At 32.8% G+C, this 144,179-nt stretch overlaps 13 protein-coding genes, 1 long non-coding RNA gene and 1 pseudogene across 18 annotated transcripts; 7 read left to right on the top strand and 8 right to left on the bottom strand.

Annotated features, from left to right (window-relative positions):
* Nucleotides 1-277: 277 nt before the first annotated feature.
* Nucleotides 278-3,071, bottom strand: LOC139906367 (uncharacterized). 2 transcript variants are annotated; one of them, XR_011781849.1, is made up of 4 exons: nucleotides 2,574-3,071; nucleotides 1,234-1,914; nucleotides 1,042-1,180; nucleotides 294-979 (listed from the first exon to the last, which is right to left on the bottom strand). It is a non-coding gene; the product is annotated as an uncharacterized lncRNA (long non-coding RNA). The 2 variants fall into 2 exon arrangements; XR_011781848.1 differs by having other exon boundaries at nucleotides 278-979; nucleotides 1,234-3,069.
* Nucleotides 3,072-4,120: 1,049 nt separating this feature from the next.
* On the top strand, nucleotides 4,121-6,902 carry LOC121124809 (heat shock cognate 71 kDa protein). Its single transcript, XM_040720011.2, has one exon. It carries the CDS (start codon nucleotides 4,831-4,833, stop codon nucleotides 6,778-6,780), a length of 1,950 nt encoding a protein of 649 aa, XP_040575945.1. The 5' UTR covers nucleotides 4,121-4,830; the 3' UTR covers nucleotides 6,781-6,902.
* A 344-nt stretch (nucleotides 6,903-7,246) lies between these two features.
* Nucleotides 7,247-11,868, top strand: LOC121124810 (endoplasmic reticulum transmembrane helix translocase). The gene is made up of 10 exons (XM_040720012.2): nucleotides 7,247-7,895; nucleotides 7,955-8,220; nucleotides 8,285-8,513; nucleotides 8,568-9,060; nucleotides 9,115-9,774; nucleotides 9,844-10,910; nucleotides 10,990-11,129; nucleotides 11,198-11,309; nucleotides 11,369-11,512; nucleotides 11,584-11,868. Exons 1-10 carry the CDS (start codon nucleotides 7,638-7,640, stop codon nucleotides 11,692-11,694), a joined length of 3,480 nt encoding a protein of 1,159 aa, XP_040575946.1. The 5' UTR covers nucleotides 7,247-7,637; the 3' UTR covers nucleotides 11,695-11,868.
* Nucleotides 11,869-12,200: 332 nt separating this feature from the next.
* LOC121124811 (beta-galactoside alpha-2,6-sialyltransferase 2-like) lies at nucleotides 12,201-13,624 on the bottom strand. Its single transcript, XM_040720013.1, has one exon. The coding sequence runs from the start codon at nucleotides 13,622-13,624 to the stop codon at nucleotides 12,344-12,346; it is 1,281 nt and encodes a 426-aa protein (XP_040575947.1). The 3' UTR covers nucleotides 12,201-12,343.
* Nucleotides 12,201-14,545, bottom strand: mRpL43 (mitochondrial ribosomal protein L43). Its single transcript, XM_040720016.2, has 3 exons — nucleotides 14,262-14,545; nucleotides 14,052-14,158; nucleotides 12,201-13,989 (listed from the first exon to the last, which is right to left on the bottom strand). The coding sequence occupies exons 1-3, from the start codon at nucleotides 14,402-14,404 to the stop codon at nucleotides 13,691-13,693; spliced, it is 549 nt and encodes a 182-aa protein (XP_040575950.1). The 5' UTR covers nucleotides 14,405-14,545; the 3' UTR covers nucleotides 12,201-13,690.
* Nucleotides 14,546-15,215: 670 nt separating this feature from the next.
* On the top strand, nucleotides 15,216-17,192 carry LOC121124813 (alpha-ketoglutarate-dependent dioxygenase alkB homolog 4). Its single transcript, XM_040720015.2, has 2 exons — nucleotides 15,216-16,825; nucleotides 16,883-17,192. Exon 1 carries the CDS (start codon nucleotides 15,730-15,732, stop codon nucleotides 16,693-16,695), a length of 966 nt encoding a protein of 321 aa, XP_040575949.1. The 5' UTR covers nucleotides 15,216-15,729; the 3' UTR covers nucleotides 16,696-16,825; nucleotides 16,883-17,192.
* On the bottom strand, nucleotides 17,169-19,836 carry Ythdc1 (YTH domain containing 1). Its single transcript, XM_040720014.2, has 2 exons — nucleotides 18,683-19,836; nucleotides 17,169-18,623 (listed from the first exon to the last, which is right to left on the bottom strand). The coding sequence occupies exon 2, from the start codon at nucleotides 18,619-18,621 to the stop codon at nucleotides 17,443-17,445; it is 1,179 nt and encodes a 392-aa protein (XP_040575948.1). The 5' UTR covers nucleotides 18,622-18,623; nucleotides 18,683-19,836; the 3' UTR covers nucleotides 17,169-17,442.
* Nucleotides 19,837-25,232: 5,396 nt separating this feature from the next.
* Nucleotides 25,233-27,809, bottom strand: LOC121124682 (uncharacterized). The gene is made up of 5 exons (XM_040719862.2): nucleotides 27,649-27,809; nucleotides 27,397-27,596; nucleotides 27,163-27,340; nucleotides 26,858-27,093; nucleotides 25,233-25,504 (listed from the first exon to the last, which is right to left on the bottom strand). The coding sequence occupies exons 1-5, from the start codon at nucleotides 27,707-27,709 to the stop codon at nucleotides 25,439-25,441; spliced, it is 741 nt and encodes a 246-aa protein (XP_040575796.1). The 5' UTR covers nucleotides 27,710-27,809; the 3' UTR covers nucleotides 25,233-25,438.
* Nucleotides 27,810-38,418: 10,609 nt separating this feature from the next.
* Nucleotides 38,419-49,957, top strand: LOC121124708 (LIM/homeobox protein Lhx3). 4 transcript variants are annotated; one of them, XM_040719888.2, is made up of 7 exons: nucleotides 38,419-38,981; nucleotides 46,973-47,147; nucleotides 47,221-47,420; nucleotides 47,470-47,638; nucleotides 49,200-49,345; nucleotides 49,527-49,703; nucleotides 49,801-49,921. In XM_040719888.2, the coding sequence occupies exons 1-7, from the start codon at nucleotides 38,903-38,905 to the stop codon at nucleotides 49,914-49,916; spliced, it is 1,062 nt and encodes a 353-aa protein (XP_040575822.1). In that variant the 5' UTR covers nucleotides 38,419-38,902; the 3' UTR covers nucleotides 49,917-49,921. The 4 variants fall into 4 exon arrangements, with proteins under 4 accessions (XP_040575822.1, XP_040575823.1, XP_040575824.1 ...); XM_040719889.2 differs by having other exon boundaries at nucleotides 47,224-47,420; XM_040719890.2 differs by lacking the exon at nucleotides 49,527-49,703 and having other exon boundaries at nucleotides 38,423-38,981; nucleotides 49,801-49,934.
* A 5,848-nt stretch (nucleotides 49,958-55,805) lies between these two features.
* Arp2 (Actin-related protein 2) lies at nucleotides 55,806-57,626 on the top strand. Its single transcript, XM_040720025.2, has 2 exons — nucleotides 55,806-56,214; nucleotides 56,298-57,626. The coding sequence occupies exons 1-2, from the start codon at nucleotides 55,957-55,959 to the stop codon at nucleotides 57,225-57,227; spliced, it is 1,188 nt and encodes a 395-aa protein (XP_040575959.1). The 5' UTR covers nucleotides 55,806-55,956; the 3' UTR covers nucleotides 57,228-57,626.
* A 321-nt stretch (nucleotides 57,627-57,947) lies between these two features.
* Nucleotides 57,948-59,616, top strand: gny (ALG6 alpha-1,3-glucosyltransferase garnysstan). Its single transcript, XM_040720023.2, has 2 exons — nucleotides 57,948-58,304; nucleotides 58,375-59,616. The coding sequence occupies exons 1-2, from the start codon at nucleotides 58,016-58,018 to the stop codon at nucleotides 59,565-59,567; spliced, it is 1,482 nt and encodes a 493-aa protein (XP_040575957.1). The 5' UTR covers nucleotides 57,948-58,015; the 3' UTR covers nucleotides 59,568-59,616.
* A 776-nt stretch (nucleotides 59,617-60,392) lies between these two features.
* On the top strand, nucleotides 60,393-62,613 carry LOC121124824 (uncharacterized). The gene is made up of 6 exons (XM_040720022.2): nucleotides 60,393-60,530; nucleotides 60,583-60,736; nucleotides 60,804-61,210; nucleotides 61,280-61,933; nucleotides 61,992-62,246; nucleotides 62,314-62,613. Exons 2-6 carry the CDS (start codon nucleotides 60,616-60,618, stop codon nucleotides 62,503-62,505), a joined length of 1,629 nt encoding a protein of 542 aa, XP_040575956.1. The 5' UTR covers nucleotides 60,393-60,530; nucleotides 60,583-60,615; the 3' UTR covers nucleotides 62,506-62,613.
* A 20,998-nt stretch (nucleotides 62,614-83,611) lies between these two features.
* Nucleotides 83,612-84,961, bottom strand: LOC121124615 (beta-galactoside alpha-2,6-sialyltransferase 2). The gene has a single exon (XM_040719778.2). The coding sequence runs from the start codon at nucleotides 84,909-84,911 to the stop codon at nucleotides 83,730-83,732; it is 1,182 nt and encodes a 393-aa protein (XP_040575712.1). The 5' UTR covers nucleotides 84,912-84,961; the 3' UTR covers nucleotides 83,612-83,729.
* A 31,582-nt stretch (nucleotides 84,962-116,543) lies between these two features.
* LOC121124600 (beta-galactoside alpha-2,6-sialyltransferase 2-like) lies at nucleotides 116,544-118,194 on the bottom strand. Its single transcript, XM_040719757.2, has one exon. It carries the CDS (start codon nucleotides 118,153-118,155, stop codon nucleotides 116,974-116,976), a length of 1,182 nt encoding a protein of 393 aa, XP_040575691.1. The 5' UTR covers nucleotides 118,156-118,194; the 3' UTR covers nucleotides 116,544-116,973.
* Nucleotides 118,195-136,284: 18,090 nt separating this feature from the next.
* Nucleotides 136,285-137,730, bottom strand: LOC121124774 (transcription elongation factor S-II-like; annotated as a pseudogene).
* Between the last annotated feature and the right edge of the window lie 6,449 nt (nucleotides 137,731-144,179).

The following is a 144,179-nucleotide window of genomic DNA, read 5'->3' on the forward strand; positions in this document are numbered from 1 at the left end:
ATATTGTAGAGAAAAACACGTGCAAGGAGGAGGGGGAAAAAAAACATGGTATCATTGTTTAAAATACTGATGTGATTATCATCTGCCTGCTTTATTATGATTTTTGAGGGTATAACGAATGTATTTATTAGCAAAATGTTTAATGAAGATATACTACGTATAATTGACTTCGACGTTTTTTATCCGTTACAGTAGATTTGAAAACGTCACACTCCATGAAATTGTAATTCATTATTAACCTTATTCTCAGAATAATAGCTAATGAAACGACAAAGTAGAGTATTTGGAATATATTTGAAGCTCAAAGCTTAAAAAGAAGGCTTTAATTAAATATAATCTACATACTAAAAAATAAACCATTAAACATTTAAGTTAAATATACAAAATTAAACAATTAGAATCATATAACTAATAATAACTATAAATACAGAATATTGAAATAATAGATTGATCCAAATAATATTTTCATGTTCTAACATTGGAATTCAGTTAAATATGTCGTAACTTTAGGTTGCAATACACAAGCGAGACGTGGAGTTTAATCAAAAAGATAATCACCCCTCTTCTTCATGTGGAAGTTGCTATATACAATTGTGCACAGGATAGATATATCTCTACCGATGAGATCTAACTAATTATTAATAATAAAGTAAATGTCAAAATCATAAAATTAGACAATAAATATATTAATAAAAAAATGTTAGAAATAAATTAATCGTAAAGATTTAGAGCAAAGCTGATTATGTAGTAATGTCCGGCGATATTACTCTCTATTAAGAGCATCAAAAAAGATTTCCCCCCGTTATTTAGGTATGATTATATAACAACATACTATTATCATGAAGGATATACACAATTGTTAATTATAATGCAACACCCAATGTAACTACCCTCGTTGTTGTGACCATTTAAACAGTTGTTTTTGCCTTTTATGAGTTTTCTGAACACCACTTCTTGAGCCCATCAACCATAGCTAAGCCTTAAGTGATAAAAAAGTAATATTTATTGACTACGTAATATTGGAAAACCTAATTATCATACCCAAGTCTTAAAGCGAAGTAAGTAGTCTCAGACAAACTAGTTGCAAACTATCCAAAGCTACTACCCCGTTGTTGTGACAATTTAAGCAGTTGTTTTTGCCCTTTACTGAGTTGTGTATCATAATTCTTGATATGTTTAGCTAAAATAGAATCATATTTTATGGTTGGATTTTTAAAAAAATTGAATACTTACTGTGAGATAGTTCAAAATTCAGAGTTCCATTTCGATATTCGTAAATACTTTTTACTGATAACTTGATCGTCATTTGGTGTGGATGACTCAAAACATTTTTATATGTATTTCTATAAATGACATCAGTACCAACATCCTCCATTAATTTAATGATGGTTCCTCGGGAAGGGATATGTTTATCCTTGTATTTCTCCATAAATTTTTTGAACGTAGATGATTAGCAATGGATAAGGTTATATTACATGCAATAAGCATCGTTGTGAGATCAGAGTTAAAGTCTGACTTGATGTATTCATCGTTAAATTGATTTTATAGATGAATATCGATACTCTTATTATGAGATGAGGATAATGAGTGGCGTGTAATTCTAGACAGGGGACTAAAGGCACATTTATATCGACAAATCCGACAAACCATCTGTTTCTCATCCGGTAAGTATTTTCCAAATTCCTGGGCCTCCATTTTCAGAAATCCAGACAAGGCGACGTTATTTTTTGCATTTTATTCCGTTCTCTATCGACTATCCCCATCTAATATTATTATATTAATATTGAATAATAAAGGCGGGAATGATAACGTTCATGATTGATAGAAGAAGATGTATATTATTTAATCAATGATGCCATAAGTATTTCTTCTTTTCTCCTCGCACGCTTTTCTATTCTTACCAAAATTATCACCCTTAGGTATAGAATATATATAAAAAAATGCCATATATATTATAAAAAATAAATTAGTTATAAGTCAATTTTCTGAGTTTTTTTTGTTGTTTTTTTTTGTGTGCAATTGCAGCCTTTTCCAATGATTTTTTTTACGCCCCTAGCGTCCCTTTACGTTACTAGGGTGATACAGTTATATCTGAGTTTCAAATAACCAAGGGCTTCTTATGGATTCAGTTAAGAGGTTTTATGTACCAGACGGTGTAAATATAAGAGGAAGGGGTTGGTTAGATTATGGATCCAGGTCCGTTACTAAGCTTGTCGGGTACTTATAATATGATAACTATAATATTTCTTAAGCCAGAGTTTCCCAAACTTTAGCCCCCTACACTTATAAATTTTTAGCTAAGGCCCCCTTTATACGGAACAAGTGTACTATGTATTTGTAAACTGAAAGCAATCCTCAATTATTCATCTTTCTGCGCCCCTCTCCATTGCCTCCCCTCACGGCCCACTTTGAAAACCATTTTCTTAAGCAACTTTAGTTTTTGGGGCCTCTGCTGGAACTTTGGCTCCTACACACTCTGCAAAGAAGGTAGCTGTGGCCCTTTTTATATCTAATATGATTTCCTGGGCCCGAATTTCGTAGCAACGCCCATGTTTTATGTGTCTGTTACCAACCTGAGCCTCTATAACAAATAACCAAGACCGGAACCAAGAACGATAAAGCTGAACCGAGTCCGAAACCGTTAAAATGAAAAAAATTGGACGGATAGAACCGCTGGAACTAAACCGGGCACAATCTTGAAAGGATCTATCCACCATCTGTTGCTATGATTATACTAATGAAAAAAAAAAAAAAACTATTTACAGTCAAATACATACTATGAGCTTAAACCTTGTGATAAAATGCTAATTATAAAATAAAAAATGTGATCCCTTAAGGCTTTTAAACATATGTACAACTTTAAGAGCTTATGAAGGCAAATTCAAACAGGAATTTGTTAACGTGGTTAAAAAAAAATATCGGCCCATCTATTATGAATATCTTGTACTGTCTATAAATATTATTAAAACGCAGTTTTTATATTCATCATTCACAAATTTCGTCGAGGAAAAATTAAATTCTACATACTTCTTTAATACTACAATCGAACAACTACATTAAGGAGAGTAACAACGATTGTAGGCTGATTTGGCAGCTTTCTTTATTTTACTTATAAAAATGGACGTCATATATTTTGTTTAAAAAGTATGCTACGTAGTTATTAGTGATGTGCCGCGAGCTGAATTTTGCTGCTCGAGTATTTTCGAGTTTCTAAAAAATCCCTCGAGGAATTACGAGCTATACCCGTTACTCGCTTGAATACTCGTTTGAATATTTATTACTCTCATGGGTATAAAAATTACCATTTTTACTGTGTATACAATCAATTTTTTTGTCAATAGGTATAGATTTTTGAATCTATTTTTATAAAATTCTAGTAAAAAGCAAAAATCGTTAATGGGAGAGTCCCTACAGCCCTCCATTTGTGGACACTTTAAAATTATTTTGTCAAGAGTGCTTATAATATGTCCTTGCTTTGTTTGCCTTGCAATTTGTAGCCTTAAATTTAAAATAAATGCTACTACAAAACATTTAAATCAAGATTTTTTTTAGTAGTGATTTGTATTATAATAATAAAAAATTACATTAAATAATGTATGGATCATCCAGGGATATAATTATTAAAAATCATATTAATAGAATATCTATATGAAAATTGAAGATTTCAACTACTTTTGGAACCATACAAATATTTCTTATGTAGAGCATATTTTAAAGGCTAGGAACAACAGTTGATAACTAACACATATTCACACACTAAATATATACTAAAATTTTAAACTATTATATTATATGCAGGGACATCCGCAGGGATTGGGTTGGAGTAAAGCTTTAGGCTGGAGGGGCTGTAGCGCCTCCCCAAAATTAAGGAATTTTTGCTTTTTACTAGAAAATGTAATATTTGAAATTTGTTTATGAACTTTGGATTTTTGAACTTTTTTTTTTAAACCAAGACCTCCTCAAAATAGAATCCGGAGGACGGCCCTGATATGTATTCATTATTGCGAGGCCCAACATACAGCGCCATCTCATGGATTATTTTGAATTACGTTGTTTACATTGCATGATCCTTTCCCCCCCCCAAATACTGTGATTCCTTCATTTTAAATTATTCATTTCATTTTTTTAGATTACACCTTGTAGAATTTTCTGATTACAAATAAAGCAGGAGTTCTCAAAGTAATTTTTGTTCGTTTTTTACTGTATCTACGAAGGAATTAATTTGCACAAAAACCCACGTGGAGCGGAATATTCAACGGTTTTTTACCCTCTTTGTTACTCAGCTATGCAGAATATGAGACCCATGCAATGGCCAATTATGAAAGAAATGAAGTTGCCAAGGATTAGGGGATTCCAAATATAGATAATATTATAACATTTATCATAATTTTTCCGCATCTTATTTTATCTTTATTCTGGAAGAGTCTCAATTTTTCTACAACACTCTCGATGCATGAAACTTTTAAAATAAATGTGTTCATAGGAGAAATAATAAAGTCTTTAACTATTCAAATGTGACTCAAGTAGGTTAGGGACTAATAGACAGTATACAATTATCTCCACTCTCCCGCCGTTGGCCTCTATTCCTTCTTTGGCTTCTCTACTAAAGCAAATGTGTTTTACTCCCCAGTGAGTGCGCTCGTTTTTTTTCTTTCTGCTTTAGCTAGCTTTTTCTCTATGCCTCCTCTCCTCTCCTCTCCTCCTGGAGTTTTCTGGATTTTTCTATGGAAACGTGTAGGATATAAATTCTAGGAGCAAATTGTCCGTCCAAGTTTAGTTTGAACACGTTACTCAAGTCGTACACAAAGCGTATCAATCAACAACAATACAATGGGTCCTAAAAAAGCAGTTGGAATCGATCTTGGAACAACTTACTCCTGCGTGGGTGTCTTTCAACACGGAAAGGTGGAAATTATCGCCAATGACCAAGGCAATAGAACAACTCCTTCCTATGTGGCATTTACGGACACGGAGCGTCTGATTGGAGACGCCGCCAAGAATCAGGTGGCCATGAATCCAAGCAACACCATCTTTGACGCCAAGCGACTGATTGGGCGGGACTTTACTGATGACTCAGTTCAAAAGGACAAGAAGCATTGGCCCTTCGAGGTGGATAACGTTGGGGGCAAGCCCCGTATCCGAGTGGAGTACAAATGCGAGAGTAAGGTCTTTACTCCCGAGGAGATCTCTGCCATGGTTCTTACGAAAATGAAGGAAACTGCTGAGGCCTATCTGGGCAACAGCGTGTCTGAGGCTGTCGTGACCGTTCCTGCCTATTTCAATGACTCGCAAAGGCAAGCCACCAAAGATGCGGGCGTGATTTCCGGTCTGAATGTCCTGCGAATCATTAACGAGCCCACTGCTGCCGCCATTGCCTATGGCTTAGACAAAAAGAAAGGAGCTGGAGGAAGGGAATGCAATGTACTCATTTTCGATCTTGGAGGTGGTACTTTTGACGTTTCTATTCTCTCCATCGATGATGGCGTCTTCGAAGTGAAGTCGACTGCTGGGGACACTCACCTTGGGGGTGAGGACTTTGACAATAGAATGGTGGATCACTTTATCATGGAGTTCAAGAGGAAGCACAAGAAGGACATTTCTGCTAACAAGAGGGCTGTGAGACGATTGAGAACCGCCTGTGAAAGAGCAAAGAGAACTCTCTCCGCCTCTGCCCAAGCCAACATTGAGATTGATTCCCTTTTCGAGGGTATTGACTTCTACACGAGCGTCACACGTGCTCGCTTTGAAGAACTTTGCTCGGATCTCTTCAAGGGAACCCTTGACCCAGTCGAAAAGGCTTTGAGAGACGCCAAAATGGACAAGTCCACCATTCAAGACATTGTCCTTGTCGGAGGATCCACTCGAATCCCTAAAATCCAAAAGTTGTTGCAAGATTTTTTTAATGGCAAGGAGCTCAACCGTTCCATCAATCCTGATGAGGCTGTTGCATATGGTGCTGCAGTCCAAGCTGCCATTTTGACTGGTGAACAAGATGAGGCAGTCTCTGATCTCCTTCTCTTGGATGTGGCTCCTCTTTCCATGGGTATTGAGACTGCTGGAGGTGTCATGACTTCTCTTATCAAGCGTAACACGACCATCCCTACAAAACAAACTCAAGTATTCACAACCTACTCTGATAATCAACCTGCTGTTACTATTCAGGTCTATGAAGGAGAAAGGCCAATGACCAAGGATAATCATCTTTTGGGAAAATTCGATCTTACTGGTATCCCACCTGCACCGCGAGGTGTTCCTCAAATTGAAGTCACCTTTGATATTGACGCCAATGGTATTCTGAATGTTGGTGCCATGGATAAGTCCTCAGGAAAACAAGAGAAAATTACCATTACAAATGATAAGGGTCGTCTTTCTAAGGAAGACATTGAGAAAATGGTGTCTGATGCCGAGAAGTTCAAGGCTGATGATGATAAACAAAAGGATAGGATAACCGCTAAGAACGGTCTCGAATCCTATTGCTTCAACATGAAGTCTACTATTGAGGATGACAAGTTCAAGGATAAGATTGGTGCTGATGATTTGAGCACCATCACTACTAAATGTGATGAAACCATCAAATGGTTGGACAGCAATCAAACCGCCGAAAAGGATGAATATGAAGATAAACAAAAAGAAGTAGAGGGTATTTGCAACCCAATTATTACCAAACTGTACCAAGCTGCTGGTGGAGCGCCCGGTGGTATGCCCGGCGGAATGCCTGGTGGAATGCCCGGCGGAATGCCTGGAGGCAGCAGTGGACCCACAGTTGAAGAAGTCGATTAACTACATATATAAATATTAACTAATACCTAAGATTGCTATTTAATTTTCAATTGTTTAAAATATATATTTTTATTTATTGCTTCTGATAACTCCTTATATATGAATATAAAAGTCAGAAATTATTTTTGCGATTATTTTATTGGGAAATATTTGAGAGGGGCTCATATGTAGGTAAATATTCATATTACTAATAATTAATTGATTTGGGTGATGATAACTAAGTATCATCCATGGATAATTAATTTAGTATGAATACGACGGCCCAGGACGATGCATACGATTTTGCTTTCATCTGTATTGCGTTTAAGAGTTGGAAGGGGGAGGGAGCTACGCGTAAGGAATGATTACCGATATATATTTTGTTGTGATCAAGTTGTAATTTCTCTATCCTTAGAATGACTTATTTAATGACAACATAACCATCCTATTAATAACCAACTGTGAATTGATACTGTCTGATCAATTTTGATCGATTAAAATAACACGGTTATTATGTATTTACGAGTAATATAACAGGAGGCATTTGAACTTAATGATCTGCATCAGTATACTTGAATTTTAGTAATTTGTAGTAAAATGACATTCATGGAATATTCAGTTAATTGTATGATCCTCATCCCTGTAAATCTTTCATTTAATATTAGCCATCTCATGTTTTGGCTTCAAACATGTACACGACATACACGAAATGTATCGTCAGCTTTGTGTGGCTCTATTTCTCATAATAAGTGACGTCAGCACTTGTGTTGATGAGTTACCCTAGTAAATAAAGATACAAATTAACTAATAGTCTAATAGAATACGTGTGAGCCGAACCCTTGCTACAGCTCCCCTTGCTTCTCATTATCTATATATTGATGATGATTGACCCATCAGATACTCTAATATCATCCATATCACTCTACAAGGGAGTTCATTGGAGTCTTCATCTCAATGTTTTACCATTTTTATGTATCTACTCCGGGTGGATGTGGGTTTGGGCCTTTTACTTGGGGATACAAGAGAATTTTGAGTTGGGTATGATTGGATTCTCTTGTATAGGTGGGATTCAGCTTCTTCTATGTCTGTTCTGTCAATGGTCTGTCCATGTCATGGCCTTTGTTACCTCAAAAGGAGTGAGTTCTTACTTTGATCCTTCATTATATCCCCTTTTCTACATCCTGATTCCATCCAGGTCAGTTCAACAGAGGAAGCAAGTGTTGCAAAGGTCGTTCCCACTCCAAACAATGGATCCTCAGAATTGGTTAAAGTCTTCAAATCAGGGGATGAAGATGTTTGGATCGTATTTCAAAAAATTAAATACATTTGGGATATGGAGAAAAAGCGATTCAAGCAGGTGGAATTCCCCATTTCCCAAACCCTGCGGCATTACTTTGAGTCCAAGGGATATGAGACTGAAGAGGAGCTATTGAAAGCAAAAAATATTTATAATAATAATACGTAAGAAAACATTTTGTTTGTTGTCAATTGTTTCACATAATCTGGATAATGTATCTCTTATTAGAGTGGATATGTCCATCCCAGATTTTCAAGAACTCTTTAAAGAAAGAGCCACGATGCCGTTCTTTGTGTTCCAAGTTTTTTGTGTGGGTCTCTGGTGTCTTGACAAGTATTGGTATTACTCCATTTTTACCCTAATCATGTTGGTTATGTTTGAATGTACTCTTGTCAAACAACAAATTCGAAACATGTCGGAAATTAGAAAAATGGGCAATCAACCCTCACCAATAATGGTATGATTTTTATTTTAAATCGTTTTTTATTATATTCATTTCCTTTCAATTGAGGTTTGGCGTTATAACCGCTGGCGAACTCTTTCAAGTGAAGAATTAGTTGCTGGAGACATTGTTTCTATTGGAAGATCAGCCAATGAATCTCTCATTCCGTGTGATTTGATTTTAATGCGAGGGAGCTGCATTGTGGATGAAAGCATGCTCACAGGAGAGTCTATTCCTCAGTTAAAAGAACCTTTGGAAAATGTTACGGAAATAGATAGAGAGTTTGAGTTTGAGGCGGATGGGAAATTGCATGTTCTCTTTGGAGGAACTAAAATGATTCAACATACTCCTCCAGTCAAAAATAATTCTGGACTTAGAGCTAATGAAAGTGGAGTTGTTGCATATGTCGCAAGAACAGGATTCAATACATCTCAGGGTCAACTTTTGCGTACTATACTTTTTGGAGTCCGTCGAGTGACAGCGAATAACCTTGAAACATTCATTTTTATTCTTTTCTTACTTTTTTTTGCCATTGCTGCAGCAGCTTATGTCTGGGTCAAAGGTACTATACTTTTTTTCCTATCTTATCAATTACTTTTAATTTACTATTATATAGGAATTGAGGATCCTAATCGAAATCGCTACAGATTATTTTTGGAGTGCACCTTGATTTTGACATCTGTTGTTCCTCCAGAACTCCCCATTGAACTCTCATTGGCAGTCAATACTTCCTTAATATCTCTTGCTCAACTTGGTATATATTGCACTGAGCCTTTTCGTATTCCACACGCCGGAAAAGTCGAAATATGTTGTTTTGACAAAACCGGAACTTTGACATCCGACAATTTGGTCATTGAAGGTGTTGCTGGGGTCAATGAGAGTGATGAAGTGACTCCAATTGACTCCTTGCCTACAAATACTATCCAAGTCCTTGCAACTTGTCATTCACTCGCTCAACTCGAAGACGGTATGGTCGGAGATCCGTTAGAAAGGGCAGTGCTGAATGCTATTAACTGGACACTCACCAAAGGGGACGCTGTTATTCCAAAGAAGGGAAAATTCCCTGGTATTAAAATATTCCAAAGATTCCATTTTTCATCGGCGTTGAAACGAATGGCAGTACTTGCTGGTTACCAAGTACAGGGTAGCTCCGAAAATAGCTACATTGCCTCTATTAAAGGTGCTCCTGAAGTTATTAAAAGTATGTTTTCCAACATTCCAAGTAATTATGACGAAGTGTATTTGAAGCATGCGAGAAGAGGAGCTCGAGTGTTGGGTAAGAAATATTTTGTTCCCTAATAACTTGGTCAAATAAGGTAACAGTTTCTATTTTAACTTGCTGCAGCATTGGGATTTAAGGAAATGGGTAAAATGAACCATCAGGATATAAAAAACACAACTAGAAAGGATATTGAATGTGATTTGACCTTTGCTGGATTTGTCATCCTCACATGTCCTTTAAAACCTGACTCAAAGGCAGTTATAAAAGATGTAATTAATGCATCGCACCGGGTATGCATGATCACCGGTGACTCTGCTTTAACTGCATGCCACGTAGCAAAGGAATTGAAATTTACTCAACACAAAGAGGTTCTCATGCTTTCCAAAGATAAGGAACAGGAATGGAAATGGCTTAATATTCATTCAGATTATGGGATAAAGGTAGACTTCTCACCTTCCTGGAAGGATTGGAAAGAGTTTGTTGATAATCACGACTTTTGCCTCACTGGAGAAGGACTTAGTTATTTACTTTCAAAAAATCCAAAATATCTATTTAGAATAATTCCCCATGTCTGTGTCTTTGCCCGTGTATCGCCATCAGACAAGGAACAAATCATTACTACTTTTAAATCATTGAACTTCACCACTCTTATGTGTGGAGATGGAACGAATGATGTGGGCGCATTAAAACATGCGGAAGTTGGTGTTGCCATTCTATCGTCCCACTCCTCTCAACCAACATCATCCTTTAAACCAAAGAAGGAACAGTCTGAGTCTGAAGATGACATTAAATCAAAATTAGAGAAATTTAAAAGAAATACGACGCCGCGTAAGCGAGGACTTGATTCCCGTCAAGAAAGAAACCATCAAACACAACATCAGATACAAAAACTTCTCAAAGAAATTGAAGAAACGGATCAAATTCAAGTTGTCAAACTAGGAGATGCCTCCATTGCAGCTCCCTTCACTGCAAAACAATCCTCTATCTCATGTATTTATCATATTATCAAGCAAGGGAGATGCACTTTAGTCACCACTCTTCAAATGTTCAAAATACTTGCGTTAAACGCTCTTATTTTGGCGTACTCCCAATCCGTTCTATACTTGGAGGGAGTTAAGTTGTCAGATGGTCAAGCAACACTTCAGGGTCTTCTTCTGGCAGCCTGTTTCTTTTTCATTTCAAGAGCTAAAGTAAGAGATGTCATTTTTTTTAAGTCTTTTTTTTAGCATAAAAATATGCATGATCCTTTATTATTTTCACATTATATAGCCTCCCAAATCCCTTTCCAAACAACGTCCTCTTCCTAATATTTTCAATGCATATACTGTGGTTACCGTGGTTCTACAATTCCTTGTTCATTTCGGATGTCTGATATATTTGGTGCAACAGGCCTATATTCTTGAACCAAGGTATTTGTTTGCTCTATTCCCTTCTTTCAATTCTTATACATTACAATGCTTTATTCCTACACCTAAAGAAAAGATGAGTTCCCCGACTTGGAAGGAGAGTTTGAGCCAAATCTTCTAAATAGCACAGTCTACATGATATCCCTCACTCTACAAGTATCCACGTTTGCAATCAATTATAGGGTATGAGTTTCCCTTATTCGTCTTCAATCATAATGCTAAGTCACTTATTCTTACTTTAGGGTAAACCCTTTATGAAACCAATGAGTAAAAATAAAGATTTGCTCTCCTGTCTCATTGGTACAGCTTCCTTCATTGCAATGCTCTCACTTGGTTGGCTACCTGATCTGAATGAATATTTTGGAATTGTTGCATTCCCTGATAACGTAAGGTTTTTTTTTCTCATTCCCCCTTTCTAAAATCTCCTAAAATATAATGAGTCTCTTCTCCTAAATAGTTTCGCCATATGCTCATCATTGTATTGCTATTGGATTTCCTCCTATCACTTCTATTGGATCGTATTTGTCTCCTCCTGTTTGGCGAAGGAAAACTTCGAAAGCCTACATAATGCATATTTATTTTTATTATAATTACTATTATTAATAATATTCTATTCTCGTTTTGTGAGGAAATCGATTTTTCTATGCTTTTGAATGAATTCCATGTTTTTATTTAAAAAAATAATTAGTTAATTTAGTACATATTCTACTTTGTATGTATATAATACACATATAAAATCTAACCCCTCAAGTATATGTAGCCTTTAGTATCAACAAGTGAGGTCCATTTCTATTTTGCCAACCAGACGTGGGAACTTGAGGGGATTTGTTATTAATTGACATGAGGTAAATCCTTAACATTTTATAAGATTTTGATTAATTGAATTGAATTCTCCAAGGAAATAATACTTGAGACTTGACACAAGAACATCTAAAAGGAGGACAGTGCAGTTCCTAATTTTTGTTTTCATTTCTACGAACTGAGTCCCTAAGTACATTATTGTCCATTCTTGAATTTACGTGAATAGAAAGTCAATTTCTCCCAAAATGAGTTTGCCACTAATTCACCCATGGATTGAGCAATTACTAATTCATTTATTAATTGATACACAACAAATCAACAATGTATTTCATAATAATAATTATTGTTTAGATAGAATGGATTGCATAAGTAGACTAAATCTGAAGGAATAATGATTGTTGTAGAACATGATCTTTTTAACATTTAAGACCCCGAAATCCTGGAATCGTCAAGAAACCATTTGAATACACCTCTTTCTTTTTTCCTATGTTAAGGGCCAATGCCATTAATTTTTCAGCAGACACTGGATGCCACGCTCCGTAGGTACATGGGCCACCAGATCCCACTTCTGACTCCACGTTATTTCCATAGTAATGACATTTATCAGAATAACGGAGGGATGGAATATATTCAAAAATCCTAATTATGCTGCAATGTTGAACTGCAATGGATAATCCTAAAAATCCAGAAGTTGTTGGATTTGGAACCAAAGGCCACTTGGATTGAGACTGTAGCCAGTTCCAAAGGGACCAGAGACTTGAAGGATGTAAAAGATACAAGGGTTCCTCTGGTTTCATGAGTCGCTTTGAAAAAAAAGTCTCAAAAAAAGGCCTATCTGGATTTGAGTACCACTCTGCCACACTAGCATTATAATTAGTTGGGTCCCAAACGAGTACCGGAGAGGATGAATATAGGTTTTTAGGATCCAGAAATCCGAATTCAGGCTCAGATAGAATTTGACTATTTACGACACGAAGAGAAGTTTTTGAGCCTACGTCTTTTTCATGTCCAAAGGTAGGAGCATTATTAAAACGCATGACAAAGTCATGACTATCAATGTATGTTCCAAGTCCAGAGTTAATCAAAGAACCCGCATTTGTCACAATGGCACAGCTATTAAATGTTTTATTACTGAGGAGTGGACTGGACATAAAGTATTGATCTAATTGCTGAGATCTAAAGAAATTATCACCTTTTCTAAAGATATGAATATTCACTTTTTTTTTCATATCACAAAGAAGCTCTGACGAGGATTTACTTATTTCTAGTAGTGGTCCTTTACGACCCATGAACTTGACTTTAAATCTATTCTCAAAGTCTCCAGCAAGTACTTTCTTTCCATAGTCCATAAAGGTTTTACGCAGATTGGAGACGACTTGCTTTTCAAAGGCCTTAATCCGCGTCATTTCCTCAGATTCTCCTTCTTCATAAAAGTAATTTTCCTCTACAAGTTGATATACTTCACTCCCACCTAAGGCTGCTTTCTCACCCAACTCATAACCATCATTAGCTACGAATCTACCTGTTGTGTCATCATACTTTATTCGAACAATGGAGTGTGATATATGAATATCCCTGGAATCCTCTGACTTAGAGACTCTTTCCCAGTAGGTCGTCCAGATTATGTAGAGATAGGTAAACGTACCCGTCGTGAGCAAACAGAGGAAAAGAAACAAAAAAGATCCGAGGAAATTCATTATTCCAAAAATAAATAACTAAATGTATTAAAACTATGTCATGAATAAAAGTCTTTAATTTGAGGCTCAAGAGACGGAGGAAACTCCCTTCTGTTCCTCATACAATTGAATAAGTTTGGAGCTAACAGAGGGCTTTAAATGAGGAGGTTGAGCGGAGTCTTCATTAGGAAATGTTGCAAGGGCAAGAGATGGATCTTTATGAACAAAAGGATGCCAAAGGCCTTGAATAGAAGCGTAATTGGAGTAGGACCATTTCTCTTGATACTGATACTCTTTTCCAGAGTGGGAGTTGTAGATGTCCAACCAGGCAGCGACTTCTTCGGGAGTAAAATAACGAAGATTTTGCCAATGTCTCTCACCATTCACTGATAATAAAGAAGAGCAAGATATACACTTATATTAGAGGAATCAATTCCTTTGTAATTACAATATTCCGCAACGAGAACGGGGGATCGACGTCGACGAGGCTTTAAATACAAGGCCACATGGGGATTCTTCTCTGCGAATCCAACAAAATCCGACTCAATAAAGTTCCTTAAAGAAAAAAATATATATATATATATACATATACATAAAAATAGTATTTGGGGGGGAAAAAAGAGAAAATTTGAAGGCAAGGAAAAGGAAAGTCGCTTACCGAATGCCGAGGCTGGATGGAGATTCCTTACAAAATTTAAGGGTGAGCCTCTGGAGTTGAGGAATATATCGTCCTATTCCATTTTGAGAGGGAGCATTGTTCAAGATGAACCCCTTTTTCTGAATTAAAACCCTTTTCGACATCCCTTTTTAATAATTTTATGGGAATAGACAGTCAATAGTTCTCTAGAGAGAAAGAAAGAGAGAGCTCAAGCAAGAAATAAGAAGAAAGTCAAGTTCTCCGATGAGTGATGACCCCTGGAAAGCAGCTGCCTGCAACAATTTCTTTTTAATTGAACATCAGTAGTAGTGATCACTTCTCACCTGAAAAATGAGGCAATTCCTATTAGCGTCCTTTGATTGAATAAAAATATGTATTTGACTCAATAGAGGGGCTTTCAGCTGTTGTCGCTTGAGTACTGGTGACGTCACAACAATAAATAAAGTCATTAATAATCATAATTGACTGTTGGGCCGGGATATACAATGTATACTAGGGCGTCCTCTATCCAATTAATTTGCAAAAACTCACAGAATCACCTATTGTAAACACAAAGAGTTACATATGACATATAAATGCAATTAACTAGATATCGTAGTTTGTTATCTTTATGAGCATCTACTAAACTATTATTGTTCAATTTGATGTAGCAATTTACTTCCCTTTAATTACAGCACTTCTGTAGCTACGAATCTTTCAATAAAGACCCAAAAAAATTCTGAAAGAATAAATTAAATTTATACAAATATTTTTTCTATATTGAAACATGAATCTTCAGGAAGCTATTTTGTAGCAAGCATCATTTTCTGGTCGTATAAACTTTTCATTATCCTGCATTTTTAATTGCATAATGTTTTCAATCACAATTTTCGTTTTACATTCTGTGAGTTTTTGCTGCAATACTAGCGCCTTGCATTAGCTGACGAGTCGTTAAATTTAACAGCCCATGTTGTTGATGTATGCTAGTATCGTCATAATAAACAGTTCGCTTAAGGTTTATGAAGTTATCTCAATCTTAAATAAAGTCTTCCTGTCGGACTGTATGGGTCATGGCCTTTGAAAATCTTTTAATAGACTCATCTAACTATAAAATACAAGTAAGCTCTGTCCTGAATAGAAGCGTAAAGGAGTACGGGAAGCAATTTCTTTCTGACGGAAAAGAAGACACGTGCTGGAATTCTGAGCAGGGAACGCCCCAATGGATTAAACTCACTTTTAATTCCCCTGTGACGATCAAAGAAATTAAAATTCAATTTCAGGGAGGATTTGCCGGCAAAAATTGCTCTCTTCAATTAAACAAAGAGCCAATCTTTCAATTTTCTCCCCAAGATTCGAATAAACTTCAGTCTTTTCTACTGAGTGAGTCACCTGCCACAGGAACGGATTTTAAAATATTTTTCCCTGAAACAACGGACTTCTTTGGCAGAATTACAGTCTATCAATTGATATTATTGGGAGATTTGTCGCCATGAATACCAATCGTCCCTGTGGATGTAAAAGTTTTAAAACATGTTTTGCGTGTGAAAAAGACATTTCCAACGATACTACTAAAAAATACGAATCCTTGACCCAATCACTTAGATCCTCATCTACTGGGGTATATTGTCCGGATTGTAGGTCTATTTACCCTGGGTGGGAAATATCCCCTTCTTGCCAATTACATCCCTCACCCATAGTAAATTCCTTCTCTGGTATACAAATCATTCCAAATTTCATCAATTCCAAGGAACAACACGATGTACTAAAAGGGTTAGATCAACTACCCTGGGACCCTTCAGTAAGTGGACGTCGAAAACAAAACTTTGGTCCTAGAGCTAATTTTAACAAAAGAAAAGCAAAGAACGGTCCATTTCATGGATTTCCACTATGTACTCAATTCATTCAAAAGCGTTTCAATGAGATTGAAAGCCTTCAAGGCTACCAAGTTGTGGAACAATGCTCAATAGAATATCGCAAAGGAACAGGTGCGTGGATTGAGCCTCATGTTGATGATTGTTGGATTTGGGGAGAAAGAATTGTTCAACTTCACGTCCTCTCCAATTCGGTCCTTACACTCAACAAATGTCAAAAATCGAATAAATATAATTTGAATGATGTTTTTAATTATCCTAGGATTTTATCAAATAATGGAGATTCTGTACTCTACAATCCATTTAGGGATGATATTTCCTCAGCCGAGAATATGCCCTATTCACCTTGCGAATTGATGACAGAATTTGACACTCTAAGGATTCCCTTACCTGAACTTTCTTTACTCATATTTTATGGGGAACCTCGCTATCAATGGGAACATTCAGTCTTAAGGGAGGATGTTCTAGATGAGAGGAGGGTTATCATTGCCTATCGTGAGTTTACTCCTCCCTTTCTGCCTGGGGGTGAATCATATGAAACTGTAGGGAAGAAAGTGATTGAATCCGCAAAAAAGTTCTGGTGATTGAATGTACATGAACATTTGGATATAATAAATGCAATAACATGAAGCGTCTTTGTTGTTCTACCCTGCAGTGACTGAATACATAATATTGCGAGTTTTGATTTTTTTTTTTCTTAAATAGAATTTATCAGTAGAAAAAATAAAAATATATAAAATTTCATATAATACTAATTCTGACACACTTTAGTGATGGCTTCGAGATCAAAACGATGACTATTGAGGTATAATTTCGGGAGGGCCACCCCTATTTTCACTAGAAGGTTCATGATAGAAGTATGATAGTGTGGCCAAGTCCTTAGGTTAAAAAAAACAACAACACTCCGATAATTATTAGTCCTTAGAAAGAGTCCTATGAAGCATGGATCAGCCTTGCTCAACCTCCAAGATAGAAAAAATATGACAATAACGTTAAAGTCCTCACATGAATTAGTTTTTTTTTGTTTTTTTGTGATTTTTTATGAATGTCTATGGGATAACCAATAAAATTATGTATTTGATTTTTTTTTTCGTTCTAAAAACATGATTCATCTTAATATTGGCGTAATATGTCAACTTTGATATCATACTTATTTCGCTCTCAAAGAGCATCTTCAAATACACAAACTCAAAACAAAAAAAAAAAACTTAAAATGGAAATCACAGAGTCCACATTGACTTCTCGGCCTTTTTCTCTAAATAAATACATGATCCAATGAAGGGCGATGAAGGTGGTTCAACAATTATAAGAATAAAAAAAAGCTTAAAAATCTATCGACGATAGTAACGACTATCCTTCGTACGTTTAAGAAAATCATCAACTGATCGATCGTATGTCCTACTACTTCTATGATGATGAGGCCTAGGATGATGATAGCTGTTGTCATGCTGTTGATGATGGTGGCTGCTATTATGATTATGATAAATGCTTCGACTGCTTCTATAATCATAGCGATGACGACTATGATGTGTGTCTTCCACATCTCTTCTACGAGAATATTTCGACCTGGAATAATGCGAATCCTCCTCTTCTTCCTCTTCGTACCGTCTTCGTTTAGACGATGAAATTAGAGGAGCCACAATGCTAGGAGGTCGCTTAGATCGTACACGGTGTTCACGCGCGGCTGCTTTACTCTTGCGAAGAATAGGAGTCATATCCACTGTGTCATCTGGAGAAAAGAGTCTACACAACTCCTCTGCAACACGTGGCTCTATTTCTTGACCATCTCGACCTATTTTAACGGGTTTTCCCTCATTCCAAGGATTAAAGAGATGGGATACTTTCTGAAAGGAGAGGTCCTTTCTGCATATCCAATCTATTCTAAAGACTCCCCCAAGAGCTCTAGCACTGAGCCCAGGAGGAAGAACCCATGGAATGAGTGGTCCGTCTCTACGTGACTTGGCAGATAGACGAGCCAATCCAGTAAACTTTCCGGATTCCTTTACAGAATATATAAGAAGTACATTTCGAGATTCAGCAAAGGCTGTATTGAATCGAGCCTCATTTGCCGGAGGAGTGCTCCAAACGCCTTTGGCTTTGGAAAGAGCAATATTCTCGGCATTGTTGGACTTGACAACAAAGAAACGAGCGTCTCGGAAGAGATAATTGAGTTTTGTGGCGTAGTCATATGATTTCCCTCCAGATTTCTTTTTCTTTTTGGCTTTGTCAAGAGTAGGGGTCGGAGGCGGTGGAGTAGCTTCTCGTACATTTTCTTCTTCAGTATCGCCGGAGGAAGATGAGGAATCCTCTTCATCTTCATCCTCCTCGTCTTCAGATTCAGAAGACTCTGACTCGGAAATATCGCTATGATCTTCGATGTTGATAAAAGGCTTGGGCACTACGACACTAGAAGGCTTCACCTCCTCTTCAAACATATCTCCAGCATTTGGCTTTAAGAGATCCTCCAGAATATTCTCTTCTCCACCTTCAACATGTCCTTCAGACGACATTTCTAGAAAAAAAACCCTTGTAGGGTAAATGTGGAGAAGATGGTCATTTAACTCAAATTACCTTCTACACAAAGACTAAAGTAGTAGAAGATGATGCGATAGAGGGCCACACTTCAGTACAACATCGAAAAGAAAACAATTCGGGTGGAACTACAGCAAAATGGCCGACAGTTTATTAGGTCTCCTTTTTTTTTCACAACTTTTCTTTCTTAAATTTACTATAATTCACTAGCTCTCTCTCTCTCTCTCCCTTTCTTTCCAAATTTACCATCTAGCCTGGCTATAGCTATCAACAAACAAATTAAGCTGCTTTAAAAATAATAACAATAGCCTGTATCCACTAGCTAGATACCTATAGACCCACCAACAAGCTGGAATAAATGTTAAAGGCTCGTATAAAGTCGTTGAATGACTTCAACTGTGGAACACAAGGTTGGAGATGTATTTAAAGGCTACGATGTCGTACAAGTTATAACTTGTATGAACAAATTGTGTAAGTTGTAACTCAAGAATGAAATGAATAATTTTAGATCAGGAGGTAAAAGTACTGGTGATGTGGATAATGTAAGAATTGAATACTCCTTGAATTATCGATATTTTTTAATTTCAAAAATAAATAAATCAAGTAAATAATAAATGGGTAATTTTAATGGATCAAAATTAAATTATATCATCAATGTATAGTTGGCAATAAGATTGACCAATGTTAATATAAATATAAGACATTTAAAGACAGAAGAAATTGCAACATGGACCTATATAAGTTGCAACATATAGATATATATATAATATTAATAGATAGGATAGCTTTGGATTGAAGTAATTTTCTATACTCTTACATGGGATTTGAGTCATGTTTTCTAATGAATATTGAATCAATTGAGTATTTAAACATCACTATTATTGTCAAACATAAATGAAAAAAATACTCAGCTCCAGAGTAAAAATGTTGTAAATTCTAAGCTTTTACTCCCGTGTCAAATTATTTGTTGTTGATAATAGCTAATAAGGACATACTTTTTTATTTTCGAAAGCTACTAATTATTGCGAAGAAGTAATTAGAGGGTATATCCTTAATATAAAACTACGTCTGTATTTTCCGTCGACATGCCTATTTTTTTTTTTAATCTACTCTCAAACTGGACTGTCAAAAGGGAAAGGAAAGATTTAGAAAAAACATATGGTAGCTAGTCTTCTGTATTTTTTTGTTGCCAACTGTTAATTATAATTTAGAATAGAGTTATTAATCATTATATACATTGAATTGATAAATCTTATTAATGACTGAATATGAAATGGCACGAATTCTATAAAAAAGAGTTTGATTGATATAAATTAATATAAAAATCAAAGTCTGATCTAATATTTTTTTAATTTCATAAAGCTGCTATAAAATCATACAAGGAGCAATTTATGAAAATTAATGAAAACAGCTGAAAGAAAAATACCTTTCAAGTAACATCTTTGTTTATTTAAATAAAGTGAGCCGTGTTACAAGCATAGACAATGCCTCCTCATATAAAAATTAGATCCTTGATTGCCAAGAATGGAGGTGAAAGGGTTTGGGATTACGATGAGGAGAACAAGGTTATGATATGTCGTCTTTGTAATTTTAAGTCACAGGACTCGAGAAAGTTCGGTGTTGAGCGACACGTTAAAAGTATTATTCACAAGAAGAAGTTGGAGCTTTTATCAAAGAATGAAATTAAAGATCCTTCTTTTAGGGATGATTATCATTTTGTTACTGATATGACCAAAATGATTGCTACCTGTAACATTCCACTCCATATCGTGAGTCAACCGAGATTTATCGAATTCATGGAGCAGTATACTAACAAAGTATTTCCCTCTCGCTACGCCGTCAATAGATCATTGGAGGCACAGAGTGACGAAGTCTTAACAAAGATCAAAGAAGAAATTGAGGGAAAGGATATTTTCCTCGCCTTGGACGAAACTACTGACTCTCAACACCGATCCATGACTGCAGTCTTAATGGGTTCGCTGGATGATCATTTGATAGGTCACCCCTATCTAATTAATTTGGAGGATGTGTCGAAATCGGACAGCAATACGGCTATGACAAATGTTGCAATCCGAAGCATCAACAACGTTTTTGGCTCTGATTTCGTTAGCCATAGACTGAAGGTTTTCATAACAAATGGAGCAGAATACTATGTTCAAACAGTCGAAGACCTTAGGAAGCATTTTCCGCTTATGGTGCATGTCACTTTTATCTCACAGGGTTTGCATAAGATTGTAGCGCTATGCCCTGATATCTTCTCAAATACCAGCACTCTCATCTCTAAATTGAAGAAAATGTTTGCTGTAATAAGGGACCTAAACGTATCGAAAAGGTCTCTTCTAACGGATGGTTGCATCAGGGATTTGATGATCCTCAGATTGAACTCGGACTTTGTCAAAATTGAAGAATGTTAATGGTGATAGTCAAATGATTCCATGGATTCTAAAATTACTTCACCAATACAATGAGCCCTCGTTATCTGCAGTTGATAAGGACCTGTACCTGAAACTAGCGAAGGATTGAAACCCCCCACTATAAGTAGTAATGAATTTAGCCTTAATGTTGTTTGAACACAGCTGTAGTTGCATTTAAAATATTCAATTAGGATGTTTCCTCGACTCATTATTATTAAAAATATTGTACATGCATTGAACTAAAACGACTCATAAATTATTGATATTTTTTTTACTATAAATCATTTACATTGTATCCCTCCGGGGTGAGCTCTAATTTTAAATTATATTTAAGTAGGCAAAATAATAATGTTACTTTATGAATTAAAAAGTTTATATATCTATTAATTAATTATTCCTTTTTACATGCACCTTATTCTAGGAACATGCATATTGAGAAGCATCTTTGATTACATAAAGTTAGAAAAATTTGTTCCAAGATACATACATATTAGAAGTGCATCATTATCTATGTTAAACCAATCATATTTTAATAACTATATAAGGAAATATTATATTTTTTGTTGGTCATGTAATATTTCATAAGGATAATTTCATATAAGATTTTGCCACCCTGAACACCAAATGTCATAGATTTAGATGAAATTAGAACCAGAGTTAGAAATATATACAGGGACTTGCACTAGAATTGGAAAAAAACTCAGACCTCATAGAGATCCTGAACTAACGCGTTGTGACAAATTTTATTGTTTTATTTAATACCATGTTCATTTTCTATACGACTACCATGGGCGTCGAATACTGCCTCAATTCTTCCATGGAGTAATCATTTTACTTCATACAGAAAAATATTAATCTTACATAAACGGTCCTAGAGTTGGTAATGTTGATTTTATAGTCAAATTATGGTTTTAGCATAAGATGAATGGACACAGTTTTGGATAAAGAAGGTTTGCATTATTTGGCCTAGCTTTCATTTTTTAACTGTGTTGCACTTTTTCGAGGAATAGACAACACAAAACAATAATTTTTTTCAAAAATGTACTTGGCCGTGTGGTACTATTGGAAACCGTTGGTTTTACTGACATTTTATACTATTTGCATTTACATGATTTTTTGATGTAACAATGATCGTAACCATTTTACTTCATAAAGATTATTTTTGATTTAAAAATGATTCTAACCATTTCACTTCATAAAAATAATTTTTGATCTTCCATAAACGCTCCCAGATTTTATTTCAATTAGCCGATCTGAAACAATTTGAAATTCTTAAATGACGGGAAATTAGATAGCAACAATTATAGAACTCTAGCATCATTAATTATTATGGAGTTATTCGCATTTAAGGAATTGTGAAAATTTAAAATTAGCAACTCACTACTTGGTTAATGATCGTAAGTGCTGTGTCGGTACTTATCTATTTAGTATATTCTTAGGAACGGTCCTATTGGAATTTTTCATAAATCTATCAATGGTTTATTAAGCTAAATAAGATATATGAAATATGTATTAAGGTTACTGCTCATATCTTACAAAAAATTATATAACGGAATAATTAAAAAAAGAAAAAAAAGCCCTCATTGGCATCACGAGGGATCGATTTTACCTTCTTAAAGGACCGAAAGTGGAACTGGACTAGATGGCAACGGACTGGACTGTAGTCATCGATCCTAATAAGAACCGACACAACACTGGTCATGGTGTTTCTCCGGCAATCTCGACAACTGACTAATAATAAAACAAACGGAAATTTGTTTATTAGTCACTAAACCTCTTGTAATAGAAGGGGGGGGGCTCTGCCGTGGTGTATTCATACAGATCATACTGTATACGGAATCTGAATGAAGTCAAAGTTTGTTCCAATTGTAGTGTGTATATGTTGTATATATATACTCGAGAGATGGATTTAGAAATACATCAATAATTTTATATTTTCAATAATAGTCAAAAAAATAATGTTAACACAACATATTGACAAGGTTCTGCAAAACTTTTTTCTCTGACTATTTTTCTAAGACGTTAATTTTTTATTTCTTCTCTAACTTCATAAACAGTTTCCCTTATTATACGTTGTCCAACTATGTGTACATTTGTTTTGGCACTCCACAAACAGTAATTTCTATTACTTTAGCCAGTTGTAATAAAATTTAGGTGTGTAATCCGATACTTATTTGGTTCGATTTGGAGGTTAGTACAGTGGTTGAGATCGTTTGAGTATCCAAAGTATTTCGTTGGGCAATAATTTATTTTTCTTCAAAATGAAAAATAATGATTATATTCTTATGTATCACTTGATAAAAGGAACCTTACTGAAAATTTTGAAATTCAACAACGTAACTTTAAAGTTGAAACTTCTGAATGCGAATAAAATTGGCTATTCTTTGCCTTTTCGTCTCCATCTCGACAATGACTGAACCAATTTTAGTCAGTTGTTACTATTTGAACGACAATCTTCCCCGGATTATTGTGTTAAAAATCTTGAAACCTAATTCCCAAAAGAGACCTCCCTGGTACTATCAAAGTGGAAGTCGAGATTTGCTGTGGTATAGTGTATATGGCTCTACCTTATAATTAGAACGCGGAACGTAAAATAAATAATAGGTGAATGCAGAACGAAAAAGCTAAAATTGAAGGGAACGCTGAACATAATGTCAAAATAGTGGAACGCTTAGAAGCCTGCTATTTTATATACAAAATCAACATGGTAACCCTGACAATTTGAAGAATATTTTGAGGAAGAGCAGCTTAGCTGTTATGGGTTTTTATTAAATTAGATGCTAGCAGCTATGAGATGGAGGACATATAACAAACCCCACTTAAAATTATGTAATGATTTAGGTAAAGGTGGCCCATATGTAAAGAAAAAGTTAAGGTTTACTCATTAGAAAAAGGTTGTTGCGTGTGCTCTTTCTTTTTTTTCTTTTCATTATTTAATCATTCGAGTGGGTGTTAATATCTCCCCCTAAAAGAAGAATTCTTGCATATCTTTGCTGTAAATTGATTTAAAAGTGTATAATAAAATAAATATTTATTAAATTTAATTATAATATTTCCCAGCAATAATGTTTTTGTTTTTTTTAAATGTAGAAGCAGTCCTTCAAGCAGTAATTAATTTTCTCCGTCCAAAAATATATTTTATGCAGCTGATATTAACAAAAGTAGGCACGAATTACAGCATTATCGATCCACAATTTTACTCCAATTTCAACAAGGACTTACATTTATAACTATATAACATATCCTCAGAGTTATTTTTCGTCTTTGACGCGCCAATAGTGTTAAAAAAAGACTAAAGTCCTACCTGCAAAAATGATGTAGTTACTAACTACTAAGTCAATCATACCTTTTGGAAAGGGAGCATAAGACGTATAGTTTAATAACTTATTACTTCGTTTATTATTGAAAAATAATAAATTTTAAAATAGCCACCACCTATCAAGTGAGATGAGTGAATTGACAGCTGACAGCAAAATACATCGGATATTTTTGTGTTAGAGAGATATCGCCGTGTTTTATATTCTTTAATCCTAGCTAGGAATAAAGAAAATAACAAAATAGCTAGGACCGTAGGATTAAAGGACAGACAAATAGGTCCTTACGGCCCCTGAGTGCTAAAAAGGGTCGTACCGTTAGAGAAAAGAGTGAAGGGGGAGGGCGGTGATAAAAAAATCAGTCTTGGGATTGGGAAAAAAAATCTTTTGAGCTAGCAATTACAAAAAGTGTGTGATCTTAAAATGTCATATTTTTAACTCCTTCATTTTGTTCGGCAGAAAATCCAGGTTTAATTTCAAATTCTCATTACTCATGCTTTTTGGTAAATTAAGTTCTGACATTTAATGCTTAAGTTTATTGGATATTACTATTTTATATAAATCTATTACCCAGCTAGAAGCAAGGTTAATAAAAATACATGGTAATACCATAATGCATGTACAACTGATGCTTAACTTCCACCATACTTTTAATATTGACGTCATAGTAGATGGGTGGCTACTTGTTTTGTCAAAATCCGTTTTTGTGGGCCAGCAGTCGGTACGATACATTAAATAGAAAATTCTAGCAATAGTGACGTCATTGACTATGAGTGGTTGCGTGTTTTGTCAAAATCTGCCTGTCTTGCCCAGCAGTCGGTACAATACATCAGATTCAAAATTCTAGTAAGTCCAATTACATGATGGTCTAACCTTGTATTTCTATTAACTTTGGCTAGAAGAGCATTTTGATATTTTACATGCCTTGCTAATCGAATAAGATTATTACAACTTTTTGCTTCTACGTTTATTTCATCCATTAAATTCATCCATTTCATTAACACAATGCAATTACTTTCTATACACCTTAAGAAATTAGTTATAACATAATTCATTTGGAGTCCAACTTAATGTCGAGAGGTTATCCTAGATCTTCTTCGTTTTGATTTCTTTTTGGAACATGATCCTTTAATCTGAAAAAAGTATTGTGAATTGCCGTATATAAGCATAATGTTACACGGACACTTTACTGAAAAAATAATAAAGTATACATTTGATGATGATTTGTACTACAATACTATGTAATTAGGATTCTCATTCATGCTACAAACATATTGAAAGATAAAAGTCTAATTATTTTCTATGAATTGCAATCATTCAGCGTTGGTGAATTAATAATTAAATTAAATTATTATGAGGATGCTTCAACAGTTGGCTGGAGCCACTTTAAAACCGTGGTAACAAAATCAGGAAAACTATTAAATATATTAGAACCGGAAAAAATGTTTAAAGAAGGTCTCAATCAATCAATGATTGAGACCCAATGGACAATACGAGTGAATCAATCATTTGGTTTTGAATATGACATAGTTGTTTTGTATGTAGTCAAGTCCTGATCGACCCTCGTCTATCTCAGGGGTATCTGCTGGGTGTGGGCTGAAAGGGCTTTAGACCCTTCCAAATTAAGGAATTTTTGCTCTTTACTATAACTAAATTTGGTGAGGATGAATAAAATTTACTCAAAAATAGGAATAAAAATTATTTTTTATAATATTTATTTTCATATAAAAAGGTCATTCTTGCAAATTATGCAGAAGAGCAAAAAATTTAATATTTGAATGTTTTCTCCAATAAACTTAATTTTTTGAGAATTGTTAATAATTTTTCTAATGGAATTTTTGAAATTTATTCACCATAAAATTAATTGTCTGTGAATAACTGTGAGGTTTTGAATTTGTTTTTCTAAAAAAATATAATATTTTAAGATTTTGTTCCAAAAATTTAATATTTAAAAAAAAAAGTTTCTAAAAATTTAATGTTTGAAATTTTTTTTGTAAATATTTAATATTTGAATTTATTTCCAAAAACTTTTATTTTTCCAATTGTTTTCGAAGAAATTAAATTTTTTGTGATTAACCACGATTTTTGAGGAAAAAAATTTAAATTTTTGAATATTTTCCCAAAAATTTTTATACTTATAGTTTATTTATTTAAATTTTTAGTGAATATCTATAGATTTTAGATTTTTTTTTTCAAAAAATGTCCAAAAACTAAGCCACCAAGCCCAAAAAAAAATATATATACATATATAATCTTGTGGACCTGAGGTCGTTTTTGAGTCTATAATTATCAAGTTGTGTTTGTCATTTTCTAGTATGTAAATATATAGTATTATAGTATGAATCATCACGGTATACGTTTCTTATATTTTTGAGTAAAGTTGTCATTTGGCAAAATGTCCAATCTGCAAAGTGGCTATTCGGCAAATAGGTTTTCGGTTAAGTCCCCTTCAACCGAACATAATATGCCATTCAATATTCATTTACCTGAAGTTCATGGCGTAAGTCATCTGCAATAGTAGGTATATTTCTATAAATATTCTTCCCAAAACCATGCTGCATAAATATCCCAATCAAAGTCCATACCTCATTATAGAATGTCACTAGAGGAGAGCCTGGCCTCTTATATTTATCCTCGTGAGAGAAAGTAATATTTGGAAACATGTGCCACAGAACAGGAACAAAGTCCTTGTACAGTAACTCTTGATTGAATAAGTAAGTAACTATAAGTCATATGGAGCAGAATTTGATGAATTAATAAATGTATGTACATTTACTGAATGAGTGATTACCAATCCCCAACTCTTCATTATAGACATTTGTCGGATCCTCTGGTAGACAAGCTGACATTAAATTCTGATTGAATTTGAACTCTTCCTCCAGTTGAACGATTTGAACCCCTTCCAGATTCTTTGTCACCTTTCCCTTTGTGCTTGCAGAAAAGTCAATTTCTGTATAGTCACCATAGACCTGCATAAAATACTCAATATTAGATAAGAAAATTAAATTAATTAATTCATATATACTTGAACCGTTTCATCGATACTAAAACAAGTTGAATCTGTTAGAACGTATCTCCTACTCACAATCACTCCCGAACATTCAGCATTTGTAGATTCATGTCTAATCAAAACATGCCAAGGAATACTTTCATTACTTAAAACAGGAGAACTGTCTGAGTTAAAGTCTCCGTCCATTGGGATTCTTTGATTTGGATGGCCACATTCTAATAAGTAAGGTTATAATTGTTTATTATAAATACTAAGTATCCGTTATACCACAAGCACCCATGGATTTCCCAAACAGAAATGTCCATAGTAGGGCCAACGCTGCTAACATGATGTTATAAGACTTCAAATCTAGTTATGAATTATATTTATATAAGAATACAATCATGGAAGTTAATAAAAACAAATTAGAGGCTTCGATTGACGGATTAATTGATTTTTTTAATGGACTCTTATATCAATGGTGAAACATTCAGTTTATACGTGCTGACGTTAAATATTAATATATTTATATTTGACATTTTCTAATAGTTAGAGCTCGATTGATATGGATTTTATGAAACCGATACCGATTTTTTCCAAGGTTTATAGTCATTAGTCTAATTTCCTTTATATCGAAATTGTCGAAATAATAACTTTTCTTATGATCTGAAATTTACATTAATCAAAATACAGCTCGTGGAGACCACAAACTTGCAGGTGCATTTAATGACAAATTTTATCCCTTTTCCCTTGCAACCAAACGACAGCTGAAATATCAATAAACAAGCTTCTTAGTGTAAAAAGGTAGGAGCAAAAACAAAAAAGGCAAAGCGGGTGCGATCTCATCCTCACCTGTGTGAGTGGTAAAAAATGTACCAAAATCATTGGGATTTCAAGAGTGGCCGCGGGGGGTGGTCTGGAGGGGCTGTGATTAAGAAATTTTTGCTTTTTACAATACCTTTTTTTCGTCATATGGACAAATTTGAAGTTTTTGTGTGAATAGCTGTGGATTTTTGGAATTTTTTTTTCCAAGAAATTTAATATTTCATTTTTGAAATTTTTTTGTGAATGGCTCTGGATTTTTAATTTTTTTTATACGAAAAATGTACATTTTTCGTATAAAACTGAGGATTTTTGAAGTGTTTTTTTTTCTAATAATTTAATATTTGAATTTTTTTTTTTTTTTTTTTCAAAAAAAAAAAATTTTCTGTGAGTAGCTATAGATTTGTGAATTTGTTTTCCAAAAAATTTAATTTATTGTCAATAGTTTTGGACTTTTTAAATCTTTCTCAAAAAAGTTAGATATTTGGATTTTTTTAAAAACTCCTAAAACCTTGTGAACGCTCCTGCATCTCCATCTGGACTGCCTACAGCCAAGAACAACCAAAATTTTGCAGTAAAAATATGCTTGACTTCTTCCCTACCTCCGTGTAGTCCTCATCCAGCCAAACCTCAACCCTCTGTACTTTGTAGTTTGAAGCATCTTGAATAAGAATGTCTGACACACCTCTAATCCCAATTCAGCTTCAGTGAGAAAGCTGGATCCATGTTCTTGGGCGTTGTGAAGTCTGCCGTCCAATTTTTGTGGAGAGGAAGGAACAGCTCAATGCCGATTCTTCCAACAAACTTCTGGATGAGGAAGTACTGCCTTGGGCCAGAGAAAAGTTGGATGAGAACTTTGTTGTCACTAAAGACGGATTTCTGTGTCATTTCGCTGATAAGACCCAGCCCTTCCTGAGAGACAAATTTCCGGACTTTTGGGACCTCAACATGTGGACGCCCTCATCTCCAGATGTGGACCTCTTGTACTACTTTATGTAGGTGTGTCTGGAGGAGAGGTTGTGAGCTACGCCTCACAGGAGTGTCCAATCTCTAGAGGCTCTCATCTAGAAGGAGTGGACTAAGCTCGAGTCTGACTACATCTGTCAGGGATTTAGACCTCGTATTGAGGCAATTAATAGAGCTGAGGGCTCACATATTGATTAAAAATTGCCCTGAGCAATATTTTCAAATGATTTTGCTAAATAAATGTGATGACAAAACCAGAAATTTTACTCTTGAAAAATTAAAAAAATATATAATGTGTATAATTTTTATATATTATACTGTATATTACTTTCGGACAGAAAATATATTTGGATTTAATAGTTGTTGGGCCAACGCTTTGCTTCTTATAAAAATACATAACTATAAATGTTGAAATGATGTAACTAAAATTTATGTTTCAGTATTTCAATTATTTATAATATCCAATTACGTTTACTTTTATGGCTAACTATTTCATAATTAAATATCTTATTAAAAGAAGTGATTCTAACTTATGTGTAAAAACAATGCGGCGTTATCTCATCAGCATAAAAATTAAACTGTATTTTTTTTATCAGCTGTTGGATTTTCTTCTTCTTTTCTTCATCTTTTTTAGTAAAGATGAATTGCTGTTGTGCCTTATTGTCTTTTTGTAGTTACAATTTGAAAATGTGTTTTTTATTTTCCAATGCTTTCATTTTTGATGAGAAAACATTTCTAAAGAGTGGCCCACGAAACTTCTTCGTTTTGATATCTCTATAAAAAAAAGACGGAAGGATATTTTTCAATAACTTTTTTTTTATTTGAATGCCTCAACATTCCGGTTAATAATAGAACACCACTTTATTCATATGGCCGCCGTCGCTGGCCTTACAGTAGCCCATTCTGTCGACCCAATTTTTCAATACATTTTCGATTATGTGAGCTTCAATAGCTGCAATGGCGACTCCAATTTCGTATTTCAAATCGTCAATCGTCTCTGGATGGTTGGTGTAACATTTATCCTTGACGGTTCCCCACAAAAAATAGTCCAATGGAGTCAAATCGCAGCTACGAGGTGGCCAGTTGACGTTGCAGTTTCGGCTTATGATGCGATTGTCGAAAACAGTGCGCAAAAGATACACTGTAACGTTGGCTGTGTGGCACGTAGCGTCATCCTGTTGGAACCAAATGTTGTCGATGTCTTCCTTTTCCATTTGGAGATACAAAAAATCTTTCAACATGGCTCGATATCACTCACCATTGACCGTAACGGCAGCTCCTGGCTCGTTTTTTCGCTTTTGGCAACAACAGCAATGTTTTCGATTGAGCGCACTGGACGAACACGGGAACGTGTTGTTTTATCCATTAATGAACCAGTTTCGCGCACACACTTCACAAATTTATCCACAAACTGCCTGAAAGGCGCTTTATTTCGACCGACGTAATTTTCTTGCAGTTTCGATTGAAGACTCTCCATTTTGGAAGTAAGTCTTTAGTATTTCCGAATTTTCTTCGAGTGTAAACTTAGTTATTTCGTAAACCAGAGATCTTTTATTAAACACAATGAGAATTTTACTACAGCTGTCAAACGTCAAAAAAGTGGTAGTTCAAAATGCAACCACTAGATGGGCCACCCGTTATATATATAGTAATTACGAGTGTGTGAAAGACGAAAATTAACAATGAGGATTTGTTGCTGAGTTTAAGGTTAAGTAGGAGTGGGACATTGGAGTAATTCTTGCCTCTATCTAAAGTTGATAATATTGTAGAGAAAAACGCGTGCAAGGAGGAGGGGGGAAATACATATGGTATCATTGTTTAAAATTGTGATGTGATTATCATCTGCCTGCTTTATTATGATTTTTGAGGGTATAACGAAAGTATTTATATGTAAAATGTTTAAAGAAAGATATACTACGTATTGACTTAGACGTTTTTTATCCGTTACAGTAGATTTGAAAACGTCACACTCCATGAAATTGTAATTCATTATGAACCTTATTCTCAGAATAATAGCTAATGAAACGACAAAGTAGAGTATTTGAAATATATTTGAAGCTCAAAGTTTAAAAAAGAAGGCTTTAATTAAATATAATCTACATACTAAAAAATAAACCATTACACATTAAAGTTAAATATACAAAATTAAACAATTAAAATCATATAACTATTAATAATAATAAATTATAAATAAAAAATATTGAAATAATAGATTGATCCAGATAATTTTTTCTTGTTCTAACATCGGAATTCAGTTAATTATGTCATAACTTTAGGTTGCAATACACAAGCGAGACGTGGAGTTTAATCAAAAAGATAATCACCCCTCTTCTTCATGTGGAAGTTGCTATATACAATTGTGCACAGGATAGATATATATCTCTACCGATGAGATCTAACTAATTATTAATAATAAAGTAAATGTCAAAATCATAAAATTAGACAATAAATATATTAATAAAAAAATGTTAGAAATAAATTCATCTTAAAGATTTAGAGCAAAAGCTAATTATGTAGTAATGTCCGGCGATATTACTCCTTATTAAGAGCATCAAAAAGATTTTCCCCGTTATTTAGGTATGCTTATATAACAACATACTATTATCATGAAGGATATACACAATTGTTAATTATAATGCAACACCCAATGTAACTACCCTCGTTGTTGTGACCATTTAAACAGTTGTTTTTGCCTTTTATGAGTTTTCTGAACACCATTTCTTGGAGCCCATCAACCATAGCTAAGCCTTAAGTGATAAAAAAGTAATATTTATTGACTATGTAATATTGGAAAACCTAATTATCATACCCAAGTCTTAAAGCGAAGTAAGTAGTCTCAGACAAACTAGTTGCAAACCATCCAAAGCTACTACCCCCGTTGTTGTGACCATTTAAGCAGTTGTGATTTTTGAAAAACAACTTTTGCTTTTTTTTCAAATAAAATTCAAAAACCCAGGCCTCTCCAAAATATAATCCTGCGGACGTCCCTTTATGGTGTGAACAAGTCTCATCAATGATCAAATAACAATTTAAAAGTTGCTACCAACTAAAATTATTAGGGCTTCTTTTAAAGTAATAATTACTACAACTCCCCATAAATAGGATAGATTGTTAGAATTAGTTTTGTTTTGAATCGATTAGGGACTAGAAAAGTAAGATAATTAATTAGAGAAAATTATCTTATTTTTACTGTTTTAACTGTTAATTCATGGTCTACAATATGGAAATAAGATTGTATAACGGTGTAATAACATATTTGCAGCCTTCTGAACAGAACACGAAATTTACCGGCGTTCAGCAGAACGTACGTTCAATAAAGAGAACCCTAACTATGTTTGAACGTTAAAAATGGGATTTTAGTGTTCTGTTCTAGGAATTATCGTGGCATTTACTCTTAAAATTGAAATCAGTTGTACGATTAGTGTTTCCACGCAAGAAATTTTGTTGATTGTCTTTCAAGGATACCTTATAAAGAATCCAATACCTATTTGTATGTTTTGAAATATATGTGCTCAATTAATAATATTTAATTTAAAGTGTTCCCTTCATAACAATTGTATTGAATGACCAATACAGTGTAGTAGCGTGACGTATGACGTTGTTGACGGTTTCAAAAACCAAAACATGAGAGAATATGGGTTTTTAAAAGGCTATTAAAGGGAGCTCTATACATCTGTACACTCGTTATAACATGTTTATTTAAATCGTTGTTAAGTATAATTAGTTAACTTTTAAGAAATTGTAGTAAAATCATACAATTTGTGTCCAAAAAACTGTATATATGTTATTTTGATGCAAAAAGATATTAGGTACTCTAAAAAAAAAGAAGATACTTTTGAAATATTGAACTGGATTTTAAGTGATTTAAATAAAGTTATTAAAATTGATTGTGACCCAATGCGTATTATGTATACAAATCTATAAATTTAATACGAAAATAAATAAGTACAGAATAAACAAACCCCTTGAAAATGCATAATAATATATAAAAAGATCCTAATTCAATTTTATTTTTTTTCCAAAAAAATAACAATAAAATAACCCCTTTAATGAAATTAGAGATCCATGTCGAAAAAAAAAAAAAAAAAAAAAGGAAGGAGAGAGGAAAATTCTCTCCAGAGAGAGAAGAAGAAAAAAATTATCCCATTTATTTTCTTGCTAAATGTCTGTGTAAAGTTAAGTTCTAGCAAGCTTTTTTATTTTTCCCATTCACCATCTGTTGAGAGATAGTTCTTCGACTTTTCCTTCTTCTTTCCTCCTCCCCTTCTTCTTCTTCTTGATCCTCTTTCCTGCCTTTCTATTTTTTTTTTTGTTTATATTCGCCTCACCTAGATCTTACTTATCGAGTGGTCCATTAAAATCTGAACACTTTTAATTTCAAAATCCAACAAACTATTATTTATTAATTAACAATTGAGTTCAAACAAAATTCATACTATAAATAGATGTGTGTCGAAGCTATCTTATTCATTAATGTAGCCGCCCTTAGCGGCAATGATGGCTTCCAGGCAGAAGGTCTGGTACCCGCTGCAGATGTAATCCTCTGTCATGGCGTCCAAGTGCTGACTGACAGTGGTATTGAGGGCCTCAGTATTTGGATAATGGACACAACATGCATTCCCTTTGACATATACCCAAAAGGTGTAGTCCATGGGCTTTGGAATCAAGGCTGTAAGGGGTAAAAAGTTTCAAAAAAGAGTTAATAAGAACTGAACATAATTTTGGTGAAGAAAGAGTTGGGTTTCTTTCACTGCTGGTGTCAAAAGTGGCCTCTCCTCCCACACAAGGCTCTTTCCAGCCACTTCTTTGATAGCTCTCCTCTGAACAGTCAGGTATGAAACCCCTAGATCTTCTGCATAGCCCCTCATGGACTAGAGGAGATTGGCCTGGACTGTTTTCCTTAACTCCTCTGGATCCAATTTGGCCTTTTCCTCTCCAACGTTTCAGAATTGCTCAAGGTGGTCCCAGAGACGCCCAATTTACTTTGAGTGCGCAAGTTAAAATTCGTCGATCACGTTCAAGTGCCATTTTCTCGATTATACTTAAGCTAGAAAGCTCATTTTTGTTTTGTTTTGTAACTAATTATATATGCTGTAATATTTCTAAATGTGAATTCATTTGAATCACTCAAAATAAATTAATTTTGTATAGTAAGTCTTCGGATTTCTAGTGTTGGATCGGTGCTAGAACTGAATTCCTAATCAGTCTTTTTTTCATCCACTTTTTTTTTTTTTTCTAACCGGTTCGGTCTTTTTTACCACTCATAAGTAGTGAAAATCGATTAGTCGGTCCTTTAGTATTACTTATCTTTTAATTTCTTCGCTCCCACAAATAATTTTTTTTTTGAAAATTTTTGCAAAAAAATTTAAAAATCTACAGCTGTTTAAAAAAAGTTGAATATTTTGGACAAAAATTTCAAAAATTATTGGCCATTCACAAAGATGTAAATTTAATGGGAAAAAAAAAAATTATACTAATTTTTTTACTCTGCACCATAATTTGCCCGAATGACGAAAAAACATTCTAGTAAAAAGCAAAAATTCCTACAGCAAAATGAAACACTAAACATCCTAACTTTGTGGGCACGGATGTCCAGTATTTTAAGAACAATGTTGATGTTAAAAATAAAAATAAAAAAGCTTGATTTTCGCTGCAAAATACCAAAAGCAAAATATGGAAGCCAGTGAAACTTCATATTTGGTGGCTCTCAGAATTGCCAAAGCAAAAAAACCTCACAACATTGACGATGAGTTGTGCTGCCACCAATCAAATTCATTGTTTAAACTGTGATTGGAGCTGAATATACTAACAAATTAAATAATTACAACATCTTTGTCTAATGACACCATCACTTGTTAGTTACGGTACCAGAAAGGTTAAGAACTTCTGCAATAGAGGGTCAATGTCATAAATGAATATGTAATAAACCAGGGGAAAAATATGATTTTTGGAATTTTTTTTTTTTCTCGCTTAGCATGAATTAGATTGGAGGCTCTCCCAAGTCGTTACTTTTATTATATCAGTCAACCTTTCAACCAAAAGGAAACAGAAAAGAGGCTTGAAATCATCTGGTAGTTAGCCAAATAAGTCAGTCGTACCAACTGTCATTTATATGCTATGAACTCCCAGACTATCACAATCATAATATCTCTTCACCATTTTTAAAATTAATTACATATTATTAAAATCTACATAGTATTTATTCAATACTGTGCTATAATATTGCATACTACTATTTTATCAAAATAATAGTTATACATTTGTATTTGTGAGAGATAGCCAAAATTTCTTCAAAGAAATAATAAGATCCCAATATTTATATACGAAGAGGGATCAACATGTAATTGTATTGGATGGAATTGCCGTATCCCATGGACAACGTGCTCGAGAGAAGTTATTCCCTTGAATTCAATGTGTCCACGTTTACGCTCAGGTGATCCCTAAAGAAAGAAATATACTTGATGTATATGAATTTCTCCAAAAGATTTCTAGGTTAGATGGAGTAAATTTAATACTACTATGTTTACTTATACTTAATCAATGCAAATCAATCTAACCAATTAAAGGAACATTAAAAAAAAAAAAAATGTACTCTTGTTCTTTTGGAAGCGAAGCATAGGTATAGAATAACTTATTACTTTGTTTATATATCAAAAAGAATAAATTAGGCATGATGTATCAAGTAAGTTGAGTGAATTGAGAGCTGATAAAAATACATTGATTATTTTTGTGTTAGCAAGGTAACGCCGTGCTCAAGAAGGAATTTTCTATTCTACACCTGCTGTCATTATAATTTAATTCCTGCGTAGCGAACTTTTTTTCCTACATAGATTCAATTATATTCGAAACCTGATTGCACAGTACAGATCCCAGATGAAATAATAATACAGCTTAAATAAATTGCAGTCACAAGTGATGACAATATCTAGAGAATTCCTTTGCATCACTAATCCCAATAATATTAATTTAAATTAATAACTACGTTTGTATGGTTGTTAAAAGAATGAATGTTTGGTTATATGGTTGTCATTTATTGTAATAGGGGGTTAGATTGAAAGGACTCGCTCGGGGATAAATGGTTTGAATGGTCTCTATATTAATGACACAATTTCTCACTACTTCATATATAAAAATTCCTAATTGATTAAAACTATTCCTTGACACATGAATAATTACTAATGCTCACAGTTACATTACTTGTAAATATGTAATAAATAATTCATTTTCATAGATCAAAATGGGAGGATAATTAAGAGGACTCTTAATGTTATGATAGCATTAATTAGTGGACATTAGTTAGAATGACGTATGTTGTGGCGTTATGGGAACTACAAATGATAACGTTTTAGCCTTATATTACGCAGCTTCTCCTCCGAAAAGAAATATTAAAAAGGGCTGAAATTAGTTGGTAGCTTAAAATCAAAAAATTAAAGTTTTCTTAAAAAAATTTCAAAAGTCCAAAGCTATTCACAATTACTTTCAAGAATTAAATTTTTTCCTAAACAAAATTTCAATGTTAAATTTCTAATTTAAATTTTTAATCCACAACTTTTCATAAAAAATTACATTTTTTGGAATTTAAAAAAAAAAAAAACCTGTGGACCTCCTGAGTTTGCATATTCTTCCCAACTAAGAAATTATTATTCAATAATTAAGGGTTGGAAATTATTCATAGCTTAAAAAGAGCTAATTAAAACTCATCCATACAGATCAATGATTAAAAGTAAAGAAATAAAAACAGCCACAGCTGGCAACAAAATGCAGACTATATTTTTCTGGGTTCTAGGACAATTGACCAATTTATTTTTTTTGCCGAACGGATATTTTGCCAAATTTTGTTTTACTGGACTGACATTTAACGAAGTACCATTTGGTCGATAAATGATATATACGGTTGTGTGTTTTAATGGTAAATATGTTTCATGACTAGAGAAACAGCTCCCAAAAAATTATTAATCACTTGATGTAATAATTTTATTTGGTTAATTTGGGGATTTTATAGAAATCAATCGAAGACAATAATCGAATTTATCTATGAGCGAAGAATACAAAACTGATACATCTGGGATTAAAGTAATTCATTACTATTATTGTTCAAATTCATTTCTTACCCTCAATATAATCCCCCTATTAAAAGCCCACTATATAATAAACGTATTAATTTCCATTAATATGTCTATTATTCAAAATGTTTTGGTATGAGTTTAAAATACTCAAGTAATTAAGCTGTAGTTTAAAATCTTTATTTGATTAAATAGGTTTATATTGTCTCCGATACGTACCTTATCCAATAAAATCCGTACATTTCTCATCATTTAATTGTGACGGCCAATTTTGGCTACTTTAAGGTTGCAATTTGCGACTCACGTAAATGGATATTTAATAAAAATAATTTGCCGTCATTTTTTGCAACTAAGTTAGTTACGTTCTCACAAACTAGTTCTTAACAAAAAGTTTGAAAAACAATCCTCAGTGTAAACATAAATATGAAGCATGATGTATTAAAAGTTATAATTATAGATTAGATAGTAAATGAAAAATTACGTTTGATAGGATCAGAGATTATTCTCTCATTCTTTTCCTTATTTCGTCCATAATCCATCTGGAGGAAAATAAGATTTTTAATACCTATTAATTTGATTGAATTCAAATATAACTAGTAGTAGGCATTGCATTGATGGTTTTCATCATTTGAGGGGCTTAGTCCCAAAAATTATAAATAAAATGATTTGAGACGGCTTCAGATACTTTTGGGGCTTCAAGCTCAAATAGATGAAGTTTCTTATATAAATAATTTTTTTTTTGTAAAATTTGTCCTTTTCAATTAACAATTATAATTATATAACTTTAAGCCTCCAAAAAGGCATCGCTTTAGTCCAATGATGCAATCTGCATTGTCAATGAAAACATTTCATTAATCCTTAAGCATCAGTCAAATCAGTATTAACAGAATTAATTAATCACTCATGTCTGTATTTTTCAAATTCTTATGTTTTTATCACTTTGCATGAAGTCTATTCAATCGATTTCATACATTTAGATCTTTTTTGATATATCATTCACTTTTACGCACAAAAGAGCAGACATAACTTCCGTAAGGACTAGGTGCTTGAAAACACATGATAAAAAACCTCACTAATGAGTATTAAGAAAGTCTTTTTTGTTCTCTATACGTCATACTAAACCCCGAACAAAAAATATTAGTGATAGTTTTGCCTTTATCAAAGCCTTGGTTCCTTACCCTTATTAAAATGATTGTTTATGAGGACTATAAGTCATGTGAATCCATACTTTATAAAGTTACTCCTTATCAATTCATCTTTGGCCTAGTGAGAGCATCGGAACGGATCCTATTCCACTCGATCCCGCTTCATTTTTATAATTCTCTCCCTCTTCCTTATAGACTTCTACCAACCAACCAACCAATGAACCGTTTGCCACTTGAGGGAGTAGAAAGGACAGAGGGGGAAAGAGGGAACTAACCAATCAGATGAGGAATAAACCATTATATAAAATGGTTCTCTCCTCCCACTAATAATGAGAGAGGAAGAAAGAGAAATATTTCATTAAAACAGTGCTTATGTTCGTATGTAAGGCTCCAACTCCAGGATTAAGTTCTTCTCCGTGAACAGTTCTACTTAAAAATATAATAAAAATCGTCGATTTATCATTGATATAACTAGTTTCCGAATCCCGAGGTGTTCGGTCCTCGGACGTATATAAAAGAGAAAAAGTTCATAAGTAATAAACTCAAATGGACAGCAACGGTTCAAATACGAATGGTTCGACGGAAGTTTTGCTTGCTCTACTTTCACAAAACAAGTCTCTTGGAGGTAAGAATATTTATTTCGAGTTCACTAAGAAATACTTGAAGGCCCTTTAGGAGCTAACTCCCTTAAATATGTGGGTTAATTTGTACCAGAGGTTGGGGGCTTGAGCACATGTTGTGGGGACTTGTGACTCAACTTGATCTCACAATCAAAGACTCGAGACTTGACTCGAACACTATAAATCCTAAATAAATATAAGGATTTCTACTCTTTACTTTCCCAAAAAATTCGATTGGGGAGTGTATGAACTAATTTGTGGGATCACATTCAAACAATATTACGTGTAAATTGGGTAACATTGCCATGAATACGACTTTAGTTCTTTGTGATTTCTTAACCTTCCTCATTTGTTGACTTTTTGGTAACACAAATTACGTTGAGGGTGTTTGATTACCTCAATTTTATTTTTGCTAAGATAGCTGTAAGATTCATTTTGTGTCGCCATTGGCAGATACTTTGTCTTGGAGCGTACGTTTCTTTCAATGAATATGAAAGCTAACAAATTTTTCCCATAATTATTATAACATCAAATGTATAATGATTTTTTTAAAGCATTCAACTGTTTGTTGGTCAGGAACAAAAGAACAAATTCATTGTACAAGACAGATATGTCAAGCTTATAGTGCCATTTTTTCCATCATTTATATGATGGATTTGGGTCACAAATGAGACGTGAGTATTACTTTTTTTGTCAAAGTAATTTTAACTTTGATATGTCATATAGATTTTAGTTCTACATCAAACTAATCAAGATATCAATAAAAGAGAATTAAATATCACTAATGAAGAAGAAACCATTAACATTTGAAATCAAAAATGAGTCACTGCAGAACCTAGGGCCTCAAAGGAAGGTTAAACGTTAATTCAACAGTTAACATATTAATACATTAAACTCCACAAGTTGTAACTTCATAATAAAGCAAATATGAATCATTATCAAATCGTAATTGTGATACTTATCACCAGGGGCGTCTGTAGCTTTCATCATTTGGGGTGCCTAGCCCCAAAACTTATCAACACCGTCATATATTTACTTATAGTAATTGGATTATTATATACTGGTATTTATATGGGAAACATTTTGAGGGACTGGCGGAGAGGGGGGAGGGGCTCAAATCCCCTGTTCATCAATACAAGTCATATGAATCATTGTTATAACATATCTTTATTTTTTCTTGACCAGAACTAAACTCTCCTAAAGTCATGGCAGCATAGGCCGAGACGGCACTCTTCGCCATTTATTATGTTTAGTGAGAAATTAAGTCTTCCGTGTGATAGTGGCAAGAAACTAAGTGATCATCCAACTAATAACCCCCGTTGGGGGGTTTTTCAAAGTTAAATTATATAACTCTTTTGAATTCAACCAATCAAAGTTCAAAATACTGACAAGGTGGAAAAAAGCTGAAAAATCGACAGCTGACAAAAAATTCAATGTGATGTTTTTTTAAATGTGAGGTAATGCCCTGCTCACTGCATCGACCTATATAATAACTGGATACTCAATAGGCCAAGAAAAGGGGAGTCAACCGTCAGCTGACATTTGTAATGTAACATCTTTGTAATAAAAAACCCAAGTAGTAGTAGTATTTATCTAGTAGTCAACAGCTGAAAGACGAGTTGCCCTTTTTTTCCTTTTAATTCAATAGGTTCTACATCCAGTTATGATATAGGTGGGTGGCTCACTAACACAAAAATGCAAACTGGATTTTGTAGTAGGCTGTCAATGTTTCTGTTTATTTTCCTTTTATCCCTATTCTGAACGTCAATTGGTTAAAGTATTTGCTAAGCTGTGAATGATGGCCAAGAATTGTTGAAAATTGATTACATTGTTGAGAAGAATTGGTTAAAGGTTGCAAAATACAAAAAAAGTAACGGCGTTCTGAGTTTTGTCTTCTTAAGTATACTTTTTTGTCTCTGATCCTTCTCAATAGGGACTGTTTGATATACAAGAATAGCTATTAGAGCGCCCTCTATCCAATCAAAACCGGAAAGGATCTCAAATTTTAAACTGTCAAAAAATTCATATTAATCCAAAGGATTATTCTCTTATGCTATAAACTTTCCTTGCAGCTCAGATTTGGCACATTTCAAAATGTTTTGAGTCATAGTACATACTTGTTTAAACCCCCATTGAGTTTTGACACGATGCTGGCGCCGTACATCTGCAGACAAGGCGGGCTGGACTTAAAAAGTCACTATAGATCATTTTCATTGACGGCATAAATTGTATTATAATTGAAGTAGAGGCCATTTTGGGCGTTCAGAGTAGATATTTTTAGTTTATAAAATGTACAAAAATCCCTAAAAATGGCTAGATTTTTACTTTTTTGTTGATCAATTTGGGACGAGAAAAGAGGTATAATTAGAGAAAAATATCTTAGTCATTGTAGTAATTGATTTTAATCTACAATATGGAAATAAGATTGCAAAACGATGTAATAACATATTTGTAACACATTTTAGGCTATGACATGTAATAAAATTAGGCAATAGAGGGATAGATTTTGATGGAGTTTAAGTCCTTAAATTTGTTGGTCCCATTTTGACATCCAATATTTCACTAGTTTCCTTTTTATTAATGAAAACAGAGTTTTCATTGTAGTTAAACTTGTTTTTTTAGTCTCCCAAAATGTCCTACATCAACAATACTGAGTCACGGGAAAATGCCCTATAAACAATTACATTTTAGGCTCTGATTAGTGTTGGATCGATCCTAGGACTCATAACTAGGATTGAATCATACAAAAAAAGATAGCTAGAACGTATAATAAAAAGTTCTAGCCACACAATTAAATTTCAGAGGTAACTTGTCTCTTTGAAAGAGGTTATGTTGAACAGCTGAAAGGACATAGTCAGTAACTACGTCATTTCAGCTACTGCAGTCATCATAAAAAACGACAAGGACCTATCCATTTTAACATCCAATAGTTCACTACTCCCCTTAATATTAATGGAAAAGGGGATTTTATTAATATAAAACTTGATTTTTTGGCTCTAAAAATGGCCAACATCAAGAATCCTGACGTCACATGAAAAGGCTCAATGAATAATGACATATTAGGCTCTGATATATTTATTAAACTAGGCTTAAGGGTAATGATTTTTGATAGATATTACGATTCAAGTCTTTTCAATTGTATGTTTTACTATGACATTCAATAGTTTACTATTTTCCTTAATATTAATAGAAAAAGGGTTTCCATTGTTATTAAACGTGGCTATTTAGTCTCCCAAAATGACAAGATGACTATATATAAGGTGTGTCGATAAGAAACTTGCAACGTTGTCTGGTGGACGTTTGTTGACAACTTTTTTGATGACGACTCAAGGGAGCCAAGTTCAGTGTTACTGACTAGAGTTAACTCATATCATTCCATGAATTATGTCTTGTTCTAGAGATACTATGCGTATTTGTGCCGTGGGAACCTGTACAAATCCATCAAATGTGCACCATTTGTATATTTATGTTCTGAGCTATTTTTCATTAAAAACAACTTTAATTTTATTCTTTTTAAAGTAATTTTAGAACACTAATCGTCGGAGGTTAAAAATTTAAACTATTAGTATTTTCGGATGAGAAAATAAAATATTATAATACTATAAAATACACTTCTATTTTATCGAATTTACTCCTAAATTGGTTCCTTTGTGACGTCATCAAAATACCCAGTCAACAAAAGCAAAGACATCTCTTATCGACACACCTTATAGGTATATAGCTACCTTACATAATGGGCTACATCAATAATAAAGACGTCACGTATAAATGCTCTATACATTAGATATAAATCCGAAAATATGCACTACAACAATAAAGGGATTTTTGCCAATCACTCACTTAAAGAGCTTCTAATTTGTTCCATGTTTGAAAGGTTTCATGAATAATTTGCAAAAGAAGTATTTTGTATAGCAATAATAATAATAAGGTAATCAATAGGATTATATTTTAGGTCTTGTATATCTAGTTAAATCGATCCATCCCTCTTCGATTATACAACTTTTTTAATACGATAAATATGAGGCAGAATCCCTGTTAATAGTATCTAGTATATTGATGTACATGTCCCTTAGTTATATGTACAATCGACAGTGAAATGGATTACTTAGATATATTATTTAATTGTGAACAGAGGGTGGAGTAGGGAACATAAAAGAAAAGAAAAATAAACCAGAAGGTTTGGTTGGATAAACATAACAAAGGAAGAGATAGAGACTGGGAGAGAGAGGAGCGAATACCCGTAATAGAAAGGAAAATAACTTTTCAAATAAGAAACTCTCAACAGATGGACTTCGTTTTCTGTTGGTTATGCAAATGTTCAATGTTTTTACTCCCTCCGTCTTCGTATTGACAATTACTTATTGTAGATATTATTATTATTATTTTACAGGAGATGTGTAAGCTGTCATTAAATAGAGGGAATTTCATTTAAAATCATCCCATTGGATTTCTTCGCTGAGTCATACCTACTAGTTTAATCTTCTTTGCAATGTAAATGTTGTGTACAAGTTGTAACCCTAGAATGAAATGAATCATTTTAAATGAAGGATTTATTGTACTTGGGATGAGCATATTAATGAATCAGTGGATATTCTATACATGATTGATACCGAGTGGTCCATTAAAATCTGAAAACTTTCAATTTTAAACTTCATAGAGTTATACTTTATTAATTAACAATTCAATTTGAACAAAATTAATACAATAAATACGATATGAGTCGTATTTGTCTTAATAATTAATGTAGCCGCCCTTAGTGACAATGACGGCTTCCAGGTGGTAGCGGAAGGCCTGGCACCCGCTGCAGATTTAGCCTTCTGTCATGGTGTCTCAGTACTGGCTGACAGTGGCTTTGAGGGCCTTGTGTTTGGATGAAGGATAGTGTAGGCATTCTTCTCGACATATACCCAAAATTTATTGCCGAGGGGGTTGTCATTAGGGCTGTAGGGGGCCAAAAGTATAAAAAAAACACATGAGATGGGGTTCTTTGATTGCTGTTGTCAAAAGTAGTCTCTCCATCCTCACAAAAGTAATTCCTCCCATTTTTGTGGCATTTTTTGTATGAAATCCCGAAATATCTTGCATGGACACTCATGGACTTAAGGGGATTACCCTGGGCTGTTTTCTTTAACTCTTTTCTTCTTCCTTTGCGAAGGAGATGAAACTAGTAGGTATGACTCAGATAAAAAATCCAATGGGATGGATTTTAAATGACATCCATTTAATGACAGCTTACACATCTTTTTGACTTGCTGACGGCGTAGACGGGAGTCCCGGAGATGCCCAACTCCTTGGAGTGCATGAATAGAAATTCTTCGATCATTTGTACGTAAGGCAGAGATCTCAAATGTATTTTTCCTGCTAACTAATTACTCATGATTTAGTATATCGAAATATGAATTAATTTCCAACACTAAACCTTCATTAATTAATAAGTGTTCAGATTTCAATGGGCCACACGCTGTTTTATTATCTTGCAGTAGTACATGGAATTACTTGGAGTAGTTAGGTGGTGGCTAAAAGACAAATTTTTCTTAAATAATGTAGAAGATAACTGTGTTACCCTTCGTTTTTTATGAGCACACTACCACGTAGTTTCTCACTGCAATAGCTGTTCTCTCCTCAAAGAATGAAGGAATAATTATAAGAGTTTGAGAATTTTTTTTTAATGTGATGGTATGACTAATGAGCCTGGGAGGGCTTTAGTCTCACGAGCGCTCACTAATAAAAAAACCGTACTCCTTGTATATATACTCTATCTTAAATGGAAAACGCCTCAGAGATTTCATGAATACGACTACGTTGTTATTTTTTAGATCAAAAATATGTATATGATATACACTGGCAAGAAAAAGTTTGACAACAAAAATGGAATTTCACATATTTTTTAACTACCTATGACTATCATAAGGTAATTAAGCTATTAAAATGAAGAAAAATTAAGGTTGAATAGCTTCATCAAAAAATCCCCCTGTGCCACTATAACTGCTTTACAGACTTTTGACATTCTTTATGTTAGTTTTTCAAGATAGGCAGGTGTCCAAGCATTCTTTAAAATGTTGCACAACTCGTTTCTTACTTGTGGGGCACTTTTCCTGAAACTTTTCCGTCTAGATGTTCCCACAATAGCTCTATTTTTCAAAGCAGGAGATTGAGCTGGCCATTGCATAATAGATAAGATGTGAGGGGCTTCTTTGCAGAGCTTGGATGTATATTTTGGGTCGTTATATTGTTGAAAAATAAACTTCCTTCCAATTAATATCTCTTCGGAAGGAATGGCTTGAGTCTTTAGGATAGAATGATAAACATTCTGAAGGAATGAACCATACTCTCATACTTACCAGAGAGAAACATTATATATAAAAAATACAGCTGGATTTTTACAGAGTAATAATTTAATAAAATATTTGATGGATCTATTTTTTTCTTAATAATTTTCACCTGGTAAACCTAAAAAATATGGATAAAGTCATAAAAATAGATGAACATGGCAAAAAAATATTTTTTCCCCCCAAACTTTTTCTTGCAAGTGTACATTAGGGTCACTAGTGGTATACAGTGTATAGACTCTATAAACTTTCGATGCTCTATAAAAACCCTGCTGCAAGATTTCCTTAATACGACTACATTGTTTTTTCTTCGATCAAAATATGCTTATGACATATTTTGGGGCAGAATATATACTGTACACACGTATATATATATATATATACTGTGCACTCTGTATACACGCTCGATGCTACATGCTAAGCTACTGCGAGATCTCCATTGTTTTGTTTTAGATAAAAAATGCCTTCATTCGGTCCAAATATTTTTCAACTTCTGAATGAGGTTTAGTTAGCTTACATAATTGTTTTGGGTCTTTGGAAGACCTCTTTATGAGAGTTGACATCAAAGTACATCAATAGGAAGGACAGTGGTGTTTTTTTGAAAAAAAATCTAAAATATATATTTAGCAAAAAAAACAAAAACATCTTAAGCCCATATTACAAATCCCAAATTGTGTTTTTGTCATGTTTCATGTGATTTGTAATCAAGGTAAAATATTTCATCTACACTTACTTTATAACTAGAATGGACACTCGGTAGAATTATGTATTTAAATTTGTTGCTCGGTTATGCGTTTTTAACGTTTTGTGTTGCCTTGACCTTATAAAATTTAATGGTATCTTAATGTTAACAGATATAACCTTTCTACAAAGTTTGATTAAAAACAGTCTGTGACTTTTTACGTAATTTTGCTTACAAACAGACTAACAAACAAAGGTAATATTATAACTTCCGTTCAACGTCGTTGACTAAGGTAATTAATCAATTCAATGGATCAAGAGGATTTTTGGCGTAAATTACTTTGTAAATAAGGTGAAAGAGAGGATAATTCCCTGAAAAATAATATTATTTTATACATATTATATACGTAATATATTTTTACTACGAATTATTTTATGAATGCTTTAATTCACTCCAGAATTTTGTAAAACTTGTTGATAGATAACATAATAAAGAAAAATACTTGCTCAGCCTCTTCCTCCTTTTTTTACTTTATATTGAATATACGTTCTCTCTTTTTCTGTTAGTACATTCATTCGTTTTTTGGATTTTTTTGGTCCATTTTGGAATCAATCACCCATACCTTAAAAAAACTCTCAATATATACATATATATTTTTTAAATGTATCATCATAATATAAAAAAAATGCTATATGAGGGGAATATAGGGCACAATACGGAGAGTCAGAAACACCGCGTTATGCAAAATCAGCGGTGTTTGAAACCGCGTTATGGGGGGACCTCCTGTATTAGAATGGATATACTTATATATAATTTTCTTTATTCATAAAGCCCTTTGATTGAGTTTTATCAAATGTTATTAAAATAGTAAGGATATCAACTTTGAGAACCCAAGATGGACTCTCCTATAATTATAGTGCAAATTGTTTATTTATTCTAAATTAGAACAAAAAAGATGATAATTCTTCTTTTTAAATCCTTATAGCAAGTATACCAAAATGTGCCGGCTGCGGACTCTTAATCCTCGACAAATTCATTCTAAAAATTCTCGATAAAAATTGGCATTCAAAGTGTCTTCGCTGTAATCAATGCGGAATTCAACTCAAAGAGAAGTGCTTCCTAAAAAACAATGATGTCTTCTGTAAAGATGATTTCTTCAGGTGAGATTTTATAGGCTTTTACTACTTGCGGTGTGACAGGTGTATATTGTACATATATGTTCCTTTGATCAAGTAGGAAATACGGTCCCAAATGTGGACAATGTGGAACTGGTATTCCCCCCTCTGATGTGATAAGAAGAGCACAGGATTTTGTTTATCATTTAGAATGCTTTATATGTACAATCTGTTGCAAGAAGCTCGACACGGGTGACGAGTACTACTTGATGGAGGACAAGAAATTACTCTGTAAATACGATTATGAATCTGCAAGAAGTAAGTACTCATTGAATCAGATAAATGTTTATAATTCAATACGTTATAGATAGTGTGGATGGAAATAAACGACCTCGAACTACCATCACGGCTCGACAAATGGAAGTCCTCAAAGAGGCATACAAAAACTCTCCAAAGCCTGCACGGCATATTCGGGAACAGTTAGCTCAGGATACGGGATTGGACATGAGGGTAGTTCAAGTCTGGTTTCAAAATAGGTAGGAATATTAATTTTTTCCCTACAAATCCTACAATATCCACGTGAAAGCTGGGGTTTGATTAAAGATTTCAATACACCTTTGAAGAGCATATTCTAGATGAAGATGAGTAGCTGTGATTTGTGACTAGCCAGGGTCCAAAAAACACCACAAACTTATATCAAAAGAAATAATTAAATGAAATATGGAGACAATTTATTTACAAAGGATTGTCCTTTTCTAAAAATAGTTGTGCAAATGAAATAATGTTTCCTAAAGAGACTGGTTAGAATTAATATTTTTATATATTTTTTAAAAGGTCATTTGAAAAAAGATAGGGCGCAAATTTAATTTAATAAAAAAGTAAAAATATTTCACTCAGGCTCAAACTCCTTCTGTTTATTTTAAACTTAGATGTTCTATCCTCAAAAATTAAAGAATAATGATAAAGTCAGTGTAAATAAATAAAAAAACTTGATTAGATTGCAAACTAATTTAAAAAAATTGAACGGTAGTAAATGCTTAAGATTTACAACCCTCTTTTATATAACTATTATCTCTGCTTTAACATCCTTTTTTGACATGAATACATTTGGAATATTATATTAAACCAGTTGTAGTATTCGGCATTGTCCTGAGTTATTACATGTCGTTGAACAGACAAATGTTGTCTAAAAATGTAGAAAATAACTAGCCAAGAAATCCTTAGTGTTACTCAACGTTTTTCATTAGTAACCTACGTCGTAGTTACTCCATACTTAGATGTTCTCTCCTCCAGAATGAATAAATAATAATAAGAGTTTGAGAGAAAAAATAAATAATAAAACGTTATTACTTATGAGCAGAGTTGTCATTTTTTGTAAAAGAAAAGCTAAGTTTCGAAATTAAAAAAGGAAAAACGGTTGATGCGTGTGCTCTTTCTTCTTTTTTGTTCATTTTTTTTAATAAGTCGTGGGTGTCTTTACATCTCCCTCTAAAAGAAGCATTCTCGCCTTTTATTGGTGTAAATTGATTTAAAAATGCATAATAAAAAAATGAAGATGAATTTAAATACAAATTTAATTCCATTTTAAATGTAGAAGGGGTCTCCTCTTTATAAGCAGTAATTCATTTTTCTCCCCCAAAATCATATAACAGGCAGCCGATATTAACAACAAGGGTCTTAATTCGGTAGTATTATATGTTTTGCTTCCCCCCCCCTCTCTTTGCAGTCTTTTTTATTTACAAAAATGTCAGCTCTACTAATGAGCAGGGAGTATTTAAGGCTCTAGAGCGCTACCTAGCTGAGCCTAAGCTACACACGCTCAATGCTACATGAAACCCCTCCAAAATTTCATTAAATTGACATAATTGTTATTTCTCAGATCAAAAATATGAATATGATATACATCAGGGAGCACAATATACAATGCTCCCTTATTTATATGCTCGATGCTACATACACACGCCTGCAATGGCTCATTAATACAACTAATTTGTAAATCTTTGATCAAAATGACTGGATTTTTTTAATTTCAAAATTAGTTAATACATACGGATAAACTTTGTTTAATTAATATAGATCATTTTATCTTTTAAACAGACGAGCAAAGGAAAAACGTTTGAAAAAGGATGCGGGAAGAGCTCGCTGGGGACAATACTTCCAAGGTTTAAAGCCGTCCAGTTCGCCTCCTCTTGACAAAAGAGACAGTGATAGGGACTCCGAACTGGATTTAGACTATAATCAAGGTACTTTGCTACAACACCTCTTTTTCTCTCTTTAAAAAAAGTTCAAATGTTTTTCTTGCACATGTAAAATTCCTGTACGACACGTACGCCGTTGCACATCTTCATCCATGCTGTAGTAGTATCTATTGGATGAAGACGTCAAGGATTGAATTGTATTTGAATCTTTAATATTTTTCTAAAGGATATAACATGGATAGTAACGACAGCTTCGCAAGTGGATGTAATATTGTTTTAGAGCCTGGCCATGATGTCCTACCTGAGTTTACTTCAAGTGAAGAACACAGTATTTCAGGAGCCTACTTTGGTCCAAACACTAAGTTATCTGATTCAGGGAACACAGGGATTATTTACATGTCGAGTAAAAATAGTTTTCGTCTTTTTTTGTTTGAACTAAAAGATTTGTTATATTCCAAACGCAAATTAAATTATTTATTAATTTATCTTTATTCTCTTAGACTCTGCGAATGACTCTGATATTTATCCGGATAATGGGGACTTCCCACCTAGTCCGGAGTCATGGGTGGACGATGGAATAGAAAACTTGAAGACTAATAATTTCAATAATGTTTAAGTTCTGATGATAATAATAATTTTATTTATTAATAAAAAAAATATATTTACAATATCCTTTGAAAGAAATTATTCTTTGAGATTAAAGTTTCAGGTTTACTAGAATTGGAATTTTGAGCAATTTTTTGGACAAAATTTGCAAAATAAAAAGAGATAACATTTTTAAAAATGACAACCAAAATATCGAAATTGAGCAACTATACTTTAACGAAAAATACAGTTGTATAAGGGTAATGTAAAGTAATTAGTGTTGTTTTATATTTCTCGTGAATTATTGATAAGTTTCGTTATATTATATTGACAAAGACTTTAAACATATTTTATTTTGTTAATTATTGGCTGCAATCAGTACTGGTAGTTTTAAACAGACCGTTCAACGTCCATATTTGTAGAATGAAGTTTGTGAGATTTTCAGGAGTCCTGTTAGACGGGTGCATCTTGCCATCACCACCAATGATTATAGTTCAATCTATTTCATAAATGAACGGTCAGGATTTGGAAATTTTGGGCAATAGTATTTATTCCATCATGTAATCTTAACCCTCATTGCTTCATATACATAGATTTACCTATAAAAAAAAGAGCTTAATGAAGAAAGGTCATTGCAGGTCAACTTTCACCCCGAAGCATATAATCAAAGAATCACCAAAAGCTGTTTTGTAATCTAAGTAGAATCCAAATTTTCGCTATTTATTTCCTACTTGTTAAGAAAAAGGAGCAACCTTTTCAAAAAGGTCAAAGTGAGCAATTTTTTGAGGGATTGAGCGATTACTCACAATGCAAAGTCTAATTATTATTTCAATAAGATTCTTTGCTAAGGTGGAAATTGATGAAGAAAAGTATCTAAAAACACATTTTACTTACAATAATATCTGTCAAAAAAAGTAAAACTTGAATGGGCACTTGGTAGAGCTCTACTATCAGTAATCATTTCCTCTAAAAATTAACAATCATTTCTGCTGTGTTAAGAGTAAAAAAGTTTGCAATGTTGATTTTGTTTTTAGTTTTTTGTGTGACCTTTGACTCTTTTTAACTAAAATATATTTATAGTACCGTTTTTACCTACTAAAGTATACTAATTTTAGTTATGTGTCTCAATTGGTTCTAAAGTTATTGTAGAAAAGGTCTCATAGAAGAATTTTGATTTGAAAATTTGCTAAATATAAAAAAAAAAGAAGATTTTTTTGTGTTGTTCCTTTAAAATTATGGAGTTAAATGGAGATATAGGATTTTTATCAAATTAAGAGAAGAAAAGACCCCTTTTGAAAATTAATAGACTTGAAAAAAAGTCCCTTTCTCTTCAAAAAATCAGCTTGGCTAAGAAAATCCCTAAAAAAAGTCGAATATGAAGCCTTGAGGAATAAATTACATCATCGATTTTCTTCATGTCAAGTCAATTTACTTATGAGCGATAATGTGTATCCAAGGCCAAAAAGCTGTACTGAAGAAGATATTTAGAGGTCTCTGAGTTTGAGATCTATGACTGTAGGGAATGCCTACAAATATCTTCAAAAGAACTTTCTCTATCCCTCGATAGCTCTATCTACCTTCCGGAAATGGATTGCAAAATTTAAATATGGTCCTGGGATCCAACACAAACTTTTGGTTATTTTGTCCAAACTAATGGATGGTACCTAAAAATAAAAGTACATTAATTCATGTTTTTTATTTGTTTTCCCTCCTAGATATTTCTCAAATGGATCATTAATTAAGTTCTCTTGGAGTTTTGCCCTTTGATGAAATGGAGTAAAAACGTAGATATGTCTATTCCTGTTCCTTTAATCAAGTGTTTGGTCCAAACAAAAAGGTTCAGGTTGCAATGATTCGTGGTCTTAGGGATTCTTGGAAGATGCCAGTTTACTTCGATTTTGATAGAGTCATGACTATTGAAAACCATTTTGACATTATTAGAGAAATAGAGAAAAGGGGCATTTTCATCGTGGCCTTCCTTCGTGTTATTAAACAAAACATTGGGAATCACTGAAGGTTGAAGAATCTCCTTATTTTTGGAATCCATAGAACACGTTGAAAAAGATTGACGTATTTTAGGATATGCCTCATCTTATCAAACTCTTGCCAAACCATCTTCTCGATAAAGGGTACTCCTTACCAGACGGATCTACATTAACGTGGAATGATTTTCTCGCATTGATGTCAAAAAATCACGACTAATTCAAAATGGTACAAAAGATTGCTAAAGTTCATGTAGAGCAGGGGTCACCAAAGTATAGCCCGTGGGTCAGATCCGAACCTTGACGTCAGTTCATCTGGCACCGCCGACACTACTTGAATATACTTTATCAAACGTATAGAACACGAAAACTTTTGATGAAATTTAAATTTGAATATTTGTTGGAAAACCCAGAAGATTTTGATTGCTATGTGCCTTACATTGACTAATGTTGTAGTGTATTTTATGCTATTATCTTATAAATAACTATAGGGTAACTTTGTCATGTTCTAGGCCTTTTTAAAAATATATATTCAGTGCACATGTAGCACCAACAGGAGATACATCCATTTTCTACATCTCCGTTTGGGTATCCTACAATTATGTATTTTTTTCGTTCTTTCATTTTCAGATCCCGTTTCCTTCACTCTTCATTATGGCTAGAAAAAAAAGTCAAGTGGGCACCGAGTGTCGCGTTTGCAATGAAGAGTGAGGAGTAAAGTAATTCTTTCTACAAACAAAGGACCAGAAAGCAGGTTGTATAATATGTAGAAAAAGTGTTGCCGTTTTGAAAGAGACCAATCTTTGTCGTCCCAATGAAGCTAAACATCAAGCAAAAGTTTTCTGGATCGTTACACTCTGAGAATCTGGTTTAGAAACTCAAATAAGCTTCTTGACGAGAGAGTTTGATGGAAATTAATCTGTCACCGTGACAAGTTACAAAACTGAATGATTATATGGCCAGAGCTCGTCATTCTTCCATTCATCGGGCCCGCAGTAAAAATCAGTTTGGTAACCCCTGACTTAGAGTTTCATAGAAATAAAAGACAACGCGTTTATTTGACCACACAACTATTGAGCCATACTATTGCCTCTGCACTTCAATATCTATTTCCCAAAAAGAAAGTTCAAGCTGATTTTATTAAAACTGACTATTCCAGGTTCAATATCTTCAATAGTAAAATGCCTTTCGAAAAAAAAATAATGTTTTCTGGATTTGGCTAACCTTTAAATTACATAAATAATCTCTAAAAATGATGCGGGAAATAACCAAGAAACCCAGGGGAATCGGCAAATGAACTAATTTTATTGCTTTCCAGCGTGGGATTTTGACTTCTATTTCGTCTTTGGAACAATTATTTGAGAACTTGAGGAAAACCTCTGTTATACATAAAGTACTTCCTTTCATCCAGGTTGAACCAAGATTGCCTGGATAACTTTTTATCCTACTTGAGAGCCCTTGGAGTCTCTAAATACCATACAACTGATGTTGATTTCATCAATAGATTCAGCCTGTTTATCCTCGGCCAAGCTCACAGGCTGCATATTGGATCAACATCAGTTCAAATAGAAGCCTCAGAGAGAGCCGATCAGATTAGAAGATTTTAGAGATATTCTAATAGATGTCACAGCAAAAATACGTTTCTTTTTGTATCAAAATACCAAGAGCCTTTGGAAAGTTATGGGTCTTTGCTTTCTACATAGTGAGGTTCATACTATTTGAATCAGAACGTCACCTAAAAAATTTAAAGCATATTGTAAATATTTTTAGAAAGCATCATCGTCCCTCGTATAAGTTATAGCTGTGGAAATATTTCATTAATTGAATTTTTATGATAAATATGAACTTTTTTTAAAATATGTGTGTCCATTTTTCCAATATTTTTGTTAATTCTTTTCATTTTACTTTTCATCCTAATACATAATGTTTCCACCCCCCTACTTGACGAGGGGGATCTTTCTTCCTCAAAACACTTTTGTTTTATTAATATAATCAAATGTCCCTCACTGTTGAAATGAACCTACCATTACAATTATAAAGCGTTCTTTTCTTTGACAGTGGACAAACTTACAAAATCGACAAGGCATCAATTTTCCTCCGTAGGTCCTTTTTCAATTATTATCATAATTATAATTGCTTATTAAATATAATAATTAACAGAGACAGATTAACATCAACGCCATAATGTTTAACTTTCAAAGGCTATTGGATTATGTTTGAGCTGGGTCCAGATTATGATTATTTATCTATGACAATGTCAAGGAATGTGGTACTGTCTAACTTTTAGTATGATACTAAATTAATCTTATAAAAACTCTTTCAATTTTAGAACCCTAGAGATTAATTAAATATGGATATGATTCAATCATCAACTTCTGAATATTTCTATAATCAACAAATTAGCTCACCATTTCTTCAAATCAATCGGAGAAGATAACTATTAACCAATATTATGTTATGTTATGTGAATATTTATAATAGCTACATGATTAATGAAATTGTATGATTTGTATGAAACTTGTAGAAAAAATCAAAAAAAAAATTTTACAACTTTACTTGGCATATTTATTTATTTATAAATAGGAACTCAATCAAAATTTATCATTTAATGATCGAATCTTTTTAGTCAATTTAACAAACTTACTTTAATCTAATAAATTCTTTCTTTTTCTCAAAATGACACACAAATATTATACATATTGTACAAGATATTTGATCTAAAAAGTGATTAAATTTGGGATTATTTTATATTTTGCTGTCATTATCCAAGACAAATGTTCTTTTTTAATTAAAATATTTGCGGTAACAGCAAATAAATTCGTGTCTTAAATTCTTAAATGTAAATAATGGGTTTTTATAGAATTTATTTTAAAAAAATCGTTAATATTTGATAAAGATGAATCGTAGTCAAGTGCATGGCATCTGTTGGTCTTTTGAGTCCACCTCTATCATGGCATTCAAAAATTAATTTAAGATACATATAATTTGTCCCAGTTTCATTGACATAAAAAGATCATTTTCTGATGAACAGACCGATCTAAACTTTTTGTTGTAAACATTTCATTATGCTAAAGGCTATATATCCGCTGATGTAATAAATTACATTTTATATTCCGGTAATCTCATCTAAGTCTGGGATATCTATATGAGAAATCATTCGCAAAAATCTAAAGAAGAGTTGAATGGGAAAATTTCTTTTAATTAACTTAAGGACCTAATGTTCATTTTCAATTTTTTTCTTTTTCAATCTCTAAAAAATGTCTGCAACTCAAAAATTAATTACCACCACCAAATTGGCGATACCATCCGAATCTCCTTTCAATGGGGTCATAATTTATTTCCATGAGTAATATAAACTTAACGTGTTTTAAATGTAGGAGATCTTTGATCGTTAAAAGTTGGTTTTCTACTGCTATTCTATAGTTTTATATGGAAATGTTTCGATTTAACTTTTGCAATTCTTCATTATTTTTACAATAATGATATATGAGGATTACTTGATTAGTTAATTTATGCGCGTATTTAATGAACATACTTATTTCCTTTTCAAAGAATGGTTTAATTTTTCAGTAAAAGTAATTTTTTTAATTTCAAAACATGGGAAGACGAAATTTTGACGGCATACAAAATTATTGTAGAAATTTTTGAAAACATGCATTGGATCAAATGTGAATATTTTTTCCCCCATCATTTTAAAAATGATTTTTAATATAAGGTGCATTAATTGATAATTTATCGAAGTATAATTATATAAATATTATATATTACTATCTCCTTCTATTCAATATTTTTGTATGACAACTTGTAGAATATTAAAAAAAGTTCATCCTCCTTCTTAATCATTCATAATGTACTTTTAAAAGTTAACTTGGTCTCCTTGGTTTTTTATCTCTGGCTATGAGTAATTGATATTCACAATGACATCATAAATCAACAGCAAGGTTGCGTGACAAAGTATTGAATGGTTGAGTTGCGTTTGCTGCCGCCTTTTGTGTATCTCTATTTGAGGACCTCCCACTACTTCTTCTGTAGTATATAAAATATTGGAGCGGTTCTTCCTCCTTATCGCAAAAGGAAGAGGGTGTGATCATGGATTCTCAAGGAAGGAGACTCGTTGTTTGTGACAACGGAACAGGCTTTGTGAAATGTGGATTTGCAGGAAAAAATCTACCAACACATGTATTTCCGTCCTTAGTAGGTCGGCCCATGATCCGGGCGCTGAATAATCGAGTCCAAGACATTGAAGTGGATGACATCATGGTGGGGGAAAAGGTTTCAAAGCTCAGATCCATGCTGGAGGTGAGCTATCCTATGGAGAACGGGATGGTTCGGAATTGGGAAGATATGGTAAGGATATTTTTGAGTGATCTCTTGTTTCCTGAACACATTCATTCCCTAATGCTCATCTTTTCTTTTGCTCCTTCATTCAGAAACACCTTTGGGACTATACCTTTGGACCCGAAAAGCTCAACATCACCCCATCAGAGTCCAAAATACTCCTTACAGAGCCCCCAATGAATCCTAAACGCAACAGGGAAAAAATGGTAGAGGTCATGTTTGAAGAATATGGATTCAATGGATTATTCGTGGCCATTCAAGCCATTCTCACTCTGTATTCACAAGGTCTTCTTACCGGCATTGTCGTGGACTCTGGAGACGGAGTCACACATATATGCCCCGTCTGCCGTGGCTTTGATCTTCCTCATTTAACGAGGCGATTGGACATTGCAGGTCGAGATGTCACTCGCTATCTAATTAAACTCCTTCTTCTCCGGGGTTACTCTTTTAATCACACCGCTGACTTTGAAACTGTGCGCATACTCAAAGAAAAGCTTTGCTACATGGGCTACGACATTGCAAAAGAAGAAAAACTAGCACGGGAAACTACTTTCCTTGTAGAAAGATATACTTTACCGGATGGGAGAGTCATTAATGTGGGGGGTGAGCGGTTTGAGGCGCCAGAGGCACTTTTTCAACCCCATTTAATTAATGTTGAAGGGCCAGGCATGGCTGAACTCCTCTTTAATTGTATTCAAGCTGCGGATATTGATATGAGATCCGACCTTTATAAGCATATTGTTTTGAGCGGTGGCTCCACCATGTATCCCGGTCTTCCTTCTCGGCTCGAGAGAGAACTTAGACAACTCTATCTTGAGCGTGTTCTGAAAGGTGACACATCTCGACTTGCAAAGTATAAAATGCGTGTAGAAGTTCCTCCAACCAGGCAAAACTCCGTGTTCATTGGCGGTGCCATTCTTGCGAATATCATGAAGGATAGGGATAACTTTTGGATTGAAAAGTCCGAGTATGAGGAGAAGGGAGAGTCTGTTATAAATAAGTTAGCATACAAAATCGGTTAGTCAAATATTCGAGTTTCCCATGGAATGGAATTCAGCATTTATCAATTCTTTCTACTCTTTTTAATCCTTATCTAAATAAAACATATATTTCTACCTATAATTATAATAATTATTATTATTATTTATGTACGTTTTGGAATTTTAATCTATTACTAGTAATATTTATTCAATGCCTGTTGTGTTAATCAAATCTACATTCCGTAGAAAAAAACTATAATGAATAATATACTCTTGTACAAAATATTTTATCATAGAATATTGCTTTCTGAAAAAGCTTCTGTTCATGTCATTCCGTTTTATTTGTAAAAAAAAAAGCAAAAAAAAAACACCTCAAATAAAACTGATAATGACCTTAATTAATTATAATTATATCAATATATATATTTATGTATGTATGAACATCGTGTATTATTAGTAATTATTACTGCAACATATTGGTAAAAAAGGGATAGGGGCAGATAAAACTTGTTGATGAAAGCAAGTACATAAGAAATTGTCACATGAGAAATAAATACCTGGATCGATATCCTTAAATACCTCTTTATAATATGAAGCTCGAGGATCTGCTACATCCCTGAAGCAGCATCTTGTAATTATAAAAGTCTACCTAAACTTAATTGATAGTCAAGAATACGTGGATTGATAATTTACTATTTATGTTGAATGAAAATCTCTGGGCCCTAATAATGAAAACGTCATCTTGAACCGCTCACGCAACCTATCAAAACGTAAACATTAATGTTATATCAACGTCTCCAATTTACTTGTTGACAATTGTAGAATTAAGGATGAATCATTTAATACTGGGACTATTTGGACTCCTTCTTCGGGCCAGTGTCTCAGTGTGGCCTCACTCGGGTAAAGGAAGTCCTCCTATGTATGGTGACTATGAGGCTCAGCGTCATTGGCAGGAGGTAACTCTTAATCTGCCAATATCTTCCTGGTACGCTCCTGGAGTAAAAGGAAATGAGTTAAATTACTGGGGTCTTGACTACCCGCCCCTAACAGCATATCATAGCTATTTAAATGGATTATTTGCGAGGGACGTTCTTAATCAGTCTCATTATGTTGAGCTTGGTACGTATAATATCAAGACTATGAATGAATATGTCAAAATCTTGATCATTTCTTTGAATTTCCATTACAGAAAAATCTCGAGGGATGGAATCTCCGGATCATATCCTATATATGAGATCCACAGTTCTCTTTGCGGATCTCATTATTCTTCTACCTGCTCTTTACTATGCTTTTAAAGGCAATCTACTTGGTTTTGGCATGCTCATAACATATCCTGGTTTGATTCTCATTGACAATGGACACTTTCAGTACAATAACATATCCTTAGGACTCTTTATTATGGCTGTTAATTGTATTATGAGGTCCCATGACTTGCTTGGATCCTTTTTGTTTGTGTGTGCTTTATGTTATAAGCAAATGGAGTTATACCATGCTCTTCCATTCTTCTTTTATTTATTGGGATCATCCCTCAAGAAAGAAAGCTTTCCTATGGGCTCTTTGAAAAAGCTTATTCAAATTGGAGTGATCGTTCTTGGATCATTCGCTCTCATATGGTTTCCGTTTATTGACCCTCAACAGGAGTTTAAATCTCTCAAACAAGTCATTTTTCGTATATTCCCGCTCGCTCGAGGGGTTTTCGAAGATAAAGTAGCAAACTTTTGGTGCTCATTGAATCTCTTTATCAAAGTCAAAACTATTTATAGTCAAGAAGAATTAATGAAGATTTGTGCCATCGTCACTGGATTTGTTGTTTTACCCTCTAATGTTCACTTATTTTTGAGACCAAATTTGAGGAACTTTTTATGTTCTTTGAGCGTCACGTCCCTTGGATTCTTTTTATTCTCTTTCCAAGTTCATGAAAAGAGTATTTTATTAGCAGTCATTCCGAGTCTGATATGGATTTACTCAACTCGGCGTGACTCCTCAAACGCACATCTCATTGCTACTTGGTTATCTGTGATATCTATTTTTTCAATGCTTCCACTTCTTAAAAGAGATGGTTTAACCATTCCAACTCTGGCTCTTACTTTACTGTATATAATCATCTCTCGGGCATTCGAAAAACCTTTTTATAAAGTATTAGACTATACCTGGAATGATTTTATTTTGAGGTTTGTTTATGGATCGTCGTTATTGTTCGTGGTTGGACTTACTTTTGCTATATCTTTCATTCCACCTCCAAACAAGTATCCAGATCTTTGGCCTGTGATTATTTCATTATATTCATGCGTACATTTTGTGTTGTTTTTATCATATTTTTATTATTATCAATTTTTTGGACACTATGAGAGTGAAGCAATTAAATTGAAAAAGAATCGTTGAGTTTTGATTATTTTGATTTGTTATAATTTCATTTTTTTATATATTTCAGTGAGGTATGACGATGGCTCAACCTCCTCCATCTGGAGGTGGCCATAGTTATTCATCCCTACGAGAGCGCCTGGATGAAATGGGATATTTTCAGAGCTTTCTACCGGAGTGTCTACCCTTAGTTGAAGCATTATTTAATGATCTCCTTACGACAACTCATACTTTAAAACTTCACAAAGACAAGCTTAATGCAATAAATTCTTCTCCGTCCAATAGTGAAGAAAGTGTTCGTACACCCTGTAAGTGTAAACCCTACGAAGACTCATCCTGTTCCTCCTTACAAATCCCTCCAAACTTGATAGAATATGAAAAAAAAGAAGAGGATCTCAAGAATAAGATAAGAGATTTAGAGGCCTTGAATAGTCATGCCTTGAATGTTGTCTCTACTCTTCAAGAAGAGTCATTGGAAAAATCAAGAAAACTATTAAAGTTGGAATCAAATAAGGCGAGAGTTGTAGAAAAGAATTTGCCGTCTATGAAACCAAAAATGGAAATAACGTGTTATGTTAAAGAAAATAAACGTAAGTTACCTCCATCGTCTTCTTCTTCTACTTCCTCTTCGAGTAACGAGAAGAAATTTATTCATATACCTAAAGAAGGAACCTTGGATATTGTTAAAATGTTTGAGAGGAAGAATAAAATATTAAATGATCTCATTTTCAAAGCAGAAGAAGAGTTACTATCTCAAAAACAACGTATCTCTGAATTAGAAGATCAATTGAAGAGATCTAGTCGCAGTGTACATGAGAATTATCATCCCAAAAGTTCCTCGTATATTTCTAAGATTCTTAAGGACAATGCTGCACTCCGAGAGAAAATAAAATCTCTGGAAGTTAATCCCGTAAAAGTTCATCATGCATTAAGTCCGCATGTCATCATCTTCATCATCAGCATCGTGATGAAGAGAACAAAGAGGTAATTAAAGGCTAATCAATGAAGACAAAGTAATAAGAGTCTTCATTTTCAGAATTTCAAATCAAGGAGTCAAGTTCATAAACATATGGAGGATCAACACGTTCATATTCATGAACTAGAAGATCAACTTCGATCATCCCTTGATGAGATTCGGGAGCTAAAGCTTAGAATTGCTCATTTGCAAACTTCAAAGAAAAGTTTTAAAGGTAAATTTAAGAAAGAGACAAAAAAAAAAAAAGATTATTTAATGAGATAATGTTAATTATCTTCAAGATAAAGTGGAAATACTCCAAGCACAACAAAAAGTTCTTGTGGACTCTAAAGATGCAAGTAAGGTGAATGAGCTCGTAAATTTTATGGAGAAACAAAGGAACATTTATAGGGATAATGTTCATGAGCTTTTGGAACAATTAAACATTGAAGGAACGGCAAATAAGATTATTCCACCTTCTAAGACTTTTGTCAAGGAAGTTGATGTTATTGATGGAATATGTAAGGAATGTCGTGGAAAAAAGCTTCGTAAAATAAACAGTATTAATAAAGAGGATTTCTCTGAGACTCTGGATAAATATAAAGCCTGTATTTCAAGTCTCAAAAAAGAAAAAAATGATTTGATATCACGTTTAGAAGAGCAAACATCACAAATCAAGGAAAAAGAGTGCTTGATTACATCGGGAAAAGTGTGTACTAAATTTAATTGTTAATCGTTGGTTACATATTGTTTTTTTTAAAAAAAATACTTTCTCTAGGATAAGATCGAGGAATGGAAGCAGCGTGCAATGTCTGCGACTTCCTTAGAAGGTATAACTCAAGAATGTCAGTATCTTCAAACAGAGCTGCGTTCCTCTCGAGATAAAGTAGTTCATTTGAGCCAGGAGCTCCGTATAAAGGATGATCATTTAAAGACGCTGTCAGATGAAAAAGATGAAATCATATGTCTCCTAGATGATAAGACTATATGTTTGGAAAAGTTGAAGGAGGAAAAAATGCAAATGATAAATGATTTGAACCAGTTAGACTCTGAAAAAGTATCTACGGATCATAGAGTAGCCCATGCCATGTCTCAACTCAATGCAATTCAATTGGAATTAAAAACGCATCAAAGAGAAAAAGATGAATTTCGAGGGAAATTTGAACGAGAAAAAACTGTGGGTATTCAGCTACGGCGAGAGAATACGGATTTGAGAATGGAAATAGAAAATGAAATAAAAGAAAAGGAAGAGGCTCAAAGTCGTGAGTCTGATATTAAATCTCACATTCAAAAATACATAAATGAAGTAAAGAGAATCGAGGAATTACTTTCTCTCTGTGAAAAAGAAAGATCCGAACTATTAGAGCAATATCGTCGCTTATCATCGGACGTGAGCACTGCCGAGAGCTATGGTAGAAGGCTTGAAACTCAGGTATGTATCTACGTCAATGTTAGTTTTTTTGTAACAAAATTAATTTGTCTTATTATAGGTAGTCTCTTTAGAGATGGACTTAAAGTCTAGAGAAACAGAGCTTAATGCAGCAGAGACCCGTTTGCGAAATTTAGAAAAAGATTTGGCGGAAATGAGTTTATCCAATGAGAATTACCGTCTACAACTCGCTTCATTCACGGTTAGGGCAGATTTAGCCGAGTCTGAATTAAAAGAATCAAGGAATCAACAGTCATGGATAAACAAGGATCTATCCAATGTCCATGACCTTGCGGTGACACTCAACTCTCAAAAGGTTGTTTTAAACATATATCCTACATATTTATTTTAGGCTTATTTAATTGCTTGATATTTCTTCTTAGGTTGAGCTATTAAACAAGATTTCAGAGCAAGAGTCTGAAATCAATTCAATGAGTAATGAAATAGATAAACTTCGATCGGAATTGATATTTTTAAGGAAGGAATATCACGAAGAAAGGGCCAAGACAAAGAATCTAGAAGGGAAATTATCCGAGTATAGTCGTCCTGGTAGTAGTTCCTCCACTTATTCTTAGCATTTAATAATATTAGGATATATTGTATTTCTCATTCATATAGTACAACGATATTTTAGCATATAGTTTGACATCTGTCAACAAATAATAAATTATTATATACTGTGATATGACAAGCTTTTTATTTTTAACGTGACGTCATAATTAATTCGTTATACTCTCAATCTTGTGTTACTTTGCACTTTCAAGTTTCACATGATGAAAGTGCAAAGTAATTACAAAATCTATACGGATTTGAAAGTGCATTCTCGTTCTTCAATCATCGACCCCGCATAGGGAATATAGATCAAATTATCTATAAAAAGGGAGAATTTGCAACTAATTCTTGTTGAATAGAAAATAAATGCATAGGTTTATAGCCTTCGAACTCGTAAAACAAAGAACTTGCAATATTAATTTATAGTTTTTTTGTTTTTTTTTAAATATATAAACAAGGGCAGTTTGATCCTCATTAGAAACCTTCTATTTACTTCTTTTCTTTTAATAATCGATAAAATTTGCAGAAAAACCATTCCCGTAGAGTGGACACAAAGATTCTAGAGGAGATGGATGAGACTTATTGTAAATAATGTTTCAATACCTTGCAATAAAGTTACTTTATACACTCTTCGTTCAAATTTCCAGCTAAGATTACTTCCAGTTCTTTTAAACTGCCAAAAATTCCTTTCATAGCGGCACTCACAATAAAATCATTTTTTTTATTTTTTGGAAAAGTAGACGGCTTAAGTTATAAAATAGTCCTTAATTGTACAAAAAACATTTATAGAAAGTTTAAAATTAGATTTTTATTTATGGTTTATGTGATAAAATTGAATAGAAATTGTCCATTTCCGTGAAAGGGTCATAAAAACGTCACTAAGGCCATAGTAATTTAAAAAAAATACTTTTCTTATTTTATTTTAATGTGAATGAAACGTAATTACAAATTTTCATATTCATCAGTCCAGTAGTTTAGTTGCAATATGCAAAAGAAATAAAAAAAAAGTGAACGAGCTAAATTTCAATCAACTTCAATTGACGTTATTTTTAAAATATACATATTATTTTTGTCTAATTCATCATAAAATATATTTTATGATGAATTTTTATAGCCTCAATTAATTTCTTTACAAAAAATCTTTAGTTTGAAGTATATGGACAGTATTTAGGAAATCACTCATTTTTTTCCCTTAAAAATGTAAATTTTTAAAACTGTAGGACCGTTGAGCTACCTCTTAATATTTTCCAAAACTTTGTTTAAATGTTTTTTGTAAAATTACGAGCCATTTTTCAACCTAAGCCATTTACTTTTCCATAAAATTTGTCACCCTGTGGATGTAAATATATCTGACAATGAGTTCTAATACTATTGCTTTGTTTTGGATTGTGAAAGAGAATCAACTCCTTGTCATTGTTTAGTATAATTGAAAGTACTAACTCGTTCATTTTTCAAGAGCAGAGGTCTGTTCTTTGAAATGCCGATAACCGAAGGAGTTATACATTTATGACGTCCGGAAAAAGTATAAGTTCTCGTCCTGTCTGTTTTTGTCCAAAACTTGATACACCCGGCCCTCCGATCGGACGTCCTTAATTTTTTGATAGACCCTCCCCCTCACTATATGTATTTTTGAATAAAATATAATGGTTATTTTGAAAACCACTGATCAGGGGTGTTTTCAAGAGTATATATATATATATATATATTTTTTGGCTTGGTTTTTCAAATTCCTTAATTCTTTTTTCGAGTTTAACACAAAAATTCCCTCGCTTGAGAGGAGCTATATCTCTGCCCCCATGCGTTCCAGCTGATATACTTTTATTTAAAAGGTTTTGTTGATCATTGAAACACTGATAAGTTCTCAATGTAGTGGACTCCGAAATATCTCATAACCCCTCCCTCCCCTTCATCCTAAAACTTCTTTAAATCAGTATCCCTCCCCTCCTGTTCCATCAACTGGACCTCATAAATGTATAACTCCAAAGCCGGAGGCAAGGATCCTTTAGTTGAACATTGTATTTGAGTTGATGGTGTCAAATCATTTATCGAATATATTCAATGATTTAGTTACCCTGTTTCTAATGTGGTCTATATTAACCCCTAAAGGTAGATATCGATTGTGCTCTGGACATTTTAACTTGTTAATGTCAATAATAACATAATTAATATAGCGACCGTCTAAGAATTGGATTCTCCATCGGGGATTCTACCGCGGAGTTAGCAAGAAATGTATTTTCTAATAATAATAAAAAGCCATTTAAAATTGTTATAAAAATAATCTGAAACTTAAATATTCGAAAAGATTAGTTGCTCTCTCTTGCTTGGTGGTGATGAAGAGGCTGGGAATGACTGATATAAGGGTATACTAATTATTGCATAACTACTGATATCACATTTTCTTTTCTAAATTATTCGCTTCATTGCAACTTGTACAAGTTGCAACCAAGGAATGAGATGACTAATTTTAAATGAATGAATTGTTAAATTAAATGAAAGTACTTGGGATGAGGAGCATGCAATAACTGAATATTCCATGAATGATCGATATATCAATGATATAATCTTTCACTATTTGAATACTAATGACTAAAATATAATTATTCTGTGGGATATTATAAAATTCAAATACCCACATTTATTTTCCTCATAATTACATAATCACCGTTTAATTATAATATATCAAAATGAAGGGATAGTATCCATTAATAGTTGGTAATTAGAATGATCAATGTTATAATTAAATAAGCCATTTTAAGCCGAAGAAATTGCAACTTTGACAATGTGCTTATACAATTTGTATCTTGTACACTACATGCATAAATATTAACAACGTTTAATATACATAATTTTTTAAAATCTTACTGTATTTGTGATGTCCTACGTGGAAATTGGAATGCGTGAATTTTCCCGGGTTCTCAACTTATTCTCATCCATAAAGGTCCAGGATGATGAAATTTTTGAATGTTTACAACTCAGAAATTAAATAATAACGACAATTGCTAAGGAAAAGAAAATTCATTCTTCAGATTACCAATTCCAAAAACACCGTATTTGCATCACTGAGTATTATCATTGTTATTTCATTTCTGAAGAGTGAACTTCCTTTTCTCCTGCGTTCAATGTACAACACCGGATTGAACATTTATGTGTGCTCATGAAAGAAATATCTACTCGGATTAGAATCGAGGATCGACATAGCAGTAATTCTTGCCAATGTCCTTGATTATTTCCTTCTCTCCCTCCCCCCTCATCTCAGCTGATTGTAGCTGATCTAATGAAACATCATTCTTCAAATTTTAGAGTTACCTTGTTGATTTTCAGTTTTTCTTTTTAACAATAGCTGTTTGCTACCCATTCAATAAAACGACTTGCCGGCTAAGCTTTTCTCTTCCAGAATGTTTCATAAGATGTGCTGAAAGTAGCCGTGAGTTGGAACACACAGTAGTTATTATTTAATATTAAGATGTTCCCTTCCCAAGAATTAAATAACAATTATAACAGCTTTGGAAATCAAAAAGTATGTTCAGATTGCCAACTACAAAAAGCCGCTCCCGTTTTCTATGACGTATTTATTAGTGTTAAGACTCGGTACAGCACCAAAAAAAAATTTCGGTTCGGTCTTAAGTGATTTTGCTATACCGATTTTTTGGTCCAGACAGTGGTATGAGAACATGGACTGATTTTTATTGGTCTCACTTTGTTGACCCAGTTTGATTTGATCTCAATTTATGGACTGTTTTTTTTTCGGTCTCGATTTATGGAACTAGACCAAATTTTCCCTTTGGGCCGATCTAGACCAAACTTTTCCATTGTACGGATCTAGACCGAATTTTTATATGGTACTGGTCCAGACCAAGCTTTTCCGTTAGACTGAACTAATTCGGTCCAACAAAAAAAAAACCGGTCTAGCATTTCCAGATCGAAACAGGATGAATTCCATCCTCACCGAGGGTTTACCTTCAAACAAAAGGACAAGAGTATTCTCTCGTCCCTGGGATAATACTACACATTCTCCAGCATCGAACCATCTCTCAAAGGACTACCATGAACCATATATGACCGTCCAGGATAGAGAAAGTTACATTTCTTTTGATGCACATTTACCAACCAAGGGAGTTACCGGAAGAGTAGCGATTTTAAAAAATGCAAAAAATTGGGGAGAGTATCCACAATCCAAAACGTGGTATCTGAGCCGAACAAGGACAATAGTTCATTTTCATCCTCCACGAGCCCAGATAGAGAGGCCTTGAAGATTAGACTCTACCTTTCAGATATGGGATAAGATTTCATGTTCGACGAAAAAAGGGTACCCACATCCAGTAGGGTTAGCATTGCCAACGATCCAATTTTAGACTAATAATTCAATTTTAAATATTGCAAATAGGAAAGAAATTAATGATTGAAGACATATTAGATTTGTGGGGATGTTACGTTTCTATCATATATGATGATTGATAAATGATGCTACAAATAATGAAGCGTAGTGGAGGAGTCGGGATAATAGAAAAATAATTAGGGGTTTATTCTAAAGATAACAATAGGTCAAAGAGTAACAACAGAACTATTATAAACTTTTAAGTATCATATTCATTTATCAATAAGAGCACAACAATACTAACATTAAGTAATAAATAAAAATATCCGTAGAGCTAGGAAATAATTATACCTAGGAATGAAAAAAATATGATAATAGAAGAGTATCTTTTATTAGTTGGTATTTTAATACTTTTATTTATTTATTTAGCAAGAACAATAAGGATAAAGGAATTGTTTATGCCTGAATGACAAAGAGTAACACGAATAATTGGTTGTGGAGGTATTTGTGTAAATCCCTGTTCGACTCAGAGTAGAATTGAGGATCAGAAACAGAGTAATACCTACGCTATGTTCCTGTGGAGTGAGGTTTGTTTTTATTTCCTTCTTCTCACAGTTGATGACAGCTAATCTAATAAAACGTCATAACAGCTAAGCTCCTGATGTGGACAACGTTAATTGAAGGTCAAACTTTAAAGGCTCGACTCAAATCGATAAATTAAAAGTGAAAAAAGAAATGTCATTGTTTAAAGAGAGTTTTTTTGTGGCGTCAACAACTGTTGATGTCGGTCCTTTTTTTGAGGGGGGATAAACAACGAAGTTTCATTAATACATTTTTTTAAAATTAATAATAAGGAACTTAAGCTCTTTCCACCCACTTTTTTGATAGCTCTCTTGGATGGGCCCTCATTGGACTGAAGGGGATTGGCTTGTCTTTTTTTTTTTAATTCCTCAGTATCCAGTTTGGCCTTTTTGACAGAGCCATTCTTCCTGTCCAACGTTTTGGACTTACTGGCAGCGTAGAAGGAGGTCTTGGAGACACCCAACTGCTGTGGGACTTCCGTCGGGGTTTTTTCAGCGTAAAGGAGTGTGCAATGAAAATTCGTTAATCACGTTCAAGTGTCCTTTTCTAGACTTGTACGTAAGCTAGAGATTTGTTTAATTTTTTTAAAACTAATTGTTTATCCATTAATTTATCAGAATATGAATGAGATTCAATCACTCAACCTTCACTAATTATTGAATTAGTAAGTGTTCATATTTCAATGGAGCATCCAGTAGGGAATTATGTATACTTCAGAGAAAGAAGTCAATATTACGGAGGGATACCAATTAATGAGAAAAAAGAAGAAAGAGCAGAAGCAACAACCGTTTTTTCTTTTCTAATTTTGAATCTAGTTTTTTCATTACAAACTACTTAATTGTTGTTATTATTATTACATCGTTATAGAATCTTATTTACACATTTAAAGAATAAATTAACAAGGAAAAGAATATAATATTTTTCTCTTATAACCCTACTTTCTCTTTTGACGTCAAGTAGTATTCAATGCAGTCTTTTTTTATTATTAAAGCCATTTAATGTAGTTTCATCAATATTTATTGCAAATATGTCCATCTTATGTTGTAAAAATATCAACTTTGAGCTTCAAAATGGCGTCTTCTTCAATCATAATACAATTTATGACGTCAGTAAAAATTCTCAATTCATAAGTTATACTTATTTTTCTTTGGGGCCCGACTGTTTTTTTCAAACTCTAATAAATGAGATAACCTTCTTTTTTTATGGAAAAACTAAATTAATAGAACCAAACTTCAGCTCTGGGCATTTATAAAATCAATTATTACTCCCTTAAAGGATGTTCTATTAAGGAAGTTAGGACATTTCATGATGTAACCATGAGCTACAATTTGCTGAATTGATTCAAACATCTATTCTTTGACAAACAAATATTCCTAATTGTAGAGAAAAAATCTTTAAAAAGTAAGATTGACTCAACTTATGAGTATAGTTGATAATATTGTAGAGAAAAACGCGTGCGAGGAGACAGGGGGGAAAGACACATGGTATCATTGTTTAAAATACTGATGTGATTATCACTGATAATCCCATCAGTATTTATCAGTTGCCTGCTTTATTATGATTTTTGAGGGTGTAACGAAAGTATTTATTAGCAAAATGTTTAATAAAGATATACTACGTATAATTGACTTAGACGATTTTTATCCGTTACAGTAGATTTGGAAACGTCACACTCCATGAAATTGTAATTCATTATGAACCATATTCTCAGAATAATAACTAATAAACGACAAAGTAAGAGTATTTCGAAATATATTTGAAGTTCCAAATTTAAAATAGAAGGCTTAAATTAAATATAATCTACATACTAAAAAATAAACCATCATACATTTAAGTTAAATATACAAAATTAAACAATTAGAATCATATAACTAATAATAACAATAAATTATAAATACAGAATATTGAAATAATAGATTGATCCAAATAATATTGTGAAGTTGAGATAATTTTCAGTCATCAGTTTTGAGTCATCCATACCAAATAGCGAAATGGAACTCTGAATTTTGTACCATCTAACAGTAAGTATTCATTTTTTTTTTAAATCTAAAATAAAATATGATTCTATTTTAGCTAAAATTATCAAGAATTATGATATACAACTCATTAAATGTCAAAAAAAGTGCTTAAATGGTCACAACAACGGGAGTAGTAGCTTTGGATGGTTCGCAACTAGTTTGTCTGACATTAGTTTCTTCACATAAAGACTTTGGTATGATCATTAGGTTTTCCAATATTACATAGTCAATGAATATTACTTTTTTATCACTTAAAGATTAGCTATGGTTGATAAGCCCCAAAAATGGTGTTCAAAAAACTCATAAAAGGCAAAAACAACTGCTTAAATGGTCACAACAACGGGGGTAGTTACATTGGGTGTAGCATTATAATTAGCAATTGTGCGTATCCTTCATGATAATAGTATGTTGTTATACAAGCATAAATAACGGGGAAAATCTTTTTTGATGCTCTTAATAAGGAGTAATATCGCCGGACATTACTACATAATTAGCTTTTGCTCTAAATCTTTACGATGAATTTATTTATAAAAAATTTTTATTAATATATTTATTGTCTAATTTTATGATTTTGACATTTACTTTATTATTAATAATTATTTTGATCTCATTCGTTGAGATATATTTATCCTGTGCACAATTGTATATAGCAACTTCCACATTAGGAAAAAAGGGTGATGATGATCTTTTATATTAACTGAATTCCGATGTTAGAACAAGAAAATATTATTTGGATCAATCTATTATTTCAATATTCTGTATATATAATCTATTGTTATTATTAGTTATATGATTACAATTGTTTAATTTTGTATATTTAACATAAATGTATGATGGTTTATTTTTTAGTATGTAAAATATATTTAATTTCAGCCTTCTTTTTAAACTTGGAACTTGAAATATATTTTGAAATACTCTACTTAGTCGTTTCATTAGTTATTATTCTGAGAATATGGTTCATAATGAATTAAAAATTCATGGTGTGTGATGTTTTCAAATCTACTGTAACGGATAAAAAACGTCTAAGTCAATTATACGTAGTATATCTTCATTAAACATTTTGCATATAAATACTTTCGTTATACCCCCAAAAATCATAATAAAGCAGGCAGCTGATAATCACATCAGCATTTTAAACAATGATACCATAAGTCTTTCTCCCCCCCTTCTCCTTGCACGCGTTTTTCTCTACAGAATTATCAACTTTACTTATGAGCCATCCAGCGAGTAAAAATAAGAATATTGTTATATTAATAAAATATTACTGGAGTTTTGCATGTTGCATAGAAAGTGTATAGAGGGGGCACCGTATATAGTGCACCCTGATGTATATCATATACATATTTTGGATTATGAAATAACAGCCTATTCATATTAATGATTTAATGAAATCTTGCAGGCGTTTTGGATGTTGCATCAAGCTTGTGTAGCAAAGACTCAGCAAGGTAGTGCTCTAGAGAATAAAGTACCTGGTTAATGCCAGGTATAATAAATACGGGTAAATGTACGAATATAATAATTTCGTTCATTTTTAATTGAATGACGTTGTTTTAGGAAATATTAGTTTTCAAACTGTTTTAATATTTAGTTAAATGACGGTTTTTTTTAAACGAAATAAAATATGTTTATTAATAAAGATATGGTATTTGTGTCTAAGTGCCTCCCAAATTAGTTTTCAGATTTTTTTTAAAGTCATCCCTGATTGCTCTGATTACAAGGTGTCTTCCATAGAAAAAAATAATTGATAATTAAGGCAATTACATTAATATATTATATGGATTAAGCGATTCATTTCCGAAGGAACAAAGAAATTTCATTGTAAAAGTATCGTCATTTGTTTTCTCTTAGCAAGGTTTATAGAAACACAAGGTTAGCTAGAATTGGCAATTTAAGGTATCGTACCGACTGCTGAGCAGGAAAAACAGATTCTGACAATACACACAACTACTCATCTACTATGACGTCAATATTAAAAGCGTGGTGGAAGTCAAACATAAGTCGCTCAGGCATTATGGTATAACCTTGTATTTCTATTAACCTTGATGACATGTGTTATTATTTTGATTCAACACGATCCCCTCTCTGATTCTTTGTTCAAAAACAAATATAAGTAAATAACGAAAAATATTATGAAAACAATAATAATAATATATGGCCATTGCCCCTACTTGAGGGGAAAAGAAGAGATAAGGGCTATAACCATGATTATCATCGTTTGGATAGGGTGAATGGGGTCAACTTAAACCACAACTTGAAAAATATTAGGTTGGGAAAAAATAATTTCGTATTTTCCGCCTTTTTTTAAACTAAGTATATCTTGTTCATTATTGGTCACCTCGGATAATGGGATAAGGTGTTGTAAAGGGGTGAGTGCATTCTACAAATGCTTTTTGTACAATATTGCGCTTGAACGGTTTTCCGAGAATTATTGTCAATCGAGTGTGGTGTTATTAAAGGAAGGAATTCGCCATATTTTACACTTTTAGTACCTGAAATTGAAAAACGCTTGAAGAGTGACAAAGAAAGTTTGTACTGTATACGGTCCCGATACACTTTCGGTTCGTATTTCACAACAGTAGTTTGAGCGATTTTTCCCCTGCTCAATTCTGCCCTCTACTGTCAACAACTCGACCGTTTGAAGGTGCCAGCATTGGTGAATAGGGGGCAACAATACATCATCAAGACAATGCCAGACCGCATACATCTTTGATGACGCACAGGAAGCTCGGATGGGAAGTTCTTATGCATCCACCCTACAGTCCGGACCTGGCACCAAGTGACTACCACCTGTTCTTATATATGGTCAACACACTTGAGTTATAAACTGCCCCTCAACAGATGCCTGTGAACATTTTTTGTACGAGTTGTTTGCCTATAGGGAGAAAGGCTTCTACAGGAAGGGCATTAGAAGTTGGATTCTCGTTACCACCAAGTTATAGAACAAAACGGGACTTACTTGGCTTGAATCGGATGCTTTTAACACTTTATATAAACTTTTAAATAAAGTGAAAAATATGAAATCAATTTTTCCTCAACCTATTAATGCTAAAGTGGCATACATGAATAATTAGTGAACAGAGGACACAAATTTGAACTTTATTATTTAAAAAAATAATAAAGTTGTTTTCTCTTTCAAATTATTATTATTATCTACTAATTCAATTAATTTGTTGGATCGGTGCTTTTGATTACATTAAAAAAAAACCCATAATATGATGTTTTCAAAGAAAGTGTACTACTGTTATCATGAACAATTATTTTCAAGTGTTGTGAGTTTGAGAAATAAACACATTCTATTTTTTATTATGGGGAAGGCTATTCTGGGACATCGACTCCTGGTATTTTTTTGAACAAACATACATTCAAGTATGTATTCTATAATTTACTTTGTTTATATTACTAGAGTAAAAGGTAAGTATCAAAGAAAAGTCGTACCATTTTCACATCCTATATTTTTGCTTAAATTTGTGTTCTTATGTACGGTTCTAGGAACATTGCCCTAAGGAAAATTGCCTGTAATTATACTACAATGTGTCTCTGCGAATCGTGAACGAATTTTCCCAAGCTCAACTTTATCAAGAGGCTCAAAAAGTACAGGTTGTAAGACAATGAGATTTATTTTACTTTGTATAAACAATTAAATCTCTAACTGGCAAACTTTAGCTTCCACCATCTCCTCAATCCTAGACCTTGCAGGTCTTCTTCACGTATTCTTCTGACATAACAGTCCTCTCCTTCTCCACTGTATCCTTTAAGACATCCACTTTAGTGCTGTATCCGTCTTTATTTAGGACTGAGAACCGCAGCCTAGTCCAGTCCATCTTTTAGGTCCTTAAAGAAGGTAAAATCGATCACTCACGAAGTCATTAAGGGTGTTTTTTTTAAACAACCCGTTAGATAATAGAATAAGTTATATAATTATATTTGGTTCAAGGGCTCCTACCCTCGAACAACTGCCCCCGTCATTTTACCCCCTAGTATTTCACCCCCTGAGCCATCTACCTCCTATCATTTACTAACTGTACTTCTCAATAAAAAAATGCGGGTGGGGGGGAGGGTAGATGATTTAGGGGGGTAGATAGCTTTGGAGTAAAAGAACGAGGGGGTCTTTGTTTGCAATGCTCTTAATACATATCTCATATATCTTATTTGGCTAAATAAACCATTTGCATTGTTAGGACAATGGGTTGACGGTCTTACGGACCGGTTATAAGATTAGTAATGTGACCCTTGGAGCAGGGGACGATATGGGGAGTATCGTTAGAATTTATTCCTGCATCAAGGAGTGCTTACACACTGTTTCATTTACCCTCCATCTCCGTTGTCCTTGGTCTGGCTAAGAAGTTTGTTTCGCAAGAATTGTTTGTTTTTGTTGCTGTACTAGTTGATATTACGGGGAAAATCGGAAAATTATTTTGTACATCAACGAAACCTTTCCAAAATTTCATTCACGCCGTATATAAGTAGTGATTCATTTACTGATCCTTTTTCCATAAGACAATAAAAAAAGTTATATTTTTCTTCCATAATGATATTACACATTTAATGTTTTGTTTTATATGGTTTAAAATTCATATCAGATAGGCGGCGTTCCCCATTGTCCATACACCGAAATTTGGTATTTTAATACTCGGATTTTTTTTTGGATTTCTTTAAATATTGTTTCACCCGGAGGTTTAGGAGGGAAAGTAAAACAAAAAGCTGCAAAATTTAATTAATAGTTGTAGATGATTAGTTATTAGTCAGATGTCACGGAGTCTTTTCCATAACAAATCAAAAACATTTCAATGAACATACCTGATTAATGATTATATATACCTTGGAAAAAAACTAAATATAGCGATTAGAAAAGGGAAAAACGATTGTCGCGTGTCCTTTTCCTTTTTTCTATTCATTAGTTTATAAGTCTTGAGAGCTCCCTCTAAACGAAGAATCTTCCCTTCATTTTTTCCCTCCAAAAGTATTAAGCAGTAACAATGGTCTTAAATCAGGATTACCATATGTCTCACCTTCTCCTCGAAAACTTAAAAAATCCATCTTCGGTTATTCACACTTATGCTCTGTTTCCAAAAGAACAGGAATACAATTTATTGTTGATCCCTCGTTGTATATTTATATTGGGAACTTCATTATTTCTATAAATAAATTTATTGTATAAAATACAAATATGTATTAGTAATCGCATTCAAGGAAATATTACTAAGTAATATTATATAATATAAGATAATATATTATCGAATAAAATCGTGGGTAAGATTTTAATATTATGACAAATATTGTATATGTAATTCATTTTAAAAATTGTGAAGAAATAATATGACACTGATAGTCTGAGGTACCTACGAGATAAATAGGACTTGTTATGATTCAATTATTTGGCTAACTACCAAATGATTTGGGCCATTTTTCTGATTCTTGATGGAGCAAAGGTTGCGGTATAAATTAAAAGTAGAAACATACTTTATGTACAGGGCACAATACCATAGAACATACAAGTTATTGAAATATATAGGCGTGTAAAATATTCTTAAACAGCTCAAAAAAAATATGAATACTGCAAGATATCTTTGAAAAAATATACTACATATCAAGAAAAATTGAAGTACTTTATTAAAAAAAATTAAGGAATTGGATTATAGGAGATAGTGAAAAAATAAAATAATTTATTCTTTGTAAATAAATAAAACAAAGTTTTTCTGTTGTCGGTCTGAATGAAAAACAGTCATTGCGTGGACTGTACATAGTGCTCACTGATGTATATCAAATATATAGTTTTGATAGAAGAAAAAACAATATAGTTGTATTAATAAACTATTGCAGGTACGTATATTTATACAAATTGTACTCTGATATTCCTATGCATTTTCAGTTTATGTGTGGCTGACGCATAATTACTCTGGGCAATGCCAGGCGTAATGGATTCGTGTTTCCTTCCCCCTTGTTCTCTTCTCTTATTTTCTTGTATGTATATATATGTGTAAAGTACAGTCTTTTACCTCGTTTTAAGTATAAATAGTCGTGTATTTTATGTATGTATCAGAGTAGGTTATTGTATTAATAAGAATATAATTGTTCCTATAGACAACCTTTGTTGTATTTCTACACACTTTTCCTCTCCTCATTGCTCTCTCGGTCATCCCGGATTCCTTGGTTTAAATAGATTGTGTCTCCTCAACTTCGTCAAGACACAACACCACATACGCCCGCTAGTTATTAACAATCTAAAAGTATATATTTTTTTGTAATTCATCGATTAGAGCAATGAACATTTTTGAAGGATTATCAACAGACCTACCAAAATGTTGTTAAATCTTTTTTTATGTTTTGCAAGCTGTTTTTGCCTCATGATGAATTATAACTATGTAATTAGAACATGGAACAGAGTGAAGGAGTTGGAGTAAAGGGAAGATAAAAATGAATTCATTCAAAAGATAACAATAGGTCGAAGAGTAACCACAGAACATACTACAAACTATTAAGTATGATCATTCATTGTTCAATGAGGGCACAGCAATACATAATGCTATAATACAAAGGAAAATAGAGGGATATTTTTGTGTTCATCTAATTTATAGTGAATAGAAAAAAAATGTGGCTCAACCTCAAGTGTTCTAATTTTGATAATTATAATATCGCTAATCAAATTATACATTATAACCTTCTGATGAAATTAAATTTTGTTTCAATTATACCAATACATAGTAGTAAAAATGAAATTTGGGTGCATACGTCCTGTTTTACATTGCCATTGGAGGCTTTCAATCTACGATACGTTCGAAAGGAGCTTCGAAATCCTCTGAATAGAACGGATATAAGGATGGATAAAGTGGGATGGAAATCGGCCATAATAAATTCATTGATCGATTCAAGAGAAAGAAATGGCTACACTATCGTCACGTTATATGAACAGTCTTCATCAACAAGTCGAAAAAATATCAAACAGAGATATTCTGCTGCTTTTTTAAGCTTAACGCCCAGTTCTTTTTCCATTTCTTTCATAAATGTGATGGAGTGATATCCAGTGAATCAACATGGTAACCCTCCCAATTTCAAGAATGTTTTGAGATCAGCTGTGACGAAGGGGATGGAAATAAAAAAGGACATGGGTAATATTTACTCCGATATGGATCCTCGATTCTACTCTGAGTCCAACAAGGACTTACAATTATTCATATTTCCGCAACAACGGAATATATCACCGATAAAGAAATAATCAATGAAAAGCCTGAAGAGATTAAGGCAGTGCATGTGAAGAGAATGTTGAGACCAACAATACAGAGATGGCCTAAGTTGTAAAACCTCATCAATATGAAAGAAATCAGGGTACGAGAGAACTCTGTAACTGAGGGAGGATGCATCAACAATGTGAAAAGGAAAAGAGAGCAAATTAGCGAGGAAGAGAAAATGTTAAACTCCAGGATAATACTGACTTGAGTAGTATTAATCATAATAGCCAATTAAAATCCAAGCAAAAACTTAAATCATACATTGGTCGTAAGGAAAAAAAGGAAGTCAAAAAGAAGAAACATGGTATATGTATTTGGCGATGTTGTCGAACTTCTAAGCAGTTCAAAGAAATATATTAATTAATGTATGAAAGCCTGAAATGCTTCTCAGGACCTAAAAATACAACCAATTTTCATGGCTAGTGATAGAGATACCCATTAGGAAATCATTGATGAGAAAGTTAGGGATTCAATTGGAATATTAAATATCTAAATCAAGAGACTGGTAAGTGGCCAAGGAAACGATCACTAAGGCTCAACTAAAGGCAAACGTAGTCATCACTAATGTTATGTTTATATATATCATATTTTAGCTACGTCAGGACTCGAGAATTTCGTTGAAAGACAGTTAAGGCTGTATCTACCGCTTTAGACTATGCCCTACTTTATTACTGGAGGTAGTATCCGCATTGTCCAGAGTTATTAGGGGTTGACAAAAGGTTTTGTTTACTTTAACACACGTCGTTACTCAATACTTAGATGTTACCTCCTAATGAATAATAACAGTTTGATATGTTTGTAAACATGATTTTATGTGCTCGGGAATGATTTTGTTGCTCAACCTATTCTAAAGTCCAATATATTTTTCAAAAAAACTTATATAAAGTACTTTCTTTTTTAATATGAGTCTAAACGCCTACGAGATTTCATTCATTTAAAAAAAGAAAAAAAAAAAAAAAGCTAAACAATACAACTCTTAACATATACTATAAATGTATATGAATTATGTGTGGGCAGAAAACTGCCCTGGAGAAAAATGACCGTGGAAGATTGCCGGGGAGGTAAATGGCGGTGGGGAAAATTGCCCGTATTTTGTTCAAACTTCCTGATGAATAATAACACATTACAAATTCTCTTAGTGTTATTTATGAAAATATCTAAACATATTGGTTTGTCCATTCTCCAATGGAGTGTTTTAAAGTGTGAGTAATATTATTGCAATACAATTTCCGTGCATTTTTTAAAATTCAATCTAATCTTCTAAGAAATTGACCGAGAGGATTGATAAGGTGTGGGTGGAGGATTAATAACTATCCTACACTATCCTCTGGATCCCCACCAACATGAGGTATTTGAACTAGTTGGTTGGTTTAGAAGGGTTCCTTGGTCGTGATTTTCAACAATCCCACACTACCCACGGGACACTGGCCAATCCGAGGGTGGAGAGTATACAACCACATTTTTAAGAACCCTTATGCTATACCCCACTTCTCCTTTTTTTGCAGTACTCACACTTGAAGGTACTCTCTTGGGGGATGGGTCCAACAAATATATTAGTACTCGTATTAAATGCAAAGCAAGATCTCTCTATATGTAATATTGAATGTATAATAAACTAGATAAATAAAATACCTATGTAGATTTTATTATGATTATATCAATTTGGTAGAAAATATATTCAGATTAAAGCTTTAATTCAATTGTTGGAATACTTGAATGTTTTTCATCTATTATGATGACCTAAAACTTTTATCTATAGAGTTCTTTCACATCAAAATATGGCTTTGAATCGTAATTGTATTCTAAAAATTTGAATTTTTAAAATTAAAGGTCTTAATAGGCTTTCAACCTATTGGAGTTGAATTTTTGTAATGACCATTTTTGTATTTTTACAGCTTAAATAACACTGATGAAAGTGGGTTTTTTGTTGCCGATCGTTTCAAGATCTGATTTTTTTTCATAGTGTCATATACAAAAAAAAAAAAAAAAAAAAAAAATGGTATCCTCTCTTGATTTTATTTCAATAATGTATTTTGATAAATCAATTTAATAATGATTTTATCTTTTTGGAAATTCGAATCTCGTTTCCTACTAAAAAGGATTTTTGTCTCTTTTCTTTCTTTTTCACTCTTTCCCTTACTTTTCTTTATTCTCTTTGTTTCTTTCTCTTCCACCTATGGCAGTCTAAATTTATGGACTTTTCTTATGAGATCAATTCAAAAATGAGTTTTATATTTGAAATTTTGTCGCGGCATTATTTCAAATACACAACGATATGGATCGTTTTTGGGGAGCTCTTTTAAAAAAATTAAAGTTCATACTTTGATTTATCAAATGAGATACTTTTAAACTTTTTGAATCTATTCATCTTGAAGCTATGAGCCTATGAATAAAAAGCACCTATTTTCTACTTTGAATAGTCATAACTCAAGTTATAAGTATGATGCTACAGACATTTTAAAAATAGTCTTTGAATTTTTAAACTTTGGATTTAAAATATATTCATATAATTTATATCTATCTTCAACATCAAACACTTAGAAAAGCTTTTGTTCCTTTTTCTGAAGGTCAAGAGACCATATTTGGAATTACGAGATCAAACTCAATTTAACTGAGCATATACTGTTTTTATACAATTTTAGCTGTTGGACATTGTAATTAATGATAATAAAGATTACTCTAACCTCTTTTTTTTGCTGAATAAGACTATTTTAGAAAACAAACAAACACACTTTTTGTATACTTTTTATAAGCATAATTGTTTTAAGCAAAATTGCTAAAAAATATATTAGTAGTATTTAAATTCACTAAGTAAAGAGTTTCTGCCTTTTTTCATATTTTGATCAAGACCTATTATTGTTCCATCCTTTATTTAAATATTATGTAATTATTAAGTATTCTTTTTTATGATTTTCTTAGCTATTTTGGGGGTTTGCTTTGGTTATTTATTTTTGTCGAATTTTAGAGTAGAAACTTTTTCTATAAAATGGATCGATAACGAAAATTGTATAGAGCAATTTTTCAGGATGTCTGACTTTGATTTAGGGAATTACTTTTAAGCAAGAATGTTTAATTATTTATATTTTTGAACTTCTCAAAATAAATAAAGTCATTAAAAAAATAAATAAAAATCATTACTATATATAATATATAAGTATATTTAAAGCCAATTTTTTAAAAGTAAGTATGTAGGCTTAGAAACAATAGAAAGTGATAAGCAGGTATATTCAGCTTTAAAAGTCCAAATTATAATGGTAAAGCTTGTCTCCTTTATGAATTTGTCTATGAAAATATAGATACGATTTTTTTGTCCAAGGTGAAATATAAATTTTAACATATTTTTAATTAAAGTATACTCATCAAAAAGGCCATTGTTATTATTATTATAATTCAAAAGTGTAGTACTTTGCAAATTAATATATAGTTGAAATCATTCCACACCACAAATAATTATTCATTTATATATGTTTAGGTTTTTAACTTATTAGTTTATATTTTTCTTACTAGATGGCGCGGATGGTCATCATCCACGCCATCTAGAGTTTAACATTTAATGTTTGGGAGGAAATCAGCTTATTCCTCATGATGTTTTATTGGACTTATAACTACTCATAAAATTCTTAATCCTATTGAAATTGAAGGTTTAAATGATCATTTTTGCGTTTTATGGCCTTAAAATACAATAATAAATGTGGATTATAACCGATGAGCTGATGCATAGTCTAATGTAATTAGAAGTTACCCCATGAAAATGTACATATATAGTGTATTTTTTTGTCAATTGCCAATTTTTCTGTTTTTATTTCCAATATCAGTGTTTTGAACGTAATTTTGGTTAGTTTGTATGAGTTCTCGTTAATTTCTGAACATTCGCTATATTAAATTAAGTATTCCCAAGTTGGGACGGCAACTTTTTGTTACTGTTTGATGGAAAGGTTACGTGATACAATCAAGGCAAGGGAGTGTAATTATCTTTGATATTTTCTAGTGATGGGACGATTAAAAAAAAAATCTAATCCCAATTCGGATTCATTAATAATTTAAATAATAGTTAAAAAAAGCATAACATTTTATTATCAGGGGACTGGATGAAGCAAATTTTTTTCTCCAATCTAGAACATATATTAGTTCTAACTCTTACTAAATATTATTAAATCGTCTCGTAAATAATAAAAAAAATGTTTGTTTTTTTCAAAAATCTATGACTATTCACGAAAAACTAAATTAGATTCACAGTTGTTCTTTAAAAAAATTTCAAAAATGAAGTTCTAAAACAATAATTTTTTGAAAAAAAAATATAAATATTCAATTTTTCGAGAAATTTTTATATAAATTTAAAGCTATTCACACATTTTTTTAGAAAAAAATTTCAAATTTTAAAATTTTTAGTAAAAACAAAAATGTCTTACTTTATTTTTGGGTGGGGGGGGGTCTATTTTTATCATAACTTGGAAAAGTAATAAATAGTTAAATACCAGTAATGAATAGGAATTTTCTTTATCCTATAAATATTTTGAATTACTGAGATTGATTAGGCCAAGGACAACCTATAATATTCCCTGCTCTAATTCTCATACCATATTATGATTGTGTATGCAAGAAAGACTGTCACTTTCTTTACGAAATATTAAATGAGTTACGACTATGTCTGTTGCTTTATATAATTTATACAATATGGTGTACTAAATGATAAAACGAAAATGTAAATCCGTTGTGTTTTTTAGGTGACCCATTTATTTGGAGTTGATCATCTGAAGAATGAATTTTTATTTCCTTGGTAGTTATCATTATCATTTAATTCCTGAGTAGTGAACATAATTTCCTATCTGAATTAAAATATATTCTACACCTGATTGATCTTTCGTGCGTGCTCATAAAAACAGAAAGCAACCCTGAGGATTTGCTGCGGAGTAGCGTTAACTTCGTCAAGCCTGACGGGACGAAATCATTTCGTGAAAGAAACTTTTTTTCATTACAAAGACGAGACAAAGACGAAAACCTGACACAAATTATGACGAAGAAGAAACTATGACGAAGAAGAAACTAAAAGATCAATACGGCAAAACAATGACGATATCTAACAAAGATTAAATTTGACATGGACGAAACTCTGACAAAATGACTGATGCTGATGGTTCGTTCAACATGACTCCATGGTCTTACAACAAACTCATAACACAAAACTGAGTAATGTGTATTTAAGTGTTAACGACAATGTGCAAAATACACGTCAGAGGGGGCAATCTGAAAAATTCCGATCAAACTATAAAATGGTCATTATAACTTCATTTACATTGTCAGATCAAACAATTGAGGGTAATTTGATAATTAAGCAATTCAATGCTAAACAATTTGGTCGTTAAGGATTTGTCTATGATAGAATTTGATTGTTATCAATTTGATACTCTGGTAAATTTCATTAAAATAGATGTAGTGCTCACATAATCAAACAATTGAATGATAAGAAATTGTCAAAAGAGACTCAACTCTATTTTCCAAAGTATATCTAGGCCAACATGTTATGCAGGTGGACAGCTGGTGCCTAAGAGGGATCAAAACCTATCTCCATCAGTATTCTTAGTATCAAGAACCCCTTCTTTTACATAAAAAAACAAAAAAAAACCCAATTGTACAAGTGAACCACTGCTCAAAAAAGTGTATCATTACCCATCACATCCCTGAGAATCCAGGACCTCTTTTGATATCCTATAATACACCCAAGGTCTGTGCAAAAATAATTGTAGGTTCAAAAAGTGGATCATTACCCACCGCCACCGCTTACCCCAGCATCAAGGATCCCTTTCAATATCATATAATACATCCCAGCTCATGGGTTGTGCAAGTGAATTCTTGTCGAAAAGGTGGGTTGTTATTTTCAGAGCTCTTGAACTTTTTTTGGTATTATACTTAGTGGTCTCTGTAAAGTTATGTGTAACTTTGGTCGTGGTTTATGACCGGCATGCAAATCCTCTGCAGCCAGAGGTCCATGCGTTTTTTAATACTAAAATGTAGGCCAAAAAGGTGAGCAATTTGAATGGATGTGATAAAATTTGGGCATATGAGGGGGACATCAGCAACAAGTAAAGGTCTAATAAAAATTTACAAGAGAGTTGTTGATTCTATTTCATAAAGTTACCTAAACTTTAACACATTCACCAAATAAAATACTTTTGGTGCATGTTGTGCTATTATAGCATTTGCAGTTACAAAGGCGTCCTTTTTTTTTTTTTTTTTTTTTTTGCAGATGAACTTATTTGTTTGGAGTCTGTGCAATTGCGTCACTTAAAGCCTTGTTCATTTCCATCCGACAGAATTTATGTAGTCAGTCGCAATGTAACTTCCATCAACACTGAGGAAGGTCTCTTTGCAAGGATTAGACTGCTTTCTTACTTTGAGTTGTTTTAAGACATCAATTTTTGTCAATAATATATGTTCTCTGCTACATGGATCACAGTGGGGATCTGTTTTTCTACGGGCGATATTAATAAGAACCGAGACCGGAACCAAGACCGAAACCGTTGAAATGGAAGAACTGGGACCGATAGAAACCTGGAATCTAAGCCGGGCACAACTTTGCCAAAATTCATAAATTTATTAGTATTCATATATAAACTATTAAAAATTTACAAAACCTAAATTTAACCGATTAATGTTTTTGAACATTCGATATCAAACGTATAAATTGTTATTATTATTATTATTATTTTTAACCCTAGAAAGGTCAACTGGAAATAAAAAACTAAAAAAAAATCCTTTGCACCCTTCGCCTCTTGCTCTTTTTTTCCTTACAAAGGGTATCAACTCTACAGATCCCTACTTATAAAACCCCCTCTTATATACCGTCCCTGCAGACACTTCTATGGTATAACACTTTTATTTATATTCACTTTTCAATAGGCGGTTCGGGTACTCCCTCCCGTTTATATGTATTATAGTATCATTCTAAGGATTGATCTACTTTAAGACTGGACATAATCGAAAACTTGGCTAAATATCATTAAAATTCATTATTTCGGAGTTTGTTATCATAGTATAGACAGTAATATATCAATGAATTGAAAAATAATAATTAAAAATCTAAAGAAATAATAATTTTGTGAAGGCATTTAACATTTAAGCCCTGCAAATCCTGGAATGGTTAAAAACCCATCTGAGTAAATTTCTTTCTTTTTTCCAATGTTGAGAGCCAACCCCATTAACTTTTCAGTAGAAACAGGATGCCAGGCTCCGTAGGTACATGGGTCACCAGGATATATTTGAGTTCCATAGTAATGGCATCTATTACCATAGCGAAGCGATGGAATATATTCAAAACTCCTAACAATTCTGCAATGTTGGATTGCAATAGCTAATCCCAAAAAGCCAGAAGTCGTTGGATGTGGAACCATCGGCCATTTTGAATGAGATTGTAGCCAGTCCCAAATGGACCATAGACTTCCTGGATGTAAAAGATACAAAGGTTCCTCTGGTTTCATGCGTCGCTTTGCAAAAAAATTCTCAAAAAAAGGCTGATCTGGATGTGAGTACCACTCTGAAACACTAGCCGTATAATTAGTTGGGTCCCAAACGAGTACTGCAGAGGAGGAATATAGGCTTTTAGGACCCAGAAACCCGAATTCGGGCTTAAATATAATTTGGCTATTGACGACACGAAGAGAAGTTTTCGAACCTACGTCTTTTTCGAATCCAGATGTAGGACCATCGTTAAAGCGTATTATTAAATCATGGCTGTCAATGAAGGTTCCAAGTCCAGAGTTAATCAAAGAACCAGAATTTGTCACTACAGCACAGCTGTTGTATGTTTTGTTACTAAGAAAAGGACTGGACCTGAAGAATTGATCTAATTGCTTAGTTCTAAAAAAAGGATCACCTTTTTTAAAGATATGCAACTTGACTTTTTTTTTCATATCACAGAGAAGCTCTGATGGGGACTGGCTGATGTTTGGCAATGCTCCCACCCGACCACCATTGAAGTTGACTTTAAATTTATTTTCAAATTTTCCAGCAAGGATCTTCTTTCCATTATCCATAACGGTTTTATTCATATTGGAGATAACTTTCTTTTCAAAGGCTTTGATCCGCCTCATTTCCTCAGACACTTTTTCACTATCCTTCACTACAAGTTTACTTTTTGTATCATTAGAATTTATTGGAAGAGTGGATCCTGAATTGTAAATGTCCTTAGAATCCTCTGCTTTGGAGGTCACTAGCCAAAACGTACACCAGCTAGTGAAGAGATAGCTTAAGAGTAAGAACAAGAGAAATACAGTATATCCAAGGAAATTCATAGTTCTATAAGTAATTAGGTCTAGTGTCTCTTTAATTTGAATGATATTGTGAGATAATAGGAGTCACATATGCTTTCCATGAATTTTAATTGAATACAGCTGAATCTCTTTCTTATTTATGTCAATATTAATTCATTGAGTGAAACAATTATTTTTTGTAAACAGATGTAGATTTATGATTTTTTTTTTCCAAAAATGATTTTTTTGAGAATGAAATTTTTTCGAAAAAATTTCCTATTTTTTTTTTTCGAAATATTTTATATTTGACATTTTTTCCAGAAAATATAATAATTTATTAATAGCTGTGGATTTTACAAAAAAAAATTTCTTTTTTTTTCGGAATGACTAGATTTTGAACTTTTTTTTGTTAAAAAAATCAATTTTTTGTGAATAATATTTGAATTATTTCCCGAAACTTTTAATTTTTGGACATTTTTTTCCAAAAAAAAATCCAAAAACTATAGTTATTCTCATTTTAAATATAAGTATAATATTTTCCTTTGTACTAATGGTACGCCTCAATGATGAGCTTTGTTAAAAGCAGCTGCCTTTTATATGATTTTGGTAGCAGAAAATGAGTTACTGCTATGAAGAGGATAATTTTCTATATTTAAAATAGGATTAGTCCAGGGACAATATTATAATTATATTTAAACTCATGTATATTTATTTTTTGAATAATTTTTAAAACAATTTACACCAAAGAGAGGCGAGAATCCTTCTTCCAGATGAAGAGGCTCATGAACAAAAAAGAAGAAAGAGCACAGGCTTCAACCGGACTTCATTTGTAATAGCTATACTTAGTTTGTTCTTAACACATATCCACTCTTTAAGTATAGCTCATTGGTCAAAAATGATCAATTATGAAATAACCATTACCATTATTAGGTGAGACGAAGGAATCGAGAGCTAACAACAAAATGGTAGAAATATAAAAAAATCTAACTTATGTAAATTGAATGTCCAACAAATATCACAATGAAAGGAACTGCTTCCAAAAGTTTCACAAATAGATTTGAGATGTCTTCATAATTTGTTTATAATATTAATATCTATTTTGAAAAAAATAAATATTTCCCGCTTTGTATTATAATGAAAGATGCTTCTCAACATTTGTCCTACAGGATTCAAAATTAGTCACTTTTCCATTGTAGAATATTTCTCCAAGATTAAAGTGCATGTTAAAAATACTCATAAAATAATATATGCACAACCATTGTATTTGATAAGGTCACATCATTAGTTTCCCAACCAATATATACTTTCAAAATTACCGCTCATACACGGAAAGACATAATGTAAATGATTTACATTAAAAATATTTCTATGATTTAGGAATAGTTTTTTTTTTTTACAACATTGTACCATAGTACTGAGTTACAGAAATAAAATAAAGGAATATTTTATATACAACAGCAGTTGTATTCAAACGACATTATGGTTAATTCATTACTACTTATAGTGGGTTGGGGGAGGGGGGTTTAATCCTTTGTGAGTTTCAGATACTTACCCTATCAACTGTAGATAACGAGGACTCATTGTTTTGTTAAAGTACTTTTATGATTTGTGAAATCATTTAACTATCTTTATTAAAATCATTCAATTTTGACAAACTCCGAGTTCTATCTGAGGATCATCAAATCCCTGATGTGCCCCGCCCCGCCCCTCCTTTCGATAAATTTAAGATTGATAGTATTACAAAATGAGGAAAAAAATCAGTTTGTTTATGAAGATTGTCTTACAATTGGATTCTAAATGTTTAGAGTGGTCAACTCTGAGAATTTACTCTGCAATAATATTTTTAGAACTCTGTCTATACGTTTAATGTTTATTTCTGGGCTTAGCAGTGCTCAAAGAGACTCTAAGAAAAGATACGACTGAAACTGATTAAATTCTTTTAAATTAAACACTTTTGACTGTTCTATACATTGCATCATTGTTCGGGATGTCATTTCTATAGAGAAAAGTTAGAGTTTATTCTCTTTCTTTGATCCAAGACAGTTTAAACTCAACCGGTTTATAAACATCAAGAACCAATGTTGTGCACAACATATAGGTCTAGCGATTAGGGCTCATGAAGAATATATAATATAGAGAATATATAAAGAAAATACAATTTTTATAATAAAAAATAAATTAGGTTTTTTTTTTGTACAATTGCAGCATTTTCCAATGATTTTTGACGTACCTAGGCTGATACTTTTGTATCTGAGTTCCAAATATCTGAGGGCTTTTATGGATCTGGAAAAGTGGTTTCAGGGACCAGATGATGCGAATAAAAGAGGGAAGAGCTGGGGTAGATTATGGATTCAGATCTACTACTAAGCTTGTCGGATCCCTATAATATGATAACTAAAATATGTATTTATTAAGCCAGGGTTTCCCAAACTTTACTATGCCAAGGCACCGCTACACGTATACATTTGTTAGCTGAGGCACTCTTTATACGAAAGATGTGTAATATGTGATGAAACACTGCCTAACAATAGGAGACCACTTAATTAAATACTAATATATATATATATAATTATGCTCGTCAACAACATGTCTATATTACTTCCACTACATGATAACAATTCCTCCGCTTTGTATACGTATGAGGATACATATTAACGGACAAATACTAATATCTGACGGGGTACACTAGAGGAAAAAACATGAGAATGATTAAAACTATGTAACATAATGCCCCAACATTGTCTTAAGGCACCTTAATTTTCTGCCCCCCTGCATTGGGATACTACGGACTCTGATTACAAGGTTGCTGTGGCCCTGTTTGTATCTAATATCCTTTCCTGGACTCAATTTCTTAGCGACAGGGCTTGTAATTAGTTGCCGGTTAGCAAGCCTGTATAAAAAAACAACCGAGAGTAGAACCTCAGAAATTAAAGAACTGGGACAGATAAAACCGTTGAACTTGAAGCAGACACAATCTTCTCAAGGACCTTTTCTAATATGCTTTAATATACTCCGTTTCACGGATTGGGCTTGTAAACTGTTAGGCCGTGAGGCAGGTTAAATTTTTCCTCCACTGCTCCACTATTTGGTTTTTATTTATAAATTTTGAGAAAAATAAAAAAAACACAAAAAAAAAAACCATTCCATAGTCTGAAGTGTGCTGCTGATTTAGTAATCTCTACAGGGTGTCTAGAACGAATACGTCACTTGTTCCTTTATGACTACTCTGAATATTTTGAAATTACTTATAAACTGTTCTCTTCTTCCAAGAGATGATATTAACTCAGCATAACTTCTATACGTGCCAGTTGTGCCATCACTCGGAAAAGAAAAATAATGTCCTAGTCGACAATTCAGTCCTAAAATTAGAGTAGAGGATATAAATAACTGCGCTCCTCCACGTGGGATTGTCTAATAAGGCCATCAGAGAGCAGATTGGAGCCTCAGGTAAGATGATTTACAATATCTCTGTATATGGAGACATTATAAATTTAGACATTCACTCTTATGAGTAAATAGTACCGTTTGGCCCCGCCTATTCAATTTTATTGTACGAATTTGTTATTGTATTTTATATATGTACATTCTACATATATATCTTTCCGGAATTTTCCATTTAATTTTTTTTTTGAATATTTTTAACCTTTTTATAGGTTTGAGACAATATTTGAGCAAGAAAAAATCATCAACCCACATGAAAAATAGTTTACTCTTTATTAAATTTTATGTGCTAATATTTTACATACCATAGTCAAACCTTGAGAAAATGCAATTTAAAGGTTTAACCCACTTTATTTTAGGGGGCTTTGTTTGAAAAAGAAAAGCTCTTTGGTTTTTTATTGTTGTTATGCAAAATGAATTTATTTAAATCGAAAATAATCTTCTAAAGCAATATGGTTGGCGTCAGCTGACGTAGTGAGGTTACTGTTTGCGGCAGTTCAGATAATTTTATTCAAGTGAAGTGCACTAAAAAATCCCATCATCGACCCTGGATGTAAACTGAGGGGCCAATCTAATTAGTAGCTCAACTTTATCAAGATTATCAAAAAGTATTCGCAGTATTTTATAAATATATATTATTATATCTCAAAGTGGCCATCCTTTGGTTTTTTTTTAAATGATCCTTCATCTTTATAACCTTGGTAATAAGACATTTGGAGCAGGGGAACAATGCAAGAGATCTTGTTATAACTTTGTACCGCGTCAAGAAGGTTTGACAAACAATTTTTTTGGCCTCATTCTTAGTTGTTCTTCGTCTGATGAAGAAATTAGTTTCACAATCGGTTGATATTACGGTAAAAAAATCTGTAAACTATTTTGTTAATCAGTAAAAACCCTCATAAAGTTTGATTCATTGGTATAGACAATGCATACGTTTATACCAATAATAAATCTTGAAGATAAGTGAATTTGGATCTCTTGCAAATTCTGTAAATACTCAAAAGCACAACTATCTCCTTACAAAGATATATAATATAAAGGTAGTAAATAGAAATCCATTGTTTGTAAAGGGTTTTTTCCCCCCATAAATACTTATCTCCTTGGGAATCAAAACCGTGATTGCATGACGGTCAGACTTCACGATTTCTTTTATTTCAGCCATATTTTGGACAATTGACCTTCAAGAGCATGGTATATATTTGAAATTAAAATTACCAGAACGGAATCGATGAAATCAAAATGATGAGCAAATGGATGTTACAGTATCAGGTCCATAAACACTATTCATATGTTCAGCCGTTTGACCTACTTTTTACCCTTTATCAAGGAAAAACAATAAAATATGGCGTATTTTCCCTTTGTTGATGTTTACTTTTGACACACGCTCATCGAACCTGAGTCAAAGAACCACAAAAGGGTTTTAAAGTTGTTGTCTTTTTTTGTCCAAAATCTTACCTTTCCAACACCCTCTAGTATAAGCCGATCCCACTTCTACAACGCGAGTTATACATTACTAAAGTCATTATTGGAAAAATAATATGTTGTATTCCCATTTGTATCAACAGATGCATTTTAGAAAAAAATTATATCCACATATTTCAACATCTTGATTAACACATTCATAGTCTGAGTAGATAAGAAAGAGTTCTACAACTCTTATTAAGTGTATTGTATATATTTGATTGACACATTGATGAATTACTAATTTTGATAAGAATAGATTTCGATTGGATACGAAAATTCTGGATTGTTTGTTGAAATGATAGAAATAATTAAATATTTTATTTTTCAGATCAAGAATAAAATAAGTATATTTCCCTTTATAAATAAACGTTATTTATAATCCATAAACAACATAAGAACGGGTCTCCCATAAATTATATCCCACTCTAATGAATCACTAGAATTCTTTAGTGCCGTATGACAAATACTCAGACCTCTGTTGACAATTACTCAACAAAGTTTTAGCCATTTTGGACGCTCTGTTGTTATGTTACATTTGTTTGCTAATATGTATTACTCGCATTAATGTACTTAAATTTGGGGATGGTCTTAATGATAGTAAATGTTTCTGAACGATAATAGTCCCGAATTACAAGAGTCTTTCCTCTCTCAATGAATGAAGGGTGGCATGAAAAGCCTTAAAAAAAAAAAGTTTAGAATCAAAAGGACATGCATGAACTATAATAAGGAATTTTTTGTAATAAAGGTCTATTAAAATCGCACTTTTTACATGTTAAAATAAAAATTGAAGAAAAAATAGTTTGATGGGGGCCACTACAAGTAGGAGGCCCTAGACTTAAACCTCGGTTATTTTAAACCATGATCCTCGCCTCCTTTTAATTGATTGACCATTGGAAATAAATAAGTATACATATGTATTTGTGGAATTGACAGTATTGAGGCGATTCTGATACTTCAAAAAAGACCGACTCTTGCCGATTCCGATGCATCAGTACACCCCCTAATTATGATATATCTTGATGCCCAGAGATAAAATAATATAGAGTAATAGATCTACATGACAGAATTATATCTGTTTCTCGACGGAGTTTGTAAACCAAAGTAATTTATCTCAAAAGAAATAACTAACAAAAGTGGCTCCCGTATTCCGTCACCAACTCTCGACCTTCTCGGTTCTTATAAAAGGAAGGGTAGTTCCATTTTATTTCAACAAATTTTCAAACAATTGTATACCCACTAAGATGCAAACTTATTTTAATAACGATCTTGCAAAGAGTATCAGTACATATGATCATTTAAAAAAATAACTATAAAATTAGCCAAGCAATATTGAGATATTACGCTTTTTAGAATTTTAACCACTAGGTGACGCTCACTTATTAAAAACTTTAATCACTTGAGCTTGAGTTTGATAGGATAATCAGTGTAAAACTAAGGGAAATCAATGATTTTCAATATTTTCATCTTTCGAGAGGCATATCTTTGGGGGTACAATTTGAGGATGATGGTTTACACGATTTTTTTTTTTTGATTTATTTAAGAGTTCCTTATTCAACTTACAAAAAGTTATTTATGGTACTTACTTCCTTCAGATTTACTTCAATCCTGCAAATTGAACATAAAAGATTAAAAATCATTGTTTTCCTTTTTTGAGGGTCAAAATTTCTAACAATGAAATAAAACCAAGAATATAATTTATATTTGAGCACATAATCCAAACTGATTTAGTTTTTTTCTAGGTCGTCAGGTTTCAGTAATATTTTAGATTATAGTAATTCGGTACCATTATCGTTCAGAGTTATTTTCCATCATTAAGACGATCACCAAATTGAAATACAATGAAAAAAGCAGATGTACAAAGTTCTTTTATGATTATAAAAGACTTTTTTTATCAAACGTGGACAGTTAATTAATGTTTATTTTCTGATTACTATGGAAAGGTTTAGTGATTATTTTTTAATATTTTGTTTCGGTTGTCCTTCTTACATAAACAGACTAAAACGATTGGTCATTTCCGGATCATGAACGAGCAACAAGGAAAAAGGCGGGGCACCTCAAATCTCGAGTTTCTAGTCCCAGTTCTGAAATATTTTAATTTAGTTCAACTCGAGTCCTCCGATTTCCATTGACTTCCTTTCAAGTCCAACATATAATATAGGGCTATAGGAATAAGGCTTTTATAGAGTTGAGTACAAAATAGCTTTCAACTACAAGTCAAGTAGAAAGTCTGGGGTTCAAGTCCCCACCTCAAATTAAAAATATGAACCTAAATGAGTATAGAGAGTGCAAATGTTTCTGAGTCCAAGTCTGTTCGAAAAACATAGATACTAAGACAAATTTATGTATTCAACTATATCAACCTTGATTATGTACAATTTCAATGTTGACATTTGCATAAAATATTAAGCAAATTTATTTATGCATATCAAATCTAAAAGCGAGTTGCCATGCTCCAAAGTGTCAAATAAGCTTTCAATCTCTGAGGAAATTTTTTGCTTACATCATTAGCAAGATAGGCAGCCTTTTCCTTAAGGATTCCCCCTAACGAGGATAGAGGATGGAAATACGCTGCAGACCTTGTTAGGTTTTTCCTACAATGTTTATGTAACTTCGATTCATCCCTTAAATGTTTAATAAGTAGATACCTAATATAGATAGAACAAGAACTTTGAGGATGTCAGTTCGAACTCATTACAAAAAGGTGCAACATTCATGTTTGATATGTTCAACTTTTTATACATATGTAAATTAAACTAAATGCACTAATTTTACACTAATGATGGCAAAAAAAAACAAAAAAACAATTGACTTCAAGTGTGGGAAAGACTCATTTTAAACCTTAAAATATATGTGGAAGACACATTTATGCTGTAGTATATGTATAAGGGTGAAACTTTGGCAGGACGAAACATTCCAGGGTTAAACTGATTGGGGCGTAACATACAGGGAGCGGGGATCAAATTTTCGCCTACTTTAAACCTTGATAACTTGAAGACGACATTATCAAATAAAAAACCGGTTGCCAAATAGGAAAGGTATTCTCGTCAGCTGACGATACGGAGTTCAGTTAGCATCACGCCGTCATCATATGAGGAGATAAAGAGCTATAAGTGGAACAAGGAGCTTTCGAGGTCCGCCGTAGTTATGGCATTGGTTAATAATGGAGGTGAAATCTCCAATTCAAAGATTGCTTCAACCTTAGGAGTGAATTTAAGGACTGTTCAGCGTATCCATAAGAAGCTAGAGGGCACCTGGGATGTTGATGCCACCATAATGAGGGCACCCAAGGAGGAGGGCGCCGACAGGAAGGTCAGGGGCACTGACTTTGTAGACAAGGTGAAGAAAATGGTTGAGGATGATCCTACCAGGTCCATGAAGGCCGGAGACAGGCCCTGGGTGTGGCAACAGGACTCAGCACCCTGCCATGTGTCCAAAATCTCCATGCAGTGGTTAACCGAGAACTATTATGACGTCGTAACCAAGGATTTGTGGCCTCCTAACTCTCCCGACCTTAATCCTTTGGACTATTTTGTCTGGGGCTATGTCGAAGACATACCAACAGACATCCCCATAGCACCGAGGCCAGCCTGATGGACTCCATCAAGGAGGTATTCGGCAACATGGGCAATGAGATGGTCAGAAGAGCCTGTGGCCGGTTCAGAGGCCGTTATTGATGCCAACAGTGATTATATCGAATGAATGGCTACTCTATACCTATATGCTTGTCATAGTTTTGATTTTCTATAAAAAGTTAAATAATGTATATTTTGTGTTGTTTTTTGTAGAAAAATATTTTGGCGACAATTTGATCCCCGCTTCCTTTATTTATATGTTTGTATTACATTTTAATAAAGGCCCAATACATAAATAAATTAATTATAAGGAATTTGATTTTTTAGTAGAATATTTTTGGCTTCAACTAATATTATTTTGACTGAATGAGCTCTAGATTTTATTTCTTATCTTTCAAGAATATATTTTTTTTTTTACCTTTGTTAAGGTAACTTCCCTTTTATAACGTAATTAGTGAATTGGGTAAAAAATAAACCCCAAAAATGTAACTGATTTAATAACAAAATGTTAGAAATATTATCAATTATAATATTTAGATCATTAAACTATGTAGTATTGAATAACCATTACATTCATTTTGCACTCGAAAATATCAATTAAAATCTTACAAATACTTGTATGAATACAAAACAAGGAAAAAAAATAAATCCTTACTCAATAATATTCTTAACAAAATATAATTAGTTATGCTTATAGTAATAACATTAAATTTTTATTTTGAATATAGTTTTTTTTTTGAAAAAATACTAATTACTTCTTACAAATTTTGGGAATCAAATTAGTACATTTCAGTTTTCGATGAGGGTAAGGCTATTATATGAAATAATAGCTATAATACTGGGTGGTCCATTGAAATCTGAACAGTTACAAATTCAATAAATAAGGAAAGTTGAGTAATTGAAATTAATTCAGTTTTCGATATATCAAAGCATAAATAATTAGTTACAAAGTAAAAAAAATCTGAGCTCGCTAACTAACGTAAAAGTCAATAAAATGACATTTGAACGTGATCGACAAATTTCCATTTGCAATTTCCAAGCAGGTGGCCTACTTTCTACGCCATTCACTTGTCCAAAACATTGAAGAGGAAGAATGAGTTTGTCAAAAAGGCCAAATTGGATCCGGAGGAGTGACAGAAAACAGCTCAGGTCAATTATTCAAGTCCATGACGACCCATGAAAGAGATCCCCACTCCAAACTATCCAGAGAGCTAACAAAAAAGCGGGTGGAAAGAACCTTGTGAGGGTGGAAAGACCACTTTTGACACCAGCAATGAAAAAACACGACTCCTTCATTGCAAGACTATTTAGAGTTATTTTGAACTCTTTTTCCAAACTTTTTCCACCACTACACCCATGATACCAACGCTCTCGACAACAACTATTTGATGAATGTGGAGGAGAAGGCCTGCAGTGTCTGTCATACAAAAACCGGGGCCCTCAAAGACATTGTCAGTCAGCATTGGGACGCCCTGACAGATGAATATATTTGTAGGGGGTGCCAGGCCTTCCTCAACCATCTGGAAGCCATCATTGCCGCTAAGAACGGCTACATAGATCATTAAGAGAGCTCTGACGCACATCTATTAACAGTATTAATTTTGTTGAAATTCTTATCTTAATTAATAACCTATATCTTGATGAAGGTTAAAGTTTAAGACGGTCAGATTTGTTTAAACCACTCAGTATTATAATTTTATGGCTGCCCCTATTTGGTCGACTATAATCAAATAAAAGTAATCAATTATTGTTCTATGTATAAAATCCCAAGATTTTGACATTTTGATACAAATTCTCTCTAACGTAATGTCAATATCAAAATATCTATGGATAAATATCCAGGATTGGCATCTACCATCACACAAAAGAACTTTCATCAAAATATGAGATGATATAATGACTAGAATTCGCTATAGGTTTAGAATTTCAATGAAATACTAAAGAAAACTGCCAAGTTGAGTGAGTGATTGAGTAAAAATGAACAAAATTGCGAGCTGTTATTAAATATGTATTTGTTGTCCAAAATACCAGAAACATCCATCCATCATCTGTTGACAGTCACTCACTAAAGTTTCCGCCATTTTGAACAAAAACTATTTAATGAAAGCCGGATAATTGGTTTTGTACATTTTAACAAAAACATTCACATATATATACTCTGAGCTCAACAGTGGAACGTTGTGAACCTGTTGTTCAAGCGAAATGGAATTGTATGGATTGAATGTAAAATTTACGTTCTGATGTTGATTTTTTTGAACATTTTAATATATTTGATTAAGAAATAAAGAGTCAAGGTAGCATTTTACTTTTTTTCTGGGCTACCGAATGTTTATATATCCCCACTTTAACTCCCCAATTAATCCTCATTCTACATTTTCAGAAAATAAACTGTTCAGGCTGAAAAATGTTTCAGATTTACAATCCTAGTTAGTTGAAATTTTATTAACTGTTCACAATTAGCATAAAAATATTTAGTAATAATAAACATAAAATTGAGGAACAAAACCAAAATAACTTTATTAAAAACTAGTTTGTGAAGATAGTGAGAATAAAGTTAAGTTTATTTCCAGGAAATTGTAACTGAAATAAACATCTCTTAGCCTCAATGAAGACCACCACCCTCTTTCTGAAGGGATCACAAGCCTTACAGTTGTATTCTTCTGACAAGTAAGAGAATGTAGACTTGTTTGCAAACTCCAATACCTCAAGGACCCGTGAGCCTTGTTGCAAGAAGCTCCCTCGACCTTTACCTAGATGGAATCATCTAAAGGATTATGCTCCAGGTAACTGAGAGGCCACATGTCCTTAGGCCAGTTCAAATAAATTTTGGCTCTAGATAACGTTTTCCCTTTCGTTGCACGCGTGATGAGATGTTTTTTCCTCCTTGCTCTTGAGATTGTTTCCAAGTCATCTTTGAAGATTCTCCGGAGTGCAATCTCCCTCGCATCCTTCTTCTTGACCATACCACCGGAAATCCTTCTCAATGATTTATAGTAATGCGGTGTTTGACACGCATAATCATAGTCTTTATTCTTATTCTTCATTTCCGACCTTGCCCAGAATTTCTGGCGACTGTTCAAATCCCTTTTTAATGCCATACACGGCCGTCTGGATGATCTTGAGGTCATTGGAAGTATCGATTGGGGTCTTTAATGTGCACGAAGATTTCCAGTACAATATTTAAGGTCACCTTTGAAGATACAGCCTATATTTATAAATAAAAACAATTGCAAAAGATTGTTAAAATATAATGCAACCTCATTTTTGTTTGTGATAAGGTTTTGTATTTTTATTTAGAATAAACTACAAACACAAATATTAATAATAAATGAGGTGCGTTAACCTATACAATATGTTTATTTTATTTTTTAGAGGGATAATGATTAGAAGTATTTATTGAATTTGGAAATTTTATGCAATAAAAAACTTGGTTCAAAGAATTATCATAAAAATTTTTGTGTAAAAAATGAAATTAGGTGCTCCAAAACACTTGAAATGTTGACAATGGCATATGGTGAAACTGTTCAGAGTAAAAAATTTATAACGTTGGTAAGAAGTTTTCCAAAATGGCCGTGACAATGTTAATGACTAGCCTCACTCTGGACGTCCAAGCACGTTGAAAACGTTGAAGCAGTCAAGAAAATTGTTTTTGAAAATAGTCGAATGACTATCCAAAAAGTTGCTGAGGATATTGTCATATAGGTTGGCTCTTCCACTGTTTTTTGTTTTTTTTTTGTTTTGGGGATGAGCCAAGTGTCAGAGAAGTTTGTTCCGAAAATGCTTCATTTTGCATCGCTAATGAGCTGTTGAGAGACGTCAATGATGTTCCTGATTTGCTCAAAAGGATCATAGCTGGTGACGAATCATGGGTACATGGTTATGGAAAAACTGAAGAGACCTACAAAAGGACGTATAATAAAAAATCGCTGGGCACGTAAAGTACTTCTAACCATTATACCTCTCACAAACAAACTAAGCACATTATATATGTTTAATCAATAGATATAAAATTTTCTTTTGTCCAATGTATAAACATCAAAAAATCTAGCTTACTAAATATACTTTGCCTGCAAAATTTAAAAAGTAACCTTACTTATATATACAGGGTGTCCACGATAAATTGGAACTACTTTAAACTTCATCCAGATCCATAATGTGGATATTTGGGGTTAAATCATACTAATATAAAAGGTTGCGTGAACAATACACTATAACTTCCACCACAATTGTTTTGACAACAAACAATAGTCATCATGGAACAAGCAAGGAGAGACGCCATCCTCGAATTGGCTCACACGGGACACAAGTCCTCTGCTATCTACAAGCTTCTTAACTACCCCAAGACCACGGTGTACCGGTTCTTCAATGCTTGGGAGGTTGAGGGGAAGGTCTGCTGCAAGGCCCACAACATGGGAAGTGACCGAATCTGCACTCCCCACTTTCTTGAAGGCCTCCGGAAGTCCATCAAGGCTTCGCCGGGGACTTCCTTGTCCAGGTTGGCCAAGAACCGTGGAGTGAGCAAGCAGCTGGTCTCCAAGGCTGTGAATGAGCACCTCGGGTACAGGTCATACCGAATAGCCAACCAACACATCCTCACGGCATCCATAAAGGCCACCAGGCTGGCTAACGGTAAGCGTCTCCTAAATGACCTGAAGAGCCATGGAGGAAGAATCATCTTCTTTTCCGACGAGAAGAACTGGACTGTCGACAGAAGCTACAACGTCCAGAATGACAGGTGGCTCGCCAAGGAGAGAAAAGACGTCCCTGCAGTCTTCACCACAAAGTTCTCGGGCTCCATTACGAGGGAGTGGAATGCTGTCGATTCCGTGGAAGTCATCAGGGCATGCAAATCCTTTAGGGGCAGGATGGAGAAGATGGTGGCTGCTGAGGGAGGACATGTTGAATAAATTTATTGTTTAATATCATGTCCCACTTTTTCATATTAACAAATACACTCCAAATTCCATTTTTATCAAGCAGGTTGAATTTTAAGATAGTTCCAATTTATCGTGGACACCCTGTATCTATATATATTCAACATTACTATTCTTCACATTCAAAATATGGCAATTTATACATTTACTATCTTAATAAATTAAAAAGACAAAAAATCCAGAAGCGCAGTCAATTTAAAACGATAAAAAATACTCGTAGTAAAGTAATAAATATAATAATTAGATAATTATTGAAGTAAAAATATAAATAATATGAACTATTAAAAAAATTATCTCATCTGTGAGGTGTCGTTAAGAATTAAATTTTGTGAAAAAAAAAATCTAAAATATTATAATTTTGAGTAAAGATATCCAAATCCTTAGATATTGTCAAAAAATTAAATTTTTCTGCAAAAAGTTTCAAAAATTTTCAGCTGATCTGATCTGAAAAATTTCAAAAATTTATAAGTACTGACAGAAAATTAAATTTTATTGAAAAAAAATTGAAAAATTAAATTTTAAATATTGAATTTTTTTTCAAATATAACATTTTCTGAAAAAAATAAATCTTTAATTTTGAGGAGGAGAACTATAGTTCCTCCTGCCACACCTTTGGGACGCCCTCATAACGGATAAGAATCTCAAGATTTGTGTTCCCGCCATATGAGGGAGATTTCTCTTTCTAATTTATTTTTCTATTAGAATAACACAACCTTTGAACTATTATAATGACACAACACAACACAGCATAATTGATCATTGACATATGAATTTATAAGAGATGGCTGTCAAGCCAAATCTGAGTAAACAAAGATTGACTATTATCCTTCTTGCGGTTGTACTATTTCCCCGCCGCAACACAGTGGCACAAACTGAAGCCAAACTAATATGTGTAAAGAATGTTCATACTCTATTGAAATATGATGTATATCAAGCATAATTATGTTTAAAAAAATTCTAGATCTTACATTAAAACAAAATAAAATCGATAAACATATTATGATAATGGAAGAGGCATTTTGTAGTTGCTAGCAGAGTTGTGAAGAAGAAGAAGAAAGGGATTGGAGCTTTGAAGAATTAGAAGAAAACGGATTGGAGCTGTGAAGAAATAATAAATAAAAAGAAGTTAGTTTCTGTGCTAGATGGCGCACTGATAAGAGTTGCTGTTCACAAGCTACTTGTTGGATGTGCATTATTGGGGCCTGAACTTAAAGATGATGGGGGACCACTATTGTTGTTGTTACTATTATTATTCGGCGGACCACCATTGTTAGGAGGTCCCATTCCGGGATAAGGGTTCGCATTGGTTGTAGGAATTCCAACATGTGACATATAATTAGCAGGATAATTTGGTGAGGAACCCGGAGGTGGTGCACCACTACTCGATGAAACCGGAGGAGGTAGTGGAACAGTTCCAGGGGGACCGTTATAGTTAGGAGGTCCATTGTAACTACTTGGTGGAGAAGGGCTGGTCGTCGAAGGATAAGGTTTCATCGGTGGATGAGGGGAGCGTGTCGGGTAATGCGCGGCTGGACGAGGCGGTAGAGCATTGGGTGGACCTTTTCCCTGAATGGAGGAACTCCAAGGAGGTGGTGCTGGTGGTCCTCCTGCTCCTGGCGGTGCTCCCGATGGGTATGAAGGATAGGGCGAATAAGGTCCAGGTGGTGCACTATTGGGTCTGTATGCATAAGGTCCATATGGACAATCTTGCTTTGGCAATATTATTATTTTTGTTTGCCTTTAATTTACTGTTAAATATAATCACATAAATAATATTTTAAATTGCCAGATCGATTCTAAGAATAGATGTATATTTATGTTTTGATTTCATTGATTATATAGAAGATACCTTCATTTTAAACCCTTAATCTACAAAACAAATATTTCTTATTTACCAAATATGTTGTCATTTTTCTTATATTATTGAAGAGATAACAATAAGTATAAAGTAGCGACACGTGCGTGAAAGACCAATGTAAACTTAAGGATATGTTACATATATTCATTTATATTGTATTTATTTCCGTCTTCTCACAATTGATCACAGTTAATGAAACGTCATGAAAGATGCTCTCTTACAAAACATGATTTAATTTATGTTTATGTTGTTTTTTTAAACATACAGATGGATAATATCATGGGTATATTCTATATGTTTGCCCTCACGTCATACTTTCTCCCTTTCTAAATGGAAATGGGTGACAACGAACCTATGCACATTGAGTTCAAGATAATAACTTCTCCTGAGTGCATTGTCCATTGAGCTACGTCGCTCCTTAATTGTTTTCACCTACCTTTGGTGTAAATTAGTTTAAAAATGCATAATAAAATAAATATATGGATTTAAATATAATTATACTATTTTCCTTGCACTAATGAAATTTTAAATGTTGAAGGTTCTCCTCTTTGTAGCAGTAATTCATTTTCTCCACTCAAAATCATACAACAGGCAGCTTAGCTTGTATTAACAAAGCTCTTAATTCTATAGTACAATATTTATTGCCCCTGCCTTCCCCTGAATCTTTTTTTCCTCACAAATATTTTTTAACTCTACACATAACGAGAGATGTAATTTGTGTAAGAGCACATTCTGCCACCAGAAGAAAATAATCGTTCTGAAGCAACTGATGAGCCCGGAATACATCCATATTGCTTATAAATATCAAATAATTTAGGAAATGAATAAAGACCCTTAGATGATCCCCATTGCTCCGGGTTAACATTCGGTGAGACTACTAATTCCCGAAAATATTCATTCAATTCTCCTTTGAGAGAATTATTATTTGATGCCAAAAATAAAGGAGAATTTTCGGTTCTGGCTTTCCAGAGATCCATTGCATCATCATCATCAACAGGCTCTTCTACTACACTAGAAGACTCTTCACCACTTAATATAGCTGCTACAGCTATTTAGAATCTTAGTATATTCTTTGATTGTCCTTCCTTTCACATCTCTGCAGTATTATCCAAAAATACATAAGGTAGTTAAACACTACACATATTATTAGAATCACTAATAATAGCTCAGGAAAATAAAAAAAAAGGGGTATTCAAATAGCGACTACAAACAGAGGGGACCTCTTCCATTATCATATTATTTTCACCTATGATATATAGTATGCCAATCCAGTGAATTGAGACACAGACTCCCTAAATTCCTTGGTAATTTCCCACTTGTCATTTAAATCGCTACATTTGATAACTATGACAAACTCACAAAACCTTTCAAAAGAGAATAGAACTTTAAATAAAAGTTATACATGAATTCTTTCTGTGAACGGGTGTGACGTTATCATCTGAAGAATCACTACATTTCATTTTACCACTATCATTAATTACATGTACTCGCCTCACGTGTTTGTATATATATGATTCCTACAATGTCAGAGTCTCTCTTGTTAAGCGTTAATTTTTCTACAGTTGCAGCCGGCTGTCAGGCCTTCTGTCATCCCCTGGAAGCTATCATTGCCCCCAAGGGCGCTATATTCATGATGAATTCTTTTATTATTTTTTACAGAATTATTGAAGGAATGGATACATTTTTTAGATCCTTGATTGGAATCATAGCTGCCTTTCGATCAAGCATTTCTTTTGTAAGCCCAGTTTATTTCTCTGAACATCATCATAGACTAATTGTTTTAAAGTATAAAATAGGTTAAAGCGGCTTAATGGATGTTTTCCAAGTGTTGTACCACAATAAATTTCTATATTTTTACTACTCATATTGTGAATTATAATATGTTTATCCTTGTTTGATATTGTAAATAATTCTAAGAAATGTTATTTGTAGTAAAGGATTCTTGGGAAAGAGCGGTTAAAGAAAAAATAAACAATGTAATCATAAGACAAAGAAAACTTGTATGTTCCTAACCCCGACCTATAATATAGGGTTATTGTTGTGACGTAGTCGCCCTTAGTCTTCTCTTTTCGCCAATTGGGAACTTCCAATTTTCAGCAAATCAGAATTGAGAACTACTAAATCCTACTTTCTCGCCCTTGAGTGTCCCCTCTTTGCTTAGAGTCCTTTAATTTGTATCATATCAGATGGAGGGGAAGGATTTCCATAATTTGAATTAAAATCGGGTATAACATATCCAAGGTTGATAATTTCCCAGTCTTGTAGTTCAACTAGAGATTCCAAAAGATAAACAGGACTGTTAGAGACATATAGATCATCAAATACATATCATTACTTTTCTCATCATTAAAATTCTTAATGGCCAATTTGGTATTATTATTTATGGAGTACATAATCATATTATCATTTTAACCGATCTATTTATGTCACTAATTAACTACTATTTAAACAAAAAAGATAATGATAGTTATAAAGTTAATATCCTAATACAGAAATGCTGGAAGAGGAATGCTCAAGCATAAATTTGAAGGGATACACCAAATAAATTTTTAGCTGGCAGAGTGAAAATCAGATTTGAATATTCAAATTTATGTTTAATATCTACCACTCCCTCATGTATTTAGAAATATTCGTTCATCTATTCTATATTAGTACAGCAAAGGTTGTTGTATGCCTATTGGTCTGAGGATGAATTTTGAGTTTGTGCTTAATACACTGCGTAATTCCAAGTAATGTGGAGTACTCCAACTAGATTTAAAACATTCAAACAAAAATTACTTTGAAAACGAACTGGGATGATTACATTTCACAAAACTCAACATATTATTGCCACTCCGAAAAAATAAATTCTAAATTTCACAGAGATAGGAAGTCAGTCTAGGAAGATTTAGATGTTAGATTGGCTTGAAAAAGACTAACAAAAAATACCAAGTTTTGACGAATTCCGAGTTTTTAATGGGTTAATAGGGGTTGACGAGTAAAACTTGACCTTTTATGAACACGAATTGAGTTTTTTTGTGTCTTTTTTATTTACTTTATAAAACTCGAGTAGTAATTTACGAGTTTTGCTCGTGACACATCACAATTATTAATGTAAAATTTTACCTTGTTGAAGTTTAAAATTTAAAGTGGTCAGATTTTAATGCACCACTTAATTAATACATTTATTATTTTATTTTTATAAAAAAATATTATTTAATATTGAGCTCTGAAATTTAGAATTTATTCTTTCGGAGAGGCAATATTATGTTGAGTTTTGTGAAATGTAATCACTTAATCCCAGTTCGTTTTAAAAGTAATTTTTGTTTGAATGTTTTAAATCTAGTTGGAGTACTCCACATTGCTTGAGAAAAGTAATGATATGTATTTGATGATCTATATGTCTCTAACAGTCCTGTTTATCTTTTGGAATCTCTAGTTGAACTACAAGATTGGGAAATTATCAACCTTGTATATCTATTACCCGATTTTAATTCAAATTGAGCATGATGCTTTAAAAGTTTGTTTGAGGTTAGCACACTTCTACTTCACTAAAATAACAATTATTTACAGACAAGATATAGTTTTGCTTTTTAGATCTGTACTGTAGAATATTTTAACGACTCAAAGTCTGATTTTAACTAATAATTATATTCAAATCACTCAAAATAATGTACTCTTCATTTCAAATTATTCTTTGCCTACTTCTTACCTATTAAATTAAATTATTTTCATAATTAATCAGGTATCTGTAGAGTAATTGGTTGATACATATACATTAGTTATACCTCGCTAACACAAAAATATACGCTGTATTTTGTTGTCAGCTATCGATCTTCCTGCCTCTTTTCTCCTAAACAATATTCTGAACGTTTATTGTAGTGTTGAGTTTTGGTCCGGAAATCCTAGACCGGTCTGAGACCCTTATACTTTTTCTTGGAACGAATTAGTTCGGTCCAATCAAAAGCTCGGTCTGGACCGGTGTCATATAAAAATTCGGTTTAGATCGGTCCAAAGGAAAAATTCGGTGTATTTCACTAGAGTACAATGACGTTATACGTGGTTTCAACAGATATAAATCAGCTTAACTTTGCCGTCTCTTATACAGTTGAAAAAAAAAAAAAAAAATGGTGTTTCAATATATATGAAACCGAAAAAAGTCGGTCCATTTGAGTGTTTGTTTTCTAGAAAATAAAGAGTGAGATTGATGGAACTGTGACCAAGACTGGGTTCAAAAATGGGATTATTTTTTCCCTGGAAAGAACTCTTGAAATACCTTTTCTATGGATACAGGTATAATTGGAGAACCCAAAGACCAAATTGATTTTAATAACAGATTAATAACTTAAGTTTATAACAATGACACCAGTTTCTATAGGTTTTTCTGTAGCAACTCACTGTCCAATAGAAATCTCGGAAAAATGTCAATAACGAACAATAACACCTTTTAAGGCTTTATCTTTTCAACAAAATCCATCGTAACACCTCAAAGAGAGGGTTATTTTTATAATGAATGTAAATGGTCTGACGTGGTTCAAAATAAAATGTACGCCATCTGTTGTAAACGTATCCAAACACTTATTTAAGCTAATAAAACAAGTAAGAAACTTGTGCTCACAAAGCCAAAAAAAAATTGATAAGCCAGTTGATCTTGTCAGCCTGATAAAAAATCTATGATAACGGATGAAAGAAGCCAAATTTGTGAAGTTCGGGGTCGTCAGATATTGGAAGTAAGAAAAAGTAACATTTCAGACAGGGTTAAAAAATTTAGAATTCCAAATAGTCAAATTCATGCGGAATATGATCATGAAAATTTGACAAACAAATATATACAAGGAATCATTATATCAAAAGGCCCTAGAGAGTATGATATAATTAGTTAAAAAATCATCGGAAAGCGTAAATGGAGAATATAAATCAATTTTCTGTTTCAAAATATTGTTGTTCGTGTTTTTTGTTTAAAACTTTATGCGAATATAATTAGGAATAATGAATAAGATCCCTTATTTTAAATGATTCAATTTGATTGGAGGATATGAATAAAAACTAGAAGTATTTAGATATTTACACAAATGATATATTTCGCTATTGTTCTTGCCGAATTGCACGAATGAACGTAAGGAAATTAACTTTTTAATGAATTACTATTTAAATTATTCATTGAAATGCATTAAAACAGGTGCGCGTTATACGCGAGGCATCAAAACATTAGGTGTGAATTTTCCCTTTTTATAAGATAAACTATCATTTCGTGAAAAAGTATAGTGATATATATATATAGAGTGTACTAAAATTTAACAATTGTATATTTTAAAAAATATAGTACAGGGAGCGGGGATCAAATTTTCGCCTACTTTAAACCTTGATAACTTGAAGACGACATTATCAAATAAAAAACCGGTTGCCAAATAGGAAAGGTATTCTCGTCAGCTAACGATACGTAGTTCAGTTAGCATAACGCCGTCATCATATGAGGAGATAAAGAGCTATAAGTGGAACGAGGAGCTTTCGAGGTCTGCCGTAGTTATGGCATTGGTTAATAATGGAGGTGAAATCTCCAATTCAACGATTGCTTCAACCTTAGGAGTGAATTTACGGACTGTTCAGCGTATCTGTAAGAAACTAGAGGACACCTGGGATGTTGATGCCACCATAAATAGGGCACCCAAGGAGGAGGGCGCCGACAGGAAGGTCAGTGACATCGACTTTGTCGACAAGGTGAAGAAGATGGTTGAATATGACCCTGCCAGGTCTGGGGGTGGCTGGAGACAGGCCCTGTGTGTGGCAACAGGACTCAGCACCCTGCCATGTGTCCAAAATCTCCATGCAGTGGTTAACCAAGAACTTTTATGACGTCATAACCAAGGATTTGTGTCCTTCTAACTCTCCCGACCTTAATCCTTTGGACTATTTTGTCTGGGGCTATGTTGAGAGACATACCAACAGACATCCCCATAGCACCAAGGCCAGTCTGATGGACTTCATCAAGGAGGTATTCGGCAACATGGACAATGAGATGGTCAGAAGAGCCTGCGGCCGGTTCAGAGGCCGTATTGAGGCTGTTATTGATGCCAACGGTGATTATATCGAATGAATGGCTACTCTATACCTATATGCTCGTCATAGTTTTGATTTTTAATAAAAAAGTTAAAAAATGTATATTTTGTGTTGTTTTTTGTAGAAAAATATTTTGGCGACAATTTGATCCCCGCTTCCTGTAAATGCGTTTGTCAAAATATATAGCCAAAATAAAGGGAAATGATCCTTTATTTAAAAACTTTAAACAAAATGTGCCATTTGAAGTTGAAATCGTGTAGCAATGAAATTTTGTACGTCTTATTTTTATAGACTAAGGGAACTTTTCCGTCCTATTTGTAATCGAAATTCGAAAAAAGTTGAAAATCAAACTGGTCCACTGTATATTATATTAATTTACGAATATTCACGCAATCCTTATTCAATGTAAGAAACTTGCCAATTGATGGGATCATTGCTCATTTCTTTTTAAGGGGTGATATCAAAAAATAAGTAATATGATTACTCTGGATTTCAATTTACTTTTCTATGTAGTAACTTATTACGCAAATAAGTCGTAGTACCTAACACTGATAAAACACAAAATTCATTGGAATATTTTCACGGTACATGTACAATTTTATATATCTTATTTGTTTATTTTAGTATTTACAAAAGTGAGTAAGTATTAGCAATAAGTCAACATAGACATATGACGATTTCATCATCTATAATTACTAATTAAATGAATATTTGCTTAGTGTAAACAACGTATACCTATTATTAACTTTGTTTAATTAAATATTTTTGTCCAAATTTTTTATCATTCCCTATACAAAAATATACAGTGTATTTCGTTGTTGGTTGTCGATTTTATATTTGAGAATAATTGGCTCTAAACTACACACTGATTTTGGCCCCTTTTTATATTTCCTTTCGGAGAAAGGGCTGCGTGAGTATCCCAAGCCCGTTTGGGTATTTGATCTATTCGGAGAATACAACCTCACGCATACCACCCGCAGGTAATTAGGATCACATCTCTAAAAGGTATGCTGGACTTCAAATCCAATTAATATGTGTGTGGTTTTTTTTCCTCGTAAAAATACAGCAAATGGATTTAGGAACTTATGTCATGTCGTTCGTTGTCTCTGTTCTTCGACTCCACTTGTGGTGGCTACGCCTGACCCTTTGCTTACAGGTTGATAATATTATATGCTGTACCTATATTACGAGTACTCATGCAGTTCACAGTCATTAAGGGCAGACTATAAAATGAGTTGTCCACAGACAAACTTTGCTTGATTGACTTACAGATTTATCTAAATTTTTAGGTTGTTCTATGAAGACTTTGTCGTGATTCTAGAATATGAGTTTTAGGCAAAAAAGCTTGCACCAGTTTTATTAGTAGAGGATTAATCCTTTTTTAATGAATACAGAACGACGGTCACTCGTTTGTAAACTTCAGACTCGGATATCTAGCTTTGTTTTTAGATCCGTAATTCTAGGATTTTTCAAGGATAAAATACGTGGATTAAAAAATAGCTTCTTGAGTTATAAATATCTATTATTGGGATTGATTTATTAAGGACTCCTAAAAAAATCTTTAATTAATGGGCTTGTATCTTTTTTGGGAATTTACTTTTTGAATAATTGTATTAAATAGTAGGCTAACAAGACTCCACGTTTTTGGAGGTGTGTCTCTGGCTGTATGTGCCCCAACAAACGTCCCTATTTTAGATACATAATGATGTTATGCATTCAACAATTCTTCTTAACCCATTAAGACCAAGTGTTTTGCATTTTTTCTTAATTCGATCAGCTCCTTCTTTTGAAATGATAATTTCTTTAATAAAAATTAATCAAAATGTCTCTAAATTCTCATTCTATAACAAGGAAAAAATTGATAAATCCTCCCTCAAGGTCGAAATGATATTAAAGAAAAAAAAAATGCATTTATGTCTGTCTCAAAATTTGTACATATTTATACGTCATTATTCTTCTAATATATCTTATAGAATAGTGATGGGACGATTAATCAGAATTGGGAATCGGTTTTATTTATTGGAATTGGCGTCCGGAAAATACTGTTAATTTGCAATTCCAATTCTGATTTATTACTTTATTAGGTCATGAAAAAAAAAAAAAAAAAAATAGTTGTCATCATAATTAAGGAATTGTTGCTTATTATCAGAAAATTTAATATTTTAAATGTAATGAAATTTTTCAAATTTTTTTCCTACAAATATAATTTTCTCTGAATAAGTATTTATTTTTTAAATTTTTTCAGAAGAATTTAATATTTGAATTTTCTTCAAAAACTTTTATAATAAAAATTTAATTTTTGAAATATTTTTCCAAATTTTTTTATTTTTTCGTAAACAGTTGAGGTTTTGTAAATTTTTCGTCAAAAAATTTGATTTTTTGAGAAAAACAATGTGTTTTTAAATTTTTCTTTTTCTGAATAGTTTTTTGGAAAAAAAACTATTCAATATCCAATTGTATATTTGAAATTTAAAAAAAAAAAAAATTATATTAGGGATTTAATTTTTGACGTTTTTTTTAAACAATTTTATTTTGTGTGATCACTGTGGGGTTTTGGAAATTATTCTATAAAAAATTACATTTTCGGGAATAGCAATGGGTTTTTGAAATTTTTCTCCAATTTTTTTTTTTTTTTTGCTAATAGACGTAGAAATCAAACATACGTTGGCTAATTTAATAGACGACATATCATCTGCTAACAGAGATCACCAACACAATTATAGGGCTCCTTGCTCCCAAATACGTTTAAAATAAGGACAATTAATTTATAACAACATTAATACCTTGGATATTTCGAGGTTGTAGGTGAGTTGTTGTGTTTCAGTCCGATATATTCTGTATTGATATATAATGGTAATGAAAAATTATTCAAGTATTGTACCTATATTAGTTTTCAATGCCTGTTCTTCCTCCAAAATATTACACGGTTGAAGGCTCGAATGCTTCCTACAACTCCACATTACAATGTGGAATAGGTGATTCCGGAAAGGATTTGTGTCTTTGAACCTGCAACCTTTTTCCAATATTTTCGGCCAGGAACAACCATATGCTAATTGACAGACTTGAATGTATTTTGAGTAGAAACCATGGAACATATAAAATTAAAACAAAACTCTGTTAACTAATGCATGTATTTTGTCGATCTTAAAAAAAATGGCAAGATTCTTATAAACGGATATTATACCTATCACTAAATTAATGTATATTAAGATAAAAGAAATAAAAATGAATAAAACAGATAAAAAAAATGTTTCAGCGGTTCGTATAGAAGAAGTCCTAATCTCTTAATTCTCTGCTACCAATTATAATATCATTCGACATGATGGATTATTTATATTGGAGAAGATTAAGTGATTATTTCTCTGGTGAAAACGAATACCTAATGAATATTTTTCACACCTAATAGAATAAAGAAATAAGACATAATTGATTTGATCAAATTTAGAGGTAATGAAGGTTAATCAACGAAACTGAGGCCTTTTTAGTTACAAAAGAGAAATTGTACTACGAAACAGCATCAAAAAATTGTATTCCCGCTATAATCGTTGTATCGCCCTCGAAGCTAACTACATTTAACCCTACTAAAGGCATTAGACTTGTGACATCTTAAGATACGACTAGGGCAATGACGGTGTGCACCTTAGATCCTTTGGGAAAGCGTTTATAAGATAACATACAGGGTTGCCTATATAAAGTCTGACAAAATTCAATGGATAATAACATTGAACGCCTTATACTGAGTCCATATCAGAGTGTCTCAATTAAGACTCATGGAGCAAACCAAAAGATCCACTGTTATCGAACTTGCTCGTTCCGGCCATGGAACAATAGCTATCATCAAGCTCATGGATATACCAGGAGCAGCACTGACTTCGACATCTACACCAGGTTCATATATGAAGGGAAATGAGGAAAGATCCCACATAGTGCCATAAGTGATCACAAAGTCACTCCTAGGTTTCCAGAAGGCCTGAAGAGGACCGTGACCGCTGATCCATCCTTGAATTAGACAACAATGATCAGGAGGAAGGGTGTGGCTCGCAGCACCTTCCAAAAGTAGTTGGAGGAGCTTGGTATTACCTTCTACAATTTGTGTGTGCGTTATCTGTTGACTGAGAAACAGAAGAAGGTCAGGTTGCCCCACTGCAAGACTCGGCTCTCTAGGCTCAAGACAACCAACGCAGGTCACACCATCATTGTCTCAGATGAAAAACAAATCACTATTGAATGCAAAAGGAACACTCAAAATGACAGATGGATCTTCACGTCTAAGGACAATGTCCCCTATGTATACAAATCTAAAAACTCCAGCTCCATCATGGTTTTGGGTGTCATCCCCAGTACAGGGAATGTCATGCCGCCATTCTTCTTCAATAAAGGAGAAAAGTCCAATTCTACAGTGTATGTAGAGTACTTGAGGTCTACTGTGTTTCCGTGGGTGTAGGTAAACATCCCTGAGCCCTACGTGTGGCAACATAACTCTGCTCCCTGCCACAAGTCCAAGATCAGCTAAGAGTTCTTCAGAACCAACTTTTACTATTTCTGTCCCCCACGACCTAGCCTTCCAACTCTCCCGATTCCAATCCGTTGGATTACTTCTTTTAGGGAAAGTTGGAGAGGTAGGTATGCAATATAATTGGCAGACATGTTGGCTCATTGCTTCTTGATGCTTGCCTTCAGCTCCTGCACATTACATTACGACGCCTTCTCAACGTTGCTTTCTAAGACCTCCACACGCTGAAGTCGAGGGGATTGAGATCAGGACTGTAAGAGGGCGTGAATGTATTGACCCAGAAGTCAACATAGGTCTCCTTGCAAAACTTCTGGATCTTCAAGGCCGTATGGCTAGGAGTACCGTCTTGGGTCCACACATACAGTTAAGAACGAAATTACTTGCCCCCTTAACAAAATTATTCGCTTTCCCCCCACATAAACAAAAAATTAAATTGGATGATTCCAAATCTTCTAGAACGTTCTTCACCCTATAAAAGGAGTGACAACACTCTAATCACATGATACTTGCGTTATGGGAAAGTCAAAGGATCGATGTTTGGATTTAAGGACAAGGATAGTTGATGCCCACAATCTGGGCAGGGATACAAGTGCGCTTCAGCACGATTTAACACCCCCAGAAGCACTGTCAGTAGCAGTATTGCCAAGAATGAAGTTCATCCATCTGTTATTTACAGAAAAGTTCATTGTCGAAAGTCCAAGATTTCCACAAAACTAGAACGCAAGATAGTAAGGCATGTCACAAAATAATCATAGCAAGAAATCTAATGTCGAAGCTCACTTGAAGTATGCCAAAGAGTACATAGAGAAGGATGTTGACTTTTGGAAATTGATTCTTTGGTCTGATAAGACCAAACTTGAGTTGTTTGGTCATCGGGAGGAAGCATTTTTTTGGCAAAAAAAGAATGAAGCATTTAAACCAAAGAACACCTTGCCCACTGTAAAGCATGAAGGCGGTGGCATTATGCTATAGGAATGCTTCTCTGCCAATGGCCCTGGCAACCTCGTTTATGGGATCATCAAAAAGGATAATTAAATTGATACTATAGCCATCAATCTAAAGGAGAGTTCAGCTAAACTTAAACTTGGCCCACATTGTTTATTCCAGCAATACAATGATCCAAAACATAAGATTGTGAAAAAGTGGATCCAAGACAATGGAGATAAGGTCCTAGAAATGCCACCACAGAATCCAGATCTTAACCCCACTGATAACTTGTGGAGATAATTGAAGTTACGTGTCCTTGCTATGAGTCCCAAAAATTTAAATGAACTGGGAAAAATATCAAAAGGAGGAATGGTCCAAACTTTCTGTGAATACATGTGCCAATTTGGTGCTTCAATTCAAAAAGAGACTTGCCGCTGTGTCCTCCAAAAAAAGGATTTGCAATTGATTCTTAATTGATATTGTTAAAATTATTTTGATTGGGGGAGAATATTTCTGTGCACTGCATTCTTCTATTTTCATTTATACTAATAAATTATAACAACTCATCCACAATTTTAAGGCAATTACTTTTCCGAGATACTGAGAAATCTTAAATAGTTCCGGGAGACTTCAAGTGGGGCTCCGAATACTACCGAAAATATCCTTGTGGCACTCTGTTTATTGGTCCAATATAGTCTTTCAAATAAAATATGTCTATTTATTTTTATTTTGATGTAACAATCAATTGTGTAAATTTCCGTGGCCTTTAAAGAGTTAATAAGAATAATTTGTCAAAAACACATAGGTATCCCAGACTTAATTGTGAGAAGAATCGTTCTCGCTTTCTACTGTGCTCAAATGCTGCATTTGTTAATAAAGACTAACATATCAGATATTTGAAGTTATATTTTTACTCTTCACGCAAATTTGAAGAGTCTGTATTTACGAAGATCGTTTGAAAAGTATGTGCAAAGTTCGAGAGATGGCACCACAGGCGCTTATTGAGGTTATTTTAAAGAAAAACACCAGCCAAGTTTCAGCCTTATCAGTGTATTTTTATCCCTTTTGCATTCGTTTGAATCGAGGAGGTGAAGTGATTTTCAAAAGAATGAACCAAAAAGAATTTCGTGTGTTGTTTAAACATTATTTTATAAAAGGCAAAACGTTTCAGGAGACAAAAAGAAGAATCTTGATAAAAATTATGGAGACTCTGAAACTTCGAATAGAACGCTTTATAAGTGTTTTCAAAATTTCCAGAAAATCTATACGGGCACAAGTTACGCTGAACGTTATGGACGCCTTCTTGAGGTGAATACTCCAGAAATCATTGATAAACTCCATCATATGGTGATGGATAAGGGAAGAGGGAAGGTGCGTGAGATCGCTAGTGCTGGGAGCATCTCGAGTTGAACCCTTATTTCCATTAATTTTGCAACCACAACTCCTGAGGTGTGAGAAGGTGCATTGTCCTGATGGAGAATGACAAAAAGACTTCTTTCAAAAGACAGTCACCATAATCTTTCCGGTGGATTCCGTGATTCAAACGAATTCCGATCAGAAATATTTTACCGATTTAGCCAAAAGTCTTTAATTAAAAACTCTATTAATGATGGAACATTTGTATGTTCGTCGGGCAAGGCCGTGAACTAAAGTTAGTATTTTATACATACGAAGTTGTTCTGAAAAGTTTCTGACCTCAAAGTACAGATGGCAGCACTCATAAGCTAGCAACATCTATTGATTGACAGTTATTCATACAAATTTCAGTCATATTGGGCTTTGCAATTGTTGTGTAACCGTCGTTTGAGTGACTGTTTTTCTTTTAAATATTCTGAATTTCTATTTTTATGCTTCAATATGGTCTCCTTGTAATTCTACACAGTTCCCACAGCCAAGGTACAGATGGGTCAGTTTACAGAATTGGAAGCATTGCTGGGATTAGTGTGTACAGCAGGGGTCGGCAACCTATGGTACGCTTACCACTGCTGTCATGCGGAAGCATACACACTGGCACGAGCAAATCAGAGCATATTTCCGTGGGTTGTGTATGCTTTTTGCCATTATTATTGATTAGAAATGTTGAAGTTGGTACTCCATGTCTCAAAGGTTGTCCGCCCCTTGTTTAGAGTAACAAGAAACCCATGTTGAAAAATTAAAAAAAGAAAACACTCACTTGCCCAAATTTGCTACTCAAGGGGAAAAATTATGTAAATATTACCAAGAATATAATTTTTGTATAGAAAGAAAAGAATGTGGGAACGAGGCTTATTGAGACTTAAGTGTGTTATAAATGCCAATTTACGAAGACGAAAAATCTGGCAGAAAGCGTGTGCAGAAGTCTAAAAGTGTTTTTCGGACCTTCGTAGAAATGCTTTGATGTTTATTGCTTAAATTGGGGAAATTAAATTAACGCCATTTTTATTTAATGTAGATAAATTGTTAATTGTTCATCCAATTTTTTTTTTTTTTTCAATCCGCTGCTTCTTTTAATCACACCATGTGCTGGAAAATAAATTGTCTCAAAATAGTCTATAAAATTACAAATAAAGTGTAATGGATCAAATAAAAACTATAATGGACTTGAAAAAATTTATTAAATAAGTCTTTCCTCAAGTTTATTATCAATTTACTGATGCACAGTACATAAATTTTAATCCGACCTTAACACTTTTAATCTTTATTACTGCAAAATTCATGTTACAACGGTTCTTATAGCGGTTGACGCCAATTTTTGACGTATCCTCATAATGAATCAATTTTTAATAAATCAACACATAATACTCGGTGTCCGAAGGGGGAGGGTGGAGGGGCTTTAGGTCCCCCCAAAAATTAAGAAATTTTTCCTCTTTACTCGAAAATTTTATATTCGAAATGTAATTTAAGAAAAAAAAAAATAATAATATGTGAATAGCTGTGGATTTTTGAATTTTCTTACAAAAAAATTAATATTTGAAATTGTTTTTCTAAAAAATTAATTATTTTGTATACAACAGTGGATTTTTGATTTTTTTTCAGAAAATTTAATTCTTGGGAATGTCTATTTAAACTCTTTAAAGTGGATTGTAAGATCTTACAAAGATTTTGAAAAGAAATAGTCTTCCTATGGGGACTGTTTATACTTTCAATGGTGAATTTATTGAGTAGTTTTTCATCCGTAATACGCACTTAGTGTTGAAGTATTTTTTTTTTTTTGAAAGGATAACAATAAAATAAAATGTTTATTTATGTTATTTTTTTACATGATCCTTCTTCCTTAATTTATTTCTGATGTAATTTGTAAAATATAAAATGAAAACCTCAATAAATAAAAAAGTGATTCGTCACTATTTTCCACTTCTCTAAATATTTTATTTGTCAAATTTGACATCCATTGTACTTCTGATGAGAGAATTAAGTGGAATAAACTATATAAACATAAAAGAAATAAAACATCATAACATGAAGACTCATGAAGTCTTATCATATCACCAATAAGCTCACTGATGGGATACCTTTTGGGAATGACCTCTACCAATAAGAAGCACAACATATCTGACACCAGGAATTACATCAGGAATTTCTTATTGGACAAACAGATTACCATCAGTGAACAGCTCAATGATTCGGGCTGGTCCACAGGGCTTTTATAACAGATCCGGTTGTAAGAACAAGACGCAATTATTAGAATCTAATGGTTTCCCTCAAGTCCAATAATATACAGGACAATACTTCTACCCACTTGATACTTAACTCTAATATAGGTCCTCTCTTTCAATAAGACCATTGCCTTCCAGGTGGTAGGAACTTGGGTTTATGTTGAGAAGGTTCAAATTCTTCATTAATTTCCACATATGAAGGAGCCAAACTGTCCACCTTGATCATTCGTTATACACATAGGATATCCAAATCTTGCAAACCAATCAGTATATAATTGTTTAATTTATCTTCCTTCAAACCAAAATGACCAAAATGATCTATTGCTTCCTTCACTGATAAAAGTTCACGAGAAAATGTAGATTTTTTAAACTTTATATCCAATAATCTTCTACTAAAGAAGGCCAAGGGACAAAATTTATATCCTTCTTCTTCCACAAGAACGGCTCTAATTCCATTATCCGAAGAATCGACACATATCCTCAATTCCCCACCATGTATATAATTAGTGAGCCTTATGACCTTATCCCTACTGAGTGTAAAGTTTTTAAAAAAATAGATCCAATTCTGGAGACCGTGAAATCCTAGTTTTCAATTTTGTTTATTGTTGATAGGCCTATAAAATTGAATTAATAATTCGCCAAGACGAGAAATAAATCCCCTATAATAATTAGGCATACCAATTAATTTTTACCAGTCTGAGGTCTAGTAAACTGTTTCAACTCAGACATTTTGTATCTATTGCCCCAACACCTTTTGAGGAAACAGTGAAACCAAGAAAATCAACCTCCGTTTTGTAAAATTGTGGCATTTGTGGATATTTGCATTTTTTAGACTCAATTGGCTGTCTTCTTCTTTTCAATTTCTAATATTGGATTTTTTAAAAATCAAATCCAACTTCCTAAAAAAAAGCAGGATTGACCTATTATTTCATGAAAGCGTAGGATTGATGGAATTGCGTACTTATCAGCCTTCTTCACATTAATCAAAAGTCTGTAATCTTCAACTAATCCTCAGTTCCTCACTATCTGGAAAAGGCCTAATTACTAGCGTACTCAGTTAACAAATTTTTCCCCTCTGTCTTAGCACACTTCCTTGTATGATAGTTTTTCAAATCTTTGATGCTCTGAGGAAGAGGTGAAGCAATTGAGTACCATTCGTTTTATTAGTGACAAATGACTGATTTCACACTTATTTTCTGATGGCATGATTCTTTTTGTTGGGGTCTCGAATGTAATAGTTTGACAACAATCTACTAATAATTCCCCTTTGAATATATTTTAAATAAATAACCTCTTGACTCATTCAGTACAAAAACAGTACGTCTCTTTTATTTGTTAGTCGTACATCAAGGATATATTAATAATGAAAAGGAGCAAGTATGAGATCAACACATAGAAGTAAATTCGACAAAATGATTATAATTAATAAAGATAAGAGGAACCACATATTGTAAAAATGATACAACTATCCGATGGATAATATTATCAACCTTATCTTTCTATATACAGGTGTGCACGTCTAAAACTGAACACTCTTTTAAATTTTACGCCATGCCCTAGGTTTAGGTGCCTGTTATCAAACAGAGTCCTTAATAATAAGAACCGAGACCGAAACCCTTGAAATGGAAGAACTGAGACTCGGACCGATAGAAACGCTGCGATATATCAATGAATTGAAAAATAATAATTAAAAATCTAAAGAAATAATAATTTTGTGAAGGCATTTAACATTTAAGCCCTGCAAATCCTGTAATAGTTAAAAACCCATCTGAGTAAATTTCTTTCTTTTTTCCAATGTTGAGAGCCAACGCCATTAACTTTTCAGTAGAAACAGGATGCCAGGCTCCGTAGGTACATGGGTCACCAGGATATATTTGAGTTCCATAGTAATGGCATCTATTACCATAGCGAAGCGATGGAATATATTCAAAACTCCTAACAATTCTGCAATGTTGGATTGCAATAGCTAATCCCAAAAAGCCAGAAGTCGTTGGATGTGGAACCATCGGCCATTTTGAATGAGATTGTAGCCAGTCCCAAATGGACCATAGACTTCCTGGATGTAAAAGATACAAAGGTTCCTCTGGTTTCATGCGTCGCTTTGCAAAAAAATTCTCAAAAAAAGGCTGATCTGGATGTGAGTACCACTCTGAAACATTAGCCGTATAACTAGTTGGGTCCCAAACGAGTACTGCAGAGGAGGAATATAGGCTTTTAGGACCCAGAAACCCGAATTCGGGCTTAAATATAATTTGGCTATTGACGACACGAAGAGAAGTTTTCGAACCTACGTCTTTTTCGAATCCAGATGTAGGACCATCGTTAAAGCGTATTATTAAATCATGGCTGTCAATGAAGGTTCCAAGTCCAGAGTTAATCAAAGAACCAGAATTTGTCACTACAGCACAGCTGTTGTATGTTTTGTTACTAAGAAAAGGACTGGACCTGAAGAATTGATCTAATTGCTTAGTTCTAAAAAAAGGATCACCTTTTTTAAAGATATGCAACTTGACTTTTTTTTTCATATCACAGAGAAGCTCTGATGGGGACTGGCTGATGTCTAGCAATGCTCCCACCCGACCACCATTGAAGTTGACTTTAAATTCATTTTCAAATTTTCCAGCAAGGATCTTCTTTCCATTATCCATAACGGTTTTATTCATATTGGAGATAACTTTCTTTTCAAAGGCTTTGATCCGCCTCATTTCCTCAGACACTTCTTCACTATCCTTCACTACAAGTTTACTTTTTATATCATTAGAATTTATTGGAAGAGTGGATCCTGAATTATAAATGTCTTTAGAGTCCTCTAATTTGGAGATTGTTTGCCAGAAAGTACACCAGGTAATGAAGAGATTGGTTAAGACCAAGAGGAAGAGAATTAAAAAATATCGACGGAAATTCATTGTAACATAATGAACCTGTAGCGTAGTTAAATGACGAGGTGGAATGAAAGGAAATAATTATTTATTAGATTAAAGCTTATCTCTCATATTAAAGTACATGGGCACCTGAATAATACTAATATTGATAAATGTATGTTTTAATTGGGCGTTTTTTTTTTATAATTGGTAATCTGAAGAATAAGTTTTCTTTTCCTTTGAAGTTGTTATTAATATTTAATTTCTTAATAGTGAACATCCATTCTTAAATAGATGCAATTATATACAAATCCTGATTCGTGTGTGCACATAAAACCCTGATGATTCATACACTATTTTCAAAACTAGTAATTTTATACGGGTTAAGAAAGAAGTAAGATAAGGAGGACATTTTACACGGGTAAAATTACGGTTTAACAGATTTTAGCATATATCTAAAATAATACGAAAATTAATTTGGAAATGTATAATTTTTTATTGAAATTAATAAAACAATATAATAAGCAAAGTTGAGATTATAATTCAGGATACAAAACTTTGAATTTAAACTGATTTTTGTCCCAATATTTGGGATATCTGCTAAATGGCCATGGATTTTGATGACCTCTGTATCTCAATCAAATAGGAAGTTGATTTTAAGACACACTTTCAGTTGTTTTAGTATTTTTATGATTGTCAGGGTCATCAGATTCATTTTTGTTCGTTTTACATACACAACGAAAATATTTGCGATTTACAGCCCTAAATATAGGGATCTGTGTGAGAAAATATGTCTTTTTCCAAATTACCAACCTATGTCTACATACTACACTATGCACTTGGAGCACCCACAGGCTGAAATCCACATTGATTATTGTTATTTAAGCCGTAGAATACAAAAACGACAATTAAAACCTACAAACTTTACAGGTTTGGTATTTAAAGCCTTATTTTAAATCAAGGTTTTAGGGTACAACTAGCATTCAGTGTCATATTTCCACACGGAAGAACTATAGAAATGAAAATCATAATAAATAATAAATTGTTACAGACATTTCAGCATTTGAAAAATGAGTTATTAATTACTTGATTACAGTTAATAAAATATGTACATAAACAACAAAAAAATCGAGTAAAATTAAATACCTTGCTTAATAACTAATATCTGTTTTATTTTTTCTTCTAGTTCAAAATCCACAGCTATTCACAAAAAATTAAATTTTTGGCATACAAAAATTTCAAATAAAAATTTTTGGGAAAAAAATTTCAAAAGTACATAGATATTCACAAAAAGTTCAAAGGTTAAATTTTTCAAAAATCCATAGTAATTTAGAAAAAATTAAATTTTTTGGAATTTTTTTCAAAAATTCATGATTATTCACAAAAATTTGAAAATTATAGTAAATATCAAATTTTTTGGATCTTTTTTTTTAAAAATCAAAAATTATTCGATAAAATTTTAAATATTAAATATTTTGAAAAAATTCAAAAGTCCACAGTTATTCACAAAAATTTCAAAATAAAATTTATAATAAAAAATTTGGGGTAAAAATTAAAAAAAAGTCCATAAATATTTACAAAAAATTTCCTAATTAAATTTCAAATATTAAATTTTTCGAACAAATTACAAAAATCCAGTTAATTCCACTTCGACTCTAACACATAATTTTTCAGCCATATATTTTATGGCCTATATAATTACTGTTAAGTCATTTGAGTATAGAGACTATAAATATAGATTTGATATACCTAAAGCTGTAGGTAGGTACTATTAATATAACTAATAAGTAGTAACTAAAATATAATTGCGGCATCTATTAAAAAAAAATATTTGGGATATAAGATATTTAACAAGATGAACAACAATCAACCAATGAAATGGATCAATTTTGAATACACTTATGTATTTTTTTTGTAGCTTGGTAAAACTAACTTTTAACTTATTATTTTGTAGAAACATTAGTTTTAATTTTTTAACATATTAAACACCATCATATCCTTCAATATTAGAGTAAAATCCTTAGGCAAGAGGGTATCAAATAAGGAAAATATTTATGCACAATATGCAACTTAAAATTAAAAAAAAACCCCACTGAATCCCTTGGTCCATTATATTAATTATACGCATAAACTCGAATAAAAATGTTGGGATGTCTCCAGTGATTGTTTACAGATGAAACATTTTCTCTCTTTCGATGTTTTACAATTGAACTACCCAAGGTTAGTAAGCTGGTAACTACACTGTACTTCATCCAAAATAATGAATAATCTGTCATCCTATTAAAGCATCTTATTATCTCCATGATCGAGGGATTAAAGCCGAGCCTATCTTTGTTTCTCTTCATTTGATATAGAAATTGATTGTGTTTTGATTTGCTCACTAAAAACATTCTCAGCTTATTGTTTCCGATCCTTTTCAAAAAATTTAAAAAAAACCATCTCTAGGGCGGCCGATTTCTCTTCTCCTAAAAACCACCCTCTTTAAAATTCTTTCTCTTGACAAAATTTCATTTGCCCTAAATTCTCAATTTGTATGAAAACCTCTCCCAAGAATATTATCTTCCTTTTGATTGACGTATCCGTTATATATATGCGAATCTGATGTTATCTAAAACTAATTCCTGGTATTCCATTCTTTCTATTTCCGTTGTGGACGCCTTGTTGAGGTGAATACTCCAGAAATCATTGATAAACTCCATCATATGGTGATGGATAAGGGAAGAGGGAAGGTGCATGAGATCGCTAGTGCTGGGAGCATCTCGAGTTGAACCCTTATTTCCATTAATTTTGCAACCACAACTCCTGAGGTGTGAGAAGGTGCATTGTCCTGATGGAGAATGACAAAAAGACTTCTTTCAAAAGACAGTCACCATAATCTTTCCGGTGGATTCCGTGATTCAAACGAATTCCGATCAGAAATATTTTACCGATTTAGCGAAAAGTCTTTAATTAAAAACTCTATTAATGATGGAACATTTGTATGTTCGTCAGGCAAGGCCGTGAACTAAAGTTAGTATTTTATACATACGAGGTTGTTCTGAAAAGTTTCTGACCTCAAAGTACAGATGGCAGCACTCATAAGCTAGCAACATCTATTGATTGACAGTTATTCATACAAATTTCAGTCATATTGGGCTTTGCAATTGTTGTGTAACCGTCGTTTGAGTGACTGTTTTTCTTTTAAATATTCTGAATTTCTATTTTTATGCTTCAATATGGTCTCCTTGTAATTCTACACAGTTCCCACAGCCAAGGTACAGATGGGTCAGTTTACAGAGTTGGAAGCATTGCTGGGATTAGTGTGTACAGCAGGGGTCGGCAACCTATGGCACGCGTACCACTGCTGTCATGCGGAAGCATACACACTGGCACGAGCAAATCAGAGCATATTTCCGTGGGTTGTGTATGCTTTTGCCATTATTATTGATTAGAAATGTTGAAGTTGGTACTCCATGTCTCAAAGGTTGTCCGCCCCTTGTTTAGAGTAACAAGAAACCCATGTTGAAAAATTAAAAAAGAAAACACTCACTTGCCCAAATTTGCTACTCAAGGGGAAAAATTATGTAAATATTACCAAGAATATAATTTTTGTATAGAAAGAAAAGAATGTGGGAACGAGGCTTATTGAGACTTAAGTGTGTTATAAATGCCAATTTACGAAGACGAAAAATCTGGCAGAAAGCGTGTGCAGAAGTCTAAAAGTGTTTTTCGGACCTTCGTAGAAATGCTTAGATCTTTATTGCTTAAATTGGGGAAATTAAATTAACGCCATTTTTATTTAATGTAGATAAATTGTTAATCGTTCATCCAATTTTTTTTTTTTTTTTTTCAATCCGCTGCTTCGTTTAATCACATTATGTGCTGGAAAATAAATTGTCTCAAAATAGTCTATAAAATTACAAATAAAGTGTAATGGATCAAATAAAAACTATAATGGACTTGAAAAAATTTATTAAATAAGTCTTTCCTCAAGTTTATTATCAATTTACTGATGCACAGTACATAAATTTTAATCCGACCTTAACACTTTTAATCTTTATTACTGCAAAATTCATGTTACAACGGTTCTAAATATTATTAATTGTTTGGAGAGCGGAAGATTGACGCCAATTTTAATAATTTTAAAAATATCATCTTTTGACGTATCCTCATAATTCTCTTGAATCATTGAAATTTTTTTAATAAATCAACACATAATACTCGGTGATAAATAGATCCGATAATATTGGGGAGGGACATGATTTTGAGGGATAAAACAGATTTAGGTCCCCCAAAAATAAGCATAATGAAAAAAAGTTTTTCCTCTTTAATAATTGATTAATTTTATATTGAGTCTAGAAATGTAATTTAAGAAAAAAATTTATAATTAATAATATGTGAATATCTGAGGATTTTAGCTGTGGATTTTTGAATTTTCTTACAAAAAAATTAATATTTGAAATTGTTTTTCTAAAAAATTAATTATTTTGTAAACAACAGTGGATTTTTGATTTTTTTTAATATTTGAAATTGTTTTTCAGAAAATTTAATTCTTGGGAATGTCTATTTAAACTCTTTAAAGTGGATTGTAAGATCTTACAAAGATTTTGAAAAGAAATAGTCTTCCTATGGGGACTGTTTATACTTTCAATGGTGAATTTATTGAGTAGTTTTTCATCCGTAATACGCACTTAGTGTTGAAGTATTTTTTTTTTTTGAAAGGATAACAATAAACTAAAATGTTTATTTATGTTATTTTTTTACATGATCCTTCTTCCTTAATTTATTTCTGATGTAATTTGTAAAATGTAAAATATAAAATGAAAACCTCAATAAATAAAAAAGTGATTCGTCACTATTTTCCACTTTTCTAAATATTTTGTTTGTCAAATTTGACATCATTCAAAGAGTAAAAACATTATGTCAACATTATTGTCTATGGTAACTTTGTCTTAAACTATTTTATCTCAGGACATTTTACCTCTGTACAATCTACCTTATTATGTATATAAATAAATCATGTTTTTACATCGTTATTGTTTTGGTTTCTTTGTTTAAAATTAATGTTCCTTTTGAATTTTCTAAATCAAAATATGTAATATTTATTAGTATCAAATGCATTAAATATTAATTTTCTGTTGGAATAATGATGAAATTAAGAATAAGTTTAAGAATAATCCATTATATGTATCTATTAATAATTACTAACAGAGAAGTGATTAGTAATTCTTCTATTCGAATCATTGCCGTGTTAATTTTTAAAATACTAATTGTATAACTTGCTTTGTCTTTGGTTCGAATTCATTGCATAAAGATATTTTCTTCGTCTATACATTGAAATTTTGGGGCTTGATTTCATCATTTTCAAACAGAAAACAACTATTCAATGGGTTTTATAGAAATAAACATTACATATTTTGGTTAAAAAATTCCAAAGCAACATTAATTTTTAACTAAAAAACACAGAAGTGACCTATAGATCTTATTTGGTTATATTTAAGGCATAATATCCTAGAAGCAAAATGGTTTAAAGCAAAAAATTTTAAAACAAAATAGTTTGAGCCAAACTATATAGTGCTCAATATTATTAAAGATTACCAGAAAAATCATAGTCATCATGCTCTAAGTCTATAAGAATGACTCAAGTATTACACATTTACAAAAATTAAAATACGTTATCTGTGCTTTGATTTCCTTTGATTCAAATTTCAATAGTTTTTATTGTTGAATGACGTGTCAATTCTTTTGATAATACAAGAGAAAAATTACTAAAGAATGAATCACATTTCAACTTTGACTTCTTTTCAAGTGTGGAACAGATTCATTTAAAAAATAAATACAATCGCTTTTCCCCAATAATGTAACAAAATATGGAGCGTAGGTTTTTACAAAACTTTTTTCACGCATTATCAATCACAGCCTTTACACGTCACCTGAAGGCCATGCAGAAGTTGATGACAAACCTTCCTCTGGTAATTGTTTCCATGCAGCGACTATGAAGGACTGTTGTGAGTCCCCATTTGATTGTGAGGTCCTCTTAGTTTCATATCTGGTGGAAAAGAGGGATTCTTTGGACCAGAATCGAGCTATGTTATCAGCTGATAACTTTTGGTGCTTGGCAAATCTGTGAGAGGTGGTGCTGCTCTGAGTCCACACGTAGTTACCCTACGCATATTTTGTCTTCAGTCATGGCAAGATGGTGGGCCTAAACACATTATAGTAGGCCTCCTCGTCGATTTTCTGTTCAGCCTTGAAAAAGAATAGGGGTATCTTTGTTCTATTAGAGGCCACAACACTGAATACCATTGTTTGGATCGGATGTTTAGTTTGGTAAACCCCTTGGACCTCTACTTTTTCTTTAGCAAGCCAGCAGTTGTTCTGGAGGTTGTGGAATTGATTTACTATGAAAATCTTCTTGTCTGAGAAATTTTTCACATTTCACCCATTTTCCTTTATCCTTGTAAGAATTTCTTGCACCTCTCGAGTCTTCTGGCTTACATTCCCTCTGTCAGAAGCGTGGGATCCTTGCGAAAGAACATAATTCCAAATGCTCCAGATGGTCCTAAGAGCCACAGTGAAGTCGTTGGCAAGGGATTTCTTCGATTTACCGGGATTTTCCTTTATATTCTTCTCCAAACTTAACAAGCACTTTGTGTTCTTCTTTTAAATTATGCCCTCCACTTCGTGGCATCCTGGAGAGGTCTTCTCCATTTTTTTTTTTTTTCATCTTGGTCAACATAAAAACTAAACTCCATAGAAGACTTGGCAATGTCCATAGTCTTCATCACATCAACTCCAGCCAGCATCTATGAGATCTGTGATTCGCTGCCTTTTTTCTTGTTGCTCCCACATGATGATGAAATGTCTAAATGATTAATATAGTTAGTTTATGTAAAATGGGCGGTGAAAAAAGAATATCAGAAAATAATCACTAATTTTTTTCATATTAATGAAATAATCATTAATTATCAGTCCACGTTTGTCTGCCCTACCCTGTAAATAAGCCTCTGAACGCCGCCTATATAAATATCAAAAATTCTGCAAGGAAATCTAGGTACAAAGAGATATAAACAAAGGAAATACTACAAATACATATAAGACGGATTTTAATTACTTTAAGAAATCAGTAATGTCTATAGGTTTCAAGCAATCAATAAACATGTTCCTCCTCAAACCAATACAAACTAAAATGGGTGCTTGGTAGAGTTCAAACCTCCACCTATTGTCTTTTTTCTTTGATCGATTGTTCTGCAATGTGAAGTATCTTTACTAGGCATACATAAGGAACCAATTTTAGCTCAGTACCTCAATACAATGTAATCTTTTCAATCCTGAACACTTTGAATTTTAAATTTCAACAAAATTAATGTAGGTGCCCTTAATGATACCTTAACGGAAAGGATGGGTTCCAAGCGTTGGCAGAAGGCCTGGAAACTGCAGCAGATATAGTCCTCTGCTAAGACGTCTCATTGCTGGGTGACACAACACTACCAAAATATCTTTATGATATGCGACTGTCGTTTGAAAAGTCCGCGCAAAGTCCGAGATATGGCACTAATGGCGCGTATCGAGGTTATGTTTAGTTACAAGCATCTCATGGAAGAACACACACCAACTTTCAGCCACATCAGTATATTTTTATCTGTTTAGTATTTATTTGAATCGATAAAGTGGTGTGATTTCACAAAAAAAATAGACAAAAATAATTTTGTTAGTTGATTAAACATTACTTTATAAAAGGCAAAGCATCACAGGAGACAAAAAGGAAGTTTGGTAAAGATTATGGGTACACTGCACCTTTGATTAAAAGATTTTAAAAGTGGTTTCAAAATTTTAGGAGTAGCCATATGGGCACAAGTTACCCTCAACGTTATGGATTCCCTGTTGATGTACTCCAGAAATCATTGATAAAATCTATGATATGGTGATGGATGAGAGAAGAATGAAGGTGTATGAGATTGCTAGTGCTGTGGGTTTCTCAGATGAATGGACACATAACATTTCGCATCAACATTTGCACATGACAAAATTATCCGTAAGAAGAGCTCTTAGTAACCTTATACGTGTACAGGCACGATAAATTGGGCAATCCGCCTGTACAATTTAACTCCACCACAAATCCTCAGAGTTAGTCTCCGTCTTCTTTGAGGACACACAAATGTTCAATCAGGTTTTGAACAAATTGAATGTAGTAGAAAAGGAAGTTAACTACTCAATAATTAATTATTGAATAAAAGGAAAACCTATTCTTATGCCTACCAATTAAAAAAAAGAAAAGAATATGATGAATGAATGATGAATATTTAGCTGTATAATACTTCAATAGATCAGCTGTAACAAGGGAGGATGGTAATCAGATATAAAAAAAGGTCATTGACAAGAATTACACCCATCTCGATCCTCAAATTTACTCTGAGTATTACAAGGACTAAAGGTGAGTTACCAAATCGATAGCTTTATACCTGCATATAAATGATATCGTGATAAGAGTTGCTCTCACAAAAATATCCTTTATATACGTAGACACATAAGACTTATACAAGCACAATAAACAAAGTAATGTATTTTGGTCTATTACATTCTACTTTAATTTCAAGATAATAATAACTTGAGAGAATACCTAAAAATACGGGAGGGAAAATATATAAAGTAATCATTTTTCAATATCTGGGGTAAAATTTACCCATTGACACAAATAAAAGGTTAGAAATATTTTATATAAATTAAAGCACAGTTTTTTGGCTTTTATTTGATACACACATCAATGCGATACGATAAGCCGTTGCGAAGCTATAGTCAAAAGAATACAAAGAATCACAGTGTTTTTAGCATGATTTTACTGCCACCAACAATAAATTTTCAAGGCCCATGCGGCAGGCATAGCCACGGTCAAAAATCCAAATGATTGGTATATTTAGTTACTATAGAAGTTGGAGAACGGCAAAAAGTTAAGTATTAAAAGGTTTGAAAAAAAGTTAAAATTTGAACAGGTATACGATAGTTGTGGTAACCGGCCTTTCGTTTCCCAAATGATCAAGAAGCACTATTTTCTGGATCTAATCGTGAGGTCACGTTAAAAATATATATATCTAATATTATTTTTTAAATTCCATTTAAGGGATGCTTTTCATATGACATGCAGTATAAAAAATATGCATCCATAAAATTATTTTCAATAATATGTATGAAAATTGGAAAAGTGAATTGCTTCAATACCTCAACAATCTTTTAAAATATTTAAAGTTTTACTTACTTTTTTATCATGGATATACTTTTTAGAATTTTAATTTTTTAAGAGAGAGTGAATTCACTATATTTATTCTCAAAGGTTTAGAGCGTTTTCATTTGACGTCACCATTGTTAATGTCTACCATTTTGCGTGTAAAAACCCTTTTTTATTTTATTTAGAATTTAATTATGGAAAATGATGGACTATTTGTATTTGGAAGTCTAAATAGGACCGCAAAATAAAAGAGAGGAGAGCTGTAATAAGGTTTCATTTAATGGTTTGTGAGCACCTGTGATGTGAAGGAAATAAATAAAAATCCCACATCGTATCTAGCAAGGATATAGGCAGGACTTACGACGATGTCGATTCTCAATTCTACTCAGAGTCCAACAGGTTATATTTCTAACTCTCAAACACATTTTTAGTGCTAATCTCCATAAGTCAAGAGCAAACACACTCGTGGGTACACTCTATGCTTACATGTTCTCTCTACTATTGATATTTGTGATATTAAGTCAAAAAAATATGGGCAAATTAGAAAATAACTGAAGTAACAAAATTACAAAAAGTATTAAATAGAAGTTAAACATAGAAAATCAAACCAATTAATAATGGAATTTTTACTAAGAAATAAATATTCTAATTATTAATAGAAATAAAATCCGTCTTCATTCTATCCTACTTTGATTAAACTAAAAATACTTTCAATGATCTTAAATAAATTTCACATTTATATGTTTGAATCGAATCCATGGAGTAAACCCAAGTGTTTACCCAAATAAACGGATATTAGACAAACACCTTGCGCACCATTTGAAGCTAAGATCCCTTTTGAGCCCATTCAGGCAGTTGTTCTTCGTTGTTCGTAAATCCAGATACAACTTAACTACCAACTGCGAAAATCAGGGCTTGTATTTTTGATGAGATGAAAATACGGAAACTATTCAGATATGTTTTCCAAGAGATTAGACCAAAGCCAGGTAGAGGAAATCGAAGAAAGACACTTTTAAATTGATCATCCATCTCAAGAAAGTAGATTAGACTCCTTCCTTACGAAGTTAATTCCAAGATTGCAACTTTGAAAAGATCCATTCACGATGAGTAGGGACTTTCAATATTTCATTCAAATATAATTAATATTTACTTTATTTGAATTTGTATGAAGCACTGTATTATATATAAATATTAATTATTACAAAGTATGACGTCTTTATCGTTACATTGAAATAGTGAACATTATTAAGTTAATTTATTAAATTATTATAACGTATTTTTATAATAGTAAGTTAAATAAGTATGGGTAATTTTTTAAAAATACAATAAAAAACACAATTATATTAATTATAACTTTTAATAGAAGTCATAAGCAGAGAATCAGACAAATTTAAGAGTAAAAATGAGATGATATAGAAGTTATTGATATAAACAAATAGATTCAACATATTAATAGTGACCCTATAGATATACAAAATGAAATGAGACATTCTTATACAGAAATAAATATCCAGAATAGAATATGCAGATAAAACTATCGAGAAAAGAGAGGCACATTATCTTTAGAAGTCTAGAATGATCTTCTACTCGTTTTCCCATGACAAAAGCTCGTTCTTGTGGCTTATACTTATCCATTATAAAATGTGAGCGTCTACACAACACAATGGCTAAAGAGAAACTGAGCTAAACGTCACATAAACAAGATAGAAAGATGAGAACACTTCGTGTTCCTGACATGGACTTTCAGTGGTTTATTCTGTTTTTTTATGGAATTCATTAGTTCTTATAGCAGTATACAATTATTCCGTAGAAGATTTAGAGGAATTTATATATTTTTAAGTAGAGAAGCAATGATTCACGATGTCAGAAGTAACTATCACAGACTTTGATGGGAAGGAAGCATCTACACAATGAACTATCCTTCCATTAAAAAAAAAAAGAGATCCATCGAGTGAGGTACACAGAGACAAGATCCCTTGAGCAAAACAGGAAGAGAGAATCAGAAGGAGTGTGGCTAGAATATCCAAATTGAAAAATATGAACCCCTATCGAAATCGGATAGAGGGTGATCCAATTAAATGCAATCGAGGCGGAGGGGGAACTTTTTTAAGGCATTTCACTAATAAAATTAATTATATTAAATATTGCACTAAGGTACACTCTTTATTAGAGGGAGATGTTGGTCACCCATTTTTAATAATTAATGAATAAACAAATAATATAGAAGAAAGAGGACACGCAACAACCGTTTTCCTTTTCTAATCTCAAAACAGCAATTTATTTTACCAAACGCGCCGAGCCTTAATTATGATTAAAGAAGGGATCCGTATAAAAAAAACAACTATGTTTAGTGATTAGAAAAGAAACAAATGTGGTTGCGTGTGGTCTTGCTTCTTCTTCATTCACTATTTAATACAAGGATTACTTTGAAGAAGGACTCTTTTGATATTTTAGAAAGTTATCAAACGAAAAATATTATTCCGTTAATTCAATATTTTCCAAATATATCGGCTTGAATAAAAGTAGATAATTTTACATATATATTCATATATTTTATTTCTATCAATTAATAATTAATAAAGAGGTCCCTTATATTTAAAATCCTTAACGTAGTCTATTTGAAAATGTTCCGCCGCAGCTCAGCTCTCATGAAATGTTATTTAATCAGCTTCAAGCACCTGTGAGGGAAGGAAATAAATACAAATCCAACTCTGTGTACGGCTAGACATATAGGTGGAAACTATTCGGATGTCAATCCTCAATTATACTCCGAGTCCAACAAGGACATAGAGAAACCCATAATCATTACACTCAGTATTTCATTCACGTGTGATTACACGTTCCCTTTACCTTTTTGTTATCCCTTCTAGAATAATAAAAAAAGATGATAGTTTTGGTAAATAAAAAAATATGTAGAGGTCGCAATTGCAAAAAAGGTTGGAAAATTCAAATGATGTATATTTTTTACCTTTGGGAAAGAATGCTCACTTCAGAGAGGGAAATTAACCCCTCGACACCTATTAAATAATGGAAAAAAATAAAAAAAATGCAACAACCGTTTTTCCTTTTCTAATTTTTACATTTTTGATTAGAAAAATCGCATCTTTACTTATTGATTTCGTGTATTTGAATTTGGAGAGGATTAAAGAAGGATAAAAATGGATAGTGATTGTTAATTGATGAAAGGAGCTAGGCCGGGGAAAAAGATGACGGGGGTTTGTCTCTATTTTTCAATTTACGAATAATATACGCATAATAAATATTGCAAAGTATTCTTACTAATACCTAAATTCACATAGTGATCAGTTTGTCTTTGTGTTTGGCTAAAGTTTTTTACATATCACACACTACTAAAGAGTGAACAGCCTAGCACAAAAATTACAAACTAGTTCAGAAATATAAATCGTAAGCACGACACTAAATATCCTGCTTCAAAATGGGAATGAAATGTTTGACTGTATATAAATACTTATGTGTATTTTCAAGCATGAAAAAATAGATATAAGTAATTTATTCATTGACCTACATAAATTCTTCAAGAACAATAATAACCATTGGCAAAAGTTAGCCTCATTTCACGAATATATGTACACTAATATTGATACTTAATTAGAGTACATCTATATTTAATTACTATAATTTCAGTTTATTGCTAAATGTGTTAATACTTTTTTATAGAAACCAAGACAAGATTACGTTCCATGTTTTTAAAGCTATATATATTTAAAGTAATGATAGAACAAGTATGAAAAAAAATCCTAGACCCATTCCAATGCGATTCTAGTAAAAATTCCCAATACCGATTGTTTAAAATTTACTTTTTTCAAATATAAAATTTTCTAGTAAAAATCCCAAATTCCTTAATAATTGGGGATCTATTTTTTTATTTATTTCATAACTTAGAAAAGTAATAAATCATTGAATTACAGGAATAAATACGAATCGGAATTGCAAATTTCCCGCTGACAATTAAGAACAAAAGTAACCAATTATCCGGATTCCAATTCTGATTAATTGTCTCATCACTAATTTAAAGTAAAATGGTTTAAAGGTTGAGGCAGGTTTCGTTATTGATAGAGATGGGTGATAATGACGTATTTTAAGATGACTTTTTATTTTGAAATATTTTTTCTGATAGACATTGTTAGAGGTACAAGTATACTAGAGAGTTGTGATGGGAGGTTTAATCAATTGGAGAATCGGGTGTTTTTTCCAGAATCGAAATCCAGAAAATAATGTTTAATTTGCGATTTAGATTCTTATTACTGATATATATTTAAGCATTAATTACTTTACTAAGTTATGAACTTTTATCGAATTTCGATGACGGGAAGTGTGGAACATTTTTCATATAGTATGAAAATTATCTATGCAAAATTGCATTACCCTTACGAGGTCATCTTTAGGTAGCAAATCTCGATCAAATTATGAAAAAAGGCAGAAACTCATTACTCATTTAATATAAATACTAAGAGGAATTTTTTATTTATTTGGCATTAAATAATTTTGATTGACATTTTTGTAACATATAAGAAGTGTTTAAAAAGTTTTTTTTTTCTAAAATTATACAATAGAACAAAATACGAGAAAAAAGTTAGGAAAATTTGATAATATGCGTATAGTGCGCTTTTGGGTAACGCTTTTTTAAATTTTTTTTTGAAATGTTGGACTCCGAGGGTCAATTTTTTGTTCTTTCTCGAAGAAAAACATTGTATATAAAATTTGAACAGTTTTGAAAAATAATATTTAGAGTAAGCTCAATGGCTCCTAATTTTTGAAACTTTACTACGATTAAAAAAAAAGAAAAGATTTTTCACTTAAATATCAACTAAGCCATTAATTCTACGATAAATCTTATCAAACAAGAAACTTAGCTGAATAAATTTGTAATCGAAAATATTTCGCAATTTTTTTACTAACGTTTGGTTTTAATTGGTCAAAAAGAGCAAAGACTCCAATAACTTCATTTTTAGCCATATGTCCCTCAGTCATCAGATATTCGTATTTACAATTTATGTTTCCCAAATCATTAAGAGTGTTCAATTTATTACTTGAAGTAGACAGGGCAGTTTAAATGAACATAAGTTTGACCTTAATCTAACCTTTTATTGATATTTTTTGATAAAACACCTTTATAATCTAAATTCATTTTATATATCCAAACCTTCGTAGTAGTCGTAATTAAGAACTATTGTGGGCTAGTTTTAGTTGAAAGTTATCATTTTAGGCCCTGATTATTATGGGGTAAGCTTAAGAAATATCACAGCGCAAATAAAATGAGTTTTTGTTTTTTCCATGATAAAATTCTATATATTTTGAGTAATTAATTTATGATCTCAATTTTGAATAACACGTAATAAAGTTTTAATAATTTCCGTTGCACCTTTGTTTTTAAAATAAAATTTTAAAAGAGCATTTTTCTTTGAATTAAGGACACATAAGCTTCGATGACCACTAGGCGTTTCAATTCATGAAATTTTAGTAGGCTATTATATTCCTTTAAGAGACCAACTCCACGCTCAACAGTATCATTAATAACTTTTAAATGAATGATTGTATCAAGAGGTCATCTTTATCATTCAATTAGTCAGGATTGGCATCAATAAATGGCTATTGCAGGCGTAGACTTCGAAACAGTTTCTTTGATTTTTTTGTAGGGAAATCTTTCAAGTTTGTTTTTTTTCATCTTAATTCATTGAGATTAAATAATGGACTTTCTTGAGTTTCATTACAAAAATTTTGCATGGCTATTTCTAAACGTAATGCACCGTCTAATAGTGCTAATCCAAAAATTTCCTGGGACATGTGATTGAATAATTATTTTAATGTTGACTTTGATATGTCATAATTAATGGAGGAATATTAAAGGAACCATTTTATTCACTTCAAGTAATTAATAGTTACATATAAGACTTGAAATCTTTTGAACGTCAGAAAAAGACGTAGGTCCAAAACATGACAAATATAATATTTGCTAATATAGATGGAACAAACAAATATGTTTAGATATTGTTCATAAATAATATTAAACGAATCTATAATGTGTTATTATTCATCATGAAGTTTGATCAAAATACGGGGAATTTTCCTAACGGGCAATCTTCCACTGGCAATTTTCCCTTGTGCTGTTTTCAAGGCACGGTTATTTCCTTACCAAATCCCAAATTTTCCAAAACAAGCCATAATCAAAATTGGAAAGAAAGAAAAACAAAACGGCCTAATAAATAGATCTTAAGAAATGTCATGATTGCGCAACCTCACGAGTAACAAATCTGTCTCTATCAAATAAACTATTTTACTTTAAATAGAGCACATGGGGACTAACTACTATTGCGAATGTGCATCTCCATATTTAATGAGAGACTAACTCGTATATATTATATTCAATTTATCAGGGGCGTACGTACGATAATATATATAAGGGCTTGGTTTTTATAAAATTTTTTTACCAAAATTTAGTAAATTGAATTTTTTTCGAAAAAAAAAAAAAATGGAAAAATTCAATTTCGAATATTAAATTTTTTGAAGAAAAATTCCACAGCTATTTCAAAATGAAATTTTTTGGAAATTTTCTTCAAATATTCTATTATTTGAAAAAAATTAAAAAATTTATAGGGGTTCACAAAAAATTATGAAAATCCATTACTGTTAAAAAAAAAATTTGAAAAAACAATTACAAATATTAAATTTTTTAAAGAAAAATTCTACAACTATTTGCAAAAAATGAAATTTTTTGGAAATTTTCCTCAAATATTCTATTATTTGAAAAAACAATTACAAATATTTACAGTGGTTCAGAAAAAATTATGAAAAATCCATTACCGTTAAAAAAAAATTTGAGAAAATAATTACAAATATTAAATTTTTTGAAGAAAAATCCCAAAATTCCACAGCCATTTTCTTCAAATATTCCATAATTTGGAAAAAAAATTACAAACATTTACAGTGGTTCACAAAAAATTATTAAAAATCCACTGTTGTTCAAAAAAAAAAAAAAAAAAAATTCAAAAAACAATTACAAATATCAAATTTTTGAAGAAAAATGGAAAAATCTATAGCTATTCACAAAAAGAATTAAATATTTTGGAAAAAAATTTGAAAAATATAATTAAAATTCAAATATATATTTTTTTTTTCATAAAATTCAAATGTGAAATTTTCTAGTAAGAAGAAAAAATTCTTCTACAACCCTCAAGCCAACCCCCAGTGGATATTACTGTTCATTAACGTCATCTCTCCTAATCAAGAGTATTTAATTAATAATAAGAAGAAAATTAGGTCGAGTAATATAAATCCACGTCATAAAAGGATCAAAGTCTATAATTACATATACTAAGCACTATAAGAGTAATAATAAGCAAGATCATTAGGGTATTTAAAAAAAAAAAAAAAAAACTATAAAAAACTAGACACTCAATTGTTTATGCTCCAATTTTTATGTAACATAATTATTATTAATTTTTGCAGAAAATAATAAATAGATATTAGTCATAAATCTTCTTTTCTTCCCTTTTTTATTTAGCATTGAAAAGTAAAGTCAAAACTTGTAAAAAGAGAGTGAATTTCATCTTCCATATTGTTTGTTTATATACGAGAAAGAGATCATATAAATATTAAGTAGGCTACGTAAATAATAAATTATTACGTGTTAGGAACGATCTTTAGAATGGGAGATGTCGGTGAAGGAATATTTTCAAGTTAGTTTAAGTAATACATTTTGGAAAAAAATTCAAAATCTATAGGTTTTCACAGAAAATTAAATCTTTTATATAAAAATATCAAAAGTTAAAATTCATTTATTGATTTTTTTGTAATTTTTTTCCCAAAATCCATAGTAACTTACAGATCATTAAACTTTTGGAAAAAAAAAATTCCAAAATTCATAGTAACTCACAGAAAATTAAATTTTTCGAAAAAAAAAAAAATTCCAAAATTTAATTTCAAATTTTTTTTATTTTCTGGAAAAAAATTTCAAATATTGAATTTTTTGGAAAAAGGGTTTTAAAAATTAATTTCTATTCATAAGTATTAAATTTTTTTGGGAAAAAAATTTCAAGAATCAATAATTATTGACAAAAAAATATTTATTTTGGAAAAACAACGCGAAAAAGCAAGATCAACGTAATTGATTTTTTAAAGTAAGAAATATGTCTGGATAATTCTACTCATCACTGCATATATCCAAAAGAAGTCAGAACCCACGATATGATTGTATTAGGTTAAGTAAAAGCTCTGAGCGTTTGCCGTTAGATGTCTTTAGTGATCAATATCTCACGATTAATATGTTGCATCCCAAAGTGTGTTTAAAGGTTAAGAGTACACTTTAAAAAAATCATTTACAGTTTTGTGTTTGGTAAGCGTTCCGAAATGGAATTAAAAAAAGGTAAAAATTGCTACACTCTTTATTATAACTAGGACACAGGGAAAAGGCGAAACAAAAAAGTGCTATTTATGGATCAAATGCATTATTAAATGCAAGAGCAAAGCAGTGATTCCGTTCTGGGTAGTATGGACGTCGAAAATGTGGATAAAATAATGAAAATCGTCGAGTTGGACCAGCATGTGAGCACTTATTCTATTGCCTAGGAACGAAAGATTAGCCAGATAACCGTTTGAAACCTTCTTAATCGGATAATAATCTACATTACTTTTATTGTAAAAAAACAAAAAAACGATCACAACTTTTTACTTCAATATTATATCGTTGCTGACCCGGCTATATACCCCTCCATTGTAAATAAAATAGCACTTTTATTGTATATTTCTCAAGAAAATGGAAGTTCAAATACCCCTTATTGTGCCATTCATATCGAAGTTACCAACGATTCCAGAATAATTCCCACAAAAGTGTACTCAATCCCCCTAGACAGGACCCTTTTATTGAATATCTGAAATACAGAAAAATCGAAATAAACATATATAGATATGAAGTATCAGAATTTTTAGACGTAATCTTCGTACTTTGGCAGAAAAAATGGTTTATTTCTGGTAAATTATCTGGTATCCACGAAGTCGGAAGTAAATTTTATAAATACTATTTGGAGAATGCCCTATTTGCTGTATGATGGAGAATTCTATAAATGATTAGTAGTGCAACTTATCATTTCTAGTGGGAATGTCCTCTTTAAAAAAAAATTTTTTTTTAACATAATTTATTTTACTTTGATTTAATAAAGTCGAATTACTAAATTGGATCAATTGTATTGAACGCATTGTAACCAATTACGAGAGAGAAGAAATAATTTACTGTTTTAAAATTACTAATACTAAATATATACAAATACATATTAAATAATATAGGCGATGGATAAATAAAACACTTATTAAAGGGGGTAGGATATATTCTTAGTTTAGTTTTACAGAACTTCCATCTGTTTTTGCATTCGTAACATAACACAAAGATGGTCATAGGTTCATCATCATTTCGAGTTTGGATGTATGTGATTGTAGGTACAATACCTCTTCAAACATTAACCACACTTTAGAAGATGTGTTTTAGTTCCTTATATTTGAACAAGTTATGACGCATCAATCCCTTGTTTTACGTAATCTGCTCTCTTTTTCTTCACTTCGTTGGATACCATTTCATCTGCTGTCATGACAGCGAATTTGGATGGCTCTATAATACCTCTAAGAACGTTCTCTCGAAGAGCAGGTTTCTTCATATCCTGCAAATTAAAAACATGTGATCGAATTTGAAAAAATCTGCGAGTCTTCAGGAGAATTACAAATACCATCCGGTAAACCACTTCGTACATATTTAAGGGTCAACATCTCACGACATTGAAGTCGTACATCATCCGTTGTTGCGATATTCATTTTAGAGGGGAGGGATTTGGAAAGGCTATTGAACTTGGCATTGAGGGCTCTTTTTACTCTCCTCTTCAGAGTCTTTCTTTGGCATTTCTTCCAAGTCTTGATCAAGGACTTGGCCATAGTCACGACTTCCTTTTCTTTACTCGTTTTCCTCAGGTTATTGGCAGTCATGCCACCACGGATACTTGTGAGAATCGTTAATTTGATTTTGAGCCGTCCAGAGTCTTTGAAGGGATCCAACACTTGACTTCCATCTCCGGATCCACTCCCGATTTTCTCAAATTGATTTCCTATACATATCTACAACTTCCTTTTCCACTCCCATCCGGGATCAAATCCCCAGAAGAAGCTTTCTTCTGGCTCCAGCTTTATACTTCTTACTTGGAGTTAAAATAGAATGAGAAGACACTGTGGGTGTCAGCTGCTAAGTAGGAATGCCCTCTTTTAAATATAATATATATAATGGTTTTTTCGGTTGAAGATAACTCATGCATGTTTCTTTTTTTGAAAATTTGAAAATATATCAACGTGTTACCTCGCTAACACAAAAATGCACAACGTATTTTGTTGTCAGCTTTCGATTCCCTCCTCTCCCTTCCTACGTCATGGCTCTTCCATTAGGTATTCTTTTTGACAAATAAAATAAAAAATAAGTTATTATATACTCATACTTGATTTCCAAAAGAACAGGAATACAATTTCTGGGTGATCTGCCCTTCTTGTTTATATAGCATATATATATCGGTTTTTTTTATAAATTCTATGAAGAAATTTTGGCTATCTTATAGAAATACAAATTTATAGCTACACTTTTAATAGAATGTACTAAGAAGCAATATTATTAATCAGTATGGAATAAAATACTATGTACATTTTAATATGACGAAATATTTATACATAATTCATTTTGAAAATGGTGAATAAATAATCTGACGGTGATTTGTCCGAGAGTACATGAGGTATATATAGCAGTTGGTATGGGTGACTTATTTGGCTAAGTACCAGATGTTTTCCCGCCTTTTTGTTTTTGTTTCTTTTCCGATGAAAGGTTGTGTGATACATTAAAGGTTAACAACGTGATATGACTGCCCAATAAAGGCCAAGAAAAAAGAAGTATTACATAAATAAGTAGAATTGGTTCAAATATGACCAACGCTACATAAAAAAACAATCCAAAAAATAACGCTGAATATTTAAAGAATGTTGGGGGAGAGTAGCTAAGCTGTCATGAAGTTTGGCTGTAAGCAGCTGTGAGATAAAGGAAATAAACATAACCCTCCACTCGATAGCTAGCAATGATATAAGCAGGAATAACTCCAATGACGATCCATAATTCTACTCCGAGTTAGTGGTGTCAGAAGGGGCCATTGACCTCCCACTTTTGTAGAATGTTTATGGTTTCAATAATAAATTTTTTTGAAAAAAGTACTGGAGTAAAAATTGCCAACTTTTCTTCAATTAAAAAACTTGTTTCTCAAATTGAAAATTGTAAGTAAAAACATCCTGTAAAAAAAGTCCCTATATCCCGCCTCCCTAAATCATGCAGGCTCTCTTGATGACAACACCATTCCAATTATATAATTTACCCCTCCCCTTCACGGGCAAATACATTCCAGGGTCGCTGCTACGAGTCCCACATATAACTCCACAACAAATCCTTAGAATTAGTCGTTCCAACACTCGTGATTATTTTATACTCATATGTTCTCTCTTCAAGAAACTGCCCTGAGGAAAATTCCTTGTTGAAGATTGTCCTTGAGAAAATTGCCCTCGCTTAATTTTATTTATAACAAATATCTAAACATATGTATTTGTTTGTTCCATCCCCCAAGGGAGTACCTTGAAAGTGTGGGTAATATTATTGCAATACAATTTCCTTGCATTTTTTTGTATCCAATCTTCTAAGAAATTGATCGAAAGGATTGGTAAGGTGGAGGGATAATTAGTTTAGAGGCTCTTAAATATGGTTGAATACCCTCATCCCTTGAATTGGGGCGGGGGTACTTTGAAATTGCTAAAAACGACTGCCTATTTATCCTGAGGGCTTAAAATTATGTTTTGGTATTAGAGGGGTTCTTTGGATGTATGTGATGCTTTGGGTTAGTTTTAAACAATCCTACATTTACCCCCGGGACATTGACCAATCCGAGGGCAGAGAGTACTCAACCATATTTTAAGATGCCCTTAGCTATTTATTCCCCTCTCCACATCCTATATAGCAATAATATTACTCACATTTGAAGGTACTCCCTTGGGGATGGAACAAACAAATATGTTTAGATATTTGTCATCAATAATATTAAGTGAATTTAAAATGTATTATTATTTATCATGAAATATGAACAAAATACGGGCAATTTTCCACCATGGTAATTTTTTCCAGAGGAATCTTCCACGAGTCATTTTCTTCAGCGCAGTTTTCCCGGCACTGTATAAAACATGTCCTAGAAAGCGGGGCAACTTTTTTAGTTGATAACTTGAACCCAGTTTTTATTTTACAGGACTAATATTATTATTATTTAATTTTTAGGAAGGCAATATGTCATTATGTCGATCCTCAATACTAATCCGACTCCAACAAGGATTTACATGGTTAATACTACAATAAATCTTCATTATTAATCTCTGTAATTCATGAACACACACACTTGTGGCTTCATTTTACACTTATATGTTATCTCTTTAATAATTAAAGAATTGTGATAACAGCATTTAAATATAGATACAACTTGTTCAAGGTTGCAACTACAAAAAGTCTCGCACGCGTTCAACGTCATATTTATAGTACATTTATGGACGTCAATAAGGATGTGAAGAATGCCCCGTAGGCATAACTTTAAAAAAATTATAGGCTAGTAATCTGTAAGATATTAGTCCTCTTATTAAATTAATTCTCCCCATTCTGAAAATTTAAAAGAGAGTAATATGTATTGGCAAGAAGGGCACACTATAGTTTTTATGGTGATCTCTGTGGGCAGATATGTTGTCCCACAATGTCACCATATTTTAAATCACATTAACTTAGGTGGAGTTTTTACATTCTGTGTAATTTGGACAATATTATTACCCAAAATATGGTTCCAACATTGTACTTATTTACACTGTTAATCTCAACTAAGGATCCACATGGTTAAATCAGGGTTATGGAAAACTGTCTTTAAAGAAATGTAATTAAGAAATATATATTAATTGCAACATCCTCGCGGTATAAGGATGGTTGGAGGATTGAGTGACTTATCTCCAAAGTACAAAGTATAATATACACAATGAAACACAAGAACTTTCATTCGTGGTTCCATGATAACGTCTCTTAAAAAATTATAATCCATATTAATACTTAATAAATATTAATGACCACATAGTTTATAGAAATATTTCTGCCATTATGAGATTAATGTTCAAATTTGAGGGTGAATGAGATACTCAAAAAGATTAGCTTTATTTTAGATGCACTCCATTTACTAATGTGACTTTAATTGGCCACGTTATGACCTTTTGAATGTAAATGGTCATATTTATAGCCTCAGATATTTGTTAATATTTATGAATTCAAAGTTGTCATTAAAATATAATGAGTCGATTTGATCCAGTTTTACTTGGTGAGGAACAATATTATCTCTTACAATGTCCTTTACAACTACATTATATACTATTATACCTATGATTGGATACAATTTTTATTCAGTTTCCAAACGCTATAAATGATTTAAAACATCATTTCTTCCCTCGTCTCCTATGTCGATATTTGACCTTTCAATCATGATATGACACTTTATTGTGTGGATGAGGAAGAGCAAGAGATAGTTCCTATTTTTTGAGAAAGGAATTGGAATTGTAAATTAGGGCCAAAGGATCCTATGAAAAAAGAGGTCCATGCTCTATATGGTTTTCTCTACATGAAATTACATTTTGTAGGCATCAGTGCATGGGAATAGACACAATTATTTTCTCGAAATGTATGTTCTTGTTCATTTTTTTTCAATGGATGAAAAAATTGACAAGATGATGTTTTATATTAAAACATCACTAGGGTGCCGTATCACTATTTATTTTTTGATGGGAATGCCCAAAAGTACCCTTGGTCGTTTACATAAACATTATCTGGTAAATGACCTTACTTTGAGGACACACACATATATATATATATATTGAAGTTATCCTTACAATAGATCTATTTATGAGCAACGGGAAGGTATCAAGATATTTCTTGAAAACAGCATGAGTAAGCAAGGTGTGTTTATTCATGGAGGGATACTTTCTCATTCGGACTTGAAGCCTGTTGGTTTTTTAAGTCACTGGAGTAAATAAATCTTTTACTAGAAATATGTACAATCATGTCAGGATTTTGGTTATGAAATATATTGCTCCAAAAATACATTTATAAAGCATTGGAAGACCGCATGTCCACAATTAAGAATTATAGGGGGGCGGAGACACGTTTGCCATAAGTGTTAGGATCATTCGGAAACTTTAGCCTCCTTGTTCAGGGAGTTCATTCTAAAAAAATCTTCTAGCCTAATTGAACCTTATATATTGATAGTTTTATTAAAAAAACAAAACAAAAAACCATTTGTAATGAGTCCAAATAGATATGAAGGACTGAAACACTCGAGTCAGTAGTTATGCTAAATATAATAGAAATTAAGTTAAACTGCTAGCAATGGTCTTTACGGAGGCTAAGTCCATATATGTTGTGTCTTGACGAGGTTGAGGAGACACAAACTATTTAAAACAAGGAATCCAGGATGACCGAGAGCAATGAGGAGAGGAAAAACGCAGAGCAATAAAACAAAGGTTGTCTATAGGAACAATTATATTCTTATTTATTTATAACCTAGTTGTGTATTCATACATAAAATACACGACTATTTATACTTAAAACGAGGTAAAAGACTGTACTTTACACATATATATATATACATACAAGAAAATAAGAGAAGTAAGAGAACAAGGTGGAAGGAAACACGAATACATTACACTTTATTTGCTGATTAAGATTAATTAGCAGGGACATCTCACATAAACGAGTAGGTAATTTCTCCTACTCTGATGATTTCTGGGCAATTAAAATCCAAACGAAATTCTTACGACGGATTGGTTTTCAATTTTCTGAACAGATCGGTATGGGCCCATCTGAAATGTTTGGAGTGGTGAAAAGATCGGGTCATCATTGGAGGAAGATGCGCTTAGTATGGAGATCTATCATTGAGAATGCCCTCCCTTTACTAGGTTCAAACAAACCACTTGATTATAATCTTCGACTGATCAGTAGGGGTGAGTTCCTTAATCATGCAGGCCAATGTATCTCCGACGGGAGATCCGTGTTGAATAACTTATATCTATCCCATAGAATACTTCTCTAGACGAGATTTCAATAGTCATTTCGGTCTCCGAATGCAAGGGCATTCATTGCCTTAGATGGCATTCCTAACAAAATGATAAAGCAAGTTTCGACTGTTAGTATTGGTCGTGAAGAGAAGGGCCCTTCATCAATCACAAGGCGAAGGTTCGAATGGCTGGGTATTAGCAATGGTATGGAACATGTAGATCCAAACGTTATTTTGAAGTACACATTCCCTGACACAGGTCAAAAATGGCTGAGGTACAGACTAGGAACGTCTTGTATTTAGACAGTAAGTCCCGAGAAATTACTAAGGAAATAATTTGTTATTTTTGCCAAAAAGAATTGGAGACCTCTTTTTATTTATCCTACCCATGGCTAAAAAGTACCCCGAACCTTAGGATGGCGTCAGAAGAAGTCTGGAGAAACTTTCATGTAAGATTGAGACCCTCGGATTGGTTCATTGTAACGTCTCCGCGGTATAAGGATAGGTGGAAAGTTGAGTGGCTAATCTCCAATGTATGGTGTAATATATGCTCTGAAGTACATGAACCAGGAACTCCCTTCTTGGATTTGCCATTACGTCTCTGAAGCGATATTGATTCTCGGCTCTCTCTCCATCGAAGGGATATAATAATTATTAATAAACTAATAAGTAGTACAAACACTTAACACAATGGGAATATAATAATATATAGAGTGTTTACTAACGTTTACTAGTCAGATCTCGCTCGAGAACATCCCTTCTTGATTTGTTTAAGTTTTCTTCAAGTTTTTCATTTTTCTTTTCCTCCTTCGTTATTGCAATTCAACTTATAATATTTTAAATTCCTAACTTGACGTATTTGTATTTTTATTATTAGGTACAAGGAAAACTGCCTGAGTGAAAATTGTCCGTGGGATATTGTCATGGAGGAAAATGTCCGTGAGAAAATTCCGGATACTTTGTTCCAACTTTATGATGATATTATAAATTCAATTAATACTATTAATGATAAATATCTAAACTTATTTGTTTGTTCCATCTCCCCAGGGAGTACCTTCAAGTGTGAGTAACATTATTGCAATACAATGTCCTTGCAATTTTGCAAGTTTAATCCAATCTTCTAAGAAACATATCGAGAGAATTGGTTAAGAGGAGTATCATAAATAGTTGAGTGGCTCTTAAATTATGGTTGAATACTTTCTACCCTCGGATTGGTTCGGGAGTAGTGTGGGATAGCTAAAAACCACAGTCAAGGAAGCCCTCTAATTCCCGCCAAAAAATGTTGTTAAGCAATCGGTTTGCAAATTAAAAACAGTATTTTTTTGTATGTTTTTACTCAATTTCACTCTTTCTTTTTTCAATATGGGTGCTACTTTACAAGTAATTAACAACAATTGTGTTTCAATAGTCATATCATTAATTGTTTTTCGTTAATTTTTTTATGGCTATACTCAATTTTTAGCTACTTTTTTTGTTTTATTGCTTAAACAAATATAACTTCCTACATAAAGTAATGAAATAAATTTCTTATAAAATTTTAAGAACTAAAATAGATGGAAATTATATGATAAATCTTTTAGAAATACATAAATAGTAAATCGATAATATTGAAAAAATTTAGAATGTGTTATTATTTATATTTAGGGTTGAAAAAAATATGATCAATTTTCTCCGGGACAATTCCCTGTGCATTGGTTGTACCATAAATATTGAACCTGCCCCAT

Source organism: Lepeophtheirus salmonis, chromosome 9 (genome assembly GCF_016086655.4).
Source record: "Lepeophtheirus salmonis chromosome 9, UVic_Lsal_1.4, whole genome shotgun sequence".
NCBI lineage: Eukaryota > Metazoa > Arthropoda > Copepoda > Siphonostomatoida > Caligidae > Lepeophtheirus > Lepeophtheirus salmonis.

What these genes read in the sequence shown, in the direction of transcription:
- LOC121124809 (XM_040720011.2), top strand. Translation starts at nt 4,831, where the DNA reads ATGGGTCCTAAAAAAGCAGTTGGAATCGATCTTGGAACAACTTACTCC.
- LOC121124810 (XM_040720012.2), top strand. Translation starts at nt 7,638, where the DNA reads ATGATGATTGACCCATCAGATACTCTAATATCATCCATATCACTCTAC. An exon ending in ATCAACCCTCACCAATAATG is followed by an intron (nt 8,514 to 8,567) that starts GTATGATTTTTA and finishes CTTTCAATTGAG; the next exon opens with GTTTGGCGTTATAACCGCTG. An exon ending in AGCTTATGTCTGGGTCAAAG is followed by an intron (nt 9,061 to 9,114) that starts GTACTATACTTT and finishes ACTATTATATAG; the next exon opens with GAATTGAGGATCCTAATCGA.
- LOC121124811 (XM_040720013.1), bottom strand. Translation starts at nt 13,624, where the DNA reads ATGAATTTCCTCGGATCTTTTTTGTTTCTTTTCCTCTGTTTGCTCACG.
- mRpL43 (XM_040720016.2), bottom strand. Translation starts at nt 14,404, where the DNA reads ATGTCGAAAAGGGTTTTAATTCAGAAAAAGGGGTTCATCTTGAACAAT. An exon ending in CCATCCAGCCTCGGCATTCG is followed by an intron (nt 14,159 to 14,261) that starts GTAAGCGACTTT and finishes TTTTTCTTTAAG; the next exon opens with GAACTTTATTGAGTCGGATT. An exon ending in CGTTCTCGTTGCGGAATATT is followed by an intron (nt 13,990 to 14,051) that starts GTAATTACAAAG and finishes CTTTATTATCAG; the next exon opens with TGAATGGTGAGAGACATTGG.
- LOC121124813 (XM_040720015.2), top strand. Translation starts at nt 15,730, where the DNA reads ATGAATACCAATCGTCCCTGTGGATGTAAAAGTTTTAAAACATGTTTT.
- Ythdc1 (XM_040720014.2), bottom strand. Translation starts at nt 18,621, where the DNA reads ATGTCGTCTGAAGGACATGTTGAAGGTGGAGAAGAGAATATTCTGGAG.
- LOC121124682 (XM_040719862.2), bottom strand. Translation starts at nt 27,709, where the DNA reads ATGTTAGCAGCGTTGGCCCTACTATGGACATTTCTGTTTGGGAAATCC. An exon ending in GTATCGATGAAACGGTTCAA is followed by an intron (nt 27,341 to 27,396) that starts GTATATATGAAT and finishes TATTTTATGCAG; the next exon opens with GTCTATGGTGACTATACAGA. An exon ending in ACTTACGCCATGAACTTCAG is followed by an intron (nt 25,505 to 26,857) that starts GTAAATGAATAT and finishes TACTTTTTTCAG; the next exon opens with ATTAAAGGATCATGTTCCAA.
- LOC121124708 (XM_040719888.2), top strand. Translation starts at nt 38,903, where the DNA reads ATGGACAGCAACGGTTCAAATACGAATGGTTCGACGGAAGTTTTGCTT. An exon ending in TGTAAAGATGATTTCTTCAG is followed by an intron (nt 47,148 to 47,220) that starts GTGAGATTTTAT and finishes CCTTTGATCAAG; the next exon opens with TAGGAAATACGGTCCCAAAT. An exon ending in GGATTTAGACTATAATCAAG is followed by an intron (nt 49,346 to 49,526) that starts GTACTTTGCTAC and finishes ATTTTTCTAAAG; the next exon opens with GATATAACATGGATAGTAAC.
- Arp2 (XM_040720025.2), top strand. Translation starts at nt 55,957, where the DNA reads ATGGATTCTCAAGGAAGGAGACTCGTTGTTTGTGACAACGGAACAGGC. An exon ending in TTCGGAATTGGGAAGATATG is followed by an intron (nt 56,215 to 56,297) that starts GTAAGGATATTT and finishes TCCTTCATTCAG; the next exon opens with AAACACCTTTGGGACTATAC.
- gny (XM_040720023.2), top strand. Translation starts at nt 58,016, where the DNA reads ATGAATCATTTAATACTGGGACTATTTGGACTCCTTCTTCGGGCCAGT. An exon ending in GTCTCATTATGTTGAGCTTG is followed by an intron (nt 58,305 to 58,374) that starts GTACGTATAATA and finishes TTTCCATTACAG; the next exon opens with AAAAATCTCGAGGGATGGAA.
- LOC121124824 (XM_040720022.2), top strand. Translation starts at nt 60,616, where the DNA reads ATGGAGGATCAACACGTTCATATTCATGAACTAGAAGATCAACTTCGA. An exon ending in GTAGAAGGCTTGAAACTCAG is followed by an intron (nt 61,934 to 61,991) that starts GTATGTATCTAC and finishes GTCTTATTATAG; the next exon opens with GTAGTCTCTTTAGAGATGGA. An exon ending in TGACACTCAACTCTCAAAAG is followed by an intron (nt 62,247 to 62,313) that starts GTTGTTTTAAAC and finishes ATTTCTTCTTAG; the next exon opens with GTTGAGCTATTAAACAAGAT.
- LOC121124615 (XM_040719778.2), bottom strand. Translation starts at nt 84,911, where the DNA reads ATGAATTTCCTTGGATATACTGTATTTCTCTTGTTCTTACTCTTAAGC.
- LOC121124600 (XM_040719757.2), bottom strand. Translation starts at nt 118,155, where the DNA reads ATGAATTTCCGTCGATATTTTTTAATTCTCTTCCTCTTGGTCTTAACC.